A 144,179-nucleotide genomic window follows, 5' to 3' on the forward strand; every position below is an offset into this window, starting at 1 on the left:
GGTGAGTGTCATGAGGATGGAGCCAGGCTCTTCTCGGTGACAGCCAACGATAGGACAAGGGGTAATGGGTACAAACTGGAACACAAGAGGTTCTACTTAAATTTGAGAAGAAACTTCTTCTCAGTGAGGATGACAGAACACTGGAACAGGCTGCCCAGGGGGGTTGTGGAGTCTCCTACTCTGGAGACATTCAAAACCCGCCTGGACACATTGCTGCGTAGCCTCATATGGGTGTTCCTGCTCTGGCAGGGGGACTGGACTGGATGATCTTTTGAGGTCCCTTCCAATCCCTGACATTCTGTGATTAAGTTAACACTGCATAAGCCAGGTCTCTTTGTAAAGAAAGCGCATTGTACACAGTTCTGTAGAGGAAGAAAATATGCAACAAGTTTTATTCAGCGTAAGTCCACCAGCACAAAGGTTACAGGAGATAGAAAGTGCATTAATAAAAGCTAGTCTTTACCAAAAAGAAAATATATTATTGATTCAAAATATCTTACACTTGAATGATGTAATAACTTATTCTGGGCACCTACTGATTAAGAGAAACACCAAGAGAATGGCTGCTTCATAAGGAAATCTAACTTCCCAGTTCAAGTCTGAGAACTTAGTAGAGATCACTGAGTCCAGCAGTCTTCCTTGCTTTCTGCATTAATGCTCTCAGCTGGAACTGCTTGCGAGACAGAAGCCGTACATGCTGCAGAAAGAAAAAATAAGAACAGCTGGCTATTGGGAAAATTTCAATATAACCTGACTATATTGCAATACACATCTTCAAAGCAAGACACAGATCATGATCCAAACAAGATACTAGGTTTTTGGAAACACTAAATGCATTAGTCTACGAAATAACATCTTGGCTTAAAATGACTTGCAGATGGCTACCAAATGTAATCACTCTAATATTTTTTTTTTGTGATTTTAATTATTAACTGCACATACTCTTAACAAAGAGAAACGTAGTAATATGTACTCCAAGATGAAGTCAGACTAATGCAGTTCCCATGGGGCAGAGACAGTTCTTTTAGCAGTAGATAAACAGAACTAGCCAGCTACATAAGAAGGAAATAATATATCTCTACATAGTGCATTGTACGCTGGATGTTAAAAGCAAAGCTTAAGTGGTAATTTGGGGGGAACCTCAACTGTTAGAATAAGGAAGGACTGGTAACTCCTGTTATCCAGTGGCCCAAGTATAGACTATTAACACATCTGCACACTAACCTTTCCAGACTCAATGGCAACAGTACTTACTCTAACATACATATTTTGTGTAGTTTTATTCCATATTTTCAAAATAACAACAGATCTGTTTCTACCTGGTGTGCCATCACCATGCACATAAGGTTATTACATCAGACATTGTGAAAACTTTCAGCATTAAGGACAGCAAAGAAAGGGAACAGATTGTCTAAGGTCTCTGCTAGAGATGCAGAACTAGCTAGTTGGTTTTTTTTCTAGGCATCCACAGACTGCAAATCCAATGGAAAGCTTATGTTGACACTGTTGGACCTGTCTAACAATAAATGACTTCATATCTCTAATGCTAATAAAATTGGTCTTTAATCTTAATTCTGAAATTTGTCTTTTAAAACTTCCAGGATCCTCTCCAGCAAAGAAATCACATTAATAAGCTGAGCAAAAGAGTTTGAAGTCTTTAAACACATTTAAAATGCACTTCTTAAAAACATCCCAAGAAACTTACCTTCAAAAAGACATCTAGATCTATCACTCCACGTCTTAATGCTTCCCCAAGGTAGAAGATGGTGTCTTCAATTGCATTTTCCTCTGCATATAAGTTCAGGATCTGTTTGTAAAGTGGTGCTGTAGGAATAATAACTTCATCTATGTCATTATTTTCTGACTGATTTTCCATCTTCTCTAGGGCAGAACTGAGCTCTTCATCCTTCTTTTTGAGAAGTTCAATGTTCTTGTCAACTTCAGCCTAAAAACAATTAAGATGTTTATTTATTTCTTGGGTCTCAAGAAGCAAATGTCTTCTTCTGATACAACTGTCAAGATGAAAGATCTTTAGACATGCCAGTTGGTCCTTCTCTACTCATCTCTAGTATGATTTTTACAAAGGAAAGAGCTACCAATCTATAGATTTTGGTTTCTTTCATTTTGAAAAAGAAAAGGCTGTTTTAGACAATGTCAATCCATTACCAATTTTAACTGTAGAGAAGGCATGCTAACAGTCTTCAAGTATTTTGAAGGTGTCACACAAGGAAAAATAACCATTTAAACTAGCTAAAGATAATAAAGGCAAAGCTAAAACAATCAGTATCTTTGGAAAATGTGTCTTTTGGAGTAAGTTCCTATACAAGTTCGCTAAGCATGGATCAAACACTTAACTGTATTGCCAGGAAACAAAATACGTTGACTTTACCCATTAATACTATCTATAATTCAGCTGCATCTGTAAGAGAAGTACCTCCTTTTGCTACTTTTGAATTTGTCTCGTGATATTTTTGATGTCCCACAGCTAACACACTGGAAGATACTGCACATCACCATGTTTTTCCTCATATCACTCAAATCCATATAGACCATTATCACATTCTGATGTCCCCACTGTCTTTTTTCCAGACTGAAGTCCTAGCTCACTTCATCGTGTCGTTTATGGAAACGGCCTGATATGCATGATAATCCTTGTTGCCTTTGCATCAAACATCTGCAGTTCTACTAAAGTCCTTGTTTTTCCAAGACAGGAAAGACTAGAATTACATACTACATTTAAAGTGAGCACATCATAGACTTACAGGGTAATATAATGGTATCTTCCCTGCTCTCTAGTCTTTATTAACAATTCCTAATATTTATTTAAAACCATATCTGAGCACTGAGCTCATTTCAGAAACTGCTCATCAATCCCAAAATATTACTCCCAAGCAGTTATGCAAAGAGCAGATGGACTAGGCGAAAGATGCCAGGCCTTAATGGAAAATTGTAGGAATTTCTGAGCATACTGAGTAGGAGAGACTCTTGTCTGGGAAAGAAAAAGTCTGCAGGCTATACAAGGAGACTGTGACTAAAATCAGTGTCCCTGCACTAAGACACTGAAATGTTCTCCAGTGCTGCTGTTACACATGATTAGCCAGAAACTGAGACACAATTATGAAATAATCTCACACCACTGACATCTTTCACAGGGGGGATGAGGAAAAAATAACACTGTTCCTCTACCACTGAATAATGACATTCATAAGATACACACAGGACAGGGCATCTTATGGTCATTGCTATTTCTGACTTGCTTCAGTCTGAACACATGCGCCTCAACTTGGAAAGAGAATATATATTTAAATGTATTATTTAAATAATAATGAATTAACCACATGCTTCGTTCACTGTTACGAATACTCGGATACAGAGCAGTGTTTCATCTCAGCTTACCACTTCTTGATCCAGGCGAGTTACCATCTCTTCCAGTTTCTGGTGTCCCTTCTTCAGGTCCTCCTCTGTCCGTTTCAAGGCGTTGAGTTCAGCTTGTGCACGATCCATTTCTTCCTTCATCCGCCATCTCAGTTTGTCACTGACTGCTGAAATAAGGGAAGCTCGAATGGTATCCTCACTGATAGTTCCATCTCTACTGGGTCCTGCACAAGAAAATTCACAAGCACAGCATTAAGTCTGCTCTGCACTGGCTCCAGGATAAGGCCAGTTTGAAAACAAAGTGGCTAACTTGCTGTGTGTACTTTAGCAATACAAGACAGTAAAATAAACTGTTTTCTATAATGATTTTCAGAAGCAGTGAAGAGACCACAGTGAGATAAACACATTAAGATGTACATAAGTAAACTGGAGTACAAATCCATTAATTCACTTTACTATTCCCTTATCTGCAATCTTCCTTTAATTAAAAAATGGGCTGGCCATTTCCCCTGAAGTCTACAAATCTTGTTTGTCTGAGTCTTTAAAACAAGAATAAATTTCTGGTGAACTCTATAGGAATGAATGGATACACATAGTGAACTGCAGTTAATGAAACAGCTGGCTTGAGACAGTGAATTTGCCTATAGGTACTCTCTATCTTGAGGCGTGCCAACTACTGTTTTATTCTGTTGTTGTGTTGTTTTTTGGTTGGTTTTTTTTTTTGGCGGGGGGCAGTGTTTGTTTTAGATTAATAAAAACAAACACTAAACTAACAAAAATAATTTCAATGAAAAATGGCTTAACTGTTGCCTTTTATATTTACAGAGATCTAAAAGCAGGGTCTGGTTAAGTGACAAATTACTGGAGTGTACCAAGTGATTAAAAAGCTAAAATATGATCTAGACTTTCCAATTGGTTTCACAATGATGATCATTCAGCTATCCTAGGGCAGGTATGGGAGGGCAGTGAAACAATCAACAGTAATACAGAACATTTATATTGAGGTAATCTTACTTTAACAAGGAACATTTATTAAAAGATTATAAGGCAGAGAGAGAAATGCTAATCAATTGTATTAGCATAGAGTTTATAGATATGTACTAGCAGATTAAAATCAGATGGCAGACTTAGGTACATGCTCAGTGTTACACTGGGCCTACCATTTCTTTTTTTAAACTTCTGCGGGATGGTGCTGTAATTGGAGCAGGGTGGGAGGGAGTATGGTTTATAAAATTAGTTAATGGCACCCATGAAGAACCTGTAAAAATTCTCTCTGGATAAAATACTTCTTTAATGTTAGTTGAATAAAGACTATTAGTGAAGCATACGGAGATTCTGTGGATTTACACAATTTGATCCTAAAAAAGCAAACATAGCTATTTTAGGTAAGCATAAAACAAAGATGACAACATACAATTTTACTGCAAGTATACTAATTTGCCGGCTTCACTTGGTCCATCATGCCCACAAACTCAGGGTAGTGATTTAGTAGTTGCGAAGCAAACTGCTAACCAATACTTTTCTAGTATGGTATCACTTGTCTCTATAAATGATTGACATTACAATAAAACAGCAACCGAGGCTGCTATGTAACTGAGTTAAAACAACTGAGGTTACTACCTCTTTTTATTGTTTTGATTGCTAGATACAACTTGTAATTTCAGTTTATTAAATAATATCTTGATGCAGCAATACTAGAAAACACAATAAATTATCTAATATATTTCATTAGTCCCTCTCCCTCTGAAGCACTACAGGTTTTCACATTTAAGCATGAATATTATTATTGCTTTCACAAATCAGCCTTTCAATGAGATCACCTAATTTCAAGAGTCTGTCACTAACAGCTTTTAAATAGAAAGGTAAGCCCTCCATGTCTGTAACAGAAGTGGTGTGTACCTGCAGCCCGGGACACTTGGATTGCTCTGGACAATGTCAGGAGGCCACAGGTTGCAGAATTGTATCTGTATTTATCACAGGCCACTTCAACCATTTTTCTATGAGAAAAACTGGAGTGTCACAATCTCCCTGTGCTTGTGCTCCAGACCTTCTAGATCAAGTGAAATTGCAATTGGATTGTAACAACTACTAATAAAGCAAGAAATCTATCAGGTTTTGTGCCTAAACATCCTAACTACTACGGATGAAAAGCAGAGATTTGAAGTTCTATAAGGGGAAATAAAATTTCCAAAAAGAATTTTTATCATAGACACAATTATCAAAACCCTGAACTAGTTACAACATTACGTACATCAGATTTGCCAGGACCCCAGATCTCAAAAAATTACAAAGTGAAAAAAATATCCATCCAGACTCCTATGAATCTCACAGAGGTAAAGAAAAACCCATTGGCATACTTTTGTTTTTCCTTCCCAAAGGTTCAGAAAAGTGTCTCAAGCCAGCTGAAAGCCAATCAACGTCTTCACCTTCCTTAATAACCACAGGACTCAGAAAAAGTAAACAAGCAACTCAAACCATACATTAATTTTCCCATTTAAACACAGTAGTTCAGAGATTGGTATTTTCAGAGTAAATTACACTAAGACAAACAGTAATAAATGTATTTTTGAATAAGTTATTGATAGTACTCAATAACTAAACTACTATTAGCCAGAAATAAGATGACAATAATTTTACTACAGTTATTCAGAAAAAGGGTGGACTGAAATTTCAGCATTACTGTGTTCTTGGGGTAGACTGGATGTCTTCCTGATAATCAGCAACAATCCATAACACAGTTTAAAAATCTAAACTCTGTCTTTAGAAAAAAAGAAATTTAAAAAAATGAACAATTTTCTATTAGGGTGTCATAATATTTTTTTTCAACAACAACAACAACAACAACATCATCATCTATTTGGAGTGCCTGTTGGTATTGTTACACTAACAAATGCAAACTGTTGGTGACAGGACTGCACACTTCAAAAAAATCCTCTGAATTTTTTAAGGATTCTGACTTTTGCTGCTAACAGAACAAGACTGCATAAACTCATCTGTCTTTTCCTGTCCTATTCCTATCCACAAAACCTACACCAAGCCAGATATCTGGAAAAGTAAAGCTATGCAAATGACATGAGATGAACTAAAGGAAAGTGCACATCATGCTTACTAACCCACCAAATTCTTCTAAAATTAAGAAAACATCAGACTTTGATTATTACTAATGTGAGTACTTTACATACATACAAATTGCACCAGAATGTGAGTAATTTTTAAAAAATAAACCAATTACTATTGGAAAAAAAGATATTCAATTATTACTCAACTGGTGCAAAGAAAATATAAATGTCCCAACACTTGATCTGATTTACAGTTCTGGCTTAAGCAATGCACCCTGTTGCCAGTCAACAAGATAATTTTCAGTATTTGGTTAATTACCTATTAGAATTAGCAACAGAAGATGTCAAATGGCACCATACACACAAACGCAGGAATTAATCCTTGCTGCTGCTTATGAGGAGGAGAAAAGAACAGTACTTTCTACAATGAGAAGTAAAACCTAAACCAAGTCAGTCAAACTGTCTGGGACTGTAAATTGTAAATATACAAGTTGCAAATCAAAACACTCCAATTCCGCTTCAAGAACAGTATTACCATGATTTCAATTACTGTTTACATAATAGATCATTCTCTAGTGCATCAGTTCTATTTTTTTTCTTCCCCTGATATCCCTCACTCTGGAAGATTTTACACAAGGTTCACCGCAACAGTGAAGTAGGATAGAGAAAAACAAAATCACAATACACCTAACACAATGAAAGTTCAAACAGAAGTGCCAACAGATAGGTAAGAGGTCTTTGAACATATAAAAAGATCATTTCAATACAGGTCAATTAGATTTTATGTATCTTCTTAAAGAGCATGAACCCTTAGCATTTTCTGTCACTTCCATAATTAGCCCAGCTTGGGGGAGATTTTACGGCACACAGCCATTAAATCCACAGAGCACTGAAACCCTTAACCTTTAGCAGGCAGAGTCTGGTTTCAGAAGTGACCTTACAGAATCATCAAACTAGTAACTGCATCAGAAAGGTAATTAATGGCAGATGATTGAACAGAAAAAGCCTGAAGGACTATTTGAAAAAACAGCTATTATTAAAAACTTAAGCTACTCTGAATATTTTCATTTGATCTAAACTAAGCTCACTATAGGAAACACCCCACCACCATCCACACAAAACTCTAAATTTGTAGCACCTGATATGCTCCCAAATAAACTATCGCAATAAACCATCGCCAAACAATCTGTACAGGAAATAAATATTTGCAGTTGAAAGAAAGAAACACAATACTATACAAAACCAAACAGTACTGTAAATACAGCGGATGATTAAAGAGATGTGTTTTCACTTCATTTGGCACAAGACAAACCGTGTATAACAGGTGTAAGACTTTTACCTAGCTGCATCAAATGAATCCATCTGATGCTAACTTGTCAGTACAAAATCTGGCATTACAACATGGTATCAGATGATCTAACTCAGGACTTGAAGAGCATTCTATGATATTTGGCAGATATTTCACCTCTGTTCACCTTCACTGGGGATGAAAATCAAGGAAAGAAATTAAATAGGACACATCTGTATTTTAAACTAACTCCTTACTACATAAAAGCAAAATGGACCTGTTTGAGAAAGATGCTGCAGAAAGCCAATTTTCCCCAGAAAGGTTCTTATGGGCTCCCTGCATGAGAGCTGGTGGAGACCATCAGTTCTCAAGGACTCACCTACAGCCCCAACACTGAGCACTGGTGGAGCTACTCAAGCAGGACAGTGGCCTTCTTGCAGTACGTGTGGTAGACATAGACACACGTCACCTCAGAGTGGAGATGACGTGGAGATGACCACCGAAACGGCCAAAAACTTTCACAAAAGACTCTTCTAATTCAAAAGACTTAAAGAATGTGTATGCAAAGGATGGGATCAGGCACAAGGAGAATACAATTTATTGTTGTTTTCGAGTACTGTAACAACAAAAGAACTCTTCAAATATTTTAAGAGTAAAGTAGAAACATCTACCTTCCTCTGCCAAGCTGTAAACTTGCTTTGTCTCCACCTGTGTGAATGAAAATTTCCAAATATGCTCAGCTCTGGACGGAAGAGTATGTATAAATAACTGGGAGACTACACATTAAAAGTGCATTCAGAGGTTTTTCATGTAAAGTATTGTGCAACAGACTACAAATGATTGATACTCTTAATGAGGTCACAAAAGTGTCTACATCCTTATCATCTAACTGCTCCAAAAGCACTATCATCCCATTGGAAAGTTACTGCACCAACTTCCTACAGCACTAGGTTACCTTCATCACTGGTTCCCAACCTGTTACACATACCCTAAAAGGGAGGTGCAGAGCAAAAACCGAGCTCGTGTATTTTGCCAGCACAGGGCCATGGAGCAGCAGACTGTGAAAAATACACATTAATACCCTAGATCTTGCTGCTGAAGGGAAGAAAGAAGTATCAGGTAGGGACCACTAAGAAGCAACAGTGAAGAGGCTGGAGAAGAAACTCAGTAAAAATGAACCTCATTCCAAATGCATTGGAAACCTCTGACTTTTGGAGTAAAGAAAGTATAACTAAAGAGTAAGTAAAGTGAATCCAGTAGATGATTAAATAAGGAGAAAAGCATTTTTATAAACCACAAACAGAGCAATGCAAACAATCAAAAGTCAAATACAGTTAAAGGGTGAGAACAAAAAAACAACTTGAAATAGTTACACACAGTGCTCTTAAAATATTCACCGAGTGCAATAATGCATTGCACAAACACAGGAACTTATCAAGTTCCTGACTAAACAAAATATAAAGTGAAGGACATAAAATGTATTTTATTCTTACTTTTAAAACTGAAGATCAATACTTTGGAAGGCCAAATTAAGAACAATACATTTTTCCTTTTCCAATCTTCTTTCCTCACATATCAGCTATAGAGGGATGGAAGTTTTTCAGAGAAATCCTTTCAAAGCTACTCACCAACAGTAGTAACAGGGGGCTGAGAAGGGTAGAACTGAACACTAGTGGTTGCTGGAAATGGCACACCACCCGGGTAAGGATAGTTTGGGAAGCTGCTTAGACAAAGAAAGGTATACTCATGTTATGTAAATATTAGTAAAATACCATTCATATAGATTATCTTTATGTCACCATGTTAAACATTTCTTTACATAATGAAACGTTTAAATTGCAGGCCAAGTTATACTTTTTCTCTTTTCCTGTTCACATTAACATCTTTCACAATTTGTATTTCTGGTATGATTTAAGAAGATACCATTTTATCTGAAATCCTATCTAGTCATTGCCTGGTCAAGCATTTGGATCATTCCAAATGCTCTTCGATCTCTTCATCTTGCCGTGCAATTTCTAACTTGCCACACAAAAGCACAAAAGTATCCAAAAGAAATTATTCTACCCACAAACACACAAACAACAATTTCAATTTAATAATTTTTAATAAGAATAGTTAACAATATGATGGCTGAACCACTTTATGTAAGCCTAAAAATGTTGTGCAAAATATTGCTGCAAGATGAAACTCCTCCAGAAATTCTCAGCCCTGCTCTGAATAACAAATGAAAGCAAAAGTATTCATTTGCTCACGGAAAAAATGGCAAGATGATATGTAACATGATGGTCTACAATATCTTTCTAAAATACATTTAGCATCAACTAAAACAAGGACTCAAATTAGTCAGTACTAGACTGACAAATACCTGCATATAGTAGAGTATTAACTATGGCTGTAAGTAAACAAAATGGCCCAAGAAAAACATGTAAAATATTAAATAAGCATATTCTATGCCTCTTAGATAATGGCAAATTAATTAATTCTTAAAATCTTTCTGTTCATTCATAAATTATATTATTTTTAAAATAGTTCTTCTATAATTCATTTTTGTACAAACATTAGGAGCATTTTATTTAAACATATTTAGAAGGAAAACACTTGCCATAAGAACTTAAGTGAACAAAAGAACCTAAATCCCCATTTTTCACTTCTTAAAACATAACGCTCCACCTTTCTAATGCTTACAGGGTTTACACTTTTTTCTTTTTAAAAATAAATATGTTACATACTACAGCAAATCCTCACATGCTCCTAAGATGAAATCACAACAAAAGGATTTTAATAATAAATATAATCAATTATGATGTGAAAAAAATGTAGGTACATACTAGGAGGCAGCGATCAGCATCTTACTACTTCCTAAGACAGAACTGCAAGTCTTCTGGAAAAGCTTTATTCCAAGCTATTATATAACACACTTTAAATTCTCTTATGCAATTCTCTGAATCAAATCCACATTTATGTTGGAGTCAAGGTTTGTATTAATCCAGCAATTGTTTTGTTCAATGTTTTGAGTTGCTAACTACCCCAAACAATAGTAACAACACTAACAAAAACCCCAAAGTTGTAGGGTATAATTCTTATAAAAACTAATTTGATACATGAGTGAAGCAAGATAACATCTGTGAGTTAGGTAATAATTTTCAAAATATATCTATCACTCAAGTATGTTGTATTTGAAGCAAGCAACACTAAGAAAGCTAAAGCTTTCTCAAACTTTCTTTTGGCTATTGACAAGCCTTCAGTCCTCACTTAAAAAATGCTAACACGAAAATTATGTAACAAATATACCTTAGGAAAATAAACCTAAGACTAGACATTGTTCAGTGAAACTGTATATTACGTAAACTATGACAGTTTAAATGGGTTCTTACCTTGGGTTAGAGGTGCTGCCTGCTGGGTAGGGAGATATTCCACCTGGAATGCCCGGCACATATGAAGCTAAATAAAATAATGATTTTGTATATTTTTACTTTTCAGAAGTTCAATATATATTAATATCACACTGGTGAGCTGTACTTATGCTGCAGTTAGATGCTTTTCAAAATCTTGTTGAACAACAACAGCAGTGTAACACAATGAAACAATAACACTAAGAGAAGTCATTCTATGGCCAAACCCCTCAACACCGCGCACCCTGCACGCTCCACCACCACCTCTCACAGCACCCCCAGATGTTTCCCAAGCCGCTCCCGTGCAGCTTGGCAAGCGGGACACATGCAGATGTTTGTTGGTAGCAATCTCTGTGCCAACTGAGCGAGGCATCTGCTTCCCCTTCAAACACATGAAGGACTAAACTGCAGCAGACCTTCCCTCCATGCACTGACCAGTTAGAATTGCCTTTCTGTATCCAAACACGTTTTCACAATAACACAGGCAAATTTTGCATTTCTGAAGATGCTACCTCTACCTATCAACTTCAGTTAAAATATTTTCAAGAGTATTCTGTTCGGAGGGAGAATACAAGAACTGTAATTGAAGTCAATTACACACTCCTTAGCACAATGGGACAGAACACCTTTCATTGCATTTTTATTTTTTTCTTAATCATTAAACTGACCGCTGCATGGATAAAAACGGATATAGATTTAAAAATCCACAAGTAGTTGTAGTAAGTAAAATATGAATACATTAAAAAAAAAGTATCTACAGCTAGGGAAATAAAAAAAAAAAAGTAGTGTTATTAAAAATTACACACCTGGAGAGCTGTCTCTGTTTTTATATAATACCTGAAAAAAGAAAATACCCCTTCCAATGAACCCATTGTTCTCTACTCACTAAATAACGAGTGTATAACTTAAGTACCTTCAGAGTAGCCAGATTTCACAACAGTTGATTGGCTGTTTAACAACCCAATCATGTTCTTATCCAGTAATTCCTGCCATTTAGAAGTTATTCTTTGAGAATTTGTACCAGCACATATAAATGCCTAAGGCTTTAACAATCCTAAGAATTTTAAGTTTCTTCTTGGAAATCTCACAATTCTGCTATAAAAATTATGGTTTGGATATATTTATTCCACATTTCTTGTAATTTGAGGAATATTATATCAAATAGCTTTTCTTTTTTTTTAAAGAGAAGAGCTATTTTCATCCCTGAATGCTTTCAAATGATTCAATTTTTTAAAAAGGGCTTAATTTCGTCTTAAACACTGTATCTAGAACTTGAAAAACCCAAACCTAGATGTCTGTAAAATAAGGAAAAGCTGGCTACACTATTAAAACTGAGTAGTTATTAACAATGTGAGAATCCTGAAACGTTTCCACTAAAATTACTTCAGCTATGCTAGCATTGAGTAATCAAGTGCATTTCAATTGATGATCCATTCTTAAAGCAGAATACAGGTCACAGTCTCTACTAAAACTACATTTGTACTGACACCCACTGTTCTTGGCAAATCAGAACAGTAGAATCACCTGGTGCTCTCATAGGTGGGCTGGCACTGGACAAGTCCCAAACACTCACCTTAGCCAACTATCTCTAACGGTCTCATTTATGTTTGCTACCCCTCATCTCACACATTAGGAAGCTTACATTTTCTTAAAAATGGTTTCAGTTGGAAATCATAGGGAATAGTATTTCAGCTTTTCAGATGTAACACTATGTGCATTGCAATAGAAAACAGACACAGCCTTAAAAATTCAGCAAAAATATATAATCCCAAATACACTTACCCTGTCATTAAGTTAACGTAGCACTGTTACAATATCATCAAACAACCTGCAGCTAATATGCTCCCCATCCCCTCCTGCCTCAGTCTTTGCCTTGAGTAGGTCTCCTCTACTGTTTTGTTTTGTTTTTTCCACCCAATGCAGAGCCTCCTTTTGGAAGAATCTCCAGGATTTTCTGTCTCCCACTTCCCCGTTTACCCCCACCCTCCTGTCCCCAGTCTTTAAAATAAGATACCTCCAGAAGTTTAAATAAGACTTCAAAAAGTCTTGAGAATTTTTGCAAGAAAATGAGAACAAATAGTACGTCAGAGTACTAAATCAACAAAGAAGAATGAAAGATCACAAGGCAGGTTTGGTGGGGTTTTTTTAATATTCATCCAGCAATTATTGAAAAATTAAAAACCAAAACAAAACAGGAGTGTAGGCATAGAAAGTACAAGCACTATGCTTTTGCATATGAAACCAATGCTTGTAGGAAACTTAACAGATGGACTTGTAATATCAGAATAAAAAAAAATACAAGATACAAAGACAGTTATCTGAATAATATTTTAAGGCTATCTCTGAATGTTGACAATGGTGATAGGTTACTTGTTGTTTTCAGGGGCTTGGGTGGCATTTTGTTTATTTGTTTTTTGTTGTTGGTGGTTTGGGAGGGGTGGGTTCACCCCCTCCTTTTTTTTTTTTTTTTTTTTTTTTAAATACACACTTGATTTTTCCCTTCCTTCCAAAATTCAAAGAAACACACACATTTCTTCCAACATAGCTCAAAAAGTCAAGTACAGCACAGGTGAATTCATTAGCCAACCATGTAGCAAATCATTCTAGAGTAGAGCACATCATTTGTTCACAAACTATGCAGAGCAACAATATGCTTTGGAATATTACTATGATTATTTATAGACATTAGTAGCCACGACCACTTACTAGTTGGTGGGCCTGTTGCCTGGTATGGTGGGTAACTTGATGAAGCTGTAGGCCGAGAAAAGACTGGAGGTTCCTCACCAAACACAACAATCATGACCTGGATCAGTTCTAGCAAGTCTGACTGGGGCTGTGAGGGAAAGCAAATGGCAAGTTGTTGGTATCATTATCAGACAGTTAACTGACTATAGTAACAAAATGGTACCGATGGTACCATCAGCCTTCAAAAGCCACTCTTTTATCTGTGTTTTTTTAAATATATAAAAATATATTTACATACATATACATATTTTACTCCCTTTATCGATTTCTTTACAGATTCAAAAACCAGTCAGCTGGTATTCAAACTGGTATAGCAAAATACAGCTACAGTAGTGTTTATAACCAGAATAAAACTGGGTAATACATGGTTCCATATCAACTGCATGGCAATAAATGACTGAAGATGACTGTGCAATGATGGATTATAACATTTTTTTAAAAACATAAATCCACTCTCCAACATAAAAGTACAGATCACTAAGTTTTCAGACATTTCAATTTCATACAGCATACAGCTTTTGCTCAGGTTCAGAATGGTTCAAAAGAAAAAATATTCTAACCTGCTAAGGAATGACACAAACCTCCTTCAAGTACAGCTAAACTAGGCTTCTCAGTTTACAACTACATTTAATATAAGCATGATTTCATTTCACCAAAATAAGGACAAGCATCATGAACACAGCACCAGATTAAATATCCCATTTCCAAATTTTCTTAGCTCTATAATCCACTTTATTTTTACCAGCCTCTCAAATGGAATGAATACTCTATCACCTGTATCATAGATGAACCTCTTGCTTGTGGAAAACCTGCATCCTGATCTGGGCACTCATCTTCCACTGTTACCATGCAAGCGCTGAACTACCACCTATACTTAATTAATGTACTCCTGTTAATCACTTTTTACTGAACTATGTATCTTGTACCATTCTTCTGACATTGTCAGCACAGTTTGTCATCTTTACAAGTCCGTGCTTTGGTCAAAACTTCTATGAGGCCTGCACTGCTAAGTGCTTTTATTTATTAGTAAAGCAAATATATTCACTTACTTGAAGCTCCAGTAATGCCTACATAAAGAAGTCAAAGTGCTCATACAAGTCCACTTTAATCACAGAGAATAATTTCAGCCCAGAGGTGTTTAACAAAACTTTTTATTTCCTTTCCATAAATATTCTTGTCTCACAGATCTCCACATCAGTGTCCTGCCAGGGAAGGACGCCTATGCTGCACTGTTTAACCACACAAACTGTACATTAAAGATGCATTTAACCAGGCAACAGAATGCAACATCGTACACTCGAAGACATTACAAATAAGAAGCAGCTGTTTCCATTTAAAAATGGTTTAAGATCTCAAATAAAGAGGATTACGTTTTTTTTTTTAAAAAACGATACAACTTTCTAAAGGAATTCATAACAGAGCAATACTTACGTATTTCCACTCATGCAGATAAGGAAGGTATATCTTTCCGTTTGCATCAACATGCTTCCCAGTTTTTATTGTCATAGAGCTAGTGGGTTTAACAAAACAAATCGGGGGGTTGAAAGGGTAGGTGTCCAGCAACCACAAACAAATTGGGATATTGTATGTGTTACCTGGAAACGATATGTTCAAAGATTTTAAAAGTTACTCCAACTATCTGTCCTCTTGTATCCAGATTTATAAAAAACTCCTAAACCCTGTAAACTCAACTGCAGAGTCAGCAACTGAAATCTACTAAAAACATTCAATGAAGAGCTCACAACATGGCTATGAACTCAACATTTTCCAGAACAATTTAACTGTGACTTACAATTACCATTTACCACTAATACATTATCTCATTTTTTCTACTAGACACTAATCTGAATTATCATTAGCTGCAGCAACAAACAGTTTGCAACCCTCGTTCATTTGAGAAGCTTGAAAAATGTGCAGTACTGAAGGAAAAGAGATGTTACAGAGATGTACAAGACTGAAGAAGCCATATTCAACATTAAAATTTTATTCCACAGCAGAAATATGGAACAATTTCTTTAAAACATTTCACTTTGGACAAGTAAAGGATTTCAAGAAAATAGTGATCATCCAAGTAGTGAAACTGAACTAGGACAAATCCTAATTTTTCATGTAATTTGGGAAAATACTGGTGGTGCTGCTGGTGTGCTGGTGATGATGATGATGATAACAACAACAACAACAACAATAATAATACTAATAAACAACAACGTATACCTCTGTAAGGCACAGGAATGGTTCCACTGAGGCTCATCAACTCCCTAGCTGTGCCATCGTTAAAAACTGAAAGGGAACAAACAGTATTTTTAAAACAAACATATTTGCTACGTTCATCTCTGTTCAGGTTATATCCCATCTATTTATTAGCATAAGTTTTCAGATATTATACATATACAAACTCAGCTTGAAAGGTTCTGCTCTTGCACATTTATGGACTAGCAAATGACTAGAGTCAGGTAACTTCTTATGACTACAATTCGGTAGCTTCTTATGAATAACATATTTTGTCAAACTACCTTCTCTGGAAATAAAACTGTTTCCTCATTCGGAGACCAAGTAAAACATGCTGGAACCAAACAAACTGCAAATCATACAAATTGCTACAAAGATAATCTGAACTCAAATTTAATTAAAAAAACAACTGTTGCTTTAGGATTACAAAGAATACCTTATGCTTTCTCCAAACAAAAAGGTCAGCAAGGAGACTGAAAATCACTGAGCCATTTGTATTTATTACCTAATCAATAAAAGATAATTTAACAAAAAAATAATATACTGAAGAGGAAGAAATGTGTAGCACTTGACTCACTGCCACATCTTAGTTCATAAACTGCACAGGAACCCTGACCTGTATTTACTGGCTTGCTGTATTTAGTTTTCTTAATTTCACCTGAAAGTTTCTGGTCATACTTTAAATGTAGCTTATTGTGTACAATTCTTTTGGGTGTAAATGTTCTGCAAAGGTAAGTAGAACATGTTGGGACTTCAATGGGTGTATATATTTAATTATTGATAAAACCTGAAAATTATCTCAACAGCAATGTAACCATTTTCTTCTTGCTTATTTCACTGTTCCAAATAGTATCAATTATCTGCAAGTGGTTCTGTACTCAGCCTTTACAAGGCAGTAACACAAATAGGCTTCTTGCTACAGCTCAGAGCTATCTGGAATTCTGATCACTATCGTTATGCAAACTTGTCATTCCAACCACAGTCCTTTCACTATTGTTTTTTGTTCTCTAGTTGCTACATGAATATTTATTTCTGTTACAGCTGCTGCCTTGCAGCTATTCAAGCTAAAATTAATTTAGCTTGTACTTGTCTATGTTCCTTCTCAATACTTCTCAGTCCAGATGTAGAATTTGGAAAGTAGAAGACTATAGAGCCTCTGATGATGTATTAGTAATATGAATTAGCTCACAGAGGAATCCCACGGGTGACAGTTAAAGAAAGGTGATCAGAAGGAGGATGACTTCAGCAGCTATGCTGGCTCACTGTGTCTTATGAAGCCATGCCCTCAGCCTCTGGAGCTGACACTCAATAACATCTTCATTTAACGCACTCCACGGCCTTCAAAACAGCTAACAAACAGTGATTGTCATAATTAATTTACATTACAAAACCCCTCATACCAATTTTCTCTACACTTGACTATGTCTTCTTCATACTCTTAAGGACTGTCAAAATTACTTTTAATGAAGTATTTGTTCTTTCTAAATAGAACTCTAAGAATATCTTCATGTGACAGCAAAGCTAAATTTGTAAGATATCAGTAATCTCAGGACACCAACTGATATGACATCACCGAGTGATTAACTAAAAGTTAAGCTGCGAAAAATGCAACACTTCTTGGCAGGTTAGATAGACTCAGTAATATAGAAAGGTTATTTTAGAAAATAACTAACTGTGTTTCTAAGGATGTATTGATGTCAAAGATCAACAAGAGAAACTCGAATTACATTTCCTAGTTTTAGTCTCCTTTTTCCTGACAAAAACTACCAAATATATCAAAACCATCAACAATTCAGTTAAGAAAGAATTTCTGATGCAGAGACTAACCATATGAATCCATGACAGGTTTGAGGTCCTTGTACTGAGTAATAACACTGGTCGTCTCCTGTACAGTTAGGTCTCTATACTTATACTGGAAAACAAAAGAGAAAGAATTATTTTAGAGACTAAATTTTTAGTGTCAGTTAATTTGGTTTTATTTTACCCAATGGACTGTATTTATTAGAGTTTACATTGATATACGGTCATTCTTCTCCACTCTTATTTTGGAATAAGAACTTAGTTCTCCATATTACTTGACTGAATGCTGCCTATACACGTTACCAAATTTTAACAAGGTGTTAAGATGCTTTTAGTCTTAAATAAGGGTCCATACATCAAGTGATTTTAATGTATTTTACCAACTAGAAAGCAGACATTTCAAGGCACGACATTATTAGTAATAAAAGGAAGGGGGTAAAACCAGTATTGTCAGGAGGAGCAGGGAGTAACTTGCAGCACAGATCTGTAAAACACAGATACACTACTATTGAATTGAACAGTCTCAGAACTGTATTCCACAGAAAACAAAGGAGATGATTCCTGGGCAACAGAGAGCCAGCTCACGTGTGGCACATTTCTCTAACCTCACAGCCATTCCTCCTGATAACTACTATTAAAAAGAAAGCTAATAATGTCTCCTGACAATATTTTCATTGTAACAAAATCTAAAAAAAATATTACTCTTCAGATGTCTTAAGTAACATAAAGAGACAGCATCCTTTCATTCAACCATGGTAGGAGGAAAAAAGGCCCAACACAATGAAATAGCTGATACCCAAAGCACACAGATGTTAGAAACATCTGAACAAATTAATTCAGACATTATCTGAGAGCAAAGCATGGTGCCACGGGTAAAGATCACCTTTGCTCCAACCAACACTCATGAGTTGTGGAGCTTAGAAACTAATTTTTCTTCTTACTGTCTACAGAGATTTACAAGGATGCTATTCCTGCACATGATAACTCTTATTTAATGAGTAATGATGAACACACCATGCCATTTCCCATAATGCCACCTTGGTCTACAAAAACCACCTGCACTCTGCGGGATGCTGTGACTTATCTTCCTGAAATGACCAATGGCAAACCAGCCACGCAGTCAGGTGTCAAAACACAGATCTGTGGGAAAGCAAAGCAGCCCCTCCAGTAGGGATGGCTGCTTGTACTGGGAGGCACCAGCAGAGAGGCCCGTCAGCTGGAGGGTCAGGGCAGCCCCTGGACACTGTTTGGATGGGAGGGCTGCAGCAAAGCATCTCGACCTCCTCTGGGAAGTGGGTTCAGGATTTGGAGCACGTAGGAAGGACAGAGAAGAGACAACTTTGCTACCATTTGAGTACATTCCTCCCTCCTTCCCCAACACCTAGCGGAAGTGAGAAACAGGTAACGGGCATTGGTACAACACAGAGATAGAGGTCCATGGAATTTGGGCTAGGTCAGCCAGGAACTGGCATTACATACCCACGTTGCTGAATGTGTTACCACAGCACGAATGACAGCATGTTCCCAGCTACTTTAAAAAGTATGAGGGGGTCTTTTTATAGGAGGCTACCTTATGGTACAGGATATAGACGCAAGAAGAAGGGCATCATCACTAGTAACAAAAATAATTGGCTTCCACTAACAGAAGCTCCTAACAAGCATAAGGATTCAGAGTTGGGATTTAACTTTGCTTTTGGCACAAGAGTCTCAAGTCAGTTTAGTCGAGGAATAGATAAACCAGAGCCCAACTGCTCAGCAGACCTTCTGGGAGTCTGATACGCAGTGGCTGACTGCACTGATAAAACCTAGATCTGGTATCAGTTTATTTTCAGGTCCAACACCTGAAAATTAAAAAAAATACTTTCATGTCTCTTAAAACTAAGAAAAAGAGTATTGCTGCAAATAGTTTTTACACTGATTGATGAATATTTGCTCAGTGGAGGTAAGCTTGTAAGATTCCAACTCCTGCCATAAGCAAAATTAAGTGCTACATCAGCTATTAATTTCAGTACTTAGATCTAGATAGCCACGGAAGACCAAAGTTCTCTATATTAAAATTACATATTAAATTTTTTTCCTTATGAGAATGATGGCTTTTCTAAATTATTTATTATTTAAATCACAAAGTATACTCTTCTATGCTTATTTATCTTTTCCATTCTAAGTCATATTAGAATATTACAAGACAATATTTTCCTGTGTTCACAGAGTAAGTAGTTGAGCATTTCCAAGAAGTGTCAAAACCTTACTTGAAAACATAAGATCCTAGTGGTTTTTACAAAGGTAACTAAAACTTACTAATTTGAATTTTTAATTTCCAAACTTTTTTTTTCCTCCTCCATTGTGAGATGGCAAATGTATCCTCCTCATTTTACATATCAGGAAACAGATCACAAAGAGATCAAGCTTTTCAAGATCAGGTAGCAGGTAAATACTTGAAGTTAAATTAAGTGCTTATGTTCATCCAAACTATGGCTTAAATCTTTTGTCATCTCACACACTGAACTAACCAATATGGGAAATATCACTAAGCTTCCCCCTATAGAACAGAAAGTTTAACTATTTTTGAAAAATAAATATGGAGTCGTGAAACAGCAACTTCACTTTTCATCAGCTATTAAGTACATTCCACTTTGAACTTACCTACAGAAAGTCAGATGGCATTTTGGGTACAAGATAGGCAAGCACAGGGGAAGGAGGACACAGGACTACTGTAAACTGTTTCTTCTCTGGCACGGCAATAATTCATTTAAAGAAAACAGGAGTATACAAATATATATATGATATCATTTGCCAACACAGAGTTAGCATTCAGCCCACATTTTCAAGCTAATAAAAAAATTTGTTAATGATTCCATGCAGGTGAAAGACCCTTTAATAATATTTCTTCAGTTCTGATCAGATCATTGCCTATTTTATTTCATTTTAAAATCACACAAATATGATGATTAAATGTTGTTAAAATAATTAACCCAAACAGAACCATAACTCCGTCAAAGTATTCAGCCCTAGGAGTTTCATTCCAAGCTGCTGGACAAAGCCCAGTTTTCACCTGAAGAGTGGCACAACTACACATGACTCTGGTGATTAATGGTTTACCTTCCAAGAGATTTTCTCATTTCCTTAAACAAGGATGACAAAAGTTCCACCTTTAACCTGGTCAATGAAGTGGAACTTGCCTTTCACCTTCAGTTAACCAGTGACTGCAAAAGACACCGTACAGCCCACCAGCCCACACTGCAGCTCTGATCCACTCCCATGCTCGACAGCCTCAGCCAGGCAACCGGTTTCTATCCAGTTTTTACCAGCAACATCTGAACCCAAACCGAAAGTTTAGCAGGACTATGAATAAGGAAATATTTCAGGTTTGGTGCGCCTTCACAAACTAACTCAATCTACACTGCCTGGGCGCACACAGCCGTTCTGTCAGCTTCGCCCAGCCGCCGACACGACCACCCCGGAGCCCCGCAGGCTACGGCCCGGGACAAAGCCGCGGGCTGGCGGCTGCCCGTGCCCGCCCGTCAGGAGGGAGATGGGAAGGGGGAACCGACCGCTCCCGGAGCAGCGCCCAGGCTGCAGGACACACAGGCCCCGCTCCGCCCCTGGCCCGCCAGGCCGCGGGCAGGACCCCGCTCCCCGCCACCAGCCCCTCGCTGAGGCTGCATCGCCTCGGCCCGGGGCAGGCGGCGGGCAAGGGCGGCCGGCAGGTAGGGGAAGAGGCTTTCGGTGGCCCCGGCCACGCCATTACCTTGGCGAGCATTTTCTTGAGCTGGCTCTCGGTGACCGCCATGGCGGCCCCTCCTCCACCAACTGCCGCTCCAGCTGCCGCCGCGCACCGGCCCGGCCCCCTCCCGCCCCTGGGTAAACACAGGAAGCGGCCCCGCGCGCCCGCTTCCGGCAGCAGCTCCCGCTTCCGCCCGACCATGACGACACTTCCCTCCCGTGGCGCCGGGGCGGGCGCGGCCAGGCGGGCCCAGCGCCGGCTCTGCCGGGAGTCCGGGGCTGAGCCCCGGCCGGGAGCTCCACTGGTAGCATCCCTGCCTCCAGACACCCCGCACAGACACTGTGCCCCAGCAGGACTATATAAAAAACACTGTGTGAAAATGCTTTGTAGTGCAGTTTATTGTTAATACATATTTTTGGGAATTAATTTCCCATGAGAATGTAAAGTGCGATTTCCCACCACACTGATGAAGCTAGTGTCCTTTGGTTATTTTTCAAGGAATACAACGCAAACGGGAGTCATTTTTTCTAAATAGCTGAGTTATTTTAAAACAAGCATCAATCTAAAAGGCATCCCCGGAAGACTTTGCAGCTTTTTAAAGCTATTAATAAAAACCCCTAGATAAACAACACCTAGACTATTCCCATGAGAATACTCAACAGATCAAATACATCATCTTGCAAAAGAACAGAAAACCATTAATTTATGATGTTTTTTTTTTCCAAAGTAAGAAAAAGGCACCCCAAAGTCCAGCCATAGTGTTGGGTGTATTTTTTTAATACAGTAACAAAGTCAGTCACCTGCAGCCATCACTGATTTTGTCCTATCACTGACAACCACAAAGAAGGAAATTTGAGTAGTCCATGAAAAAAACCCAAGGAATTACTAAAGGCTTGTTTTCCTTCTGTTTTTATCTTAATTCTGAGATCAATATAAACTCAGAATTCCTTTTAAGTCTGGCTCTTTGTGACATATAACCAGAAGGCACAAAGGAAGAGATCTTCCACTCTGCCGCATATCCTGATTTCCTCAGAAAGTGTCATCAATATTTAACCAGTCACACCTCAAAATGTAAACGTGGAATGCTGTTCTTACGCTGCACACAGCAGGAGTGGAGCCCATGTCTCCTCCGCCTGCATCGTGATGCTGAGGTATAATTGGGATGAATGGAGTCTTATACCATTGCTGTGCACCAAGAGCCTAGAAGCCCCCAAAACACCTTTGCGTTAAAAACATCTGGGTTTTGATTTATCTAAAAATTCACATCCTGCTTTTTCACCACATCCCTGGCCTCCCCTGAGGAGGGTTGCAGGTTCTGTTGCCTTCCACATAGCTGTGTTCTCCTCAGGCTGATGTAAAGCTTACTGACATCAGCTAGCTTTGCATCAAGGCCTGAACTCACAGGTATTTCTACATTACTTAACTGTCAGATTTTATTATCTATTTGAAGCCCTCCTCGTGCTCCTCCCTTTCAGGAAGGACACCTGTTCTGATGCTGCACAGGGTAAGGAATGTTGCATGTACGTACTGAGAAATGCAGATGCTTCAGCACGCTGTCTTTACAAAATAAGACTGAACAAGTCATGACCAGAAAGTCTCAGACATCAGTCAACATGAAACAGCAATTCATATCCAATACTTCAGGTTTGAAGGATACTGCTAATGTCACACTTTGAGCTTTTGTTTCCCCTTAGTAATAAGCAAGAGTCCATTGACATAAGGGCATCTGTGATAGGTATGAAAGATCAAGCTGCCTCCCTTGGTACCCTGAAGAGCTGGAGCGTGATCGTAGTCTAGACAAGCCCCTGATGCGGCACTTGAAAACTAGGAGTTCTTGTTGGCTCTGCACACTGGAGTTTCCGCAGAGCTCAATAAGCTGGTCTCCTAGACTCTGTCCTAATGAGGTACAAAGTGCTAAGAATAACCCAAGAATCAGGCTATAATTAGCAAACAAAAACCCACAGGCACAAGTCACCTGAATTTAGGTAAAATGTTCTTGCACGTTACCCTCCTCATTCTGGCTATCAAAAGTGCACTTTTCAAATAAGAAATTACTGTGCAGTGCAGTATTAAAGGATGTAAACCAAAACTGAGAAAGCACTTTTTGAGAATAAAGCAAATAAGCTTCTTGTTCTATAGAGAAATCCATATATATCAAGCAACCCTTTCCACCTAGCCGATCTCCGACACTGAGCAGACTGTGGCTTCACTTGTGCTCGCTTACAGTTTCAGTTGCTGCTGAAGGTCATGGATTGATCCCGCACTGCTCTGCAGTTTCTCTCGCACTAGTGGATCTTCTTCTAGTTTGACCATTTCAATCACTCCACTGGTTCCAAGAATACATGGTAGACTTAAGAATACTTCACTGTTTATATTACAACATCCCTGAAACAACACACAAATAACACAGTCACACAGTTACTTATTTCTGCTCTGAAGCATGGAACTATACAAAATAACCTTGTAATTAAGCAAGGATATTCCATTATATGGCATGTTTTGTATAGTTCAAATTTCAGTTATTTTAGATCCTGTGCAAATGGGTTACCATATAGAAACTTTAAAATGTTAAAGATAAAAAAATCTTGAACCATTCCACACTTGGAAGTTTCCCAACATTGATATATCAGAGCTCTGTAATGCAGCCAAAGCTTGTACTACAAAGCCACCATTTAAACAGTTTCTTAGGTAGAACAAGAAAAGACATTTGAGAGCACAGTATCATTAATTCTTTTAGGACTGAACAAAAGAAATTTTAAAATGCAGCCAAAGAGAGCTAGACAGGGAATACTTTTCAAGTATTGATCCCATATTCATCCTGTGAGAGACTTTATTAAACTTATATGCCTATAACTCAGGTTTACACTGTAGATTTTATTTTTAAGATCTGTATGGGAATAATTTCACATTCTGTAGTTACCCTGCAGTTTAAGAGATCTGAATTTAGTTCATAAATTATTTAAAAAAACTTTACTTGAAAACAATGATTAAATTAGGTGTCTGTACTTGATACAATAAGCAGTCTGCTCAGCTTTACTGCACTGGAACATGCAAATCACCCTTCTGAAGCTTGTAAATACAAGTGACCAGTAAATGTTTCTACATATTTGTTTTTTTTTTTTTCCTTATATGAGATGACTTAATGCTTTTATGAAGCCTTTTAGGATAAGCTTTAACTTAAAATTGTAGACTGAACCGTATTTAAATATAGCTTCATAATCTTCTCAATGTAAATTATGAAGCAGTAAAAAAGCAGCTATTTCAAAGCTCCTCAAATAAAATACTGGCAGAACATGTACTTTGTACTTTCGTAAAATATACTGAGCACTTGAAACTGCAATACACACATTCATCTTCATTGGCCAAATCCAGCTATTCCAGGGGAGCTGGTCAGCCACATTCAATGTATTTTCCCTCTGGACTTCTGGGAAAATTATCCACTTTTAATACTGGTTTCAGATTAACACAAGAGTTGATTTTTGCTCATTTTTGGAGTAGAATTGAAAGCTGGTTTTGGAAGAAAGTAACAGAAGTAGCGTTACTTCAGAACAGCTACTTTAAGTGAGATGTCTGTGCCGTTAAAATTAATGGTCATATCCAGTAAAAATAATATCATTACAGTGCCAACCAAAATATATTAGTAACACATTTACCTTTGCTAGAGTGGATACAGAATGAACCTTTCTTTTATCTTTCAGTATACTGTCTGTCAAATCAGCAACTGAGAGCCCAACAGACCAAGATCTCTGACCTTTTCCCTTGAGAACTTCCATAGCTCTGTATAAACCAGGGAGAGAAACATGATTTTTAGATTTTAATTTTTCCTATTTTGGTTTATATGCAAAGCCCAAGAGACAGGTTAAAGGTACTGTATCAGGTGAAGTATACAATAAAAACATGATTCTGTTTTGGAAAACAACAGAAGGAAATTAAGAATTGCTTTAAATAATTTCTTTATGTATATTTTACCCGCACTAGCAACAATTCTCTTTTCTGTCAAGAGGTGTGACTGATAATGTGGCTAATTAAATTAGGTATGTTGATCCAAACATGTACTGTGCTTTGAAGTAAATTGCTTCCACACAAGCTCTGAGAAAAGCCTTCCAGAAGGCTTGTCTACTATTTTTTTAAAACAAACAATTGAACTGGCAGTGCTAATATTCTAGTGTATATACCACAAAGCTTGTATTGCCTGTAGGTCATCGCAGGCAGAACATTATTGAGAATTTCAGAAAAACAGCAGGCATACACCCATATATGAAACTGAATGACACCCAGGCCTACGATTTCCTATAAACTCTATGTATGAAGATTTTAAAGCAAACTTCCTCCTCTTCATACAGAGTTGAAGAAAAAACTCTGCAAACATGAAGTGCCTAAACATGAAGAAAAAAAAAATTTAAGATTATGATTATGTTACCTGTTAGCCACTTTGTCTCTTGAGTTACAAGCAGTCATTGCTTCTGTTTGATTTGCAACTGAATTGCCACTGGTCCATGATGGTACTAAATAGAAACAAGCAACATTTAAATACACGTCTAACCAGTGACTAAAACAGGTACCAGATAAGTTACAACAACTACCCCACAATAACCCAAATGTAGCTGATGAACTAAAGTTCCCTGGACTGCTAACATAAATTCTATAGCAGTACCTGGCCAGAGACGCTTAAGAATGAAGTAATATGTAATAATTCTTACATTAACAGTAACCCACCATATATTATATCACATTTCCTTCATCTTTCTGTACTTATGACCTATATTGTTATATCAGAGAAAAAGCATGTGAGGTTGTAGTTTCTATTTTTTTTTTTTTTTACTGTGACAAATGTCAAATACTTTGCTATGACGTCAGGTCTACAGTCTCAGGCACATACTAAAATTGTATTCTTTAGAACCACTATTATGAAAATCTACCACCCTGCTTATGACTACCTTTATTACTTCTCTCAATTATTCTTTCATTACTCAATTACTTAAGCATTGCCAGGATATTATATACTCATAGTCTTATAATAAAGTATCACTTTACCTTTGTCTTCCCCTTGTTCACCAATAATCCAAGCATCTTTTGCCAGCACCTCTTCTTTCAAAAGGTTTGTCAGTATAAACTGAAATCTCTCAGTATCCAGGTTGGCACCTACTCCAATAACTCTGCTTTTGGGAAATGCGCTCAGCTTCCATGACACATATGTCATTACTTCAACTATATGTGAAAGAAAAATATGCTGACAATGAAGGACCACTCAAAATTCAACACAAGTGCAAACTATGAATCACGATTATGAAAAACTCAGGACAAAATTGTTCACTTTAGAAAAGGCATGTAAGAACACATCAGTAGCTTATTTCAATCTAAAACAGCAAGTCAGGTGAGGAAGAGGTGAAGAAAATTCAAAGCCCAAGTAAAGTTTTAAGAGAAGTCAAGTGAAACTTCAGAATGAGTCACTATGCTTCCTGCTACCAAAACCCTCACATGCTTCTAAATTTAATTCAGCCAGTGTTTAGTTTTTTTTCATTTGGCAAGCACTCTTTTCTCCAACTCCACAGCTCTACATGATACAAAAGCTAAGAAGAACTTCAGTGGTCTGTCTTCAGTGTGCTTACAGGACAGAGAGGTCCACACCTCTTTCTTTCCCTTTTCAGTAGAGTTTTAGCTTTAGCTTAGTTCACAGTATCACTGACCAAACAGATTCAAACTTTCCATGAAAACATAGCTGGAATATTTATTATATTACTATCAACTCTGTATTACATACATTGGTAGTCTGTGAGTCTGAGAGTATGGATCTAACACACACATCTATCCTTACTGCACAGGAGAAACACATCCATAAAACTCACAACTGACAAGACAACAGCCAACGGATGCTAATCTTATAGACACAGTCAGGTCGAAACTACATACAGAAACATACAAGAATACATACCTTTTGTACAAAACAAAGTATACTATTTTCTTTTATCTTGGTAGCAGTAAAGAAAAAAACCCCAAAGACAGCGTCCTGCTCAAAGCTGAAAACAACTTTCAGAGTAGCAAGAATTTTTGACTAAGTGGGTGTATTTGGCAGTAACATTTTTAAAACAGGCTAAAGAGAAAGCCAGTTGAGGAACAGAATATTAGGTGAAGTACCAACACACCTGGATGAGAAGCAACAAGGAGAACAGTGTTTTGACTGTAGTGTGATATTGCTGGGATAACTCCTCTGAACAAGTCCACATTGCTTTGTACAACATCAAGGTAAGTCTGAGCATTACCCAGAGAATTAACTGTAAGTACCACAACTTTTGAATCAGCTGAAGCAGAAAAATCTGAAACATAAAGAAAAGGCATTTTTAAATTTTATATAATTCTATCAAGTTTTGGATGCAAAACAAAGAGCTGTCCTAAAGGCTGAACTGCAGCATTTATTTTAGCTGGGGATTCTTCCCCTCCTGTCTCCCTTCATATCCCCCAGTATGGAATCTGGGGCACTTTCACAGCACCTGTAGAACACAGCTCTCCCACAAAACTACTTTTCCCATTTCACAATTGGCAAACACAGACTGCAATTTGTCTGAGGTTACAGAGCAGAGACCACAAAACATCTAGATGGTGTTGGCAGATAAGCTTTTCCAAGTTTTCTGGGCAACAGAGAAAAAAGAATCCACCCATGAAAAGGCTCCTTCATTTTTATTCTGATTTTTAAAAAATGGGACTTTTTCCCCATTTTCTGAGGCTTCTATAATTTTTGTTCTAATAGCTTAATCAAGGACATGCAGACAACCATGAAAAGTGTCCCAAAAGTCCATTTATTAACTGAAGTAAAAGACAAGTATTTATTAGCCCAAGAAAACACACAACTACATTTGCTGCAGAAATTCCAAAGCCAGAACAGCCTTGAGCAGGTAACTCTGAATATTTGAGTACCGTACCATATCACATCTGTGACCAGCTTGGACACAGAAAGAAGGTAATTTGACTTTCACACCACTTCTGGAACCAGCTGAAGCCAAAGCAGGAGCCTAGTGCACTGGCAAATTAGAAGCATACTAAGGAGGATGCAATCAATATTAGTTTGCCCAAAACTTAGGTATAAACATGCTAAAATAACAGGTGACAGTGTATAAACATTTTGTAATATTGTAACACTACTAATAGCACAGCCAGCAACAACATACAGGCTTTTTGTACCACAGCTAAATGTAAACATGTAATAGGTAACCACAAAGACACCAACAGAGATTTGTGGTACAGTTGCACAACCAGGGATCAGGAAAAAGTGTGCTAGCAGTAAAACCTGCAAGATAAGATCTAAGGATGTAGAGCAGACAATGTCAGGTGCAGAATAAGGAGATAAGATGCCTGATGGAACAAGCCCCTTTCCCCAAAATAAGATAAATTACATCAGAAGCACAAGAAAGCCTCCTATTTTATCTTGCAGAGGGTACAAGGAACAGAAAATCACCACAGACAAGCAAGGAAGAATAGGGAAGCTGCTTAATTCAGTTCCATTTTCCCCTGTGGAGGAGCTTTTAAGCTGTATCACCTCAATCTCTGCAGCTAAGACCAAAGACTGTAGCCATTACCACTACTTCCAGAGACACAGCATCAACTCTGTTGAGTTGTACACTCACAGCTAAGTGAGGACAAGATTGTTAAGAACTAGTTGTTTGGATATGCAGTGACAATGATTAAGAACTTCCACTGAGTAAGTATTCATCACTCAGTGTAAAAACTATTTGCAGCAATACTCTTTTTCTTAGTTTTAAGAGACATGAAAATTTTTTTTTAATTTTCAAATAACCTGATACCAAATTTAGGTTTTATCAGCCCTGTCAGCCACTGTGTATCAGACTCCCAGAAGGTCTGCTGAGCAGTCGGGCTTTGGTTTATCTATTCCTCGACTAAACTGACTTGAGACTCTTGTGCCATGTGCATTTTAATGAACATCAATCTTGGAACGTAGTACTTCAAAACTCACTTTTATTTATCAGCCTTTTTAACACTGCTCTCACAACTATATTTAATTCCCTAACATAAATATATCTTTCTCCCCTTACTTCTCTCCCCCTATGACACTGAAGTACTAGCTTGGCTCCTCTCTATTTCTATGCAAGTCCAATTTCAGCATTAGACTCTTACCCTGGAAGCACAGGCTCACATACCTCTAACTCTATAAACAGAATGAAAAAAGCCTGAAATAAAGGCAACACAAGCTTTGCTGAGCCTTCCTTTCTCAATTTTGCTCTAAGAAAATGAAGAAAAGCAAGAAGCTATGAGAAGATAACATTTTTTAAAAGATGGCCCATATGCCAGAGCCTCTGTACTTCCTCAGCTGTCCTGCTCTCATTAAAACAAGCACAAGCACACACAGCACACTATTCGCTCCTATTCCAGCAACAACATCCAATACCTTTGCTGATCTCCACATTTGGCAGAGTAAAGATCTCCAAGTCCATGGTACCTCCTTTTGCTGCACCTTCAGAAAGATCCAAAAGAACCACCTTGTCTGCAGCACCCTGTATGAGTAAAAAGAATGCAGATCAACGATAAAACAACCCAAAACTTGCTCTTGGGGGGGATGAAGAAAAAAAACCAGTATTCCTCCAGTTCCATTGTTTGTTGTAGTGAGTACAAAACAAACTAAATTACTGATCAAAATTATTACCAAATCACAAGAAAAAGAATTTAGTGAATTTAATTGGAAAATGACTCATTACAAAACAAACAAACTCACAAAATCATCTCTGGGAAGCTATAAATGTTGATGTTACTGTTGTCTCTGAGAATACAGCCGTAATGAAGCACAGACCATCTAGAGACTATCCTCTTCCAGGGGACTAGGGAATCCCAACTGTAAGAAGCAACCGCTCAGGCAAGAATCCTTTAACTAAGGATTTTCAAAATAAGTTTATTCAATATTCAACTCTTTGTATTTAAAAAGCTGACTGAGAAAACAAGGCAGAAACTAACACTTGTGTGTGTCCATAAGTTAACTGAAGGGGCTAATGACATAAGCAGTGACATGGGTATTACAACTGCTCAGTTATTTCTGTGCCAGACACTAAGAACTAGGTTGAAAGTCTCTCTATTAATCAGGTCTGTTGCTGTCTATAATAATTACATACCTTTGCTGCAATTGCTAGTACACATGCAATGCCAAGATCTCCAGCTCCAACAACAGTAATTTTGTTAAAACATCCTTGGTTTTTGTCTCTACCAATTTTACTCTTTGATTTCATGCCAGTCTCTCCTACAATTACAAGCAAATCACAAAATTAAGTGCTGGTCCACACTGTATCAATACTGTATCAAGTATTGTTGCTTCACAAAGGATCACATTTATGTGAGTTAAACCAAATGATATCAGCTTCTTCAAAATAGCTGTCAAGCCTGACCACAGAAAACTCATCACAACTTGCAAGGTGTAGAACACAAATACTCCTCTCTGGACAGAAGTGTTTTTTCACTAGGTAGAAAATATGAGCATAGAATCATGGAATAGTTTGGGTTGGAAGAGACCTTCAAAGCTCATCTAGCCCAACGCCCCTGCAGTGAGCAGGGACATCTCCAACTAGATCAGGTTGCTCTGAGCCCTGTCCAGCCTGGCCTTGAATTTCTCCAGGGATGGGGCATCTAACACCTCTCTGGGCAATCTCTTCCAGTGTCTTACCATCCTAATATAAAAAAAAAATTCTTCCTCACGTCTACCCTAAATACACCCTCATTTAGTTTAAAATCATTACCCCTTGTTCTATCACAACAGGCCATGCTAAAAAGTCTGTCCCACTCTTTCTTATAGGTCCCTTTTAAGTACTGAAAGGCCACAATAAGGTCTCCCTGGAGCCTTCTCCAGGCTGAACAACCCCAACTCTCTCAGCTTGTCCTCATAGTAGAGGCATTCCATCCCTCTGATCATTTTCATGTCCCTCCTCCGGACCCTCTCAAACAGGTCCATGTCTTTCCTGTACTGAGGGCTCCAGAGCTGGACACAGGACTCCAGGTGGGGTCTGACCAGAGCATAGTAGAGGGGCAGAATCACCTCCCTCAACCTGCTGGCCATGCTGCTTTTGATGCAGCCAAAGATACAATTTACGTTCTGGGCATAACAGTATCAAGAAGCTAGACACTAAGACCATACAAACAATACTCCCTTTGCTACTGTTACAGATGTGAATACATAGCATGGTCATAATATTTGTGTTTTGAGAAGATAAGCAAAATGGAATTTGATTAAAATACAATGATGTGAGGTTGTTTAGCCAGTGCTACTGGTAATAAAACAGATCTCATTCTGACTATAATGCAGAGAGAGTCCTAACAGAAACATTAGGATTGATTTACTAGAAATGTGTATTGTGTGCACATACACGTGTGTTCACAAGCATGTATGTGTACACAATTATCAGAAGAAACAGCAGAAAAGGGTTAAAAAGGAAAGGTGTGCACCAGTTGCCACAGATCACGATCTGTGATTTCACTGAAAGAAGTAAGAAGTAAAGACTGATCTGACGAAAATGTGTCAGGATGAAGAACAACAGGACTGAAGCCATGCAATAGCGAGATAAGGAAAACATGAGAACTGTGAAATTTAGGAATTTTGTCCAAAACTTAGAATGGCTGAGATAAAGTAATGAGACTAAAATGCCAAATAGCATCCACTCCTGAAGGGTGTAAAAGACAAGATCAAAATCAGCTTGTCACCACTGAACAAGAAGAACCCAAGAGACACAATACAGGCTCAACAGCCAGTGCTCCTTGTCCTCAGTGTTGCACACGAGAGACTGTGCTCAGACAGGTCTCAGGGATGTGGATGTGAGGGTGTGAGTGAATGAGACCTGATGGAAAAAATGACTGCGACTGAGTAAAATCAACTTGTTTATAATAAAACCACATTTCCTTTCCAAAAGATCTCACATGGAGTTTCGCTGCAGTAATTTCCAGTAAGCGGGTATTACAAAGTCTACAGCATTTTTCAGTAGGCTTAAATGCAAACATCTAAAATGAGCTGTTTATTCAAATGAAGAGAATCTGAGCTCTCAATTCAAAAAGATGCACTTGTGACTACACAGAGTAAATACCAAACACTGTACACATACAAACACAAAAAATTCAGATATTAAAATTCTGTAGGCATCTGTGTGATATCAAGTAATAAAAATAAAGAAGATATTGTGTAGGAACATCACAAACAAATACATGAAAACATCCACACCTTCAGTAATCTTTGCAATGTAGGAGAGAAGTTCTGATTGCCTGGCTGCATCAGAAGATGATAACGAATACAGAGGGAGCTCTTCCTCAAATTTTGCAATCATTTCCTTGATTAATCCAATGACAGTTGATTTAGGCTGAAATATAGCAATACAGAAGACAAAAAGAGTTGAATAGCTATTTCATATAGTGGTATTAGCTGTAAACTGCAGTATTTCATAAAGAACCATAGCTATACAAAATTTAACTGAATTATAAATATTGATACCCTTAACACTTACAGAGACACCTACAGTAAAGAAAAGCCTGGGAATTTCTGTATCAATAATGAAAAACACCTACCACCCGTTTCCAAAAGCTAGCATTCAATAAATCACTTTTACTCACCTGGCAGACATATTTAAGTAAGTTATTTAATACAGTGCAGAAAATCATTTAGCAAAAGCACCGGCTTTTGAATCTCTATGCTACTTTTTCAGAGTTCTGCTGAGATAAACCCAAAAAGTAGGAATTTCCATTAAACTTTCTTAAGGGATACTCAATTGGTCTAGTATTACCATTCATTATTCAGAGCAACAAAGGAAAAGTATCAAAGTGCCCACATAAGGCTTATACTGCTTTATAATGAAGTCAGTCCCTTTTTTTTCCTTCAGCTTAAAATAACTTTCCTTACCATCACTCATAACTTCCTTTACAATTGCTTCAGTCTGAAAGCTGTACTTTCAAGAGACATAACATTCTGCTTCTCTTTACAAAATCATTACATATTTAAGATTAACAAAAAATGCAGATTATAAAAGGCCCCAAACCCTTTCACTCTTATCCAAACATGCTTTCTTTTCAAATATGTTCCTCCCATCAGTCACTCCACCTCTTACATGGCTCCAGTTCTGTAGGTAGGGCAAATAAATCCTGCCATGAGCATCGACATGCTTTCCCACTGAAATGCCCATGTTCGCTGTTGGCTTCAAGAAACAAATGGGCGGAGCAAAGGGATGCGAATCCAGAATCCACAGACGAATAGGTATGTTATAGGAATTACCTGTTCAACACAAAACAGAAGCCATTGCTAACTTCTGCATGGAGAACAGGCACTGAAACCCAGGCATGTGTGCATACGACTCAAGCTTCTTAATAACAAAGAAAAAAAAGCCTGACAGACCACTTTCCAGATTCACACCTGAAAGTAATTATGTTACTTAGGCTTGCTAATAAAAGCAGACTTGCCTGGATCAGCTTGAAATGCTACCCGTTGTGTCTGTCTTAATATAAAGCTTTGTTGCTTTTTTTATTTCCCAGAATATTCTATTAGTCAAAGTGTCCCCTTTTCCAGGCAAAGAATCTCTTACAGCCACACATATAATATGTATTTTAGGACTCAACAACTGATACAAAGAGGCATCTAATAAAAGCTTTATCTCAGACTTCAATGGCTTTAAGTTAAAAATAAAAAATTACCTACTAGTTATATTTAGACATTGCCTATACAAGCATAGACCTTGCAGAGTTCATTCAGACCTCCATTAGAACCAAAGAGTTTGCCTACACAGTCTCAAAGTACACGATTTTTTAAATAGTTAATTGACTTATCTAATATGACTTTATTCCAGTATCCATGAGTGCATGAAGACACTTGTTTATGCAGCAGAAGTACCTTCTACCAATTAACATAAAATCCTTTATAGCCACCTTTAAACAAGCCGCACAGTATATTGTTAAGAGGAAGTACCCAGCATATTTTGCAATTAGATTAATACCTGGTAAGGAAATTATATTTCACTTATCTTACCATATTTCACTGGAACAGTACCACTAAAATTCAGGAGTTCCTTCTGGGATCCATCCTTGAAGGCTGAAATTAAAAACGTTATTTAAAAAAAAAAAAAAATCCTTTCAAAAGCATTAGCCTGAAAATCCCCAGTCCTGGGTCTAATTCTGGTCTTGTAGAAATTTTCAGTCAGGCTGAGGGATCCAGAAGTTACACTTAATATGATAAAGACATCAAAATGTTTTCAATACAGGCATGGGATACAGGAAAAATGCCACTACGTGTCAAGAATTTTAAGGAACATCAATCTTCTATTATTACTGACCAGTTAAAATGAAATGAAATTTAGTGAATGAGTTGCTTAGTTTTTTATACATATGCACTCTTGGAAGAGCTTTCAAAAATTAGTCACATCGCACCAGAAATTTTACCGTAAGTCCAAATAAAGATAGGAACACAGCTGAAAGATACACTATTTAAATTCTACTATACACAGTCTGAATCTATGGCAAGTAAATATCACAATTAGTTCAAAGTAACTGTATCACTTCTTACTGTATGTGTTCATGGAGAATGTGAAGTTTGGGTACGTCTTGTTAACATTCTTCAGTTCTTCTATGGTCAGATCTCTGAACTTATACTGGGAAGGGGAAAGAAAGAGAAAAAAAAAAAAAAAGGAAAATATGTTTCATTTCTAAAGCTCCTTCTTTCATTACCAGAGACAGGGAAAAGGAACCAAGAGAAAGTAGAAACACAAGAAGGGGAAGGTAATAATTACCTGTAGTATCATAAACAGTTTTGGTGTGAAATATATTATCAAAAAAACTGATACCAAAAAAAAGCAAGCTTGAAGGGTATTGCAGGTCTGCTGTTGTTACATTAGAACTCCAATTCTGAGAATCACTTCTTATATACTATTACCTCTTCTTTACAGCTGTGTGAGCAGAGGCTTAATTAAATTTAGTCTCATCTGCACACTATAATTAAAAACAATATAAAAATATAAACCTCTCAGAAATAAGAAGTCATCTTATTACTGACACAGTTTCTACTAAAAAACTCAGACCCACCTGCACACATTTTAGAAGAGTTTCATAAGATGTCAATTTCCACAAACGTATTAAATGTACAAGTAATTAGCCTTTGGGAATTTTTTACATGTTTAAGCTGTCCTTGGGAGCTGAGAAAATTCAAGCAAAATAAGGCATCCCTCTTTCTTGCCTGCAGAAAACTTGCCCACAGATTAACAGAAGTACTGACACTTGAAATGTGATTTGAAAATAAATATCAGCAAGAATGAATCACTGCTACTTCATTTAGACTGTCCCCAGCCAGTCCAATACCTGAACTTCCAAGAGACTTGCATTCTCACACATATTATCACTATGACGAATAGTTTCCATTTCCTAGATTAGAGTATCTGCTGCTTATTTTAGGAAGTCTGGAGTTGTCCTGGAAGCCTCACTTAAGCAAATGCAACTATAGCCTGACAATGGCTTAAAGAGCTGCTCCCTGCCATGAAGTAGTACCTAAAATCTACAATCTCTTCAGTAAGGCACCAACCAGAAACAGCAGCAATACTACAGTTACATGGATGGTATGACTATGTTCCACTTTGCACAAGAAAACACAAAGCTACCAAAAAGAAACACCTTTTAGTCAGCTTCTTCACATGCAATCTTACATGATACTGCAAAGAGAAGCAGTAAGAAAAAAAAAATAATAAAAGGTGCTCAAATTAGGAATGTCAACACAAACTTAACACATTTCAGAAGCACTGATACATCTGGTTGTGGAAGTCAAGGCCATCTTTCCTCGGCTGACCTCCTTCTTATTCATAATACAAAATGAAGCATTCCTATTAAATATTTTGTTATTTTCTAAAGATCAGAAGGCTTATGAGGTGAGTCAGACACATACCTTCTCATTTTGCATCTAAAATTATTTGGCAAGCCCAAAATTTAAATACACACGCCTCAGTTTCTCATATGGACATTAAAATGCCTTCACCTCACTCAGAGGAATGCTATAAAAGTAAATGAGTGTTTCTAAAGCACAGGACTATCACAAAAAAATTCTCAAGGAAACGAGTAACTCTTCAGGCAGGGCAAGGTTTTAATTGCACGCAGTACATCACCCACGTTACTGTGTCCTGGACCACAGGAATAAAATTCTATGTGCTGCAACTCTAAATTCAGCTGCTGCAAGGCAACGTAAACCCTGCGTCCCGAGTGGGACCCGAGTCTGTCACAAGCGATGACCAGGACACTAGAGGCGGCTCCGCGCTGCCTGCGGGCACCGGGAGGGAGGCTGGGCCGCTCGGCCCCTCAGCGCCGCCCTTCCCCATCCCGCACCTTCCCGCCCGCGGGGGCTTCCACCGGCCGGGGACGCCAGACACCGCATCTCCCTCGCCGCACGCCCCGTCCCCACCACCACTCCTAAAAACTCGGCATTTTCCACAACGTTTCTTCTTCTTCTTCCTCCGCTCCGCCAGCCCTCAGCCCCCTCCCCTCCTCCCCTCCCACGCCGGCGGTTGAACGGCCGCGGCCCGCGCGCACCTTGCCCAGCTGTTTCCTGAGCGCCTCCTCCGCGAGCGCCATGGCGGCGGGCGGGGCCGCGCGGCGCCACTTCCCAGCGGCCCCTGCGCGGGGCGTGCCGCCGTCCCTCGGGGGCTTTGTAGATAGAGATATGTCCTTTTAATTTTCTCCTTCTAACGGCGTGAGCAGGAGCTCGAATAAACGTTTCAATACATTACTGTGACAGGTGAATGCGAGGAGCTGCCGGCTGGGTGCTGTTTCCACACATCATGGTGTGCACCATCCTGCCAGCCGGGCCGCAGCCTCTAAAAAAGGCTGAAATCTGTGGAAATAACAAACAAACAAGCAAATAAATCCTCACAGCTACCCGGGAGCTCCTTAGATGTGCTCTTCAAGACGACAGGGAAGGGTATGCCACGCGTGGCACTCGCAGGTGCAGAACAGAGGTGCTGCAGGGGCACCCCCTTGGCAGGCGCACGTCCTGGAGTTTGGCTGCCATGAGCTGCACTGGAAACACGGAATCTGCAGAAAAACATTAGAGCCCATGTGGGAGCTGAACAAATGCTCCTCCAGCACATCACTTCTAAGGCATGGCAGTGCCAGATCTCCTCTGCTGTCCTCCTTTCTATTTTTTCTCTTGCTAAGCTAACATGAATTTTGAATGGAATCTGTGTGCAATAACAGAAGTAATCTCAGATATAAGACCATACATAGGTATTATAAGGATTTGGAGGTTTCTTCCCTCTGCGTTGGCAATATCACAACTGATTTGTAACTTTATGAAGCTAGGAGTATGTAAATAAAAACCTGGAATGAATTTTTCTCCTTACATTTATCTATCTCTTCTTTCTTAAGCCTCCCTACCACACAGTAGAGATATCAGAAAACTGCCTCTTGGAAAGTGGGCTGTGCAAGTCTGAGGGCCAATTTGCTGGAAAACAGAGTGGGTTCAGCTAGGTAAATGGAGACAACTACCAGTGCTATCCTCATAACCCACCAGGAAACTGCCAGATCAGATCAGATCAGAACAGACCAAACATGAAGCAGCACATTTCTACAAGGAGTAAGATCTCCTTTAGAAAGCTTTCTCAATTTTTTTCTTCCCTTGCTGATGTGAGGCCTGAGGCAGACAGTAACCAAGAGCACAAGGTTTTTTTTGGTACAGCCATAGCAAAATATAATTAGGTTTACAACAACCCTCACCAAGTTTTTCCATCATATGTATTGCTTACTGATGCCATTGTGTTTCTATGCTGAAACTGCGATGTAATGAGTGACCTTACAATTTCAGTGCTCAGTTTGGAGAGGACCATAGCCTCAAAGGAAAGCCACAGAACCAAACCACTCAGTATCAGCTCATCAAGAACCGGCACTGCAGATTCCAGCACATGCTACACATCTTCTGCCCAACAAGTACAGCACCTCTTCAGTGATGAATTTCTGCAGAAAATTGTGCAATCATCACTAACTTTTGGATATTGTTTGTTTTGTGGACAATACTGAAGCAGTAGTACTGTGAGGCAAGTTCAAAGTAAATCTGCATCCCTGCAAAGGTATTAGCTGTTTTATGCAAAAGAAGGTCATAATGCCACTAGCAAAACTCCTAAACCAAAACTTTTACATTTTAAGCTGGTTTTTCATGCTCCACTAACAAGGCAGAACCTGAGATAGGAGGCTTTTTTCAAAGCAGCACCACAGGCCCTCTGCCAGAATAAGTTGCTGTGGTTCAGCAGACTTACAATAACTTGCTGTCCTGGTTTTGGCTAAAACAGGACTAGTTATCTTTCAGTAGTTTTTCCTTTCAGTTAAGTTTCTTTCAAGTCACTGCACTCCTCTGAAGTTGGCTGCATGTTTTTCAGACAGTGTCTGCTTCCAGAACTGATAGTGCTCGCTGTTTACAGGTTTGCTGAGCTAGCAGTAGCAATGGTATGCAGAAAAACTCCATGTTTATACTTTCTGTAGCAGCCAAGGTCACTGGCAGATCTGTGATGTTCCACCAGTGAGGGGTGGTAAAAGGGCCTGCAGGGAGGGACAGGCAGAACAGGTGACACAAATAGACCAACGAGTTATTCCATTTCATACACGTGATACACAGTTTAAAACTTGGGGGTCAGAGGGGTTTTGCTCTCTTCCTTCATGGCCGGCATCTGAACAGGACCCAGCCCGTTGTCCTGTCTCTGATCTGCACACTCCTGAATCCAGCTCCCGTCTGCTGTGTGATCCAGTCCAGGACTTGCCGGGCTCTGCCCAGCAGCTCCAATTCCTCATCAGCGGGAGATTCAATATTGGTTTCGTATATTTTGCATTATTTCTCGTGTTATATGTAAAACTGTTTTAATTTTCCAGCTCTGTAAGTCTCCCTCCTTTTTCCGTGTTGTTTTTTGTTGTTTTTTTTGTTGTTGTTTTTTTTCGTGGGGAGGACAGGGTTTAATAGAGAACATCTGCCACGGTTTATTGTTGTCCAGCTCTCAACGATGACAGATTTAGCGGCATCTGATGCGGGTGTGGACAGTGGGTAACAGAGGGTCTCTGAGACATTGTTGGGACAGTGTCCTGTGTGTTGCAACCACGAGACAGCTGGACTCTCGGCAGTAAGGGACTCGAGTTCGAATCCTGTCTCTTGCGGGAGGAGACCCACCACCAAGTTCAGTCGAGAGAATGTTGGACTTTTTCTTTAACAGGCTCTAGAGGCTTGGTAACTAAAACAGACAGCTTTCACCATGCCAATTTTCTTGGTTTTGTGTTCAGTATTATATTATGTCTTTTTAGAGATTTGTTCAGAGCTGAGTGCCTTAATACTCCTGTACCTGCTGCATGTGCTGTTTGCCAGTGTTTGTGTCTGGTTGATGAGCTCTGGGCGCTGGGTGAAAGGCGTGGCTGTGCTGTGGTGTGTGGCGCTGACCCGCGCCGTGGCACAATGGGCCGTTACCGCTCCCGTCCCCGCTTGTCAGGCGGCAGTGGCGGCCGCGGGACGCGAACCCTTGGCTAAGACCCCAGCTGTGAGCCTCGGGCGCCACCTAGCGGACTCTGCTGGTGATTACACCTTTAATTGGGGCAGTAGTCCTCATGCTGACCCGACTGGGCCAGATTTGTGGAATTTCGAATATTCTTTGGCCTATCAAATTATCATGTTTCTATTAGCGGTTTCCCTGATGATTTTTTATGTGTGGTGCGAGATTAAACATTGGCGCAGGTGTCGGGGCTGCGCGGGCAGCACAACTTTCCTAACGTGTACTGATGCGACCCCAGCTCCCGCCACAGCTACTGAAACCCTGACAACAGATGCTGCAGCCACTGTTGTTCTTGCTATGGCCACTGCAGCTACTCCACCAGCAACAATAGACACCATAGCCACTACAACCCAAACAACAGGCACTGTAGCCACTGCTGCTCCTGCTACAGCCACTGCAGCTACTCGATCAGTGAAGATAGACACCGTAGCCACTACAACCCCAACAACAGGCACTACAGCTATGACAACTCTAACAACAGCCACTGTGGCTACTCAGGCCTCTGTGGTATGCACTGTGGGTACTCAGACTCCAGCAATGTCAGTTGCCCTTGAAACCAGAAGGAAGTACAGAAGAAAATCAGTTTGCGTAGTGAAAGAAAGTGATGATGAAGATACACCAGTTCTGACATCAGTAGGTGGGCAGCAAGTGGGGAAAAAAGCTTTCATCTGATCGAGGCCCACCATCGGGGCAGAAGAGTCAGAGTCATCGGTCTGCCCCTTTACCCTGAAGGAGTTGAGAAACTTGAGTAAAGACTTTAGCCATCATTAAAGAGAGCCACTTATCACCTGGTTACTTTGATGCTGGGATGGTGGGGCCAATAGCTTGGACTTAGATGGTAGAGAAGCCAAGCAGTTGGGATCCTTGGCTGGATTAGGTGGCATTGATAAGGCACTTGGGAAAAACAGAGACACTCAAAGCCTCTGGAAGCGAATCTTGTTGGCGATAAAGAGCAGGTATCCCTTTAAGGATTGTATCATCTGCAGCCCAAGAAAATGGACCACCGTGGAAAAGGTATTTTGTACCTGAGAGAATTGGCTGTGCAGGAGGTAATTCACAGTGACCCACAGACAACTGTAGATCCTGATGAAGTGCCATGTACCCGACCTATGCTGCGGAAGTTTGTGTGGAGTGCACCAGCATATGCCAACTCGTTGGAAACATTGGACATGGGAGCAAGTGAAAAGGCACCTACTGTGGGTGAAGTGGCTGATAAAATGCGGCAGTATTAAGACATTCTCTTTCCTCCCTACAGGCCTATGTCTTGGCTGTGGAAAAACTGACTGAGAAATCAGATAGCTTATTTGAAAAACTATTTGACAAATTGTCCAAGGTAAAGCATACATCCTACTCTGCACCTACACAGGCCTGTGTTGCAGCCATTAGAAGACACCCTTCTGCAGGATTGTCTTGGATTGTCTCAAGAGAAATGGTGCACACTATGAGATGAGGTGATCTGTGTTTTTTCCTGTGTGACCGGGGGAATATATGGGAGATGGGACCTTAAAAAATTGGGGTGAACTTTAAGCATAAGCCACCTGGTTAGTTAACACCAGGGGAACCTATTGATTGAGCTAGCCCTACTCAGCCCTTCAACATATGGTTGAAGGGGATAAAATCCCCGTGGTGCTTGACAGGAATATGTTGGAGAAAATTGTTTGAGTTATTCCTGCTTTGGGAAAAGGCAAACTCATTTGTGGAACTGTTTCTGCTCAAGGACCTGGCTGTTCTTGGTAGGTTAAACTGAAGGATGCTGAAACTCAAGAAGATCTAATTCTTGATAACAATACTCTTTTGAACTGTATGGTGTTAATTGCTACACTATGCTAATAGTGTTTGATAAGTGTCTTTCAGGTTAATGCAGTGGTGAACGTGAGCTAGCTTCATCAAGTGGCATCCAGTAATGTACTCAAGATTGATGTCTTTAATCTGCAACCTGTGGGCAGGAACCACACCAAATCTCATACTTTCTCTCCTGCCCAGAGAGACTGCTCTGACAGATGGAGACACGCAGCCATGAACTAAATGAACTCAACTTTTTGTGTATAAAGACGAATAATTAACTAGTGATACATATGGGTATATATATGAAGATGGGAAAAGGCAATAGTGTAAATGGTATGGGAAAATAGGTGGAATATCCTGGTTTTGACTAAAACAGGATCAGTTATCTTTCAATAGTTTTTCCTTTCAGTTAAGTTTCTTCTAAGTCACTGCACTTTTCTCTGAAGTTGGCTGCATGTTTTTCAGACAGCATCTGCTTCCAGAACTGATAGTGCTCGCTGTTTACAGGTTTGCTGAGATAGAAGTAGCGATAGTATGCAGAAAAGCTCCACTTTTATACTTCTTTCTGTAGCAGCCAAGGTTAATGGCAGATCTGTGATGTTCCACCAGTGAGGAGTGGTAAAAGGGTTGTGCCTGCAGGGAGGGGCAGACAGAACAGGTGGCACAAACTGACCAATGAGTTATTCCATTTCATACACATGATACACAGTTTAAAGCTGGGGGGGGGGAACGGGGCGGGGGGGGGTCTCACTTTCTTCCTTCATGGCCGGCATATGAAGAGGACCCAGCCCGTTGTCCTCCTGCCTCTGATCCGATCTGCGCGCTTCTCCAGTTCCTGTCTGCTGTGGGATCCAGTCCAGGACTTGCCCAGCCACTGGCAGGACCCAGCCCCACGGAGCACAATTCCTCATCAGACAGAGATTCAAACATTGCTTTTGTGTATTTTGTATTATTTATCTTACTGTTAGTAAAGCTGTTTTAATTTTCCAACTCGGTAAGTCTTTCTCTTTTCCCAATTTTTTTTGGTGGGGAGGACAGGGGTTAATAGAGAGCATCTGCCACAGTTTATTGTTGTCCTGTCTGTAAATGGTGACACACACTGAGGATCTGCTTTCTGCTTCTTGGAGCTTTTTCAATGAATCAGCATCGGATCTTTTTAAATATTGCTTATTAAGACATGATCTAGTTTCTAGCTGCTGGTATTCAATGCACCTAAGTTTCAGGAAGACGACGTCAACAGACAACTCAGCTTAAAGGGAGACTGACTTTTTCCTGCTGTATGATGCTAGGACCATCACATATTGGTCTTTGTCACACTTGAGAATCCCATCTAGCTGGATTCACAACAGTGTCTTCTATCCAGAGTTGTTAAAGCTCACCCCGAAGCAGAAACCATAGCTTGGCCTTTAGGAGGTCAGTGGTCCATGCCTGCAGAAGCAGTGGGAGGGGTGTTAACAGCCTGAGTGGCACTCAGCCCCTAGCAAGTGACAGCTAGGGCTTCACGAAGCCCAGGGCAAGGGTAAAAGGGTAATGGGACCTCTTGAAGGGGTAAGACCTAGGGTAGGATACCAAACTCACCACAGACTGGCTCCGTCAATAGGAGATGCAGTGAGGACTCCTGGTGGTCTCACTGTGCTTGGTCCTACCCTTCCTTGAGGCCCATATTTATGCAGAAGCTGCTGACGTCCAGGAGCGTGTTTGCAGGGCAGGATGCATGAGACAGCAGCAGCCACCCAGCTCCTCACCTCCAAGCCCCCAGCCCTACTCTGCACTGCACAGGCAAGGCCAGCAGCCTCCCAGGTGCTGTGTCCCTGACCTCACTGGCCCAGAGAAGGCTCTGCCATGAAGAGGGGATGGGGCAAGTTTGTCTTGGAGGCTGTCACCAGTTATAACCTTGCACACTGTGTTCCCTGGGGTGGTGGGTGCTGTGGTAGAGACCTGTAAACAGAGGGAAGTATTCTGGGCAACCTGGGGTTTGTGGGGTTTTTGGTAGGAGGAACAGGAAATTAAAGCTTTACTGGCAGCCCGAAGGCTCTGTTCTGGGACACATACAATGGCATCTGCCTTCACCCCAGGGTACTACAGAGTCTGTGGCTATGTGCTTTTTTGGGGAGTGGAAACATAGAGAGCCCTATGAGAAGCCATTACGGAATGACCATAAGACCACAGAACACCAGGTTGGAAGGCACCTCAAAGAGCATCTGGTCCAAGCCTTCCTGGCAACAGAAGGGTCTAGAGAAGATGGACCAGCATCCTGTTCAGCTAAGTCTTAAAATTGTCCCATGTTGGTGAATCCACTATTTCTCTGATGAGATTATTCCAAGGGCTGATCTCATTGTGAAAAATTTCTCTTGTGTCTAGTCAAAATGTCCCCAGGAGTAACTTGTGCCCATTACCCCTCATCTTTTCCATATGACTCATTTTAAACAGGGAGTCTCTATCATCTTTGTAGCCACCCTTCAGTTACTTTAACATGGTGATGAGATCTCCCCTAAGCCACCTTCTCTCAAGGCTGAACAAGCCCAGGTCTCTCATCCTTTCCTCCTATGGCAGCTTCCCAGTCCTCTGATCACTTTCATGGTCCATCTCTGGACCTCCTCCAGCCCATCTAGTTATTTTTTGTATAGCAGGGACCAAAACTGAACACAGTATTCCAGGTGTGGCCTGACAAGCACTGCAGAGAACATGATGATGACTTTGTTGGCGATGCCCTCGTTGATGCAGCCCAGCATCCTGTTGGTCGTTTTTGCCACAGCAGCACACTCTTCACTCATACTGCACTTCTTGTCCACCAGCACCCCCAGGTCCCTTTCCACAGAGCTGCTCCCCAGACAGATAGATCCCAGCTTGTGCTGCACTTCTGGATTGTTTTCCCAGGTGCAAGACCTTACACTTGTGCTTGTTGAAACTTCATAAGATTCTTCTTAGGCCACTCTTGCAGCCTGTCCAGGTCATCCTACAGGGTGGTTCTCCCTTCCCAAGTGTTCACTTCCCCACTTGGTTTGGTATCAAACTTCCTAAGGGTACACTTGATCCCAGATCACTTATGGAGATATTGAACAGTGCTGGGCCCAATATTGATCCCCTGCATGAACATTTATCTGAATCCTTTAAAGAGACAATTTGAAAATAATTGTTTCACTGAGGTCCTAGCACAGACTCATGTTTGAGAGTACAGCATTCCTTTTAAATTCTTAATGTCAAGCACTTACATCTTTAATTTCTCCCTATTTCACAGTAAAACACGAGGAACATGTGATAGGTATTTATGGTTATTAATAGGTTAAGTGTTTGGAAACACTTAAAAATTTCTATATTCATACATAACCACAATAATCATAGAAACCAGAACAGTAACAACATACCCTGGGTAGTGACCCACCACTACTGTCTCAAGAATAAAAGTGGTAATACTCTCTTGGTACAAGGCTTACAGGTCACCCTTGACTAAGCCAGCACCCAAACTCCAGATCCAAATTTCTTAGTACTCACTGTTCAAACTCCCCTTCAAATTCAGAGCTGTGTCTGTGCCCCCAATCTGCTCTAAATGTCACTTGCAGTGAATAACTCTCTATTAAATTAACAAATCCTAATGTAAACTAATCTGATGGTAATTAAATATCTTACTAGCGGGCTAACATTCTGCCCATGAAGAACACAGCCTTTATACCCCACGTACCACCCTGTACTGGTCCTCTAGTAGTTCCTCTCCTCCCCCTTCACTTGCTCTCTACATTTCCTTACTAATGTTCCCCTCTATATTTCAGTTTCTGAAGCTGGCTCTCAACTTCCCTTGCCCAGCACTTACCAAGCATTAGGCAAGAAGGAGGCCAGCAGTACAATTATTGTTTCTGAAGATATTTTCTGCCAATTATTTACACACCCACTTCAATCAGGCGAAGCAGTATGAGGCAGGCCAGAAGCACTCAGGGTGGAGCCAAAGTTCAACACTGCCAGATGAAGAGATACCAATAGCTCCATGAACAACAGGGTTTCTGTTAAATGCAGTCTTGAAGATAAACACACCTTGCCTTACACCATCTGTGGGTGGCTGCAAGGCAGTAATGAGGTGTCTTTTACTGGACATACTAAATTTTAATCTGCTACAAAAAGGGTTGATCTTTTATTCTATTTGACTGTGTGTTGGCCAGAGTTTTGACTAACATCTCTTTGATTTGGTGTCAATTCTAAATTTACATGATTTCTAGAGGTAAAAATATGTAACTTAGCTTTTCACATCAAGTAATATGTTATAAAACACCATCTCTGCTCTAGAAAATTTTTCAGATTTACATCAGCTTTCAACACAAATAATGCAGTAAAGCCAGTGTGACTGGTAATGCTGTGCTCTTTCAAATGAGGCCATAGCATTTTGCATATATACTTACCAAACAAGCTACAGAAAATTCCCCAAACTGGCGTTTATTGAGCAATACTCTTATTACAACTCCTTGCTCCATAAAACCTCATCCTCTGTATATGGCATTTTGCCAGAAGCACGGGTCCTCTTACTGAGATGTTTTCTTTGAGACTTGGTAGAAAAGTTAAGGTGGTTAATTACATGGAAAATAGGCTGTAGTAGCTCAGGTTTTAAGGGAGAAGGCAAAATAAAAATCACAGCCCTGCAGAACACAGAGCGAGTTCTACAGCCTGTGGCTTTTGAATTTTATTCAGCTTCACATGAGGAAAACAGCATCATTTTTACTGTCTTAAACCTTCATACTCTAAATACTAGTCTCATCCTTCTGCTTACCTGTGGACATCTTGTATCTCTAGGTATGCCAGCTTAGAGCAAAGCCAAGGGAAAAGGCTCTCAATGATGTGAAACTACAATTCAGAAAGCGTTTCAAAGCATTCCCCCCAGTGGAGAAAATCATACAGTGCTATGATTTGTCCACATTAAGACTAATGGAATGGAAGTTACAAGTTGAACTTATAAATATTAAATGTTATGGGCAAAATTTGCACTTCTGAAATATGCTTGAGCTATCATTCCTTATACTGAAGTTTGAGGAATAAATGAAAACCAACTGCAACACAAGAGGCAGGAGTAGATTTCCTCACAAAACCCAAACTAACTTAAGCTCTAGAAATACCACAAGTAAGAGCATTATTTATGTCAGTGTTCACCTTTGTTCTGAAAAACCAGCAAGTCACCTGTGTGTGCATGAACTACACTGTGACTGTTTTATACATCACAACTCTCAGTTTAAAAGCACCATCAAACCAAAACTGGATTAGAGCCAGCAGTTTTGAGGTACATCAGAACTCATTGCCAACTGCATACAGCAGCAAATAGTCTTCCACAAACCAGCTAAATTTTCCTGCAAGTTTCAGCATCTCTCACACTGCCCATAAATAGGGCTCCCCATAGCCCCAGGCCACATCACACCCTGTATGCTGCCATTGCCACATTCCCTCTGTACACGCAGCTGGCAGACAGAAGCCACGGTAATAAAGGGTTTGCTGGCTCACTCATTTTGGCTGGGGGAAGAGGGTTGTTAATGACAGCACATCACTCTGCGTAAACTCTGAAAATTCACCTTATGTGACCGGGCTGCCTGTCTAGACATTTACAGTCACAGCTGACACTGCTGTAGAGGTCTCAAAAACAGACCCTGCACATTCTATAGAAATCAGGAACCAGAAAAAATGGATGGATTCATGTTAGTGTCTCTCTTGTGCAAAAAATAATGATAAGCAGAGCCCTTCATCAGTTGCAGAGCAACAGGTCAATTGACAGGTGTAGCACTCTAACATACACGTCACTTCTTTGTCTAGTTAGATCTCATGACATGCTGTGTCAAGGGACCACAAAGTATCCATGCATCACCAGAACACAAAAAAAAACTGGCAGCGGGGAGAATTATTACAATAGGGAGTTGATGGCAGACTCATAAACATCACAAATCCTTAGTTGTATCATTCGAGGAAGCTAGTTACCTTTCACAAAGTAGTCCACAAAAGAGGTTAAATAACATTGAGAAATACATGTAAAGCACTCAAAACCATCCTTTTACACTCAGTGTGTGCATAAGCACACTCTCATAGTTATCCTGAGTGCACTACAAAACCTGGAACACTACACTCAAAGTGCTTTTCAAGTCAGAATCAAGCCTGTTCCTTTAAAAAGACACCAGAAAACTGAAACATCACAAGCTCTTGATTATCTTTAAATTGTCAGTTGCTAACAGCTTTCACACACAGTGTGACAGGAGATGGCATCAGATACTTGCCTTTCATCAATGGAGGAATGATGAGAAAATGAGCAGAAGTTGCATCCGGCATCCAAAAAAAAATTGCCACTGAAGGGAGAATAGAGGTGAAAACCAAAACTCCCATGAAAAACTGAACAGAGAAAATCCCCAAAGAAAATTAAGCATCAGGTGGTTTTGGAAACACCATCATTCATCAGTTGTGGACAGCAAAGTTAGGACCTGATGACATAATTAATTACTTCAGGAACTTCTTCTGTCTTTAATTTTATCCTATACAGTATGTCAAGCAGGATATGTCAAAGTATTTTTGATCCCAAGGCTCATGGAAAACTACATGTATGTTTCCATATGCATTTCAAGTGGTAAGAAAAGGTTATCTATGGGATGACTAAACTGAAGTTGTGTCTTGTGGAACTGTTACTTTAACTAAATTACAACTAAAACCCACCCTCCAACATGTCTTTTTCCCAAACCTGAGTAATAATCTATTGCTTCCAGAGAAGTACAGCTTTACTGGCTGGATTAAGCTAATATCTCAATGTAGAATCACCCTCCACCTGAACATAATATATTTACTTTGAAATAATGACTGATAGTGACTCACTACAGTTATTAAGATGGATTAAAAATCTCAAGGGAATTCCATAGAAACTAATTCCAAACAAGGTAGCATTTCATGCCTTCAAAACAAAATACTTGTAGGACATTGATTAAATGCTAATTTGCAATATAATTTGCTGCTGTTTCAAAGGAAAGGCAGGTGGGCTCATTTTGATGTATATTCATTTATCCATTTGAAAGCGGGTCACAGCACTAGCTGATCAGAACAGTCACTGGTATTTACCTCCACCTGTCCAAGCAGTAAACTGTTCCATAGGAGACAGCAACTGAGGAGATTCAGATTCTTTACACAGGAATAAGAGAATCTGAGAAAGATACTGCTTATGAAATTGCAGGATGACACCAGTCTCCAAATGGAAGTGATTAAAAGCAATGGCACACTTGTGTATATTATCATTCTAAAACACACATACCTCCAAATACATATTATGCCATAAGCCTAAACTACAGGAGACACCAAAGATTTTCAGATGTCTTTTGAATGCTTAAGTGACTCCATTAATTGGTTCATAATTCTTGCTGGCTGCTTTTCAACAAGAGAACAATTGTTGCAGAACATTCGGCCCAACACTGTTGTGACAGCTCAGAGGAAACCAGCAGAAAAGAGTTCTGAAAAAAAATCTCCCATAAAGTAAACCAATGAGAAATAGCAGTAAAATGTTTAATGCCTGTAATTTATTGTATACATATTCTGCAAAACTTATATGCATTTGGTGTGTGCAAAAGTATACACTCTCTTGACAGCACCAGAAGACAATTAAGCTATGTATGAGTTTTTAACCTGATTTGTCACATTGTGTAAAAAGACACTGTGCACAAATGATATCCCCAAAGAAAAAAAAAATCAGCTAAAACTAGAAGCACTCTTATTTACACACTAAAACTTTAATATTGCATCACACCCACTCACCAAAATAAATAGAAGTACATTCATCACAATTTAAACACCAGGCTCTCCATATATTTATTTTCTTTCGGACATGTTTTGGTCTCCCGAAATATGCTTTATCTAGAAATATGCAGCTACTAGATTATGTTACAAAATGCAAAAAAAATAGAAAATTAGTTTTCCTGGACAATATTTTGGGCTTTACACAAAAATAAATCCAGATTTCCATAGAGATCTCATATACTTCTTGAAAGATTTTTATTTTAAAGCACAGCACAGAGTTGCACACTAAGGCTTCCTGTGATATGCAAAACCCTGGCCTCCAGAAGACATTGCTGTAAAGTGAAATACAGCTCAAGAGTAAATACAAGATGTTTTCAAAAAGTAGTCATCAATAGAAAGTGCCCTTCATCTGATTTAGCATTAGCAGTAAAGAAGTAGCTACTGTAATTGTGCAATCAAAGCCAGACCTGGAAAGGTTTTAGGAAAAGTATGTAATTTCACACTATCAAGTTTAAGGATATAGAATCTGAGATAGCAGAAACCAACCAACCTTTTTATACTTCTACATTCATTATTTTTTGACACAATTTAGTAAAAAAGGCACATTGTCAAACAGTGAATTAAAAATCTAAAAACCAAACCAGAATTTCATTAAATACAGTTAACTCATTAGCTTAACAGCAGGTCCTCATAAACCAATATAAGCATTCTTCCAGTTTTTCTTAACCTCAAATTCAGATGCACTTTGGACAAGTACTGAAATCCTCTCAATTAGATTAATCCTATTCATCTGGCAAGCAGTACACATGTTTTTGGATACAGGGTCAGGAATTTAAAAATCAGTTCCTTCCTAGCTGATTTACAAATACACAGCAAACACATTAAAACCCAAACATTTGTACAAAATTTGAAAGCCATTAGCATCCCATGTCAATTATGAGAAAGTACTTCTTGACTGTAAATTTACAAGTGTGTTCTTGAATAACTTCTCATACGAAAGACAAAATTTAAGTCCTGATCACTGTGTGAAGAAACAGTTCCAGTGTCTTACGGAGGCTAGCAGAGTACATTCCAGTCACCATCTGAAATACAAATGACGATGTGCTTTACAGATTAAGAACTTTAACTGATCTTTCATGGTTAAATAATTAGGTTTTATCTAACCTAGATTTATCTGAAATGCAGATTTAATTAGCAATTGAACCAATTTTGAATGAATGTATTTATCTTGCTTCACAAAAGACATTTTTCACCACCAGGTGGGAAGTTGCTCACAGCTGATATAGCTGTCAGGGCTGACAGACCTAGAGCCTTTTTCCAACTAAAATGAATTCAAAAGTAAAAAGAAAAAAGAAAACTACAACAAAAAAACCCCACCCAAACCAGTAACTTGACCATGGTCCCACTGCTCATTGTCTTGAATAGACAATTCTAGGAACTACAACAGAAATTTGTAGATGGTCCCAATGAGGCAGAGTGAATACAACACATTTCTAGACAAGCAGTGAGGTTACACTATCTTGCACAGTCCCAAGTGCACACACTGAGAAACAGTTTGTTAATATAGAAGGTTAAAAATACAGAGGAGCAACAATGGCATCTTCATCTGGGCTCCCTGTCAGCTAATACTGAATTAGTTTATATCCTGATAGCTTACTCATGTCAGTGTTTTACTGAGGCAGTGAAATGCTACACCATTGACAGAAAACACCCTAAAAAGGCAAATCTGTTTTTTCTTACATTAAGAGTCAGATGCTTAAAGTTGAGCAGCTTCCAAGATTGTTGCTATCTGAATTGCTTTCTAGAAGCAGCACAGTTAAGAATAGCCCCCTGATAGGAAAGGCTCCTTGGTCATTTTTCTGCAAGGTAATTTTTCCTTTTGTCATTTTTCCTTTTTATTCCTTTACATTTTTCCACATCTAAACACCCAAAGCCCTTTTGGTACTTTTCCAAGTACTTGTAGCACTAAAATATAACAGTCTCAGCAGCTGAAGCCACAGGTACTATCAATGGAGTGCTAGAGCTTGAGGCAGAGCTGAGGAGCTGGTGAGCTCTGAAGGGCAACCTGGGGAAATCAAAATAGATGCAACACCAGATTTGAGCTTCAGACTCACTACAACCTCTGTAGACTTACATGAGCCCTGTACTGGTTGTAAACAAATTCAGTTACTAAAAGAAACAGTCTTTAAGTGCATAGTTAGAAATTATGTGCAAATATGGGCATTAAAGTAAGTAACTGAACTAGCTGTCCTGCTATACGTAACATTTGACATTTTTGGTATGATGAAATTAGTCACACGTATTAGCTAGTTAACATGAAGTTAATATTGAAAAGCTGCAAATACATTCAAACAAAACTTAATTCCAATGTGATTTCTAAATAGTAAACCTAATTAGATAAATGACTTCTTCACATTTTAAATCATTTAACCCATCAGATGTTTAATGCAAGAAAAAACATGTGCATCATACACAATTTGTAGAAGCAGCAACAGCTGTTAAACAAATATGAGGATTTACAGGGCAGGAGAATCCCCGAGCATACACTTGAGCCCAAAAGCACAAGTTACACACAAACACTAGAAATTCCTATTTTCAGGGCATGTATTTATCATACTGAATTAGACTGGCATTGGAATTCCAGACACAGCAAAAGCCAAACAATCTTTTGGCCATGCCCATAACTGTACAATTAGCACATGATATGCACCTTTATGTTTAGTAATAAAGAGATTCTAATTATTTTTGTGTCCTCAAATCATAAAATATGCAGCACCATACTGCTTTGAACATCTGTAGCAATGGCTGAATTCATACCCAAGCTGCTTCTGTAGAAAAGATGACATTTCAATACTTTGAGGCTCAACTTGGGAGACAGAATAGGATAAAGTAATTTCTCAGTCTCAAGAAACATCATGGAACAAGAATGCTCTTCCTTTCAAGTGGATGCAAAATTATTTTACTGGTATATGGGCCCACACCACTCCAAGTCAGTGCATAGCTAGTCAATATTTCTGCTGGCATCTTGAACCGGTTCAATCAATGGAAACTTCTATTAATTTTATTCCACTTAATAATATGCATTAGTGCATTAATTTCTTCATAAAAAACCAACCCTGGTGAGTATTAAAAATAAATATCTTATTTAGGTCAAACTAAAGCCTTGCTTTTCAGTACTTTAATCCCTTTAAATATTCTTTCGCCTTCTAACAAGCAAATGGAACTGAAGTAGAATAAGAGATGTATGGAGACAGAAGGTAGCAGAAACATGAATAAAGTCAACACTGTAAGTCAGTTAACGGGTCCTCAGCTTCTTAGACTGTCTCTTGCGTTTTAATTCTTCTTCTTCCCGTCTCATTTCTTCTAAGTCCTCCTGAACACCAAGTCTCAAGCTGTCAAATAAGATGAAATCCTTTAAACACTGCTATTCAAACATGAAATTTTATTTCTAGCCCTCCCCCAAGAAAAGCAATCCTAAAGTTACAGCTGATTTGAGCAAAAACTTTAAAGAAAATTCACAATTGAACTGATTTAATTATAGCAAGAATCCAGCCTTAAGAAAATAAATCAAGTTTTTATCATTCTATTAGAATGAAATGTTTTTAGGTAAAAATAATTAAAAGTTTGGTAAAAAAATATCAAGACTGAGAAAACCCCCAATTTTAATAGGAAGTTCATTTTTTCTGAAAAGCAGCTACCAAAACACATCCATCAGTTCTTGCCAATGTAAATCTTACATACAAATCATAACAGGACTGACTCAACTTCTCTGAGAACCACCCTAAAGCTTTTACAACAGCAATGGAGAGAATGTATGTGTCAAACAGTAGAGAAGTAGAAGATATTATTGCAACTTCCAGGCTTGAGGCACCATTCAGGCAGCTACAAGCACAACACTGCTCCATGCTCAGTCCATCCACCTGCCCTGGCTCTGGTGAACAGGCTCTTGGAAGAGACTCTACTCACACTGCATGTTCCAGCCATGCCCCTGCATGATTTCTGCAGCTTTGTAGAAATCAGGATATTGAAAATTATACTTAAGTCTTGCTGGTTTGATATTAGGAATGGGTGTAGCAAAGTGACCATTTTGTGATCAGCTACTGCCTCATTTGCAGCCCTGCCAAGTGGATTGGTACATCCATGGCTCACACAAGGCAGCGCAGAACACACCTTGATGCAAAAGGTTCAGCCATTTGACAATGAGGATTCAACTGTTCAGGCCAAACTGCTCCAGTACAGGTTCTAAAAATGGACTTTATGCTTAAACAAGCATAGCAAAGTCATCTTGAATGCAGGAAACTGCAGTCATTCAAATTAAGAATAGAAACAAACACATCAAGGATCTATGTGGTAAAACTCTGGCTGGAAGTATAATTTTTCACTTCAACTTAGAACTTAATACTATAATTTTAGTAGACTTGCCTGGTTAGAAAAAGTTCCTCATTTCAAGGGTCACAATGCTTTTAACTGAAAACTCAGTGAAAAGTAGCTGAGCATTGAAAACAGTTAAACTCAGTTTTACTCAAGTTTCTTATTTCCCTTTATGCTAGCACGTATAGTTAAAAGTTAGTCTGGTATCCAACTCTTCAAAACCTCACACTAAGTCTTCAGATAATTCAGTCAATAACAATTTAATTATAAAACTCCAGTAGTTTCTTCTAACTCCATTTAACAGAGTATAGCTTTGCATGAGTTGCAGCTATTCCCCAGGAGAAAGGAAGAATAAGGACACTGACTACAACTTCAAAAAGGTACAAGTTTCCAATGCTCAAGGCACCTTCTGAATAACAACAAAAATTTCAGCAGAACAAAAAATCTGGTAACTCTGTATACTCTAATATTTTCCATAAGCTATAAAAGCATCTTAACTTTCACAAAGCTTGTTCCACCAGCCATTAAAAAACAAGAAAGTCAGTTTGTGAACACCTGGTTTTATAACAGCAGCATAAGAATTGTGCAGGTCTAGAGGTTGAAACCAATGGTCAAACCAACATGAAAATATATTCTTCATATTTGAAATCAATTATAAAAGTTTGTCAGAGTACTTGATATACATACATAGAAATATATACAAACACAGGTATATAGATAAAGAACAATAAAAATCTCCTTCCAGGCCTCTAACTACCAGAATAATGTAATGTTTGTGTCAAATTGAAGTTGGTTCCCCTCACCCCCAGCAAAGTTTGTGATGCACAAGAATGAACATACAAGACTTATTTATGGTACCCATCACTTCTTGGCTTAGTTTCACCGTTACCTAAGCTTTCTTACAAAAAAAAGTAATGCTTATTTACCTCTGCTATAAAAAGCAGCAAATACCCACTCTAACTTAGCCCCATGACTTGGGCAATAACAAACTTCCCACTTTCTGAGTTTCATACCTCCTAGCTTCTTCTTTCTGTTGCTCTCTCCAGCTGCTCTCCATGTAACGTAAGGCATAATCACTTTCATCTTTGTATCTGGAAATGAAATACTATATTTTAGTACACTAAAAAAATTATCATGTACAGTTATGAATTCACATCCCTTCTTAGAAATTATTCCTTGTCATACCCAGATTATAATGTTTTGAAAGAATCTAAGTTACAAGCCATTAAAATGCTTGCTTTCTTATATACAATATTGTCAGAGGGAAGTATTTAAATAAGTACCTTCATTGTCCAGCATTTTCTAGGCATATCAAGTTAGATCCTGTTACAGAACAGCTAACAGTATTGCATTTAGCAGTTCATAATCAGGCAGCTTTGCTTGATAAATTCTGAAATACTGCAGACTGCTATAGAAAGCACTGTAACATCCAATAACATGAAATAGTTGCTGTGAATTATACAAGTGATACATTTAAGAAGCTGTGTTGTTTTCCAGCTGTCCTTTGCATCAAATTTTATAGCTCACCAGAAGAGTACAGCAGGCAGTGTGAAAATTCAAGGTCTCTTCTGCACAGAAGCAGCTCTAATGCCTGTTAAATTTCTGCAATGCAAAACCTTTTTTGGCTGTCAGCACTTCCTCTATTTCTAAACCATTCTTATTTGTTGAACTATAAATTTTGCTGCTTGCTCTGCAATTTTTTTTAAATTGACATTTTTCTTACCTTTTCCGGTCATAGCCAAATATTTCCCGAATGTGTTTTGATATTTCTTCTTGGGATTCCCCTTCATCTTCAATGAAGTCATCCATTTCAGAGTCATATTCATCATCATCATCTTCTATTTGTCTCTTGTAACTAATAGGTGGTCTTCCAAGACCTAAAAGACAGGTGAGTGAAAAAAAAACAAAAACCAACAACTTTAATATAAGACTAATTTAACAGTATTTCTCCTTGCTAAATCTTGGGCACAGCCAGTTTACAGCTCTGGGCTTCAAAGTGGAAAACTTTTGCCTCAAGTTAACTAGCAATTCTCAGAAACTCAGTAAAAGGAAATACATCCTCTAACTTGTGCTTTAGAATATTACACATCATTATCACCAACCACATCTTGAGGAAACTATCAGAGTGAAGTCAATGTTCACTGTTTTCTGGGCACTTATTTGCTGGAGTCCATGCTGTTTGTTTCTGATCAGAAACTGCCTGCTTACGGATAAGGTGAATTTGCCAAAACACTAAAATAGGAGTCACAGATTTGCTGTGTGGTTAATTGTCATATACCACTTTAAGCATCTGTTATTTAAGACACTATGAAACTTTAACGACTAAGCATAATTAAACAATGCAGGAAGTGAATCCTTCAATCACTTTCCTTCTAACAGCATTCATATACCAACATCATCACAGGCTGCTTAGTTTTCTTTTATGTAATACTTCACCCCCCAGGCCTGTATTTCAAGGAATATGAGCATATGAAAACAGAGTTGTAAAGCAGTAAAAAAAAAAAACGCCACACATTCTGCTGTTAAATGTACTCTTTAAAAGGCAATGATGGTATTTTGTTCAAGACTTCCTAATTGCATCTATAATGGTCAAAGACCCTCAGTGACTGCAACTCAGACATACATAAAAATATAAACCAAATAACTAAGTGAAGAAAATACTTTCTCTAGAACTTCATACCTTGTGGATGAAGCACAGGTCTATGCCCTTGAAGAGACCGCATTCCATTTATCTGTCCATTGCTAGGTCTTGTGACTAGGTTTTTAGAAGAAATGGTTTCTGATACAACAGTACACTTGGGTTTTACAGCTATACCCAAGCCACTGCCTGGTCTCCCAGGTCCTGTGCTTGGGCCAACGCCCGGCCTTCCTGGTCCTGTTCCCAAACTGCTGCCTGGTCGTTTGGCTCCTGTGCTTGGACTGAGTCCTGGCCTTCCTGGTCCTGTGCCTAAGCTGCTGCCTGGTCGCCCAGGTCCACTGCTTGGACTGACTCCTGGCCTTCCTGGTCCTGTACCCGTGCTGCTGCCTGGTCGTCCAGGTCCTGTGTTTGTGCTGACGCCTGGCCTTCCTGGTCCTGTGCCCAAGCTGCTGCCTGGTCGCCCAAGTCCCGTGCTTGAACTGCTACCTGGTCGCCCAGGTCCTGTGCTTGAGCCACCAACTGGCCTTCCAGGTCCCATGCCCAGTCGCCCAGGTCGTGGACTTGAGCTGCTGCCTGGTCTTCCAGGCCCTGCAGCTGAACTGCTGCCCAGTCGCTCAGGTCCTGGCCTTAAACTGCTTCCTGGCCTTCCCGGTCCCACTCCAGAATTGCTGCTTGATTGCCCAGGTCCTGCACTTGAACCACCACCTGGATGCCCTGGTCCTCCTTTTCCTAAACTGCTTCCTGATCGTTTTGCATTGGAGCTGACGCCATGCTGAAGGGCTGCAGCATTTCCTGATTTTGTATGGGCAGATTTCTTTAGGCTGGACTCTTTAGCAGATGGCAACCTCTGAGCCCCATTGGCCACTGGTTTTGAGAGTGGCACATGAGAGCTTGAGCCAGACTTTCCAATACCATTGAGAGGCAATTTATTATGACTGCTACCAGTAGAGCTTTTTAAGGAGCTAGTTTTTGATGTTTTTTCCATTTGATCAAATCTGGAGGAAGATAATGACCGTGAGTGTTTTTCAGTCAATGCTGGTTCTTTGGATTTCTTATCAGTACCACTCACGGAAGACAAACTGCCTTTTGGTGTGGAATATTTATCTGCTGAGCTTTTGTTAAGTTTTGCATTTACAGATTCTTTCTGATAATTCACTTTTTTTGAAGAACTGGATATCCCTGTATTCTTAATCTCCTTCTCACTTTTCTTATGCATGTCTCCTCTTCTGTTTTTGCGTACCAAATACTCCCTCTCTCTCAATTCTTCTGCTGTCCTGGGTCTCTCTTCTACCTTTTTCACTACTTTTATTTCCACTGGTTCATACTGTTTTTTTTCAGCAAGCTTTAAGAGTTCTGCAAAGTTCAGAGGTGGTGGTGCACTTCTGGGAGGCGCCTTTGGTTTCACTGCAACTTTGGATGGTTTCTCTTCATATTCTTCTTGCTCATGCTCAGATTCAGTCTGACTGTACTCTAGTTGCTCAGTTTCATCTTCTGTTGCATATTCAGTCTCTGGAGCCTGAGCAACATTCTCACAAGTCCTCCTCTTTTTAGGCTTCTCTTCAACAGGAATGCCATTATAGCCATAAAAATTATCTTTTGTTCGTGAGGCCATAGCTCTTGCCTTTCTGTCATGTTTCAATTCAATACGTTTAGCCAAGAGTTCCTCTTTCTTTCTTCTTTCTTCCAGTGCTGCAAAAGAAAACCAGGAGACAGTTATGCAAAAGCTCTACTTTTTATTTCAGTTTCTTCCAAACTGATAAACCATTTAGGACAGTAGTTTAAGGATCTGTCTAAGAGCTATTCAAATTAGAGCAGCAAGTGATCAGAGATCTGCCAAAAGGGCAAGCTAACCCATCTGAATCAGCTACTCCAACAAAGGCAAACAATTAAGTAAGATGCTGCTATTGCAAAACCCACTAAGGTGACTCAACAAAAGCAGCTGTCCAGAAAGCTAAGCAAACTAAGGAGAATTACTGTGTGAGAAGGTACAGGATTTATGGGATCTATGGGTAAAGAGTTCTGAGACTGAGAAAGAAAATTTTATGACTGTACAGAATTTAGTATCAACTATTCAACAGAAGATGAGAAAAGGGAGGGAATCAAAGAGTATTGCGGGGATAAGAATTGGAAAACAGTCTGAGTGTGTACATAGAGGAGTGTAGGGAAGAGACAGAAGCACCAGCCACAGATAAGCAAGTTGCTGGTCACTACATTAGTCTGGTAGGACCCTGTGCCTTATCTCCACAGTCTGTTCTATATTCTTACTGAACTGGTTTTAGCTGTTTTCTGTATAAGTATACTTTCCATCTTGAGTGTGCGTGTGATCTACTGACAAAGTTCAGGCTGAATGAGCTGGTGAAGTGGATGAGAAGTCTGACTACCAGAAACTGGAGACACCATGGGAGTGGGAGCCAAATATCAGAAAGACTCAGGAAATGCATGAATTCCTAGAAAACAGGTGGGGCTACTTGTGCTGCAGGTGTCTGTAAAGGTACCATCCCCTGCCTGTGTTATTCTATTGTCAAGAGCTGTGACTGTCCAGAGGGTGAGTGCATGCATGCTTATGTGGAATTCATGTTCAGTCTTGCTTCAGGCTGGACCTGGCAGGAAGGATAAAGAACAGGCTCATGACTGGTGCATGAGAAGAGGAATATCCTGGGCCATGCAGTCCGTCAGACTTGTTTATCTTTAACAAAACACTGACATCATAAGCAACACAGTATTAATTTATTCTATAAACCATTTAGAGGAAATATTAATACAGTGGAAAAACTGTGACTCAAACAAAGCCTCTGCCATGAAAATTTAAAATTCAGACTCAATTGATACAATAGATTAAGACACAACAACAGCAATTCTTACAATTATTTCCACACAGACGAAGCTTTTCGAAGTTAAGCTACCAAAAGTCCAGATGTTTTCATGCAATCTCTCTTCATCTTAATTACTTCTAAATCTCCAACAGTAAACACTAGTGTAGCTGATAAATGTTTAACTCCTTGGGAAAGCATGCAAACATCCCTAGTCCTTACTTGGTCCTGGCTTTGCCTCAGCATAAGTTATGTGCAAAAATTCCTGAAACACATGCATATCTGTATTTGCAAGAGCTTTGAATAAGATGACAAAGTCTAAAAGAGTCAATGAAAGCCTCCTCCAGGAAATATTAAGAACTGTTACCTTTTTTTCTTTTTTCTTCCTCTTGCCGTCTGAGAAATGCTTGCACTGCTGCAGACTCTACACCCTTGACTTTTGGAACCTTTTTGGGAGGACCAACAGCCAAACTGTACCTTTTCTGCAAAGAAGAAAAAGTATGTCAGAAAAGTTAAGAAATGAAAAAAATCTATCAGTTCTTGAAACTGAGTTATGTAACAGCTATGTAATTGACTTTAAGCATAGAGACAGTTGAGAATAAACTAAAAATGAACTCCCACTGACACCAAGACTTGTGACAGATACACTTGAGTCCTAGCCATACTTCGGTTCAGCCTGACTAAGAAGCAACAGGCCTCATGCCCTTGCAGTGAACTTGTGAGCTAGAAGGCCCCTGCCTTACATACAAGAGACAAAATGCCTTGAAAGATACTTTGAAAGGTGGGTTTGAAACCCAAAAGTGTAAGATAATCAAAGTACAGAACAAGACACCAGAGCTAAAAGGAAAACATCTATCTTGTCTATACTACTGACTAGCAGCCAACTACTTCACCCTATACATATTACCAACAGGAGGGGCCCAGTTTGAGCTCTCTCCAAATTGCAGCTGGACTGCACACCAGAAGACTCCCTTTGAGCAGGAACACTTCTCAAGGTTAGAGATTCATGACCTGAGACTAAAAGATCCTTCCTTACCCAAGGTAGAGAGACCTCTTACCTGTAACAGATCCTCAGTAAGAGACTGATAGCATGCTGAATTAATATAATGAAAAATTACTAATCCATGTAGCTACTCAATATTATTACATACATCATATGGATAATTCCATTAGGCACAAACCATTGAACAAGTTCAACACTAAGTTTGGATCCAGCCACACCTAGGCTCCAAAAAGAGTTTAGAAAGCAAGGGGGGTCCACTCTGAATCTTGTGACTCAACAGGAGGGTCCTCCTTGCTCTTTGCATCTCTAGCCTCTGTGTGAATCATTCTAGCTCAATGCTAATCCAATTTTCCCTTTTATGTTTCTTCCAAGGGGTAATGGACTTAAACTAAAAAGACAGGAGATTCAGACTAGATATAAAGAAGAAAGGTCTTACAATGAGGGTGGTGAAACACTGGAAGAGGTTGCCCAGAGAGGTGGTAGATATCCCATCCCTGGAGACATTCAAGGCCAGGCTGGACAGGGCTCTGAGCAACCTGATCAGTTGAAGGTGTCTCTGCCCATTGCAGGGCAGTTGGACTAGATGACCTTTGAAGGCCCCTCCCAACTGAAACTATTCTATGATTCTGTCTTGCTCTATGTTGAAGTGAAGCAGCATGTTTTCATATCATATCCTTTTGGTTGGCAGTAGAAATGACAACTAGATCAGTTTACTTCAAATAACATCTTAAAGCTCTATTAGAGAGCTCTAAACATAATGGACCACAATGCCAGAGATCCTCATCACAGGCAGGATTTGCACAGCTCGCATGCATGTCTGTCCAGTGCTGTACAACTTACGGTTCCAGCAGCTGAACAGATATAAGGTTATCTGTGCTATTACCTTTTTTCCTTCACCTGTTATCTTCAATAAATATTATTTTAATCAACATGTTAAGAGTCCACGTGCCTTTCATACTGGGATGTATAACAAACACTTGCACTAGTATGCTATACCTGTTCAGACATAACCTTTCACAGACATACCAATTATCACATTGGGCTTTTGAATGCTAAAACAGAAAGAAACAAAGACTTTTTTGATCTTCCTCACACAAACAGACTAGAGAAGATAAACAAAGCAATGAGAAGGACAGAGACACTTGCAAAGATAAATACAATAGAAGTCAGTTAAACTCAGAAGCAGATGGAAAGGCGAATACATTTAGGAAAAAAACTCAAACAAAATTAAAATAAACACCCAAAAAACCCACAACCAACTCTATTTGAGGTTTGAGTTTTTTATTTTCTTTTGTTTGTTTGTTTTCATTTCAGTAGTAAGCCAAATAGATTATAACCTAAACCAAGATCTTCCACACTGAAAGTTCAAATGAAAGAGCTGTGAAATACAGTTCAACATAAAAACAATATCAATAATTTAAAAAGCCATGCAAGTCAGTACTCCCATAAATATATTCCTATCCTCATATAGCCTTATGAAACTTAACAAAAATCTAGTAGAGATACCTATATCCCAGTGTTTTAGAAGAAATAATCAGGAAAGCTAGTAGCATAACTCCCTATAGATTTCAATATCACCCAATGGAAACCTCTGGTCTAATGTCTAATTCATTGAATCAGCAGCAAATGCATAGACCCTTGTAATACTTAAATTACTAACTTGCAAACCTATAAATTATCTTGTATATACATGCACTAAGAAGCAAAGTTCAGAGACTAATTTCTAAAAGGCAGCCAAAATGGGCTCCAGGAAGGGCAGCTACAAAACCAGCTATTTGTAGTTGCATTTAGTATTTTCTGAAATTACTAAAGCAAAACTATAAAGATGCACCATCCACATACATTGCAGTAGTAAAACCTGACGTTGCCTCATCACATTAAAGACCTACTACAGTCAAGCTCATTTACCAAGATTCACCTCTGTCCAAGAGAGTTCACCACAACCTGAGAACTGATTTTGTAAATCCTTACTAATTAGAGAAGCTCCAACTCTGAATGATTTTTGATAATTACAATGGAAATAATTAGAATCGATCATCATAGATTGGCCTGTTTAAAGGATAAGATGATAGCTAGCACTGGGCCCATCTGTTGTGGAAAGCTGAGTCCTTCCCTCTCCAGCTTTTGTGTTGTTTACACCAAAAGTATTTCTGGAAACCTGAACCATGATGCAGTACTGACTCTCAATTTTTGCTCAAATATAGGCCATGAACTTCAGTGGCCCAAAGTGATCCAGCATGCTCCATAATTAGAACAGATGGAGAAGCAAAGCAATCCACACAGTATCAGTGAAAATACTTTCAGAAAAAGGTTGAAGCACGTTAGTACCTTAGGAACCATTCTCTTACTCCCAAAAAGTTAAATGTGTCATGTTTTGCAAATTGGTAACCTAATTTGGCAAAACCTGGTTTAATTATTCAACTTCTACACAGTTTTTAAAAACAGACAAAACAGAGCATTTTCAAAACAGGATATGGTTGGACTCAACCTTAAGGTCTTTTCCAACCTAAATGGTTCTATGAGTTTTAGGCCTAAGGAGCACCTATCAAAACTGCTAGAGTAGGGACAAATGTAGATTGAGCTATCCTGCTAGGAAGTCTTATAAAGAATTAAAGTGATGGAGAAGCAGTTTTCAGTCTTTGTTTTGCTGTTCTACAACCAACAGTCCTATCAGGCAGCAGGTTTGTAAAGCAGCCTGACAAACATGCCATATTCTCACTGTCAGTAATGTGGCAAATTGTGCAGAATTCAACATGTAAAATTCTTCCTAACAGTAGCATTTCTTGATATTGACTAACAACTGAAAACACAGCTAAGTTATTCATAAATGAACATTTGTTTTCTATACTATAAATCACTTCTATTGTTGATAAAAGTTTTGTTCACCTTCATTTAGAAATAGCGTAAAATAACCAGCTTAAGTTTAGTCTATTTAAAAGCACTGAACCATGCACATGTTCCACAAGCATTGATAAAGTGTTTTACTTACACTGCAAATGAACATGCATCACATTCCAGGTAAACCAGGCAAAAGCTGGGTCATGTCACTACTTAAATCACCCAAGCAGCAGCTGCACTATTCTTTTTTTCTTTTTATAGCTATTGCCAAGTTGGTTAAATCAGAGAAACAGAAACGTTAAGCCTTCAGGAGACAGTAGGTCAAGCTGTTCCCAGAACACAGAGCTACTCAAGTTGTAAACACCATTATATCTCTTTGGTAGAACCTAGCGACAGTTTTAAGTGAATGCTGCTGAGATACTCAGTGGGCACTGCTTCACCCAGAGGAAGAAATAAGAGCTGTGGAAGTACATTGCTTCAACTGTGCACCCTTAAGAAATAACAAGTCTTTTCCTACTGGTGAGTAGTATTTCTCCTGAGGTGTCCTATTTTTTTACCTTCATCTCTGCAAACCTTGTCAATAAGCAGCTCTCCCTGAATCTGAGCAATGGTACCTTAAGAATATGGTAGAAAGTCCACTACAGTGCAAAATCTTACGTTCTCCACTCATTGCCTGAATAAACTGTTTCAGTGGGCTATCTAGCATACAAAGTTACATGACTGACAAAGAAGCAGATTTTTCTCTGAAAAGTATACCTCAATACAAAAAGATGAATTAAAAAAGAATGGTATTAATATGGCTAATAAAAAACCCATCAGGCTGTATACGCCTATATACTCACACACATGCATACCGACATGCAAGATATATATCAGGTATAGTTTATACTTATATAAAGACGACATCCATTCCTTAAATGCAGAGAGCCAGTGGCTAGTAATCAGCTTCGGTCAGCATGCAAGCTCCAGGTCACAAGTTTCAACTGTGTAATCTGCAACTATGGCTTTGCTCTTAAATCATTGACTTTAAAACATGACACATGATCCTGATACAGCTGCAGCTGTCTTGATGTCACCATTTAAGTGCCAAATCTTGGATGTAAACCAGATTTTATAAAGTTGTTGTAAGCTTTGTGGCACCCAAACAAAGCCCCAAAAGGTTTAGACCAAATACTAGACCCAGACACAAGCAACAGAAGTAGTATTGCCTTTAACAATGATCAACATTTACACAGGTAGCAATACAAGATGTGAGTGATCAATTCTGCCAAACCTGATTCTCAAGCAGAGCACCCATGCAATTAATAATTTTTGCCATGGGCTTGCACATGCAGTGTAAAGACAATTCCACTCTACTATTTGGTACAGGCAACTTGCAGGAGTTCTCACGGGTTGAGGGTTTGTTTCCTTGTTTTTCACTAGCAAGTTGTGACCCCTGTATAAGTTACAACACTTTTCCTGTTCTTCTTACCATTCATCAAGACATGTAGCCTTCTCCAGCGAGAAATCCCTCTTTCCCACCAAATATTTTTCAGGGTATAACTTTCTGATACTATCACTAACACTGCATTCACCCAGTCCAGCCACACATACAACCTTGCTTGTGCCACCCCTCTCACAGTACCCTAATACTAGTCTCTCAAAAGGCAGCTTTCTAAATTGTTAAGTGGTCATTTGTGTAAATTGCCCGTGGCCTCTGCTATCATCCCATGTTTGTACTGCAAAGGCCTCTGTTACAGTCCTATCACTGTCCCCTGTGCAGACACCACGCTGGGTTTACCAGCAGCTCACTCTGCAGATAGCATGATGTGCACGTCTTCTAAGAAAGTCTTTCTCAACTGCTGTTATCAATATCAAGTCAGGAGAAGGTAAATGGTAGTTACCAAGCATGCTTAAATTTGATTCTCTTCAGGTTCTAACAACTCCTACCAAGACAAAGGCTCTAGTGATAAGAGCATTTTAACTATCAGCTCATACTGTTCTCATCTCCTCCAACCAATTTAACAGGGTCACACATTTTACTTCTAAAAAATGCAAAAATAATTTTCTTAAGATTTTGCAACTGCTGTCACAACATCCAAGCTGGATAGTTAGCTGGAAAAAATGAAGAAATTTCTTCTGTTAAATGTTGTTTCATACAGTAGAAAAAAAAATAAAATTAAAGCATACTTTGTGCTTTCCTTTATGTAGTGGTATTGTGGTCCCCATTCTCATTTGTTTATGCCAAAAGAGGCCAGGAATAGGAAAAGCTCAAAGTTTTACACATTGTAGTCAGTGTTTGCAAGCATCTGGAACTTAATTAATCAAGTTCAGTCAAGAATACAAGCCCTCCTCACCCCTTGCCAACTTTTTACATCAAGTATCATGCAGTTCTTCCTGGTGTGGACACATAATATAAAGCATTTCTAGGTCCTGTTTTGAGACAAGTTTTAACCTCATAATGCACACTGATCAAGCAGGAGTCCGATTCTTTGCTGGCTATCTGCACTTCACAGCCATTCTCCATGTTTCTCTTGCACAACTTCTCTTGCCTATGGGCAAACATTAAACAGTTTGCAGCCTGCAATTTCATGTCACAAACAGGGTCCTCTGAACAAACTCTGGGATTTTGCTACTGTTTCACTTCTCAATTACTGGTAACTACCTGTACACCTCAGCTTTACCAGCGGCTATTTTGTAATGATTCATACTCCCTATGTATTGGTCTGACTTCGCATGAGACTTCAGCAAGTGCTGACATGGATGACAAGCTGTTTCAGTTTTGGGTCACCTCTTTGTGGTTAAATGCTACTCTGTATCAGACTCTGTGCACTAAAGATTCCTCCTCAGTTAAAAGGAGTAGGAAGCTATATGAGATCATTTCTAATAATTTATGAATGACAACAGAAACAAGGTGAAATAAAATAATTACTTGGTTCCAACTACTTTCAGTGTTTTGTTTGTTTGCTTTGTTTTTTATTGTGGTTTTTTTTTAACTGCAATTCAGTTTTATACTTTTAAGAATATCTTCCATACAAACATCTCAAAGTGTTCCACCACATCCATTATGTCAGATAAAACTTGTGCCATAACAGAGTATACAAGTTTCACCAAAAAGAGAAGAGTGACATAAAAAGTATTTAAATCTTAATGAAAACATTAAATCTCATAACTGGCATCATGTTTAATCAAAGCGAGATCACACTGGAAATCTAATTAACTGTTAACATGAACGCATGTAACAAGATATACACACACAATAGCGAAGCCCCTGTGGAACATTATGTGAGAAAAACGGGCTCTCTTCAGCAAGTGATACAAAGATTATTAGCAACACACCATTAGTAGCTTATACACTAGCTCATATATGTACTGGTTCATTTTGAAACAAAACCTGATGCAACTAATAGGGTACTGAAAGGCTGATTTTTGCAGTGTTTCTTTTGAATCTGGATTTCCATAGAGAGATGAACAAGCATGCCTGTTTTCACAAGGAAATGATGCAATACCCACTTTACACAGGTCCCTCTTTTACAGTACAAGACAATATTATTTCTTAATTAGAGTTTTTCTATAGTTTCTGCTTTTGAGATACATACACTACTGTGCACATTACTTTGTTTTTCATTACAATAGGTGTGGAATACTTAGTTTAGTGTACTGTAAAGCTTATTTTAAACTTCTCAAAGGGAAATTCAGGGGATATGCTGATTAATGCAGGATCTAACTTTTCTGGAACCTTGTTAACTTTACGTATCACTAAAGTTAGTAATTAGTCTGTATGGTATTTTTAATAAAATTGTTTAACTATATTCTTGTATGTGAACACATACTTCATGTATTAGCTTTAATCTAGTGGAGTTCCATTGGTCAGAAAACCCCCACAAGCCATCTTTTGAAGCCTAACAGCTGCAGATAACCTCAAGCAGTACCAAGTGCAGCTCCACTTTTGCTCAGAGACTAAGGCTAACTCTACAGTTAAAAGCTGCATCACTAACATGTTGGAATGGCAGGAAACCAAACTGCTTCAGCTGTGGATTGAATAGTACACCCACTCCCTGAGTTAATCAGGTAAGCAAATCCTAATCCTGCCTTTTCTAAAAAGAGTAACAAAACCCTCATGCACTGCACTAGTCGGATTGCCTCCCTCCACCATCACCCCTGCAACAGAGAACACAGCAGATATTTCATCAATTCATCATGGTTTCTAACTATTTGTGACACAAAATAGTGGTATATAACATTAAAGCTGCACTAGAAAACTAAGAATGTAAAAATAACTACAACAACCAAATGAAAATTTACACGAATTTAAATATCTTAAAGTATTTATATATTTGATATTTTCATATTTCCAAACCATACTTCTCTGTAGAGTCAGAAACAAACTAAATAGGCTACATATTAAAGACTATATTTTATAAGTGGTTTTTTTTTTTTCCCAAACACAATAGAATCTGATGAATTAGACATATCTGCCATATGGTTGGTCCATATTATTATCTGGTCACAAAATCAGTGAGCATTACCAAAGTTTTAATAGTTATATAGAGAGACTGAGATACTCTCAATCCTCAAATGTCTCCATTTTAGCAGTGTCAGAACTAAAGAGTACGCTTTTTGTGTTTTTCCAGTAGTTTATGCTAAAAACAACTACCCCTCTCATTTACACTGTTTTAAGCAAGCTAAACCTAGAACTCTGGCACTCAGTTAAAGAACAGACAAGAACAGTGTTCTCCTAGCTGATGGCTAACAAAAAGAAAATATTTTTAATCCAAATAAGCACTCAGTTTATAATCAGGGTCCTGCCAAAGGAATGAAACACCGTATTGTAACATACTAAAAGGCCACACAGGCCCTTCCCACTGTCAGACTTCATTCAACCAGCTAAGTGGGTTACTTCACACTGAAACAACGTAAAACTGATAACAGCTGGAGTTAAAATACAAACTGCTGAAATACAGACTTCAGAATAATATTCATAATGAACCAAATGTATCTCACCAACGATCTCCATATAGTCAGGTAACACATATATTCCTTAGCAATGGATACAAAGGTTTGGACAACACAGCACATTCATCCAAAACTTGTCATTCTTTGTCTCTGACCCACATTTGAGACGTGGCAGGCTTCTGTTTCCAGAGCAAACAAAAGGGCTTTTCCGACTTTTAACCACAGCCACTGCCTTCTCCTGCACCACCGTCTCGGGATCTCGGCATTTCCAGCGACCCGAAGGCACAAGCCCCGGCCCAGCTCCACGCCGAGACCTGTTGACAGCAGCAGCCCCGCTCGGCCCCCCTGCACACAGACGCCCCTCCGGCCCCCAAACGCGAGCACCTCCAGCCGGCGAGACGACAGGCCCGGCCCCGGTCCGGCCGGTTCCGGCAGTGCCGGCCAGGCCCGCAAACCGGCGCCCCTCAGGCGGGTTCCCGGGTGGGGGCCGAGGCCCAAACAAGACCCTCGATTCCCCACAAGAGGAACGCGGGATCCCCGCACGACCCAGCCCGGCCCCGAGCCGCCAGGAACCGGCCCCCGCGCTTCCCCAGAGTGCGGGCAGGCAGGGGGCGCCACCCCAACGGCTGTAACCGCCACCATGCCAACGGCTGTAACCACCACCGTGCCCCGGCTTCGCGCTCCCCGCACCCGCCCCCAGTCCCAGCCACCCCCAAGCTCACCGGCACGGAGTTCAGCCCCTGCTGCTCCGAGGCCATCATGAGAATATTGCGGAAATCCATGGCCGGCTCGGGGACGGCGGTGAGACAGCCGCCCCGCTCCTCCCCGCGCCCGGCAGAGCCGAACCCGGCCGCCCGTCCCCGCCCGCCCCGCCGCTGGGCTCCGCTCGCTTCCGGCCGCCGCCGCCTACCCTTTATATCACCTCGCCTCGCGCCGGCGTCACACCGCCCGCGCGTCACCTCCGCTGTGACGTGTGCTTCGCCGTAGGAAACGCGTCTGCCGGGGAAGGAGGTGGGGGACGGCCCGGCCGGGGCAGCGGTGCCACTCGGGGCCCCGGGGATACTGGGGCCTGGGACTGCGGCCGGGGCGGCCTCATAAGGGCCTCTGGGGCTGCCCCGCCCCGCCCGCAGCTGGCGCCGCTGCGGGGCTGATGCCTGGTTTGTCCCTCGGGCTCCTCCGGCCGCACCGTTGCGCGCCTTGGTTTGACCCAGCGGAACTCCGTGGCCCCGGCCTCGGCAGGAATGTGTCAATAAATCAACTTGGAGTGCCTTTTTTCTTTTTCTTTTTCTCTTTCTTTTTTCTTTTTTAGATAGTAGCTCTTGCCGTTCGGGGGGCGGTGAGGTGTGTGGGGGTTGGAGGGGATAGGACAGGCTGTTTCGGGGCGGTTGCTCCGGGACGCCCCGTCCCCTGCCCCCGTCCCCCTCCCTCCCGCGGGTCAGCGCCGGCCGCCGGCCAAACGGAAATCATGTATCAGCGGAGGAGCATGGATTCAGTTTTGCAACTGTCTTACCAGGCTTGAAAAATGGTGGTTGGCTTCCAGGGAGTCACAGTTCCAGCAGCAGTGCACCCGTGGCCGCCTGAAACTGCCTGATACACAGGGCTCGCAGGAGCTGTGCTGACCTTCAGAATGGCAGACAAGACGCTCTATGTGTGTGTGTGTGCTCAAATATTTTCCCAACCCGGAACATTGTGCAAGGACATCAGTAGACTGAAAACTCTTCCCCTACATCAGTTGTCAGGTCTTTTCCTGTTACTCTTATCCATCTGACAAAAATTCCTCTGCTCCACACTGTTTCTTGTAGAAACCTGGGCACTGAAAATCAGCTTATTTTCCTTCATTTTATCCTTTAACATGAATTCTTTAATATTGATATCCCTCAAGCACTCTTCACTTTCATTTTCTCCAGGTTCCTTCCTTTTTCAGTCTCCCTTTTCCTCTTCGCTGCACTCACTTTATTTTTTCAGTAGCTGAAATTCCTTTCTGTGTGTATGCCACATTGCAGCCTGTATAAAGATGCCCAGTGTGGCCCTAACTGAGGGTACGAACAGGACAATTTATTGGAGTGAGGCACAGCACCAGTTAACTTGCAGGGCTTTTGTAGTTCTGAGGTTGTCTCTGTAACGCTTGCTCTGGTATCTCTTTGTGGCATCGCTCTGTGCAGAGTAAATGCTTGTCTGGATTTCCCTGCTTTCTCTTGGGCTACAGTCTGATTTAACCACTTGTCCTGCAAGAACTTCATCATTTTCTCTCTTCTTCTTTTAAATCTTATCTCCATAAGACACTGTACCGACTTTTTACTTCTGACTCAGACCTAGATCACCTTTTCTGGTTTCCACCCTCTTTATATTATTAATTTAAATTTTCATTTTAAGTATTTTATTAATTTTAAGACTTTCTAGTCAGTCCCTCATCAAAAGCAGTGAGTGGTTCATGAGTTTTTCTCTCATTTTTGGCGTTTTGTTTCCCCCCTGTGGTATTGTCAAGAAGGATATGATGCCATTTTCTGGTAGTCTTATCTGCCATCCCATCGCCTCTGTGGTGCTCCTTTAATTTCCCTGCTCCGTCTTGAATTTCTTGTATCTCCAGTGTGCTCTTCCTCGAGAGCCCTTTTAGTATGACTCAGAGTCCTGTGTAACAACAACAGTATTGGCAGAGCGATGATTGTTGCTCACTGGCTTTTATGTTTGCTTACTTTGTTCCGTGTTAGAATTGGCAGGAATACTTGTTTAAATGCAGTTGTTGTTCTACTGACTGCACTCCTGAAGATGAATAGAGAAAATCTCTCCCTGCATCTAAAATAGGAGTTTCCACCAGGCTGGCTGGTGGCATTGTAGTTATTTGTCACCTGCCACTTTTTGGAAACCTTTAAACACAGTCATTATCTTTTCCTGTATAGGTGTGATGGTTGCAGCCCCCCCTGGGCAGCCTGGATGCCAGGGTAAGTCAGACAATTTGGGGAGAACAGTTCCCATTGTGCAGGTGCAGTGAACCAAGGTGCTCTCAGAGCTCCTGCCATGTGGGAAAAGACCCTTTTCTGCCTGGGAAAGGGAGCAATGATCAGTCACTCCTGACAGCCTGGCACACCTGGTATCTGGATCATAGCCTGAACATGACAGTATAGAGCTGCACCATATGAAAAGTTCTGGGTGTAGAGACATGGTGGAAAACACCAGAATATTACCTCATCTGAAGTGTGGCCAGATTAGATAAACACTAGCTAAATTAAATGATCTCGCAACACTATAAATAGTGATCCTAAGTGAGGCCTATTGAGCTCTCCTGGATCGCATCGGGCTGTGACCAGCACCTCCCTCTGACAGGGATGCCCAACAGAGCCGATTTTGTGAAGATTCAGTGATTGTCTACTGATGATTTAATGAAGATCCAAAAGCCTAATTTTGCACAGCTTGATGATTGTCCACTGATGGGGCAAACACAGATTTCTCGAGAGTCAATCATCACCTGTTGAGAATGTGGACACACTAAAAGTGAGGAATTCACTAACCTCAAGAGCAGAATTTTAGACATAGGCATATGTCCACATATATTAAAAAATCCACAGATTAGTGCATGCGTGCACACAGATGTGAATTATAAATCTGTATGCATGTGTTTTTGTATATGTGTGGAGGTCTATGTGTATGAGATCTGGTTTATTCCTTTTGGAAGTATAGTCTGATTCCTGCCATTTTAGAATCTGTAATTGAGCTGCTGTTTTAATTATAACAAATCCCATTGAATTGCTTTCAATCACTTTATTAATCAGCTGTCGATTAAGTCCTATGGGAAATCATTAAAAAAAACTTGTGATCTCCCTCAGCAAATATTAAGTTGCTGCGAAATCAAAACCCTGTCAAAAATCCATCCACAACAGTATGACGATGCTGTGATATCGTGTCTTTCAGCAGCGGGGATTTATGTCCATGTTGGGGCCAATGTGAGAACTAACAGCACTGTGTAAATGTCTGCTGCAGATGTTTTATAGGGCAGTAGCAAGCGGCGCTGAGCTGTATCAGGATTCCCAGACTGCACCCATGGCACTTAAACCTAAATCTAGCATATGTTACACATCAGCACCATGTCTTGTTGCAGCCCAGTCTCTTTTTCTGGCAGATGTGCAGCAACAAATTGGAATTCTGTGATGTGTATGCCTACAGCTGTGTCCTCCCTGGATCTTGAATCACTTCCCAAATTGTGTTCACTCTTCATAATCTTTTCATACGTTTACAATGTGCTGAACTGATCCAGACTAGGCTCGCCAGGAATCCCAAGTACAGCTGGTCTGTCAGTAACAAGAGAAGAAAAACGTTGTGTGCTTTTAAACCAAACTGATATTTCTGCTATTTCTTCCTCTTTTTGCAACTCTCTGGTCTGTCTGATTCTGTGCATTTTTAATCTCAAACTTGCTTTGAAAGAATTGTAAAACTCAGTGAATTCAAAGCTACATCTTTCAGAAAACTAGAATAACTCCTCTCAGATCTCCCAAGAACCTGTAATATCTGCCTCTGAAAGAGTTCACATTGATTTATTCTTTTTCTTTTTTTTTTTTTTTTTTTGTACACCTCTTTTAGCAAGATCTTGGTTAAATATCCTCACTTCAGGAAATTACTTGGGACTAGAACTGTTTAGAAAGTACTTAGGAAATATAAGACAATATTCCACCATAAAATGTCTTAATTGCGAGTTTTTAATCAGCTGTGCTCAACAACAGTTTCTCGACCCAGCCATGCACACTTCAGGCATGTGACTAATTCTATTAACTTTTAAGTTGTGTGTTTGAGTGTTTGAAGGATTAGAGTCTTAATTACAGGCCATCTGCAGAGGTCAAATATCAAAAGCTGTTCAGAGCCTGAGTTTTAGCATTTTCTGAATGAGCAATATTTGTGTGAGTTTTCCATTCCCCTTTTCATCCCACATCCCCACTGCAGTAAGTTCAATGGGTGTTCCAATATGGCCTTTATTAAATGAATTGGAGCCTCCCAGTGCCTGACAGGTGTCTAGATCATAAGCTGTTCAGACATTAGCAGGGCTGGCAGCACGTGTTCAAAAGAAGACTAGGACTTGGAAAACACAGGCTTGAACAAATTAAGTTTGCATAGCACGGTGCCAGCCTACTTTATAGCTGCTTCTGAGTTGAATTATTTACCACTAAGATTTTTTTTCCCTAATGATATATTAAACAGAAATTGAAAGGAAGAGTCTTAGGGATGAAAATTAGCTGGTGTTGACAATATGTAATTTAGACATCTAACATAGGTGTCTATGATGTTTGGCTCCAAACAGGAATATCAGAAAAACAAGGATGGGAGTTGTCTCCTTCCTTTCACACAAAAAGCAGGATCAATTATATTTAGATATTTCTCAGAGATACCTGTCCAATCTGTGCCTGAAAACTTAAAACCCAAGGCTGTTGTACCCCATAGCAATCTCTCTTGCTGAATATTTTATCTGCACCGTGAGAAAGCTGTTTCTAACATCTAGCCCAGATCTCTGTTGCCCACTGAGTCGTTTCAGCAGATGTATTGCCCTCGCCTTCAGAAATGCAGTGCACATATTTAGGACCCCTCTACTGGGTCTGTCCTTCCTCTAGGACACGTTCCTTCAAAGGGCCGAACGCAATTTCAGGACTGTATAAATGTGACTACTCCTGAATGTAGTTTTAGGACTGTATAACTGCAGGAGTAGTTACATTTACACAGTCCTGAAATTGCGTTTGGCCCTTTGAAGGCAACCACGAGGCTGATGCGGCCCCCGGTGAAAATGCGTTTGACACCCCTGCCCTAGGACAAACCACTAGAATTCCACCAATGGTTCCGCATAAAACCTCTAATTCTCTGTTCTAGCCAAAGCAGAAAACAATACTCCAGCTGAAGGTTTACTAGCCCCAAGCATGAGAACAGTTTCATTTGCCTGGCAAACAATATTCCTTTTTATATATCCCCTGGTGCTATTTGCCTTTTTTGTAGTGGCATGGCTGACTCTGGTTTGTGACCCACGCTAACCACAGAGTTTGCTTATACAGTGATGCTATCAGACCAGTGATTCCACAACCTGCATTTGTGATGTTGGTAATTCTGCAGAGGGGCATGCCCTTCCAGTCCCTTTCTTTTCCCAAATTGTAATTTGCCAAGTGCATTGAGAGCCTAGCTCTATCCTTCAGTGCTTCTTGTCCCTCCCAGCCAGTGGGTTTGGTAAGAAAGTTTTCTGTTCTGCCATCCAGATTATTTAATAAAAATATCAAACTGATGCTACAGAGATACTTCTGCAGAATTCTTCTTGATACATCCAGCAAAGTTGACAATGTACTTTTGTTAAATATTCTCTGGGTCCAGTTTACACCCAGTTGTGTACTCATCCATTTATGTTTTTCTGTGACTTGCTTGTGAGACAGATGGTTGTGTGAGACAGCATTAGAAATCTTTCTAAAACCAAGATATCTGGCATCTCTGGCTTTTCTGCTATACAGAAGAGCAGTTACCTAATCAGAGCTGGAAATGAGCTTGTTTGGCATGTTTTATTCTAGGCAAAGTAATCTCACTGATACTAATTTCTTTTCTAGGTATTTAAATGTGTCAACAGAGGCAGAGGTTTAACTTAAGCAGCTGATTGTTCAATGGCTCAGCTGGTCATGGAAGAGGTACATTTTCCTAACACATGAATACAAGCTAGACAAATTAAATTCAGAGAATGCGAATTCTTCTCTACCTGATCTAAAATTATGATTTATCTAGAATGCATATATTCCAAAACCAGAGCAACCACAAGATCGTACATTGCTGTACATTTGGGACAGAAACAAACTTAAGATACCAAGGAATAAACTTTCCTACTCTTTAAAAGTGATTTCAAGTAAGTGTGTTGGCCAGTTTTCCACTTGGTGCTTTAAACAAAAGCTATGAAACTTTCTGGTCCAGAGACCAGTGGAAACAAATGGAGCTGTGTCCACCAAGCAGTCAGTGGTGTAGCACTCTGTGACTGCCTCTGAGCATTCAGTGTGCCCTAAAGTCAATGGATGAACCGCATTACAAGGGTGAAGAACTGGACCCTGTGGACCACCTATAAAATCAGGGCAAAATGGCTGACGAAAATACTAACAACTTCATGAAAAAACAACACAACACCATCAAAAAAATAGGTCTACCAGAAAGTTAGGACAACGATACTGAATGGCACCAGCTGGTGGAATAGCTGTGTTTTGAAAGTGTTCCCTTAACCAGAGAAGAAAGAAGATTAAGAAAAAAATAGAATACTTGTATTTAATTAGGCTGTTTAGCTTATTCAATAGTTTAGTTAGCTAAAGTATCTTTAAAGTGCCTGTTGCTTAAACATGTCAGAAATCCAAAAGAGTAAGTATATGGGAAATAGAAAAAACAAAAAAAACCTCTATAATACATGGTATAAGTATATAGATGGTAGGTCAAACTATTTAAGCCAGCAATATATCCATAGGAATTATGAAAATAAGATGTAAATAAAGGATTGTTTTATAAGAATAACCTCCTTTCCAAAGCTGCTAAAAAGAAATCAATTAAAAAATCAGCATCACAGTAAACATGGGAAAAACTGTATTTAAACAGTGAATAGATGTCATAGTGCCCAGATAATGTAGAGTTAACAGGAAATCAAACACCACATGTAAGACAGACTGCAAAGCGATGAGGGCTTTCCTCCATGACGGGATTAGGCTGATTTAGATTGCTGGAAAAACAGGAGCCTCTGGGGAGAGCAGCCCTGATAAGAAAACCTGGCCTGAGACCCCCCAGCTCAGCCACTAGCTTCCGGCAGCCCCACCGCTCGGTGCTGGGAGCTCTGCCCCGACACTGCCCTGCACCAGCCCCGCCTGCGCTTCGGCCCGGCTCCCAACCGGGACACCGAGCGTGTGCACGGAACAGAAGCTGAGAAAACGGTGTTTCAGATGCCTAGAACGCAGCAGTTGGCGCTGCTGGGCAGCTGTGAGCGCACACACGGACTACATACAGCGGCGCACATGGTCATACCTACAGCGGTGCACATGGACACACAGCGGTACGCATGGACACACAGCGGTACACACGGACATACATAGAGCGGTGTACACCGACATACACACAGGGGCACACACGGCCACACAGCGGCACACACGGACACACGGCTGCACACACGGCCACACGGCGGCACACACGGCTGCACACACGGACACACAGCGGCACACACGGACACACGTACAGCAGCACACACGGCGGCACACACGGCTGCACACACGGACACACGTACAGCGGCACACACGGGCACACACCGGCAGTGCCGGCTGGGCCGTTCCTCCCACCCGCCGTCCCTCTCCGGCCGCCCCTCGCCCGGCGGGCGGCAGCCGCAGGAGAGCGTAGCGCCACGTCACCTATGGCCGATGACAGGAGCTTGTTCTTTCTACCTAAGAGTGAGGAAATAAATAAGCTATAAGAACTGAGAGCACCACTCGAAGTGCCGAGTTGAGGGTGATGAACGCGGGCCCTGGCTCGCGGGAGCGGCTGGTGGCCGGGGGGTGAGGGCCCCACGGGAGTCTCACTAGAATGTGGCTCCCCGGCTCAGGCTGGCTTTGCGACAGCAGGTGGCGATCGTGGCTTTAGTACAGCAGCAGCTGGAGCCCAAACTGTGGGGAGATACTGCACAATAGCATGTTCAGACAAGCATCTGTGACCCGCTCCCGGTGCCAGCCGCTGCTGTTCGTGCTGGCTGCTCCCCAGGCACTTCTGAACGCAGCCTTCTGCGCTGAAAGACTCACAGACACACAGCCAACCCCACCCCGAGCCTTCGAGGAGGAGATCTTCACACAGAATGCTGCTGAGAGATAAGTAAACAACAAAAAGAGCATACCAAAGGTTCATCTATTTTACTGAAAGTATTTAAAGCTCTTCGTAATCATATGTGCCTGAGAAAGCTGAGAAATGTGAGTTTGCCACATGCAGTTGCAGATGGTTTTGGCATCTGAAGCAGATCAATGGACTGTACATTTTCCCATATCACTCTGGAGCCAAAGCATCTTCTTTTCAGTCACTTAGAGAAATATTTGAATTAATTTACCAAACAACGAGAGCCTGATTTGAAGATCTACTTAGTTTTTTAGGGCTGTGGCATTTCTGGAAGTCAGGCTTCCAGCTGTTTTTACAGATCTCTACTATACTACACTCTGCTGGAGGCTGTCCTGAGGAGCCCCGTACCCCTGAGGCCTCAGAGGAAGTCAGGACAATGGAGGAGTCTGCCTTAGTGGATGAGGACTGTGTTAGGGAGCAATTAAGCAATCTGGACATCCATAAACCCACGGGTCCTGATGGGATGCACTCGTGGGTGCTGAGGGAGCTGGCTGAGGTCATTGCTGGACCACTCTCCATCATCTTTGCCAAGTCTTGGGAAATGGGAGAGGTGCCTGAGGACTGGAGGAAAGCAAATGTCACTCTGGTCTTCAAAAAGGGCAAGAAGGAGGACCTGGGTAACTATAGACCAGTCAGCCTCACCTCCATCCCTGGGAAAGTGATGGAACAACTTATCCTTGGTGCCATCTCAAGACATATCAAGGATAAGAGGGTCATTAGGGGCAGTTAACCTGGCTTCACCAAGGGGAAGTCATGCTTGACCAACCTCATTGACTTTTATGAGGACATAACGAGGTGGATAGATGATGGCAGAGTGGTGGATGTGGTCTACCTTGACTTCAGTAAAGGATTTGACACAGTCCCCCACAGCATCCTCACAGCTAAACTGAGGGAGTGCGATCTGGACAATCGGGTAGTGAGGTGGACTGCGAACTGGCTGAAGGGAAGAAGCCAGAGAGTCATGGTCAATAGGGTGGAATCCAGTTGGAGGCCTGTATCTAGTGGAGTGCCTCAAGGGTCAGTACTGGGGCCGGTATTATTCAATATATTCATCAATGATTTGGATGAGGGAATAGAGTGCACTGTCAGCAAGTTTGCTGATGACACCAAGCTGGGAGGAGTGGCTGACACGCCAGAAGGCTGTGCTGCCATCCAGCGGGACCTGGACAGGCTGGAGAGTTGGGGAAAACTTAATGAAATATAACAAGGGCAAGTGTAGAGTATTGCATCTGGGTAGGAACAATCCCAAGTTCCAGTATAAGTTGGGGAATGACCTATTAGAGAGCAGTGTAGGGAAAAGGGACCTGGGAGTCCTGGTGGGCAGCAGGATGACCATGAACCAGCACTGTGCCCTTGTGGCCAGGAAGGCCAATGGCATCCTGGGGTGTATTAGAAGGGGGGTGGTTAGTAGGTCAAGAGAGGTTCTCCTTCCCCTCTACTCTGCCCGGGTGAGACCACATCTGGAATATTGTGTCCAGTTCTGGGCCCCTCAGTTCAAGAAGGACAGGGAACTGCTGGAGAGAGTCCAGCACAGGGCCATGAAGATGATGAAGGGAGCGGAGCATCTCTCTTATGAGGAAAGGCTGAGGGAGCTGGGTCTCTTCAGTTTGCAGGAGACTGAGGGGTGACCTCATTAATGTTTCCAAATATATAAAGGGTGAGTGTCACGAGGATGGAGCCACGCTCTTCTTGGTGACAGCCAATGGGTAATGGGTACAAACTGGAACACAAAAGGCTCCACTTAAATTTGAGAAGAAACTTCTTCTCAGTGAGTGTGACAGAACACTGGAACAGGCTGTGCAGGAGGGTTGTGGAGTCTCCTACTCTGGAGACATTCAAAACCCGCCTGGACACATCCTGTGTAACCTCATCTAGGTGCTCCTGCTCCGGCAGGGGGATTGGACTGGATGGTCTTTTGGGGTCCCTTCCAATCCCTGACATTCTGTGATTCTGTGAAAAATAAAAACAATATAACAAGCTGCCAAATGAAAGCAACCTAAAATAAACTATTTCTTGAAACTCCGCTCCTCTTCCTATTGCACCTCTTCATCTCATCCTCTTTTTGTGCTGAAGAAACTTATGCCCAGATTATCAAGTACCCCCACCCTCCAAGATTAAGAAACCCAATCTCTTTTGCATGTTATCAGGAAACAACCTCCAGAATCAAGGACACGAACAAACCTGCACGTCTCTATCAGATCAGATCAGATCAGATCAGACCAGACCAGACCAGACCAGACCAGACCAGACCAGATCAGATCAGAGGTATCTTGAGTGTTTCCTTTGCTTATGTTCAGCTCCAATGCAAAACCACATAGAAAGGGAAGATTATTTTATTTTAAACTGGTTTCATGGATATTTTCCCTCACAGACTATCACTCCTTCTTTCATGTGTATGAGGATGGAGATGTGTGCAGCCATGTAGCCTCAACAGGACTCTCTGTGGTGCAGGGCAGGAGCTGAGAGTGAACCAGCACAGGCAGTGCCTTCACTGGGTGCTGTCCCTAAACACGGCACGCAGACCTGGGTACAGGTAACAGGGTCCATAAACAGTCCCAAACAAGGCAAAGTTAATGAATCATGTCCAGGGGCCATCCGGGAGCAGCAGGAGATGGGACCAGAGACATGGCTTGAAACAAGGCTGCAATATGGGTTCAAAGTCCACCCAGGAGATGAGACTGAAGATGAAGCTACAGCATAGGTCCAAGGTCCACCGAGGAAGCATGGCTGGAGACAAGCTACCTCCAGTACAGATCTGAGGTTCATCTAGGAGTCAGAGCAGGAGAAAAACTGCCTCCAGCAGAAGTCTGAGATCTACCCACGAGGCAGCCCTTGGTTTTCCAGACCTGGGTGCCTTCAGAAGGTGCACATACCATTCCTTTGCCCATTCTTGTTGTTTCTTGGTGATTTCACACTTGCACATTGCCATTTGTACCTTATCCATATCAACCTTAATGTATCTGTGTCAAATCCCCATGGGTGTACTGTCATTTTAAAGGACAAGTCTTTAAATGGTGGCCAGGTTGTAAACAATTCAATGCAAACTAACACTTCAGTCATCATCAGGAGGCTAATCAAAAGCTAGTGCAGACTGAAAGCATCAGCATAAGATGATGTGAAACAGAATTTAGCAAACAGGCTGCTGCCTCCTACATGAGCTCCATCTTCTGAGTGTAGCCCCCATATTGAGCATTTCACAGTAGTGTAGTCTCATACACAATTTTCTCAGCGTGGTTCTCTGCAGAGATAAACTGTATTTACCATGCAGTTAGTACAGTCAAAAATTGAGAGGGCTATATTTAAAACTAATAAAATAATTTCTTGATTATCATCTTCTGGTAAGTCTGGCTTTGTACAGTGTGCTAAGCCTCAGTGCAGGAACTGTGGACTTAGAAGTAAAGAACATAATTTCAATTAAGTGCACATAAGGGTATATTCATTCCAATACACTCTCAGCAAATCATTTATCTTCATATATTTAAGCTTTTATGCAATTGTTTGTTAGCTAAACTTATTTCAACCTCCATCCCTCAGATTTATCTCAGATTTCCTAGGAGGAGGTTGTAATTTGTGGAGCACATTTTGCTAATTTGGTTTAACTTTGAGAAATAAAAGATGTGCAGCACTGTAGTGAATGACATGATCATTTCTGACTTTCCTTTGACAAAACTATCTTATTAACAGTTCTACATTGAAATAGACCACCATTTTATCCCTGACATAAAAATTTAAGGGAAAAGCAATCCATTTTGTCAGAGCATACCTTGGTAAATCTAATTCCATTCCAATAAATGAGCAGTGCAAAGAGGATTGGAGCTTACCGTGAAATACCAAAATAAAGGTCAGATTTGTAGAAGGCATAAATCAACATTCTTGCACGGCTTAAGTGGATTTATGCCCACTTATACTAGTCAAGAATCTGGCTCATTACCACTGGATGAACAACAAATAGAGCATCAAGCAGGAGGTTGAGTTTCAACACTTATTTGCTTGACTTGTTAGCTTAAATCAGATTCTAAATATTTTGAAGACTTTTTTTTTTTTTCACCATAACTGAGAAGGAAGTTGCTCTGGAAGTTGGTTAAACTCCGTTCCTTGAAAATAAATCTTTCAAACAAGGTCTGTGTTATGTTACTAAACAGGTTGAGCAGAATGAATTGTCAGCTTTTCCAGTGTGTACATTCAAGGCTTTGAAATGTAGCCTTTAGAGCAACATAGGTAACACAAAATCAGTTGATTGATTGTCCAAGGTTGGGATGATTTGGTGGTGCTCAGCAGGAGATGATTTGGTCCTATAGACTCATTCCCCTTTGAAGAACTCTCCTCCAGATAGTGCTGTGTGAGCATGTAAAAAGCATGCAGCACACAGAAGTTGAGCAAAGTGCAGCACAGGGAGGAGCAGGATCTGTGCAGATTTGCAGGAGAGTCTGACTAATCATCTCACATGGTTTTACATTTGACAGGTTTGCATCAAGTTTTTCTTGGAACAGGTGTTCCACAAGCATTTGTGGATTGCCTAAGCCAGTGCAGCTGCCAAGAGAACTCTCTGCTCTCCCTGCATCGTTGGCTTTTGCATCGCCCCGTATTTGTGCTGGCATCAGGATTTGTACAATTGCACAATGAAGCTGATGGGGAACCATTCGTCTGGAAGCAAACCTAACAACAACAACAACAAGTTAGTCCCCCTAAGGCCACAGCTTTCAGCAGAGCAGCCAGACTGTTGTTCATTGACCTCTGCTCTCCCAGAGCCTGGAGAAGGAGGTTAAGGTCACTACGCTGCAGAAGGACGGCTACCTGTCATTTTCCCTGTTAAATGGGCTCAAGTGCAGCTGGGACAATGGATTCCAGCCCGAAACACTGACTCCTTGGCCCTCTGCAGGGCTGGAGAGAGGGGGGGGAGGGACACGCAGCAGAGAAACCAGGGCAATGGAGAACGTCCCTGTTGGGCAAAAATGGGGTAGATCTTAGATCAAGCACTTCACCTACAGGATGTCTGCATTGAGACTGGCCAAGCTCTGGCAAAGTCAGATTTGGTTTGTGAAACCCAAAAACCGCTCACAGATTTTTTTTTCCCCTGGGTATCACTTATGAATAACGAATGCATTTATACTGTGCCGTTCTCTCAGTTTCCTTTGCTGTTACTGAAGTTGTCTGACTTAGAGAGGTTTTTTTCCTCTGAGCTTGGTGTCTGTAGCCAGATCCTCTAGCAAAGTCAGACTCCTGGGTATCATTCACTACCACAGAAAGTGAAATATCCCAGCATTTACTGCATATTGCTAAGAAGAGTAAAGAAAATGTCTGAAAAAAATACCATTATTTGAAGAGAAAGGTCCTTTTTAACTAGCAAATGTGTTCAAAAGATTTTTTACTGAAGCATTTGAAAAAAACCCATGCATATTTAGGAGCAGAATAGCTCATTTGCAGAATTGTGCTATTATATCTCAGAAACTTCAAGGCAGGTCTGTGGCTGGAAGAGAAACTGCGGAGAAGCGGCAGACACTGCAAGAAACCTTACTGACAACCAAGCAGGAGCTCCCTCCAGGGGATCTGTTGCCCACCTGATCTATCTTTTAGATGAATCACAAAGCAGAGGCCACTTGCTCTTACAGATGTCAAATATCTCTTTGGATTTCCCACGATCGTAGGAGTTTTAGCCTTCATGTCTGTCTTAGCTAAATGCTGCTCCCTTGTATAAATTCTCTGGCAGTTTTCAGTTCAGTTAGTTAAATAAACCATCATTTCCTGCCTCAAATGTCAACTATTGTGGCCCAGAGTTCCCTCAGGGGCTAGCTGCCTTTAGATCAGCTGCTTCACAATCCGAGCACATTTTCCTCCTTCTTTAAAGTATTTTCTCTGCTTTTTTACATGAGGACTTCCCCTGTACAGGAAATCCAGGCTTTAACAGTAAAGATAATAGGCAAGTTATTTTCTTCAGCATCAGAGGGATTGCAGGAAGCAGTGCAGCTATGGCACTGAATCATAGATTCAGCAAGATTCAGTTCATGTCGCTCAAAGGGGACATGGTTTGGTTGGGGTTTCACATGGTTGAGGGGCATTGCAAAATCATGAGTTGAGAGCTGTACTCTCTTATTAGTAGTCAGAGGCCTCTGCCATGCTACATCTTTTTTGTTCTGTGTTCCCAGGCTGCCTCCCTATGTTGGTTTCTGCACTTTTGCCTTTTGGTAAACAACCCCAAGACCTTCAGAAGGCATCTTTGGACTTTCCTCTACAGGTGAAGAGGTCAGGGCCCCTTTAATCAGGCAAACTGTTGACCCAACAACAAGGTGCAAATAGCTGCAGTTTTTGAGGTTGCACTTACAATTTTAACTCTTTCTCGAGAATTAGGATACTAGAGGTGCACAATCGATATCCACCTTTATGGTAAATAATATCTGAGATAGCAGTCTTGAATACATTGCAAATGCTACTCAGCATTTGCTTAATGAACGCTGCTTGTTCCTGAAGGTGCTGCCATGTTTGAGCAGTGGCACAAAGAATACTGATCCCTGTTGGGTCCAGTGCTAGAGAAATGCAGTGTCTGACATAGACCTTTCACTCTTAGGAAGCTTCCTGATTTACTTGTTCAGTAGAGCATGCTTTAGGTAGTCTGCAGGTCCCCTCCCTCCAGGCAGCCTCTCCATCTCCATTCAAACCCACACAACATTTCTGCTGAGAGCAAAGGCCAGAGATTTGTTTGCACGTTTTGAAATACGATACAAGCACGCAGCAATAGTCAGAACGCTGATGGTGATGCTTACCTAATGCAACAGTAATACTGCACTCAAGAGGCAACAGTATCTCTTAAACAGGGGAACACTTGAACACTTTTCTGAATGTCCAGATAATGAAGAGTCACGGAGGGATCTGCAGAGGCTTAGGGCCCTGGCTGTAAAGCTGGGCAGCTCTCCACCTTTGTGGTAAGGTAAGGAGGTCTCTTGCCCTCTGAGAAATCACCAGTCTTGGATATTACAAAAATGGCCTCTGCCTGCTACTTACCTCCAGTTCCTTTCTGTGTGAGTGGTTTTTGTGATGAGTGCAGTGCAGACAAATAGTGATGGCTTGTTTATACAGTCACACGTTCAAAACTAAAGGTCAAATCCCAAAGTCCCTGGTGAGGCAGAACTCTTAGCCAAGTGTGTGTTTCACAACCTAGGCCACATTGGTTAACCAGTTTGTCAATGGGAGACTTCACTGATTTCTGTAGAATTATCTGAGTAACACCTGGCTTAAATCCTACCATTGTTGAGGCCCCTGTCAGGTGCAAAAAAGATGAGGTTTTCTTTATCTCTCTCTAGTTGTCTTTAATTTTGTGCTGCCTCCTGGCAGTTGTCATATAATACATGACCTGTAGTGATATTAAATGAAACAAAACCCCGTAATGGCAGCATCTTTCTAAGTTTGAGTGTTTACAAAAAGTTTGCTGCCTCTTGAATCTTCCACATCAAAAGCCCCACCAAAACCCACTTAGAAGCCCTATCACTTTTGTGGTGTAGGGGAAAAGATTTGAGGTAAGTGTGTCTATGTAAATGCTTGTATTGCTGTATAAAGGCACATCATTAAATCAAAACTTGGTATCAGTTTTACTGGCATTTCAGTTCAGATAGGTATGGTTTGGTAGCCTCTGCTTGAGAAGTACTTGTAAATACTTAGGGAAAAGATTTATCTTTATTTGGAATAAAAGGAAAAGTTTACAACCTGGCTTTGTGACACAGAAACCTGGTTCTGGAGCTAAAACTGGCGTATGGAATTGTGATTGACATCTCATTCATCTATTTACCTGAAATTTGGGGGAGAAAAATCTCTTGCAACCAAGCTGTGTCACGTTCAAGCCTTTGCTGATAATAACCAGGGCAAATTCACAACTCCGACATTTAATAAGCATAACTGATGGCTCAGAGGTGTTTGACTAGCTGCCAAATTGATATGTCTGTGTATCCCATCAGTGACTGTTATATCTCATTTGGTGTTTTTCTTTCCTGATCTCTGTTAAACAGATTTTTGTCCAGTTTGTTTGCCAATCTTGCTGAAGTACTGCAAAGTGGACATGAGATAGGAACAATGCTAAACAACCAGATATAAAAAGACTGGAGCAATAAGAAAGTCTATTTGTTTTTTGCTGTTTAAACATGTTTTACCAGCTGGGAAACTGTCTTGCAGGTTATATTGCAGTTCCATTAAGATAATCCAGAACACAAACACATCAGACAATGTGGTCTTACAAACACGCCCCATGCAAATACCCCTGCATGCAGGAAGTGATGTGGCAGGAATGGCTTAGGCGACAGTCGCTGCAGACACAGATGGGAACTAAAGGCTGTCAAGGATGAATGGGATATTATGTCAGATATGTCACATCTAGGTAAGGCTACATTTTCCCCATGTGTAAGGGATCTCCATCCACCTGTCAGAAGCTGCTTTGAGATCCTACAGGATCACTGGAGCACTGCAAGAGCCAGGGCTGAAGCCGGGATGAACAGAGAGATGATAAAACTGCCAGGGAAGAGAGGCTGATGAGAGGACTTCACCTGGTCACCTGGAGTATTGCATGAATGCCAAGTTTGTGCCATAAGCACAAAAATAAAGGCCCTAGATACAGAATTAAGACTGTAAATACAGGCAGCTAAAAATTAAAGCCTGGGTATGGCTGATCATGACAGATACTGTATTTCTCACTTCTTGAGTTGCAGAACCTGGCTCTTCTCACAATATTTGTTTTGTTGAGCTGTCAGTCCGTGTCACCCTGTTGGCCTCCCCTCCATCAGCCAAGAACTCTCTGCCTCTCCTCTAGTGTTGAGGAAGATGGGGACTGTTAAAGAGCAAGGAAACACAGGCTACCTTCTGCACTGCTGTTGATTTTTACCAATGAAGTTACTTGGACAAGTAACTTCAGGTAGGCACTACTTGAAAAAACTAAGAGAATACCATTAATGGCAGAGATCTCCACTGCATCCTCACTTTATTGTGTTTCCTTTCCTTGTACAAACCCAAACTATTTATGCTTTTTGTATGAAAGCTTCTCTTTTTCCTGGTCTAAGAAAGAGAACACGCCAAGCAGAATGGTATCAATGGCATCACTGAGTGGGATAATGCCACTCAGACCTTTGCTTGCCAGTCATGAAACTGCTCCTAGCTGCAATATCAGAAAGCATCTTCTGAGGCAGTGGGTCCTGTCAATTGTCCCCACTTTGGCCTCTCCTGTGTCTACTTTGACACATGCAAGATTGAACACCTCCGCTATTCTAGCCCTTCCCTGATTTACTCCAGCATTATTGCCACTTCTTGTAGCTGTCCTGCCCCTCTTGGCCCAACACCCAGGCTCAGTGGCTGCTCTCCTGTTCAGCCAGGACACCTCTTCAGCTCAGTTACCAGCAGGGAGTGGGCAAAACATTGGCTCTGCCCCTGGCAGCTGGGCTGGAAACGTCCCAGGCTGCTTGCTGAGCAGCTCCCAGGGCACTGAGGCACTGCCTTCTGCTCAGGACACCCATTGCAGACCTCGCTGGGAGCTCCCCTTGCCCAGAAAGGTGGACCCAACCCTGTATGACAGAGCCCGGTGTTCAAGATCTTAGGTGAGGTTACTTCCACCATCTTTGAGTCAATAGCTCTTTTTCAGAGCTGGTTTATACCTGATGGTCTGAAAATTTAGAGGATAAAAAAGGCCACTGCCCACTATTGGGAAGGGGCGAATTTTTACTTTGGTTAGTAAAATTTATTTCTAGCCTTGCAGCTTCACAAGAAAAAAATCCGTAAAAATCTCATTGTTCTGATTCCTGTTACACCCTTTTTTCTTTTCTGTCTTGAATTTAGAGACTGCTCTTTTAATAACTGTTTGCAGTTCAAATCAATGCCATTCAACAAGGAAAAGGCTGAAATCCTAGCTTTCCCAAGGGAAAACATTTCCCCACCCATCCCTTTGGGACAGGGCAGCGTTCAGCCATGTGTCTGTTCAGCCGCTCAGGATGCCTCTTGGAAGTGCTGTTTTCATCTTGTCTCCTTCCTTGTGTTACTCTGGGCATGGTAATTCACAACCACAACAGGTTTATGTGCCTCCAAATAGATGAATCTGCCTAAGTACAGGGACTTCAAAGAGCTGAAGTATAGGGAATGCAGTGGTTAAACACTGTTGTATGTATTACGTTATTGAGTTCTATTTTTAGCAGCTGTGGTCACTGTGTATTGCAACCCTAAGTCACCTCTGAACTTATAGTCACAAAAATGAAACTGAAAAACAAATTAATTGGATCTGCAGACTGGCCAAAAAGGAATCCTGTCTCAACATTTATAGAACAGATAAACATAAACAACTGTAAAAATGTTTTTTTGTTCTGTTTGGTTAAACATAGACCTCCTCCACTGCTGATCTTTTGGCTGCACAATAAATTATCCCAGTGTCCATACTGGGAACAATTGTTGCTGGGACTTGGTGGTTTTTTAGGTCAGTGCCACAAAAATGTTACGTCTATTAGGAATTACAAGGGTTGACTGCCAGGCCTTGCACCTATTCTTTTGGGCCTGTACCTTTTTTCACTCAAATCAATTTTACTTCAGTGTACCTGTGCTGAAATGAGTTGTTTGAGCATAGTTGCTCCTGGTATACATCAGCGGAAGTCAGAAGAGCACCAGTCCACTCACACTCTGTTTTCTTGGCCACTGTGAAAGAGAGTCAACCCAAATCTACATATTTCTCTAGTTGGTGAAGCAATGTGGTTTCTCATATTACACAGCTTGCTTTCTTCGCTTTGTTCTCTGCTGTCTGTACATGCAGAGGGACTTTTCCGCATGTCCACTATTTGATTTGATGTTTTCTCATGTTCAGTCTGTCTGACAGCCTCTGCTTTTCAGTTTCTGTTTCTCAAAATTACTCCAACAACCCTTTTTTGCCATCTCAGAGGAAAGGAACAATTGCATTATTGTATTGAGTGAAAGCATTTTCTCATACATGTAGCTGAATGGGAGTTTATTTAAATATTTTGAACACTGTCCTGATTGGAATGACATTCTAGGAATGGGAGTGAGAAGAGAATTTATATTCAGACTCCTGAATTTCAGTGAATGAGTAATCAACACTCCATCACTTCCTACAAGGTTAAACAATTTTTTAAAGCAAACAGTTACTGTAAAAGCTTTGTTTGACTGCATTAAAACAAACAGAAACCCAAGAATGGGTATTTCTGGTGATCTTTAGATCACGTGAAAGCTTTGTGGACCCTTAGCAAAGGAGAAGCTGACTTGAGCTGCTGGTGGCCAGCGGGTCCCTCTGGGCTGCCCCACCAGCCGGTGCCCCATCCCGTCCCAGCCGTTCCGTCTCTCCTCACCTTGTGCTGTACCGGCCCTGCTGTCAACACCAGTGCTCAAAAGCATGTGCTCTGAGCCAGATCGGGGGGGGTGATCTGGGTTAAAAAATAACCCAGGAAAATATGTTTGCTTGTCTCCGTGTGTGCGTGTTTGACAGCGGGTTCAGTTTCCCCGTGTGATTCATGGAAAGGCTGTACCAAGGTCTGTGCTGGCACCAGGGCAGGCAGGAGCCGGGGGGAAACAGAGCAATGCCAGGAGCTGGGAAGGAAAATACAGCTAACTGATACTGCTGCCAAATATTGTATCTTCTGACACCATTGCCTTAGACCAGGGCAGTCAAAACCTGTACCTTAGCAAGGTTGTCCCATCTTTACATCTTTGCTTACAGCCTTATTTGTGTCAACAGATTAGTCATTCTCTTGTTCAGTTTATTGCTATGAAGTCAATTATATGCAGGTATTCAAAAGTTAATGTGTAGTGCTCTAATCTAATGTAGTGTAAGCATTTTTATATACAAAATCATCTCATTTTCCTGTCATCATATTCACCATAATTACATCAACACTCTTGATCATTTAACTAAAAAAGCCTTTAAGTGGTTCTGAGTGATTAAGCTTTGTTGCACTTTTCTCTTTTGCATCATCCAGTCCTATGCTTCTCTTTTTATTGTTTCTTTCCTGCAAATCGTTTCTGTAACTACTTTCGTTGGGCTTGATCTGAAGCCCATGAAGGTGAATACACAGACTTTCATTAATTTGAATAGGCTGCAGATCATATCTCCTGTAAATGCTTTAGTAGGCATGGGTCAAGGACTTGAAATGCTGAACACCTGTTTGACTGTGTGTGTTTCTACTGTTATTTCAGCTAGCTTCATCAAACTAATGATATTGATGCAGAAATGCAAACTCCTGTAGCACAATACCGGAAAGTAAGTCTATACCACATTTATTACAACAGTACTTAGAAATGAGAACCACAGCACAGACTGCACTGTGCCTCACTCATGCACCCAGCAAGAGATGGACAGTGAGAGTTCGTGGCAGAACTGAAACTTAAAGCCACATAACGTAAGTGCAAATTGAGTGTCTGTCCCCCTCGCCACTCCCAGCTACGCTTCTCTTTCTGCGGAGGGGCAACAACACATGTACCTGTACAAATGTAATATTATCCAATTATTTCTTTGTCTGATAATGTTACACAAGGCAGAATATTGATCCAAAAGGAAGGGATGACTCTTAATTGTTTCTATCAAGCTCACTGCTCTTTGCACAGCAGCGGTTACGGACTCTGCCACTGACAGCAATGAATAAGCCTTTCCAGTGTTTCCCTGATTAAGAAGACTCTTTGCAAGACATCATACGTACATGTCTCACAAGGCTCAGAGTTTCCTGATCCTTTTGCCATTCCACTTTTCAGCATTATCAGATGCACTGCAATGTCCAGCCTCGCAGAAGAGGCTTGACCTGAAGGGACTTTTGCTGCCCAGTGTATATGGTCCTGCTACAAAGCAGCCGTTGGTGACTGAGTGTACTAAAAACATAAAAATTCCAGCTCAAGTTGAAGAAAATCCTTGTTGCTATTAATTATCCCAAACAAAACATGAGTGTTAGTGCAGTGTCCCCACTGGAAAGTATACCATGCTCTCACATAACTACAAAGTCAGCCTTAACTGCTGAAAGAGCTGTATTTTTTCACAGCAGCAGCATGAATACACATGAGTTATCGTGAGATGAAAAGCAGGCACTTAGGACTGCACCCTGAAGTCAGCAGTTCCGGACAGACATATGAGCTGATCTCAGCATGTTTACTTCACAGCTAAACCACATTGTAGTCTTCTGGTTGTTTCCACCTCAGGAAAATAAATGAACCTTAGCTATCCAGAAGTTTCAAAAAACAAAAAGCTTTATAATTTTTTAAAACTTATTTTTAGCAATTAAGATCAGTTCAAATATCTTCTTTAAGGTTCTCAAACATTTGCATCTTGATCTAAATCCCAATTCAGTTATTTATGCTGGATTTGTTGTCCATTTCTCTTTGGTCTCTTGCTGACCCTGTCTCGGAGGCTACATGAACTCTGGTGGAAAATAGAGCTTTCTCTGTGCCAAACAGGAAAAATTCAAAACTATTTATCTGATATGACAATACTGATAGTGCAGAGAAGCACTTTGGACTTCTCCTAAAGAATATACTGATCTTCTTTATCTTCTGTTTGCATTTCTTTTTGCCCTATGGACGAAAGATTAGGAGAAAGCCAATTTAGCTCTGTGTTTAGCAGAAATAGAGAAGATGAAAACTGCACAGACACATTATCTATTTGATCAATAAGAGTGACTTTCGGGGGCAGTCTAACATGCTTTCTGAATAAAGCATGTCTTAGGCTTCAGTTCCTAAATGCTGCCTCTCAACTGCCAAAATAGGGATTTTTAAAAGACTTGCCTCCTACAGCTGATTAGTAATAGGGACAGGAATTTGTAGGCAGCATCCAGATCTTCCTCTGTAGAATAACTTCTCTTCTTTAGCTGAAAATCTTCAATAGTCTAAATAAAAATTCTAGTTTAACCATCTCAATCTTGCAGAAGGTGAGGCATGGGACAAGCAAAAGGGCAACTGATGCCCTGGGAGCATGGAGAGGGTTGGGAGGCAGCCTAGCAGCCTCATTGTACCAGCCTGGTGCTACTGCACTGCTGCTTAACTTAAAATCTTCTCTTGCCTTCACTCTCCCCTCTTGGCAGCTGTGGTAAGGCCTTGGTGCACCCAGTGGAAAGGACTGGTACCAGCACCAGCATCTCCACTCCCCATCAGGAGACTCATGTCCTCTGTTTGCAGCAATTGTCCTCCCTGTGCAGATGTGGGAATGACAAATGCTAAAGTGCTTTGAAGCCTAATGGCTTGGTAGCATACTGAATAGTGAAAAAAAAAACATGAAGTGTGGCGGGGGAAAATTATTGTCTTTGAAGCTGCTACCACAGATATTTATGGTAAAGACACACTGGCCCAAGTTCAAGGCTATGCCTTCCAGCTTAGCAATTTAGAACAAGTGAAGTGCAGAGGCAGTGTCAATGAAAAAGGAGCTCCTCTGAGTTTGCGTACTGCAGCACCTAGAACATTCATAGACAAACAAGTGCGATCCCAGGTAAGAGGGCAATGCTAGTAGCTATTCTAAGCTACTCTCCAGTCGCTCCTTTCTTGATATGTCGGCACACTGGTAATTTCTGAGAGAAGCCAGACAAGAAGCCAGCCTCACTTCTCTTTTCTAGACATGCTTTTGATGAGAACAAGCAATGAGTGTCACCACAGATGGCTGTGTGGATGCATTTTCTTGTTGAAAACTGCCACCATGCAGTTCTGGCTGGAGGAGACTGGAGCAACAATGCTGGGAGCAGAAGTTCTCAGACCAGGGCATGGCATGACCAGCAATGTTGAACTGCACTGCTGGCAAAGTGCCTGGGCCTGACAGCATGCCCAGGAAAAGAGAAAACCCTAAGGGAGAGAAAGCAAAACAGACCAAAAATAACTGTAAGCGGAAGGGGCCTGCAGAGGCTCCCTCACACGGGCTGGAGGTTGCTGGCTCATGCCTTTGGTCCAAGGGTATTTGGGGGCACCTTTCCACCACTGACGTTGTCCTTTCCTTTCCAGCAGTCCCTGACCACATCATACAGGTTCCTGCTTGCGCTGGAGATGGTACACTGGCCTTGGACAAGGGGCAGCCTCTGACATTTGGGCTGGGAATAGCCCCTGTGCTCCGGAGCAGGGTCTGCACCATAATTCTGCACACGAGCAGCCGCTCTTTGTTCTCCCTGGGCTTCTTGCAGGCTTTTTTTCAGATCTGTGGGCTCCATGGCAAGATGCTGACATGCCAACTGGGAAGGGAAGGTGAAAAGGCTTGAGACGTCCAAGCAATGCAGCATGGTGACATGATAACAGAGCAGCATTAAATTTGTTTGAAAAAGAAGCGCAGCTGCTTACTTCTCTGGTTTTTACTGCATGAGACTGTAACATTTCTGTTCCTCCATTTCTTTGTCCTAAACAGGAATTTATTGTTTCAGGATCTTACCATGGAGTGGGGTTTGGGTGCTGAATTTTAGAGAGATGGAAACATTGTGACTCTGTCTTCCAAGCTCTTTATTATTCGGCTTTCTGGGTCTTCCTTGGGGCAGTCTTCACCTCCTTCTGCCAAATTTATATGGAAATTAATTACTCTGAATCATGTCCTGGACCCTGGCACCTGCTAATTAGGTGTCTGTAAGGGCTGCAAGTGGGGTATGCCCTACGTAGGGCTTCCTGAACTCATTCCAGAAAGGCAGATAAGTGAGGATTTCTTTGGTGTCAAAGTTCACTCAAAAACCTCCCTCCCTCCTTCCTCCCCCTCAGGCTGCTCAGTGCCCCCCTCCTGGACTTCTCCAGCCCCCAGTTTTTTCTTTGTAATTCAGCACAGTCCCACAGAGTTACATGGGCACAATGATGAAATCAGGAAAGGAGCAGGAATGGTGGGGAGAGAAGTGTCCTGGCTCACTGAGCCTTTGCAAAGAGCTTTTAGGCTCCAGTGATGCCTCCAGGGCTGAAAATACAGGTCGCAAGTGTTTTGTGATTCCCAGGTGACAGCGGTAGTGTCAAGATACAGGTATGATTCTCCAATGCTGGACAGTGATGCATAAATACTATCAAAATTATGGCTGAGCCACCAGGTCGAATATGGGAGCAGCACTCATGTGTAAGTCCTTTGTGTGATTTTTGCCGTGAGAGGCTTAAAATGCCTTTTTTTTTTCTCATGGCTGGCTCACTGAAGTCAAGCATGACATACCCAAAGCATTATAAACACAGCTAAGTTTGAAGTGTAGGCTTCAAGGCAAAGCCATTTTCAATAAGGACCTTTTTATAGCCCACACAAAGAAAGAAAAGCCCTTTTGGTTACGCTCACCTCTGCTGGTTTTGAAGCAGACTGTGAAAGGCCCAGCAGTCAGGGATGCCAAGCACATGCACATGGGTAAGCCCCCAATACTGTTGTCCTTTTCCTTCACTAACCACACGGTAGTGTTTGCTCGCATATCTAAGCTTTGGCGAGACTGTACAGAGCAAAGCAATTTTAAGAAACATCTCCTGAAGTTGTTTAACACTGTCTGAGCTGTACACAATTTTATTGCATATCCCTCTGGCTGTCCCTGACTGCCTACATAATGGCGGGAGGGACAGACCACATTGTGTTACTTTGGCACTGGTTTTGGTTCCTCTGAAGCTATTTTGGGGGTCTTTCCTGCTGACTTAACAGCTCTCGTGGTTTTTGCCCGTATATGTGGAAAAACCAGCTGCTGATGCAGCCGTGGCTCTGTCATGAAGAGGAACCTGATTTTGGGTCTTGAGCAGGCCAGACCTGCCTCCAGGAGCCTTTGCCTGTTCCCTGGGGAACCCCAGAGCCAGGGACTAAGACAAAGCACAAGTTTTGGTTTCAATTCACTTTTTTAAACTAGTGCCTTTTCAAAAACCAGTTTCCATAGCGACAGGGAACTGTGGCAGTATTATGAAGATCCAAAAAGCCTCAGCCAGCTATTAGTCAGAAATTCAGGAGTGTGGCAGCTCCAGAGCAGCCTGCCCCCAGCCCCCCGCTGCGTTCACAGCGCGGTTCTGCTTCAAACACCTTCCCTGTCCACCAGCCACACTTCTAGCTGCCTGTTGGCTGTATTACCCCTGAGCACTACTGCTTCACTTAATCGCAGGTAAAATGATGTATTTCTGAAAAACGTATATGCTCTGGTTGGGTGTAGCTGTATTCAAGCTTACTTTGCTATAAAGGGAAAAGCCAGATTTGAAGACAGCTTTCAACCATTGTTTTCTGATGCAGACTGGTGTGACAAATATGAAATGCGCTCATGGTAATCCATCGATTCAGCAGAGAAACCCGCCTGAAAGCCCAGGTCCCATTTTATTCTTATTTACCAGAACATGCTGCCTCCCTCCTTCCCTCCTGCTATCTGTCATACGTGGCACTTCCAGCCGCGCATATAATCCAGACCTCCCAAAAGAACCTGGGAAATGTCACACAATCATATTGTTCTTCTAGTCCTTGGTATAATACATGAGAAGCATGCCAGAGGGGCTCAGAACATCCACCAGGTTCAACTCAATGCCAGGCACTAGAGGTTTGCAAGTGACGGATGCCTCCGTTTATTCAAAGTGTTTGTTTGCCCTCATCCTTCATCTGCTGTATTATGTTGCAGTCTGTAGTATGCAAAGAAATACAACCAGAACACTTACAGGTCAAGTCTTGGCTAAAATTACAGGTTCGTGTTTATGTGCTTATGTTATTTGTAGCTTTTAGGTAATGTGCATTATGCATACGTAAGAGGTAGAGAAAAGTGTCATCGTGCTTTTTGTACAAATCTCAGGTACTCTCTCAGTAGGTCTGGCACTTATGTCTTTCCTCAGGAAACCTGAGTCCACAGACATCCCTGAGGGTCTCTGTGGCCTGTGGAGCCATTTGGTGTGCACACTTTTTTTCAGCAGACCCAGCCAAACAGATGGGGACAAGGGCACCTGCCCAAGTGGCACAAGGACATAATGGCCCCAACAGGTACCACTGTGCATGCAGCGATTTAAAAGCTGAAAGGAGCCGCAGCATGGCGCCAGCCAAGGCTCTTCTAGTACCAAAGGCAGGGCACCCGCCCGACTCAAGGCATATGCTGGACACCTTCCCAAACAAAGCACTATCTCTTTCAGTTTAATGATAAACTAATATTTTTCTTAAATATTTTACAATCTTTATTCCCTTCCTACTCCTCCTATTTTTGCCCATGTATCTGTGCGAGACTTTCAGAGCTGAGATCATGTGCACGAAAATAGAGTGACATCGGTAACAAACATATTTTTTGCCAGAGAATAATGTTTTGCATGTTTTTTCTTGTTAAACCATCAGAAATTCTATACTCAGGCAAAAATTGTCCTTCTGGTGCAAGATTTAAACTGAAATGAAAAAGATTGTATTCTATAGGAAAGAAAGCAGAAAGAGAGGCATATTTAGACTAATTCTTACATCAGTATTTCTAATATAAGGGTAGATGTACTGCACCAAATTGACAGTTTGTCTATCCTAAGGCTGACAGCAGTTAACTGCTGCAGAGCCCCAGAAGAGGCCAAGAGGCTAGACATATTTGCTTTGTACATTCCCAGCCTCCAGCAACCAGCAGCTCAGGGATTTAATAACACAGAGATGAAACTGTATATATAATGCCAGGACAAGCTGAATAAAATAAGAGCTATGTATGTCTTGAAAATGAATCATTAGGTTTCACCAAAACACGAGAAGTGCACCACTTTGAGTGTCTTACGATTGTGAGTGTAGGCACTGTCTTTGGGAGGTATTTGCTACAACAGACAAAATTTTCCCTTGCTTCCTTGAGACCTTTGAGCGACCCTACTGAATTGTTTAAATTCCATTAGAAAGTGGCTGCTGGGAATATGTGCAATAAATAGCTGCTAAGATCAATGGCAGTCTTGCTGATTTAAAATCAATGTATTGCTTGCTGACGGTGCTGGCAGCGTTTTCATCTGGGAAATGTAGCAGTGATTTGCTTTAAATAAACATAGTGGTAAAAACTTTACCTGAACTCATTAGTGACTCAGACTGATTTTAGGGTAATTCAGAAAATGCCTATTGCCCACAGATAGAACTTTGACGTGATCAGTGACTTTGGATGCTGCAATTTGTGGTTAGCAACTGGAAAATATAGAACAGAGAAGAAAACCGAAAATGCTCCCTGAAAAATAAGTACTTAAGGTACCTAGACCATCCATTGAAAGCCACTGATCACTTTTGAAAACCTGAGACGAACATCATCAGGTTACTATGGCTCTAATGACCACCATGCACCTTTTCCAGGCCAATTCCTTGTTCCTCTCGCAGCTTCTGCCTTGCCCTCATCCCTTGTGCCACCATGCACTCACAATGGGTATAAGCCCATCAAAACCTGAAATGCCACCAAAGGTTGGTCTCATCCACCAGCACTTAGCTTTGGGTTGGGCTGGGGTCCTCCCCCACTTCTTCCTTAAAGCTTGTCCCTCAGCATGAATACAGTTTTTCTGCCAGATGCTCAGCTAAATTACTTTAATGAAAAGAAACATTAGACCATTTGCCCTACCTGTATTCTGTTTCGCAATCTCTCCATTTAATTGCATCATGTTCTTTCCCTACAAATCATCTGATGATGATTCTCAGGACAAGCCTTCACCTTTTTTTGTGCATGTTGTAACACTCCAGCTATTACCACCTCCTGGTTGTAAAGAAGTACATCACTAAATTACTACTGAATTTATCACTAGGTAAATCAGAGCTCTTTCTGGTGTGTTTCTAACTTGGCAAATGGGGCACCTGAGTGAGGAACAGAAATTGTAACTGCATCAGAATTTTATTTGATGTAGACTGTTGTGGGTTTTTTAGTTTATTTAAGAGCTTCTATTGAGTCCTTCTCAATTGCTTTTAACTTGTTCCACATTACATGCAATAGCTTCAAAAGATAGGACAGAGATATAAAACTGTTGGGTAACAAGAGCTGGAAGCCACCATGCAGCTAGAAAACCACAATCTAATCACTGTCACTGCAAGGCGGTAGGACCAATCACACAACTGGAGCTCTGCAGTTGATGGCTATGAACTGTTCAGAATGGATAGGCAAGGATAGAGGGGCAGAGGGGTTGCCCTCCGTGTAAAAAAATGGATTGGCTGCACAGAGCTGTCTTTGAAAAACAGTGATGAACAGGTTGAGAGCTTATGAGTAAAATGTGGGGGCCAAGCCAACAAAGGAAACCTCGTGGCTGGTGTCACCCAAGCAAGAGGAGCCTGTCGACAAAGCATTCTTACTTCGACTACAGGAGCCATTCTTCTCACATGCTTTGATCCTGCTGGGACACTCCAATCACTCTGAGGTCTCCTGGAAAAGTGGCACAGTAAGCTGTAAGCAATCCAGGAGCCTCTTGGAGTGTATTGAGGATAATTTCCTAATCCACGTGATAGACAGCCCAACCAGAGGAGAAGCGTTACTAGATCTGTTGCTAACCAACACAGATAAACTAATTAGAAATTACAAAATTGGTGGCATTATCACGGCCTGGTGGAATTCACAGTCTTGAGGGATATGGCACAAATTAAGAGTAGAGTTGTGACCCTGAACTGCAGGAGAGCAAATTCTCATTTGTTTAAGGAATTAGTGGATGGGACTCCTGGGAAACAGCCCTCGGGGATACAGGAGCTGAACAGAGCTGGATGCTCTTTAAGGACATTTTTCTTAGAGCACAAGAGCTCTCAACTCCCACGTGTAAGAAATCAGGAAAGAAGCATGGCCAAGTAAGGACCTCCTGGTCAAACTAAAGTGTAAGAAAACAATGCATGGGCAGTGGAACCAGGGACATGTATCCTCGGAAGAATACAAGGATGCTGCTTGGCTGCATAGGGATGGAATCAGGGAAGCTAAGGCTCAACTGGAGATGAATTTAGCAAGAGATGCAAAGAATAATAAGAAGGGTTTCTACAGATACATTGTGGGGAAAAGGCAGATTAAAGAAAATGTACCACCGTGATGATAAAAACAACATCAAAGAAAATGTATTACTCCCACCCAGTAAATAAGACAGGAGAAGCAGTGACAAGTGACATGGCTAAGGTACTCAACAATTTTTTGTCCCAGTTTTCAGTGGTGATGTCTCTTCCCACATCTCTCAAGTCCCTGAACCTCGAGGAAGGGGCTGGGGAAATGAAGTCATTCTCATCATAGTGAAGATGAGGTTTGAGACAGCCTGAGAAACCTGACCATACATAAGTCTGTGAGACCCAATGAGATGCATTGTGAAGTTCTGAGGGAACTGGTTGATGTAGTTGCTAAGCCACACTCCATCATATTTGAAAAGTTGTGGCAGTCAGGCAAAGTCTGTTGCAACTGGAAGAAGGGGACTTTTTAGCCATTTTAAGAAGTATAAAAAGGAGGACCCTGGGAACTACAGACCAGTCAGTCTCACCTGTGCCCACGTAAGATCATGTAACAGATCCTCCTGGAAGATATGTCAAAATGGAAGACAGGGAGGTGATTAGAGACAGCAAACATGGTTTCACCAAGGGCAAATTGTGCCTGACCAACCTAGAGGCCTTTTATGTTGGAGTATCTACATCAGTGGACAAAGGAAGAGCTACAGATGTAATCTGTCTGGACTTCTGTAAAGCCTTTGACATGGTCTCCCACAACATCCTTCTCTCTAAATGGAGAGGTATGGATTTGATGAATGGACTATTCGGTGGAGAAGGAACTGGCTGGATGGTCGCATCACAAGAGTAGTGGTCAACGTCTCAGTGTCTGGATGGAGATCACTGATTAGTGGTGTCCCTCAGGGGTCCATATTGGGACCAGTGCTGTTTAATGTCTTCATCAGTGACATAGTGGGATCTAGAGCACCCTCAGCAAGTTTGCAGATGACTCCAAGCTGTGTGGGGTGGTTGACATGCCTGAGGGATGAGATGCCATTCACAGGGACCTGGGACTGGCTTGAGAAGTGGGCCTGTGAACACTGTGAGATTCAACAAGGCCGAGTGCACTGTCCTGCACCTGGGTCAGGGCAACCCCTCGTATCAAGACATGCTGGGAGATGAAGGGACTGAGAAAAGCTGGACATGAGCCAGCAATGTGCACTGACAGCTGAGAAAGCCAACTGTGTGCTGGGCTGCATCAAATGGAGTGTGGCCAGCAGGTTGAGGGAGGCAATTCTGCCTCTCTACTCTGCTCTGGTGAGACCCCACCTGGAGTACTGAACCCAGCTCTGGGTCCCTCTGCATAGGAAAGACACGAACCTGTTGGAGAGGGACCAGAGGAGGGACATGAAAATGATCAGAGGGCTGGAACACCTCTCCTGTGAAGAAAAGCTGCGGTTGTACAGCCTGAAGAAGAGAAGGCTCTGGGGAGACTTTACTGTGGCCCTTTAGTATACAAGAAAGATTGAGGGAGACTTTTTACTGAGGCCTGTAGTGATAGGATAAGAAGCAATGGTTTTATACTGAAAGAGTGTAGATTCACATTGGATGTAAGGAAGAAATATTTTTACGATGAAGGTGGTTACGAACAGGTTGTCCAGAGAAGTTTTGGATGCCCTATGATCAGAAGTGTTCAAGGCTGAGTTGGACAGGGCTTTGAGCAACCTGATTTAGTGGAAGGTTTACCTGCCCATGGCAGGGGGTTTGGACTAGATGATCTTTAAAGGTCCCTCCCAACCCAAATTATTCTATGATTCTACAAACTGTAAACATTTAAGATTTTATTATTTACTTCCATGCTGTAGAATAGAGAATTAAAAAAATAGAATAGTTTTCCTGCTCTATTAACTTCTAAAATAAGAATTTAATGTGCGGCTTTTGATGTCTATTAGGTTATAAACCAATCACAAACAAGCAAATTCCCATAATGGACCTGCACTCTGGGTCCTGCTTAGTTATATACCTACTTGTCTCTAGAAATACTAACTTTCCCATATACATATACATGCATGAAGTGCAAACAGCAAAGTGATTTTATGCCTGGGAAGAAAACTTTCAAATACAAAGCCTATAAATAGATGATGTGTTGTCTTTCTGGCTCAGTAAATTGCCTGAAAAAGCACTCTCAGGAGGCGTGACCCTCTTTTATTTCACTCAGACATTAATTCTGCAGTCTAAATGTAATACTTTGTTTATTATCATTATGGGAATGGACATCATGAGGGAAGCAAAGGCACTTTCTGAATTTCTCTATGCATCAGGAAAGAAATCTGTATAGAAAGGAAACAGCCCAATATGTCCTCATAGGCAGAGGGAAACACCAGGTTACCTGACATGAAAAGCACCAGAATCAGTGCAATGACCTGTATGCAAACCACAAATGGGTCTAGAGTTGGATATGACAAAATAGAAAGCCACATGGGATGCATCTGGCAGCAGATGACATGAACATTGTTGTCCCAGGATCTGGGTGTACTGTGCTCAAAGAAGCCAACAAGCACACAACTCGAGAGCACCTCACACAGATGGGTCTCAGTTAAAACTTTTCCAGAACTTAATAACACACTTGTTTCTGGTTCCTGAGTAGGTTAATTCCCAGGCAATTTGGTATTAACAGTAAATCTGAAAATGCAAAACGAAGCATGTCCCTCCATGGCCCATTGGCAGAGCCTGTTCCAGCGGAGTGACAGGTGAGGGTCCCCTCATTCCAGGGGTACCTGAACCTGCTCTTTCAGCCTTTGCTGCGCTTAGGACAATCTCCCTGAATAACAAACAGCTAGAAAACACAGAGCTTTGTGGTTGTACCAACACTTTCCTAGAAACACCCATACATGCTATTTCATGTATAAGTCCACAGACCCTTGAACTGTGAAGGCAAGCAGAGTTGGAAGAGCGTGCCTTTTTTGGGTGTCCATGAACTGTGTTTAACAACGTGAAGTTCTGAGTCTTCCTGACACTTCAGATAGGAGGGACTAGTGGAGTCCACGGACTTAGATTTCTCCAGCAGGAGAATGAACCAGTGGAAAAAAATCCAGAGGGGAAGAAAAAGGGTCAAGATATTATTGAAATTTACGGCAGTTAATTTTAAAAATAAAAAATAGGCCTGCATAAGCCACGGTGCTACTGCACACACACGGAGTCACAGGGCTATGTGCAGCAGACAGAACAACATGGGATCCTTCAGAAAAAAATTGGCTTGTGTAGCAACTTTGTTGAGGATAAGACTTCTCTAGCTTGCTTTTTTTTTTTCCCCAGCACATTGTCCTGGGTTTGGCTGGGATAATTAATTTTCACATGAAGCTGGTAGGGGTCACAGAAAGGACAGCTGACCCAAAGGGATATTCAATACCATGTAGTGTCATGCTCTGTATATAAACCGGGGGAGCTGGCCAGTGGAGGGAATTGCTACTTGGGAGTCGTCTGGGCATCGGTTTCTGGGTGAGGAATTGCATTGTGTATCCCTCGTATTGTATATTATTGTCATGGTTTGTCTCTATCTCTTCCCTTTGCTGTTGTGTTAAAACTGGTTTTATTCTAACCCATGAGTTTTACTTTTTTTCCCCCTCACTTCCCCATCCTACCGGGCAGGAGAGGAGTGAGTGAGCAACCGTGTGATACTTGCTTGTTGGCTGGGGCTAAACCATGACACACACCACAAACATGGCCTAGTAGAAGCATTCTCAAGCACAAATATGCACAGAAGTACTTAATGCTCTGTTTTGCTATTCCCAACCCCCATAAATTTGTGCTCCTGTAATCACTGCTCTCTCCCTACTGACAGCAAGTTAAAAATACCACACACCCTCCAAATTAGAACTATTTTCTGTTTTTTGTTAAATCCTTGCAGTCGATATAGAACAAAATGTTGTGATGAGCCACATGAGATCTCTCTTGCCTTCACTGGTCAGGACAGGGAACTGCAACACCACCAGCAGAAATAGAAAAAGTAGTGTGGCAGAAACAGACCAAGACAAATCTTATTGCGTTATGAAGCCATCGATCCTGCATTGCCTTTGCTTGCTTCATCTCCTGCTTGAAGTTTCCACAGTGAATGGAGTGGAGTTATGCCAGGACCTGTTCTATCAGAGCTTTCATTTAGATAAAAAGTAAAATATTTCTGCTTTATCCAAATTCCTAATTTATACCCCAAGGTGCCCCTAACTTAGATTAAACATAAAATATATCTGTTATCTAAATAAAATGTAGATAAATTGTAATTTAGATAAAATATAAAATGAAATGTAAAACATTTATTTTCTATCCAAATTCCTAATTTATACACCAAGGTGTCCCTCACTTAAAAGGAATTACTTATTGTTGATGTAGCACTTATTTTGATAGTGGAACAATGGACATAATCACAAAAAAAATTAGTCTAGTATTAAATAAACAAAATCCCAAAATTCACCTTATATTCAGGTTCTAAAATCTTTGTCATAGGAGCCACCTCTTTATTACCTACAAATACCATATTTCTCATTAGGACTTCTGAATCTCTATTTTAAAAGATTTGTGGAAGGAACTGTCTGGAAATCACAAAATGTCCATCCACTCTCAAGCAAAACTGATGAGATTGAGTTTCCCAGTGACTGTTTGAGACACACACACAATTTTCTCTTCACTTCTGATAGGTTTCTTGGAGCTAATAACATAGCACGAAAACCCACCCCCAGGTATTAACATATTTTGAATGGCTGCATCAACGATGTGGAGAAATTCCTCATTTGCGAGATCCAGAGAAGCTTCATTTGGTAACCAGTGAAGACAGATACTGCATTAGAAAAAAAAGAACTAATGCAAAGCCGCATTCATTCTGATACCTCCTCTCACTTCTGAAGCAGCAGAGGCAATACCCAAAAGCAAATATGGCCCTTCCCATTGCACTGCCTGGTTTGTCACTTAAATAAAGGCCAGGATAAGGACATGAAGAGCTTGGCTAATGACCAAGGATATATTTTTTTCTGAGGTATTTAAATGCCACTACATAATCAAGCTCTCAGAAGGATTTTCAAGAGCAATTAGGAACTCAAGTTCTGAGAGTTCATTGGTCCTTCTGAAAATCCTGTATGGTACCAAATTAACGCATCTTTGGACATCTAAATACCTCTGTTTCCTTGTGCTACTTCTGCTAGGGACTGTCCCCCTTGATTTCAGCAGGACAAAGCCCTCATTGTGAAAAGCTGTGAAATTTCTTCCCATTCTCTAGTTCATTTTGCTCCCTGAAAAAAAGGAAAAGCTTATCTTTCTTGCCTAATGAAAATGTTACTCCCCTCATTTTAACTGAAACTGTAAGAACAGCTCTCAATCCCCTGGCTGTATCCACACGGGTCTTTGCCGTACAGAGAACAGTTTACTTGGATCTGATTGAGGTTTATTTGCCACAAATTTCACTGCAATGCTTCTCTGATCTAATAATGCAGATATGCAGTTTCTTTTTTTTTTTTTTTTTTTCAGATAGAAATCCCTCTCACATTGATAAATTAAATAGGCTGCAGCATCCATCCCGGTCCCATCAGGCGGTGATGGGCCAGACACTGCCTTCTGTTTACATGTCTCTCAATACAAATCGCATTGCCTCTGTGGGATCTTGGAACTGCTGTTTGTATACATTTTGTCCTCAGAAACACGATACCAATCTATTGCACAATGACTGCAAAAGAATTGTACAGATTCTTTTACTTTATAGAAGAAAATGTTCCCTTGACGTGATAAATACTGAACATGACTTTAGCTTAGGCTGCAAATAGCAGATTACTTAATAATCTACTATTTACTATTTAATTACCTGTTATGAAGTGAAACTTTTGAGCAAGACCATATCACATGTGAAGTGGCTTCCTTCATCCTGAAATATTAATCCTCAAGTCAAAACAAATTGAAGGTAGTCCCAGACTTTAACAAGCCTGAGCTGCGTGTCCCACTCTCTAGTATCCCACATTACATGTTCCTCGCCCCATCCTTTTGCCAACACTAACATTTTTGCAGCCTCTGGATGACCTTGGCAGGAGGATGGGAATGGGGAGGTGAGCGGGGAGGGACCTGCTCCGGGGTGGGGCACAAGGGCAATCACCAGGCGCTCGGAGCCGGGACAGGGCTGGAAAACACGGCTCAGCCCTTCAGAAAGCACCTGCCGGTCTTAAGATGGAGGCGATGGAAAGTGTTAAGGGGGCAGCTCTGAAACAAGGGAAACCCCTGGAAAGGGAAAAACGGGGAAATGGGGACGGGTGAGGAGTCAAGGGGGAAGCAGAAAGGGTGAAAGACCACAGGGGTCTGTGCAAAAAATCTGGATGCGAAGGGAAAGGGCAGGAGCAGAAAGTGGGGGCACAAGGCGCGGGAAGGCACGGGGAGGGGCCGGGGCTGCGCGGGTCCAGGCAGGAGACCAGGCGTGCCGGAGTTGGAAGCTGAGCCGGGAGGGACCCGAGGCAGAGCAGGATATGTGCTGCCCCTCGCTCCGTGCCTGGCACCGGCGGCACCAGCAGCCACGGGCGGTGCCGGAGCAAAGGCCGGGCGGGCCCTGCCCGGGGTGTCCTCGCACCGCCAAGGTGCGGCGGGACGGGCACCGAGGGGCAGGCGGGCGTCAGACCCGGCCGTTTGCAACCCCGGCAGGCAGGGGAGCCGTTCTGCGCAGCGGGCCGACGCTTCTCTCGGCCGAGAGCGAGCGGCGGGAGAAGCGAGCCCTGGCTAGTGCTGCAGCCGGGAGGACAACGCGCCCCGCTCCGGTGAGGGGCAGCCGGTTCTCGGGAAGAAGCCCCTGCGCCTCCCTCGGCCCAGCAACGGGTAGCGACTGGGACTTGCAACGACCGGCGCAACCCGCCGCCTCCCCCGGGTACCCTGCAGGCCGTGTCCCCGCTGCGGCCGCCCCCGGGGAGGGGACGCGGCGCAGGACCCGGCCGCTGCCGGCTGCCTCGCCGAGAGGGAGACGGCGCCGCTGACACCGCCCCCGGGGGCCGTACAGAACCGCGCTGCGTCCGGCAGCGGACCCGGGGTGCGCCTGCCCGCCCCGGGGCGGGGCCGGGACCGCCCCCCTCCCGCTCCCCGCAGCGCATTCGCCGTGGGGGCCCCCTCTCCGGTGACGTCACTGCTGTCTAAAAACGCGCCCCGGCGGGCGGGCGAGCAGCGGGCAGGGTGGGCAGCAGCGCCAGCAGGACGTGCCCCGCCGCCGACATGGTGTCCCCCGTCACCGTGGTGAGTGCGGGCCCCGCGGCGGGCGGGGAGAGCGGGACCCCCTCCCACGGCCGGCCGGTAGGGCCGCCTCCCCGGGCAGTATCCGCCTCCTCCCCCTCCCCCCTCTCCCCCCTGCCGTGCCCCCTACCCGGTTCCCGGGGCGCTGCCCCCGAGGAGGTGGGTGCTCCGTGCTCCGCTCCCGCCGCTGCTCCCCGTGCGCGCCCGGGGCGCGAGGCAGCGACCGTTACCGCCGAGCGAACGTTGGCGGAGACCCCCCCCGCCGCGTGCCTGATGCTCACCCCGGCCTCGGCGTGCGGCGGTTCCCTCCCCGGCAGCTGTTGCTCCAGCGGTGCTCCCGCTGGCTCCCCTCCTCTTCTTCCTCGTGTCAGTTATGTTTTTAAAAGACTCCATAACGCATCTGTTCCACGCAGAGCTCACCTGCTCCGAGCGGCTCTGCTCCAGCTGCCCTCGGCTTGCACCGTGGCAGCGCCCGGGAGCATCCTCCTGTCCCCGCGGCCTCCCTGCCCTCGCTGGCACCTCCGTGTTACCATCTGGAAATGGCTTTGCTGTCCAGGTGACAGCTTGGGCTAAGGCTTGTGTTGGCCACCGCGTTGGGCAGACCTCTTGTCCTCTGACAAGCCAGTCTGGCACTTCCACGGTCTAACGATGTGAGACGAGGATGGTGTCACCTGCCTGTCTCATGAGGGAGTCATGACTCTTAATTAATGTAACCAGCAATAAAGTAACGACTCGCTGCTGTCCTGTCAATAGGTGATGTGTGTAGCAGCGCAGCTGGATTGATGGAGCAAAGCTGGTAACTGGAGTAGCTGTGGCTCACGCCAGGCTGGACCAGCAATACCAGGTCCTTGCCCTGCATGTGAAGTGGGTTGGTTCAATGTTAGAAGAAGACAAAATGCTTTCAGCCAGAACAGCAGAGAAGCTGTACTGTTCAAAATGCTGCTTTGCATGTTCCTGTTTCTGGAAAGCGAGGGATGTGTCTGGATACACCAGCAGACTGATGCGTGTTGTAAGAATCGCGAACTCTTGGTGGGAAAGTTGCCTGGTGCTTCGCTGAAGCACTGACACCTATTGCAGGTATCCTGGTTCCTTGTGGAGCCATTGTCGTCCTGTTTTGAAATACTGTGGTTAATGGCCAGCCCATTGCGTTCTCTCTCACAGGTAGAAATCCTGTCCCTTTCCCGTTCTTAACTCATAAAGCCAGGGCTCAAAACTTTTAAATTGCTTTGCCAGTTCTGCACAGCAACTTGTATTGTCCGATACTTCAGATGAGTTTTCCCGCAGTTATTAACCGGGTAGGTTCATCAGCAGCCCGGCGGTGACTTATCTGTAGAGACAGAGGGAAGTAGCTTGCAAATTATACCATTGGAGTGCCAAACTTTTTTTTTTTTTTTTATTGTTATGCCTTTAAAAAATTACTGAAGAGATTTGGTATCTTTGTGCTTCTGTGCCGTAAGCTAAATCCATCCTTACGTAATACTTTTGGTTACAGTGAATTGTGTATATGTACCTTGGAAGTAAAATCTTTTGCTGGGACAATACTGGAATGGCTCAAAAATTGGCAGAATTTGATTCATAATCCACAGGAGGCAGTACTTCGTTTTTAAGGCTAGTGAATCAGGGTGGTCTTGCAGAGTGTATTTCAGCTGAGCTTTAAGAGACAGCAAATGACTAAACCATGAGGATGTGTTGGGAAGGGTGTATGTAGTTCAGACTGGTAGGCTTTACCTGCACCAGAAATTATGCGTCAGGGAAGGTAACCTGAGAGGGAAAATTAAAAAAAACAATCTGCTTTTCTCATTTGCCTTTTTGACACGTAGCAAAGCACATTTCTCCTATGGCTTTGTCCCTGATGTGCTGACTGCTTCACCAAAGGCACCTAACGCAGGTGTGAAGCTGCGGAGAGCTGGAGGGACAATGACCCTGGGAACTGTGACCAGAGCTGCAGCAGTTTACCATGGCTGTACAGATGGGAGTGGATGGCGTCTGGTCCTCCGAAGAGCTCATAAAAAAAAAAAGACTACCAGCCTTCAGTCTGTTTAGGAGCAGTCTTCTGCACATCACCTTCAGTGGGTTTTCACATCGCTCTTCATCCGCAGGAGCACGCTGTGCTGTGGTCCACGAAGGGCAGGCTGAAACGGTGTCATGCAGCGGTGTGCACTGCCCAGGACCGCGGTGTGGCCCTTGCACAGCTGCCAGCTGGAGCTGCGCTGGGGCTGAGAAGCAGAGAGGCTGCACAACTGGTGACCTACCTCCTGCAAGTCGCTTGCTGAAGGGAGCAGCAGTGGGCAATTGATCTGGCCACAGCTAGGTACTACTCCTGGGGCCCTGGCCTTATCTCTGTGCTGCACTGCCTTTTGCTTCATAGATAGACCAGGTGTCTGGAGCCAGCATGGCTATTGCTGCTATGATATATGATAAGGATGCTCTCTGTGGGGGCAGCACCTGAGGCATAATCATGTTAGCCAGAGGAATTGATTTGTCTACAGTGTATGTCCTCTCCCAGTACACTGCAGCATCAGCCTCAATGGAGAGGATGTTAGAAGTGCACAGCCAAGAGTGACATGATTTTGCTTACAGTTTTTGAAGCTATGACCTTTGCGCATAAAACGCAGCAGATGGCCCTAACTACTTACACACAAGCCGATCTTCTGCATCTCCCCCTCTTTCCTTCTTTAGGACACTCTTGTAACAAGAGTCAGAAACCCTGAGCTCCAGATCTGCTGTACAACTGATAGCTGGAAGAGAGCAGGCAAGGAGGCATGCGCCATGGAGAGGAAGCTAGGGAGCGATTGTGGCTAGGACCGCTTGTTTACGCTGGCTGTCAGGTGTGCATCATGGCCCAGGGGTTTGGCATGTCCGCGCTATGTGCAAGGAGAGATCACGGTATTGTGCAGAGCTGACCAAGCTGTTGTCTCTGGTGCTGCACAATTCAGATGTGCTGAGGGGGGAGCATGCCCACAGATAAACGAGTCTAGGGCCAAAATGCCTTTTAACGTATTGTGCCAGGTGTTCAGCTGGTATAAAGCTCTGGAATCCTGCTGATGCCAGAGTCTAGACTTGCCTGGCACTGGGCTGTGGCAGAAAAGATGCATTAGTCTGCCAGTCCTGCTCCAGCTGTTGAGCAATGCTCACTCTGCTTGGAAGTCACCTTGGAGGGAAGCTTTTACTGCTTGCTCTGCTAGGCAAGCAGGAGCATCCTGCTTAAAAATTATTATTCTTGATACTGTTCTGATTAAGAGCTGTTTGTTCTGTATAAAGCCATGTGGGCTGGGAGCCTGCATTTGGAGAGCAGTATTAATAAACAGCACATTTGCTTTATGGATATGTGAGGTTTAATTCCCTTGTTCAGTCATCACTGGTCCCATCGTAATAAAAGTCCTTTCTGAGACTGCCTTGTTAGTGATTTTTGTCCTGATTTTTTTTCACTATTGGTTAAGCAGTTTTTAGCATGAGCTTGTGAGAGATAGCCCTTGCCCTAAGGACCTCTCTGCCAGCAGGGGCTACAAGCGTGCAGGAGATGAGCCCGGAGACATACAGTCTTTCTGCCATTTACATCATGCTCCTTGCTCAAAGGAACCTTGTTTTTCCCCTAAAGTTAGGGTTAAACTTAGTATAGGGCTTCACACCACCTTGAGGAAAACAGGGCATGAGAAACATAAAGACATTAATTGGTTAGTATAGGTCTTTTTTTTTGGGGGGGGGGAAGTTAGAAATGATACTGGTGTGTCTTTTTCGGCAAGATGAACTATGGGCTTTCATCCCTACATCCCCTCTGTACCTGACTTTCACTTGGCCTAGTGCAGTCCTATGTGTTTGAGGGAGGTAAAACTCCCTGTTTGGGACAGATTTTTGCCTTGAAGCCATATATTAACAATCACCATCCATTCCCTTTTGCCATGTGATGTATCTGCATCTTTAAACTGAGATAGCTGAGTTGGGCAAGAATATGTTGTTTTGGTTGGATCAAGCAAATCAAGCCCTTGACCCCTTCTCCCCGAGGTGGGAAGCAGCCGGTGACCTTCCTGGGAACAGCCCTTGTCCACCCTCTGGGTAGATGCAGGATGTCACTGTGTATGAAGGTCACTTACAAAAACTGGGCAAAAAACCTGAAAGGTATTATCTGGAAAGATAACAGTAAGTAACAAATATTGAATAGGGCTTGAGAACCGGGTGGATATCATTAGAGTTTCTGAGAGGGGCCAAACCGCACTGACCCAGGTGAATACAGAGACCTGATGTAAATCATGTTGCTTAGAGACTCTGCTATGGGCAGTTGTAGCAGTAGTAGGTCTAAGCATAGTTTTAAAGATTTATTATTAGAGAGCGTGCTCTATAATCCTCAACACATGGAATTATTTCAGCCTTTGCTTCTTAAATAGAGGATGTATTATTTCTGCATTAATGAATAAAATGTTAGCAGCCATCCAAGTCAGAAGTAACTCCTACAGTAGAGAGGTTAATTTTACATGTTCTCTTTGTTTATACCCAGTGTTGTTGCTTTCATTGTAATTTTCTTGATTCCTTAAATACATAATAAATTGAGATTTTTATTACAAAGAAGGCTTGTAAACATGTGCATTTATATACCACAAAGACAATTATGGAAATATGGCACTTGTATAAAAACCAAGCCAACTTAACCGAATTATAAAAAAGATTTCTAAACATCTGAACTCAATGAAGGGATGGAATCAGTACCTTATGGAAGCTTAGCAGGATCTTAGTAACAGTTATGTCAGTCACACCTTTTGGGAGAAGCCTAAAAGCTTTGGTTCTTCTGAGCACAAAGCTGTGCTGATTTATGCCAGCTAGATCCCAGGCATAGCATTACGTGCCATGATTTATTTTTTCAGACTAAACTTGTGCATTCTTCCTATGACATTGACATTCCTTGCAGGAGCTGTTGCTATGAAAGGGTGGGCTTAGATATGGGTAACTGAGATTGGAGGCTACAAAGTGTGGGCTTCTCTCATGCTCTTCCAAGTCCCAATGTGGATGCATTAAGCAGTTAGTGCCGATCACTGCTGCAGGCAGTGCTGTAGGTTAAAGGCTTCATTAACTCAAGTATATCACTCAAATCACACGCGTCTGTTGTTCAAAATGTGCTTTGTGCATTAACGTTATGGGTCCAGTTTAGAAGCCTGTACTTACACATAATTCCTCGGAATGGACAGAGATGCATTTCTTCTGTTCTCTTTTTCTGTCCAAGTATCTATAGCCAAAATACACTGAGTGCGACAGAAGAGCCAAAGTTATCTTTCTCTGTGGGTAACTGCATAATACTGAGGAAATAATAATTCCAGTGAAATTAGACTCTTAGAAAAAGATGGCATCTGGAACCTGTCTTCTGCTGGCATGTGGAAACTCTTGAACAGCAAAAAGATTATTAGTTATATAACTCCCCTCCTGAAGGCCTAAGTGGCTATTATATTAGCATTTAATTTTCCTACTGCCCTTCATGTCACACAGTGCCCAATGGATTTGTAATTAGAGCAGAGATGTAGGCTTTGCTTACTGCAGCATGGCCAAAATGAAGGTGATGGTTATTGCTTCTTGCTTGCTTGTGCCCTTCCTATATTGGTTCCTTATACTGCCTTAGTTTATAGCATTTACGATAATGGCAGGTTTCTGAATGACAAGTGTGTCGGTCTGGAGCATCCCTCTATGTAATGCTGAACATGAACATGTATCCAGGTGACATGGAGCAGAAAACTGTGTCTGGGAGAGAATTACATGCCACCAAAACTGACAGGTGGTAGGTGAGCTGGGCGAGAGTTTTCCTGGAAGACTGCAAGCGTGCTGGGGTGGGGGTTTTGGGTACCTGCAGGGAGCCCGGGGGCTCGCACTGCAGCCTCTGGCCCAGCGTTGCACAGGAAGCAGTTTCTCTTTGGGTAAGCAAAATTTGTGTCTTGCATTGATGTCGCAGGCTGACTCTGGAGTTGTCAATCTGCCTGTTAATGAGGATGGTGGCTGTTTTGATTCATCTTTCTGTAAGCTTATGGAAATGCCTTGTTTCAACCAGCAGACTACACTTTCTTCCAAAAAACAATTCCTATAGGTTACTGCAAAACCACGTACTTTCCAAGACTGAGTGGAGATGAGACAAGCCATGTTACTGAATTGGCCTTGGGACTTTTTTCAAGTTTGAATGGTGAGGTTTCATTTTTTTGCCCCTCACCAGGGACCAGTTTTGGAGACAGATATGGTTGGCATCAGGCATTACATTTCTGATTATCTATCAAAACGAGTGCATTTTTGCTAGTTGCAAGTAGCCCCTGATTGAATTGTTGCTTGAGATTGAGGGGAAGTTTGAGCCAGCTGCACATTTTTCAGCACATACTAGAGACACCAGGCAGATCCTCAGCCTGAAGTGAGTCACTTTGTCTCCCATGGCTTCAGAAGAACTGAGCTTGTGGTGGCTGAGACCATAGTTTGGCTGCCGTATCCCTATTTGTTTGTTTCTTTTCATTTCATTACAGCATAAATTGGAGCCATGCAGGGTGCTTGGACAGCAGTGCTGATTTGTGCTCCATTGCAAAAGAAACTAGGCAAGTTGCGTGGCTTTTCCCCACATCCTGATATAAAAGAATGATGACAAGTTTATCACTTAATTGATGTTTGTCAAGTTTCCACTTGGCTAATGCCCGATGCGTCTGTGGACTTGCACCCTCAATATAAAGGGCATAACACTTGTAAGCAGCTGCATGCTACTTTGTGAGTGTGGTCCTCATTTGTATATGCAGCCCGTTCACAGCCAGGGTTTTCCAAATGAAACCCTTGATATATTAGTGTGAATCCTGGGAGTGTGTGGGTAAGTGTTTGCACAGGTTACTGTTTTCACAGGTAAGTGTTTACACCTGCCCACCCCACATCTCTTGAGATTGGCTGGGAAAGTCCAGTTTATCTTCATGTAATTTGTGTCTGATACTGACTTACCCAGGTCACAACATCTTGGCAGAAGAATCGATATTGGAAATAAAATCTGTGGCTCCACTGTCACTCGTTGACCTTACCTCCTCCTGTCTCTTAAAGCATATTGGTCCCATAATAACATGAGGAGGGCTGCCACTTTTTTATAAGGAACCAGAGTGGCACCTCTCTAAATACACATCTCTTTATTGGGGTACATTGCTATTTTCCCTTCTAATTTTCTTGAACATCAGTGTTTCACAAGCTTTCAGGACATGTTACACAGGTTGAGGATATCATTCAGCTTTCCATTAGGCACAAGACAATCTGAGCTGTCCTTCCTGCGTTTCCCAGCACAGCCCTGCTTGCTTTTGCCAGATTTGCTGATCTTATTGCAGCCCCTTCCTAGGATTCATACAGCAAAAGTCTCTTGGGTAGAGCTGCCAGCTTTCCCAGCCACTGGCAGCCACCTTCCCCTTCTTGCTGAGTTCTGCCTTCCTGTTGCTTTTGCAAAAAACTTCACCTGCCAGCTGTACATGAATCTGGTGTGTGAGCCAGAAAGGTGAGCCACAGAAGTGCCTTTTGGGTGCCAGAGGTGGTTTCACCCTTGGCCTATATTTGGGAATGGCTGGTAGGGCTGGTACAACCTGGCACGTGCCACTTGCCTTCTCTGCTACACTAATGGGTCTTTAGCTATTGCTGTAAGGGGCTGTTACAGTGCCAATGGCTGCAACACTCTTCATTTAGACCTGCATTATGCCCCATAGATCACAGGTAAAATGAGGTCTTCTCTGCTAAAGAAGATGCTTCTGGATGGAAGGGCCTCTCTTCCCTTCCAAATACCAGTCCCTACAGGCAAAGCAGCATGTGGCACGGTACAGCTTTGCCAAGTGCCCATTACCCCTGAGCACCCATTCTTCCTTGCATCCCCCTGCTGCAGCCAAACAATAGGGTGCCTGGGGCCCTCCAACAAGTACATAAATGTTGCAGTGGGTTATGGGGTGCAAATAAGGCTGAAGATGGGAAGGCAAAAGGTGAATTTCAGTCCCAGGGACAAAACACTCTGTGTGCAGACCCCTCACTGATATTACCTAGACGCTCAGCCTGCCCTTGGTGCTGACAAGGAAGGAACTGACAGTTCTCCTTGGGGCATTTTATTTTGGGTCTGCACCCATCTGGAGAGAGGCCCCAGTCTTGCCACACAGCATGGAATAGATGTCAGTGCGTGGCACTTGTCTGTGGCAACGGACCTTGCAAGGGGGTGCTGCTTTCTGCTACAGCCCTGCACCCTGCAGCCAGCACATTTGGCTTACCCAGCCCCTCCAAGGGAGTGCTTAGAGCAACATAAAACCTAACACTGCTTTTTCCTGGGTAACAGAAATCTGCATTCTCTTTCACAGAAGAGTGTGATATAAATAATGACAAGTCTCCAGAGAACGTGTGCTCATAGCCTGGAAACCATCCTCAGGTTGAGTTGCAGAGACTGTTCCATAAGCCGTCAAAATTTTTTTCTGGATTTTAGTTGTGCCCCCCGTTTCCTTCCTGAGAAGATTTGCCTGGGAAAGCCACCAACTGCGCATTTGAGGGTGCTGGCCGTTTGGCTTCTGAAGTTCCCTGTGGCTTCACAGCATCCTCCTGAGCTCCTGGGCAGCTCTGGGGGATGCAGCCCCACAGGACCTTGCTCACTGAAGAAGGGTGCGTGCCCTTGCACTGCAGCTCTGATGAGCAAAATGAAAAGACAGACTCATTGTGGTTCAGGTTTTTAAACATCTGCAAGGGGTTCTTTTGTGAGTGTTACAGTAAAGGAAATGCTTGGAGAGTCTTGCATTCTGGTACACAAAAAGGAAGATCTGGAATCCCAGAAGGGAAAAACAATCTTTGCTCTGTGACAAGATGCTGTCAGGCAAATGCTACTTCTTTGCTTTCATTTGTGAGAGCCAATGGACCACCCTGAAAGCATCAGTCTGTGACAGCTCCTACAGCCCTGCAGAGATGTTTGAATTCTTGACTGGTTCAACACTGCTGGTCATTGGCAATGGTACATTGCTGACTGTACTCAGAGGGCAATCTCCAAAACTGCTGACAGCTATGGGATTGCTATAGATGTGGAGTCAATTACTACCACAGGTTAAAAAAGGTTTCTAAAATAGCCTTGCTTGTGATCTTCTGCCAGTCTATTAGACAAGACAGATGATTGTTGGTAATGGAAAAAAGCAAAACCAAACAAAACAAGCCCTGGCAAAAACACCTACATCCAAGCTGGGTCTTCAGGTGAAATGTGTTTGTCTGTGATCTGATTTTTACGAGTTAACATCTCTTTAAGAAAGGCTTTGCCATAGTGAAGGCTCCCCTGCAGTCCCAGGAAGCCAAGGGCAGATACCCCAGTAGCTCTGTGAGGTATTGGCTGGTGCAGCAGTATCTCACTTTGCCTGGCCTGATGGCAGTAGGTTCTGCATAGTGGAGGAAGGTGCCAGAGACACTGTTGCATAGCTTGTTGACCACAGTTAGCCAAGTTAACAGAATTTCTTCTTCTATTCAGTACAAGAGATACCTTTATGAATGCTGTAACTTCCTTAATTGCTGGAGGGAATACCATGGTCCAGTGTCTCAAGACAGCTTTGGGCAATGTCATAGTTTAAAAGGCAAGAAGCAAGGGTGGGCTGCTGATGCAACACATGGCACAGGCAGTGCCCTGATGTGGTTGGGATTATTTCCTCAGCTCCAGAACCACCCGCCTCAACTGTAGGCTGTTACGGGCCTGTTAGTTCACATTTCTAAAGCCTCCTGCAAGGAGTCTTTTGAAGGTGAGATGCCTGTTTCCTATTTGTGACTTTTTCCTACACTATTTTACATCCCAGGTGTTTGCAGATGCATTTGTTTGTTTGGTTGGTTGGTTGGTTTTTGGTGTAGTTTTTGTTTGTTTGTTTCTTTTGTTTTTTTAATGTGTTGGTATAGCAGCAAAGAGCTGCAAGGTCCAAGAGGTCTCAGGTCATACTGGCTGCTGGGCCAAACTGGCCTCATCAGCAGCCTCTTGAGGACAGTCAGTGTGGCTGCTCAGCACCCAGTGTTTTTTAATTTCTTCATTAAGCACCAGAAGACAGGATGGGACTGCTGTTGTATTTGTATTGCAGCTGTGCTAACATGGCCTTTGCTCTTTCTATGCAGTGGCAGTTTGGCTTCTTCTGCCTTAACTTGGGAAGGGGCAGAAGTGAAGGCTGCCTGCCCCCTTTGCTTGTTACTGCTCATCTCCCTCCCTGACCAATGCACAAGGATTCATGGTTGTAGCTGTTTGTTGTCCTCTGGTGAAGGCCACAAAACTTGCCTAATGCTTCTCTCTCACTTTCCTGAGCCGTTTATTTTAATATCCTTCACACATCATGTGTTCAGTACAGTTTTCTCCTAAAACCTATCCTAGACAATCCCCTTCAGAAATTTACTCACAGACAACAGCTGATGGGGTGTTTGGTGCTAGATCACAGCATGGCTAAGGAAAAGCATTGGGTTGCACAGACTTCTCTTGAGCAGTGTTTACGGCTAGGGACAGACAGCAGTCTGTGGTGCAGAAATCATCCTTGGAGAGGAAATATCAGGAAAGAGATGGTTGCAACAGCCATGTCTGCAATCTCACATCGCTGGCACTTCCACGACGTGACGAGCCTTGCTCATGTGCTCCCCAGCTGGCTCGGTACAAAACGTCCCGTTCTCGACGCTCACCTGCTGCTGCTTGGCCGGGCGGTGGTGCCGTGCCCCGCGGCGCCCAGGCGTGCTGCCACGCTGTGGGGACTTCAGCTGCAGCTTCCCCTGGGGAGGCTGGTGCAGGCAAACCGTGCCCTGCAGACAGGGGAGGAAACTGCCTTCTTTTTGCCTGTGAGGGGAAGATGCTCGTCTGGAAATTCTAACCTCGGTGCTGATAGTTTTTCATCCCCACCATGGTTAATCTGGAGATTAGGCTGAATGTTGATGTGACTGCAAGTCGGGTGGGATTTTGGCTTCGAGATGAAAATTTTTGTTGTGGTTTTCATTTCAGCTGCATGCTGTGTGTGGATCAGCCTGGCCTTGCACAGGGGCCCTTGTTGTGTGTAATTAATCCTCACCCACTGCCAGCTCCCCTGTGCCTCCACCAACAGGCAACTTTTCTGATGCCAGAACTTGTGCAGTGATATAGCTGAGTTCACCACCCAAGAACTGTGAGAGCCCATGCCAAATTTTTAATTGCATTTTTCTGGCAAATAGCCATAACTTGGTCTTAAGAAAAAGAAGTTGAATATTTCTGGTTCTCAACCTTGTGTCAGTCTGTTGTGGAACAAAGCTGGGAAGTGCAGCTGGAGCTTATTTTGCTTGACTGGGGGGAGGAAGAGAGCTGCTGGACTAGAGGTTGGGATGAGAGAAGCCGACAAACCAGCCCTGCTTTGCAGGAGGAGTTGAAGACACCCTGGGGGTGGAAGAGCTGCCGTGGACCACTGCTCCTGCCACAGTTGGCTGACCTGTGAGGATGGTCCTTTGCAGGTGGGAAATGTTCAGGCTGAGCCCTGTTACTTCTGGCTTGTGCTCAACGACAAACCCATGATTTTTTGACCTCTTGCGAACAGGTCTGGCTGGATGGTCGAGCACGAGCTGGCTTTCCCTGCATTACCCTTGTCAGGGAAATGAAAGCCCTGAGTTGTGCTGGGGAGCACCAGTAGCTGCAATAGAGCACCGCAAGGCCTGACAAAACTCATTGTATGGCATGAGGAGACAGAGGATTATTAGCACACACGTTCTCCCAAAGGCAAATCATGTACCATCTTCTGGGTGATTTGTTTGCTATTTTATGAGTCCATTTTAGACGCAGCCTCTATGATCTTGTCTCCACTTGAGAGGAGGAGGGTTTATCTATCACCCTGAATTTCCTTCAGCATGTGGAGCCTGTTCAGGAGCTCTCTGCCTTGGATGCCTGGCCTGTGGCACTTCCAACACAAACGTAAACCCTCTTATTCATTGCACAAATATATTGCACCAACACAGTATTTCTGGCAGGTTGGATGGCTGGTTCAGTAACTCTTCACCACCCTCTGCAAACAAGCACTTTTTCTCAGAATTTTATTGAGGAACATCTTAGGTCATGTACAAGCCAGTGTGTTCCTTGACAAAAGGCACTCAATCGGTTCTGTCCCAGGAGCATGTTTGCTCCTGCAGGAGAGCGGAGTTGGAGGTGAAGCGCTTTGCACTCACCAACACTCACCAGACTGTACCAGTTAGAGCTGTCCCAGCCAGCCCTAGTATTTTAGCAACCCTGTGAAGAGCAGCAGCTGGCTGGTCCCTTTACGTCTCATCCCTCTCTCCTCTCACCACTACAAAACACCTAGGAGGGATGCAGAGCTGAGTGGCCAGAGTGGCCACTGGGACCTTTGCTCTGTGGCCAGGCCAGGGCCCACGCCAGGGCTGGTCCTTGCGACAGTCTCTGCATCCATCCAGAGTAGGGAAGATGTAAATGATGTAAATGGTGAGTCTGGGTACTGAACAGCTGAATCCTCCCTGTTACACACAGATCTGGCACCCCTGTCTAAAATTTCCCAAATTTTTATCAGTTGCAATGTCTACACATTCAGAAGGTCTGATGTTGTACCATATAAGCGAAGGTGGGAACATGCATGCAAGCAGTATGGTGGCTTTGCAGTCAACTCATGCAGGTTTGTGGCCAGGGATTGCCCAGCACTGCTGAGATTCTTCTTCATTCAGCAAAAGCTGATGGGTCACTGAATTTAGGGGAATACTGGCTGCCTCTGGCTAGGATCTGTGCACACATGGGCTTCTCCTTACAGTCTGCTCATTTTGGTTAGGCACAAAGATGGGTTTTCTATAGGCTCAGCCTGATGGGGAATTGTGTTTGTTCCTTGTTGCTCCATAGATGAGAGCCTGTTGCATGTAAATATACTTTGTCCTAACTGTGGTCCATCCGCAGGCTGAAGTAGCTCTCCCTCAGGGACTCAGATTGCATGGAGGATCATCAGTGACTTGTGAAGAGCCTCATATTCTGGGGAATGAGAAACATGAGCCATGGGCTTGCAGTGGCAGTGTAATAAATGGCAACAAAGCCACATAAATATGTATTGGCGCACAACTGGGGGTAAGAGCTGTTGTCACAGTAGGGCAGAACAAAGGCAGGATCCACAATGCAGGATGCTGAAAGCCAGGAGAAGCAGCTGAGCCTTGGATACACAAGATGGTACTTGGCTGGCCAAGGCTGCCGGAAGGGATAGGTGGAGGACAACAGCCCAGCTTTTTTTGGCTACTGCACACAGTCGTGCTCAAGTGTTGGTCAGTGGAATAGTTGGGTTATTATTTTTAAAACACTTATCCTGGAAAGCATTATTTTACAACCCAGTGGGTGTGAGCCATATCCCCACAGCAGGTTGGCACACAGCTGGTGTCTGGAAGAGGCTGTATACTCATTTTCTGTGCAGGCTGATTTAGGGGACTTTGGGAGAGAAGAGCATTCTTTGATGCCCCACATTGTTTCCTGAGACCAGCATGAGGCTTAAGAACAGTGAACTTTGTCCAGCTTCAGGATTTCAGAGCCACAAGCTTCTGATGTTCTTCTGTACCTCAGGAGCATCATGTCTCCCTCCCTGTGGCAGCTGGATTTTCTTCATCCCACTTGTGATGTAGATACAGCCAACTGGCTCCAAAACATTAAAGAAAATTAGGGCACTGTCTTACAAATGTAGCTGTTATCTGTGGTTGTAGCTTATTCTGGAGCAGAGGAGCTAGCTGTAAATTTTTTGGTGTGGTTTTGTGCCTGCAGCAGTCAGAACAGGCTGGCTGTGCTGCAGAAGAGCAGCACAGATGTTCCCTGGATCATTCCCTGTAGTGAATATTGCTTTATACAGACATGAATCATGAGCATCTCCTAGCACTGCATAGCAGGGAGGTGCAAGAAGAGATCATTCAGCGGGGACCCCATGGATCTTGGCGAGTCACCAATAACTAATTAGTGGATATAGCTTAGGAGCTGTTGTATGAAGCTTTTGGTCATCTTTGTGTTCTACATCTTGTATTTTGCACACTGGGAATTTTTTTGTCAGTCTTTATTACTCAAAGTTACTTTTCCAAGTCTGCCACTTCCCCTGTAACTGTGTTTCTTCATTGGTTAGCCTAACTTCTCAAGACATCTTACGTCAATACCAAATCACAGGATGGTGGGAATACTTGTATGATAGTGTCATCTGTCACTGTTGAACAACAGCAAGAAGGAAATGTGTAGTATTTCAAGCTGGGGCAGAATGAGAACAGACAAACCAAGAAGGGATACTATAAACCTATGAAACCCTAGAAGGGAGGTGAATATCCAAGCTCTGAGCCTCCAGAGACCTGCATGTCACAATACCATGTTCTGTTTTGAAGATCACAGAATGACTGAGATTGAAAGAGACTTCTGGAGATCATCTGGTCCAAAATCTCTTGGTGAGAGCCAGGACACAATTTCCTCCTAGTCTGCCTAAGTCTTGGAGGGTTTTATTGGATTTGGTTGCATACAGATAATTGAATAAATGATACTTCCACTGTAATTCCACAAATACAGAGATAGTGGCTTTACAGAAATTTAAACTATTTTTTAAAGACTCTAAGTAACTTAATAGTGATAGTAGTTGAGAAAATGTCCTAAATTATACTCAGTTTAGAAATTCAAAGCTTGGAAATACTGCCTTGTCATTGTATTCAAGATGTTTTCTGTGCTGCATTTTAGCACAGAGTAGATTAGTAGTGGAAGATGGAAAGTAGTGGGAAGAAAAATGCAACAGAACTTGTAAGAAAATGGAAAAACCCAGTTTAAAGCTATGACAATCACATACATTAGCAAAAAGCATCTTGTCACCTGTGTCAGGTGCTTCTTTTTCCAACACCATGGCACAGCCTCATTTCCCATTCCATCTCTGAGACACAGGTGCAAAGGAGATGGGTGGTTTGATGCAATTTATCTATGCAGCCAAGAAATAATGTTGCCTTCCCTGAGATACAGGCAAGTCCAGTCATGGATGATGCGCTTGGCTTTCCTTAAGCCACAGCCTCCACTCGTATTGGTACATGATTTCTCAATTCCAGCTTTGACTTGTTCTCCAGGTGGCAATTTGCCCCATCACCTCTTCCCAAGCCTCAGCCACATGTCCAAACAGAGGGCAATCCCCCAGCTTCACTTTCCTGGGAGACTTCTTCCAAGTATTTCCAGTGCCACACCATCCCAGCAGGATGGGCTGCCCATCCCTCAGCTGCACAGGTGCCTCTGTCTCAGCAAGGGGTGTCCCTCATGGGGTTCCCATTTTGGTCAGAACCATAACAGTGGCTCCACTGAGCTGCAGCACTCAGTAATGGGCAAAGGCATGTTTGAAAATCACTCATTTGAAGTATACTTGTAGAAAAAATGTAAAGGAGTAAAGTATTAATAACGAGAAGCCTGTAGCCCTTCTAGATATACGAAGTTATTCTTATATAAGAACTCCATAACACTGTAAATTCCATGGTTATGGGTGAGTAACTGAGACTGGAATCTGACTCCTTATGCCTGAAAAATTCCTTAATTATTACTAGGATGGAAATAATACAAACTGTTATTTTAAGATAATGCTGGCTGGGCTTGGAAAATTCACATTCAAATAGTAAGAAACGGTTACCAGCAGACATCATCTTTCTGCACAAGTGCGTATCATACTTTCAGTAAAGCAAGGTTCCTGGGGAAAATGACAAGTGTAATTAAAACCTGTCTCATCATGCATGCACACAGGGGAGGGCAAGCTGTGATTGTAATGGTAACTGCTCCTAGCAGGTGTTTTCCTTTTAATATGAGGTATTAAATAAAACTTCCTGTGTTTATTAACCCAAATACTCTCTTGTATGCCTGTAACCGTGCCTTCGTGATGTGTTGCAAACAAGGCTGAACTTGAACTATATCTTTCAGTATAAATGTTTGTCTTCAGAGGTACAAAACTACCTACGTTAGCTGAGACTCTTACAGGGACATGGAACATTGTTGATGTTGAAATTCTTTCACACATCGTAGCTCTGGAGGTTGTTAGTTTTCTGTGCTGAAGATGTCAGGCTCCTTATGGCATGGTGGGGATCCTCCACAACTGGTGGGGGAGAGGAGGAAACCCTGCCAGAAGCGCTGGCAGCAACTGTTGCCTGCAACTGTGAGAGGATGAATGTCATCAACTACATTTTTAATAGAAGAGAGTCAGAAGGGGAGGGGACAGTGCTGGAGCTGGGAATTGGCTTTGAATAGTCTGAGCCTGATGTGTCACTTCAGAAGGGCAAGGTGCTGCGTCTGAAGGAGGGGGAAGCTGGGAAGCTTGGCTCCACTCTTCCCCCTACGACGCTTGATAGTTCCCAGACACCCCCGGTGTTGTGAGACTGTGTGGGCTTTTATGACTTTTATTTCCAGTTCATTTGTTATTTGCTGCCAGAATTCTCCCAAGGAATGTAGACAAGTGGTAAATGGTGATTAATTTAGACAACCAAAGTAGAGGGCTCATGTTGGGCTCCCCATGTAATACAATAAAGTTAACAGCTTGCTGATATCCTTTTGTGAGTGAATTGTGTAGCCTGGTTGTTTAATGGAGTGTTTAAAGATTGTGTTGGCAATAGCCTATGAATAATGTATAGAGGAATAATGAAATACCTTACTGCTAAGAAACTGCTGATATGCTTGCGAAATTTCCATCAGATAAGAGAAAAATTCTGAAAGCACTGTCTTCTTGGGATGCCCTTTATTTATGGTCTTTCTGCTTTAGAGATTGCATTCCCCTTATAGATACTGCATATGAAGATGTCCTCCACTGCCTCTGCCATTGTCTTCCAGCTTCACCTAATTTCCTTTGCTTGTGTCTGTAAAAGCTCCTGAGTTTTGATGAGTTTAAGCTTCATTAACTGAGCACCGTAAGCATGGAGGTATTTGCTGTGTAGTCTTCATCCATTCTAGGTATCTGCACCAATTTGCATTGTGTTAAAGGGAAACAGATGCTGCTTTTGTGTCATGGCAATGTGCCATGATGCAGGAAGCAGAAATACAGCCAAGTGATTTGGAAAGAAAGACCAATGCTTCTGTTAGAGGTTTTTGAAGCATGGGCTCCTGTGTGAGATAACCCCAGAGTGTCACACAAGGAGGTTCAGACTTTGATGGATTTTGCAGTGTGAACCCAGCTCTGGTGCCTCTTAATTTTCTCCCATGTCCTCTTCCCGTGCATAAGGCCTCTGGGTGATTTGGCCATGAGCAGTGGGAAGTCGTTGTGATACTAAGCAACTGAATCTTGCTTGACTAAAGAAATGAGAAGGTTGAGAGTGAACTGCTGCCTGCAGGGGAGCTCTGGAGGTTGCACTGCCTTAGCTGCCGGAGGAAACAGGCCTCCTAAAAGACTGCAGGACAATGCTCAGGCAGGCAACTGAGGCAATCACAGTCTCTTCCTTTGCTCCTTGTTTTGGCCCTCAGCTGCTCTCCTGGAGAAAATGAAAGCATAGCTTTGTTTTCTCCACCTGCACTAAAATGCAGAAGTATCGCAGGAGGACAGGTGAACACAATATGTATCATCACTGTCTGGAGTGGTCTCAGCTAAGAGTACATTAAGACCAGACCCAGCTTATGGAGTTTGTAGCTCTGCACCTGGCCTCTGCTGTAGCTTTGCTATGAGTAACCTAGTGCTTATGCTGCATTTTTGTGTCTGGATTGACACAATAGAGCCGAGTCAAACTGTTTCCTGCAATATGTGCAGTCTATTATTAGTGTAATGCTAGAACAAAGCAACACATGGTTGATATTAGTCAGCTGAGGAAGTGACATCCTCACCTGTGAGGTGGATGTGATGGGTTTTGAAGTCATGTGGTGATGCCAACAGCAAGCTTTAGGTAGGAGGCTATAGAGCAGGAGAAAAAATGTGTTAGAAGACAGGCTGTGTACTCAGGGTGATCTACAACCAGCTAAGCAAGAGGTTTCATCAAAATGGGAGGGAAGATTTGCACTTTTATTGGTTTGTTTGCTGCTGGGATATTCCTGGGGAGTGCAGTACTTTTGCAGCTATAGGAAAGGATATGTAAAAAGGGGTTAGTCTAAACACAAGATAGGTGGCAAGGACCACCAGAGGAGTTTGATAAATGGCCTAAATGTTTTTTGTAGGACAAAGATATTTAAAACTTCCTCCTTCTCCACCATGCAAAAGACATCCTGCCAGCCAAGAAGTGTTTTCAGCAGAGAGGGTCACAAAGGTCTAGGCTGAGGATCATGGTCAAGTTCAACCAGCCTTTCTCAGAGTAGAAATACTGCTAGCTGACAGTATACATGAAAGAGAAGCTTTCAAAAGGAAGGAGACATTTGTGTTATGCAGCTTATTCTACTGCTGCTTCTGATAATCCCACTAATTTATCTTTTTTTAATGTTTGTTCCTTTTAGGTGAAGAGTGAAGGCCCCAAACTGGTGCCCTTCTTTAAAGCCACTTGTGTCTATTTTGTGCTCTGGCTGCCAACTTCCAGCCCCTCCTGGTTCAGTGCCCTCATCAAATGTCTGCCCATCTTCTGCCTGTGGGTTTTCCTTCTGGCTCATGGAATTAACTTCTTAGTGTCACACCGGAGCGCCAGCCGCATCCTAGCGGGACTCATATTTTCGGCAGTGGGAGATGCCTTTCTCATCTGGCAGGAGCAGGGCTACTTCATTCATGGTAAGTGCGGTGTCAGTCCTAAAGGCATGCCACAGTGTCCGGCTGTTACTCTATTTAGTAATGAGTTGCTGGGCCACATGTTTTGTTTATTCATGTACAGCTTAAGCCCCAGGCAGTGGGAAGCACACATCCCTTGACTAAAATCCATCATGGTTAGTGGAGTCACACCGTGGATGAGTCCTTCTCTTGAGCTTTGAGAGGTAATTGGGGCAGGTTTGGTTCCCTGGCACGTGCTCACAGCATCGCAGCTGGCTGAGGCTTGAGAATGTAACATGAGCAGGATCCCTGCGGGAAAAGGTGTGCTCACGGGACTCAGCAGATCCCATGAAGCCACGCGAAGTATCCACCTCCTCACTCTCTGCAGGAAGATCTGTCAGCCCTTTGCCGCAAAGATCAGAAATAGGACACGTGATGCAAAGGTCCTCAGTGTAGAACAACAGGTGGAGAGGATCCTTATGTTTTTATAGACAAGCCCATAGCCTGGGGCAGGTGTTTAAGTGGATGCTAGAAACAAAGCATCAGAAATGTTGTCCTACTTGCAGGTTCATCGGTATGAATCATGTTGTACAAGATGTCTGTTTTGCAAGACATGTAAATGATGGGGAATCAAGGACAAAGCTTACCACAATGGCCTGTCTTCTCTACAGAAAGATCTACATCTCTCAGAGCAAAACAAGCTTGTTTTATTTTGCTAGTTTTCAGAATAGAACATAATGATTTAATCATTTAAAGCTACATTGAGCCTGCCTGCAGCAACACTCTCCCAGGCCTTGGACTGTCACAAGAAATCAGCAGCAGCTGAGTCCTTTACTAAAGTGACTGGTGGGCTTTCTAAAGTTATTTTAACCAGCACAGGAATTTCACATAACACTCACCATTAACTGGCTGCTTTGACTGTCCCACTAGAAAATGTGATGAGGGGACTTTTCTGACTTCTGCTGTTGTCAGCTCTGAAAGTCAAAGGCTTATTTTTTCCCCCTCTCTTGAGGTCAGTATTTAGTTTTATTCTGGGATTCCCACAAGCTCTTTCTTCATGAGAGGGAAGTGTGTGCAATGCCAGATATGAAAGGCCAAATGCTCTGAATGTGGTTTTAATCCTGCTTCCCAAGGGTTTATCCCAGTCTCATTAAAAGTTCATGTAAAAATTTTTCCTGATTTCGGTGGGTTTTAGATTAGGGCCTGACAATTGGATGTATCTGGCTGAATCTTGGGTACACTGTTGAGAAGCTCCTGCCTTCTTTTGGGGTGCCATCCCCTCTGTGCTGAGTGTTGGCATTCCCACCAACAGGCTTGCCCCTAACAGGGGTAGCCACCTCAGCACAGGTCACCTCAGCCCGACTGCTTCTGCTTCTGTTTTGCCTCCTGGAACTGGTCCTTGACCTGAGGCCTCGCAAAGACCCAGTTCTCACCATGACCGTTTTTGTACATTGACCGTTCTGAGCTTCTCTGTTTCCATGTAGCTGGGATATCTCAGAGTTCGCTCTCCAATTTAGTGTTATACGAAGGTCAGCCAGTCACTGCAATTTAGTATCTGGTTAGTGTTTTTTAATGTACAGATAAGTTGGGTTTTCGACCCTAGTCTCACAACTGAGAAGAATTGCTCTGTGGGCTTAGACACATTTTTCTTCTTAAGGAGAAGAAAGGCTCTTTTGAAACATTTTGAAAGCCTCAGCCTTCATGCTGGCTGTCTCATGCCTGCCTCAGTCCATACTAATATGAGTTACCACCTTCAATAGCTGCGTTCCAGCTGTTAGCAGATAAAGCACATCACCCCACTCATCCCTCACCTCTCCTACAAAGCGTATTTTCTCCTATTTAAAACTCAGCAGGCTGCTGCTGTTGACAGCTGGCAATATTCGACCTTTTGACATCATTGTTGGTGGGAATTTGAAATTTCACGAGAATAAGAGGAAATACTAGATAAAAATGCACTCTCAGTTCAATTTCTACAGCTGTCTGGCTGAAAAAAAAAGGGTGGGGAGCTGGGCTGATTTGAAGAGCTTTTGAGACACTGAGTTTATTTTAATACAAGGACATTTGCTCATTTCTTTATAGGGAAGTGAGAGCCTGGGAACCTGCTTCTGGCACACTTGACTTTTTTTCATTTTTGCTGTTTTGGTTCACTGATAACACTCTATTTTCTGACTAGTGTAGAAGATACTTTACAGTGTTAACATCCACCTCCCGTGATAGCAGACACTTAGAAAAAATAATGCATTTGGTGAACAGGACAGAGACTAACAAAAAAGCCTTATTGCCAGCTCGAGAGGAAACTCTGGGGGCAGGGCAGGGGAAGGAAACCCAAGGGAAGGAAGCAGACAGAGAGCAGAAAGGCTCATCTGCCTGATGTGGTTGGGTGGACCAAGTCAAAGGCTAAGAAATGCACTGCCCCTCCCTGTGCAGCAGTCACAGGTTTCCCCAGTTCCTGGCTTGATTTGTGGGTGTTGAATGAGCAAACCTGGGAGCTGACTTGTTTATGACCAGCTTCACCACAAGTCACAGAACTCCTCCTGCCTTTCTGGGTTTGTGCTTCACTGCCACATCCTGTCGTCTCCTCCTCCTCATTTCCAGGTGCCTGCATGAAGGACATGTTCTTCAGTTCCCCATCCTAGAACTCTCCATATAATGCCAGTCCTCACTGCTGGGGCGAAGTAACCTTCTTCTCCTTACCACCCCCAGGGCTCTAACCTTTCCTGTACTGTAACACTACAAACAGCTCTTGTCCTAAACCCCACTTCGGTTTCCTTCAGTGCTGTGCCCATGATGTGTAATAGTTCTGTGAAACATCAGCCTCTTTTTGCCCTCCTTTGCACTTCTTGTCCTTCCCCTTCACACCGTCAATTTTCTCTTGCCTCACCTTGCAGACCAGATCCTTATCAGCCCCCTTCCTCCTGTGGGTTCCCCTCTCACCCCACCATGGCTGAGCTTTCAGTGGATGTCTGATCTGGTCCTCCTCAAAGGCTGGGAGACACTCCCCCTTCTTTAAGCTGCCTCAACACAAGAGTATGAGGATGAAGAAATGTCTGCCAGCAGCAGGTTTTAGTGGCTGCCCTTTACATCACAGCATCATGCCTTAAATGTAAATAAAATGTCCTGCTGGAGGACTCGGCTTCCCAGATCCTTTTCTCCATTTCATGCTTTAGAGCTGCATGAAAACTTCCAGCTACTCTAATTACTCAGCCAGGATAAAGTGGGACAGCCTGTAGCTGCACCATGTGTGGGGCTGGGAAGCAGAGGACCAGAAAAGCCAGACTCAGTTTGGGGCCCATTACCTATGATTGGAATGACAGACAGTAGTCAGCAGTTGTACCAATACATTGCGACATTTTTTGACAAATGGATGAGTGGCAAGTGGATAACATAGGAGCAGTACCTTGCAACACCCACATCTGGCATTTCTTAGGGGTGGTGCATTTCAAAGGGAAGCTGGCATTTTGTTTTCACTGATTGATTCCAGCTGAGCTTCATCTGAATCTTGCAAATAGCCATAAAATTATTGGCAGATCACGCTGGTGCAGTCCCTGAAATATGCCAGCTGCTTCCTTCCAGCTTAGGTTTCTCCTAGCTATGGGCAGAGATGGAGCAGAAGCCAGATTTAGTCCCTGAGTGCCTTTGGGTTTGTGGCTAAATACAGTGAGGCTTTGTGTCTGGGTTTGGAGGGACTGGTATTTTTTATCACGTTTTGTTCCTACACTGCTCTGAGTCCAGCCTTCCTGTTCCACACATGACCTATGAGCAAAACACTCAGGATAGTTAGAGGGGATAATCTTCGGTCTGCCTTGCCGCCACCCTTCTTTCCAAAGCAGAGGAGGAAGAAACACCTGAAAAACAAGCTTTATTCCTTCTGCAGCAGCTTAATTCACCTGGCCTCTCAGCGAACAGGCTTGCATCACAACAGTGCTGTACTTGGCTACAGTAGTAGATACACTGAGGCTTTTTCTTGGGATGGGAGCTTGGTGTTAAGGCTGATCTCCTATGCACAGATTTTTATGTTAAAATGGTTCCAAGTGGTCAGTATGGTTCCCACTGAAAGTGTTAAGGGTTGTAACACTACAAGGACATCTAAGCCTGCGCTTGTTGTATTATATTTAAAACCCAGTATGGCCACATGTTTTCTTCTGCTACCAACTGCCAGTCACTGATGAAAGGTCACACTTGCTATGTCAATGCCTCTTTCCAGGTCTGCTGATGTTTGCCATCACACACATTCTGTACTCTTCAGCCTTCGGTATGAAGCCTTTGGACCTCAAAGCCGGCTTGTTGATGGGCATTGTTTCCAGTTCCTGTTATGCCTTCCTGTATTCCTACCTCTCAGGCCCATTCACCTACTTGGTAGCTGTCTACATCGCCTTGATTGGCTTCATGGGCTGGCGAGCCATCGCGGGCATACAGCTGTGCAACGACCTCTGGACATGGACCAAGCTCTCGGCCTGCATTGGCGCGATGCTGTTCATGGTGTCGGATCTGACCATTGCACTTAACAAGTTCTGCTTTCCTGTGCCCTACTCACGCTTCAAAATCATGGCTACTTACTATGCAGCCCAAATGCTTATTGCACTGTCAGCTGTAGAGACCAGAGATGAAGAGGACTTCAGAAAGAGGAGCTAGGTGGAGCACCAATAGTCTGTGAACACGTGGGTTATATCTCAGGTGCTGTAGCTGCATTCACCCCTGAGAGAGATCTCCATTTCTCTAGGCACATTGGTGGTGTTGATTTTGCTTCTTTGAAGCATTACCTTTGGGGCTTTTTTTTTTTTCCAATGGTTTTCTCAGAATACAGCTTATTTCCGTGTGGAGTCAACATCAGAAAGCTTAGACTGTCCCTGCAGTAGCTACTCATTCAACTTTTTCTCCTTGGAAGTGCTATATTACTGCATTTTACTTGTTAGTCTTGAAACTGATGCTGAATGTCTGGGAAGAGGAGGGCTGATGGTGAGGAGATTTGGCCATGCACTGTGCTAGAACACTTGCTTTCTATAGTAGGCAGACAGGCACAGATCTCTACTAAAGTCATAGGGAAAAATTAATTTAACCAACATTTGTTTCTGTTAGTGCATTACAAACTCAGTAGGCAAACTGGAGCTATTGCCTCTGCTGAAAGGAAGCCTGGAGGTAGAGTAAAAACAGCATATCCAGATGAGGGCTGAGCTTTGGAGTCAACGGCAGCATGTGGGGGAGCCCCCAGCAGAACCAGAATGAAAGCAAAGCACCAAGCAGAGAGCACAAAGCAAGGGGTGCGCTGGCATGCTGTTCTGTGAGCTTTGATCGTGGCTGATTGCTGCTCCAGGGCAGGTCTGTAGGTACAACACCAGGTTGCTCTGTGTGACAGAACTGGGAGATTGGTGGGATTTCAGGGACATCCAGATAGCTAGGCCAGTGTGTTCTTCTCCATGTGGTTATATGGTGTCTGCAGCCACCAGTGATAGCTGACATGTAATGGGCACATGAGGAACTTTGATTTCTACAGCAGGACTTGGAGCATGTGTCTCTTACTAATGTATGCCCTAACTGTCCTTAGTACAGCAAACAGGAATCTAACCTTTATGCCTTTCTTCCCCAGTATCCTAACAGATAATATTCCAGATACTGATAAAGCTTTACAGTACTGCTGCTTGCAGTATCTCTCTTGAATCTTCATGTGAGCATTTCCTGTGGTCAAGGCCCTGATTTGGGATGTAAATTGTTGTTGTGTTTTGCCAGGTGGTGGTAAATGATTGCGCCAGTTGTTTTTGGAAAGCCCCTTTCCAGCAGAGCTTCCTGAAAAGCTCTGTCCTGTGTTCAAAGTGCCTGCTGCTTCCTTCTCGAACCTACATGGATGCAGTGAGAATGTGCCAACAGGGCTGGGAAAGCCTGTTTGATTCTGTTCCAAATTCTTTGGTTAGTTTGTCTGTCCATCTGCTGAAGCAAGATTACTTCTGACTTCAGACTCTCTTAAAGAGATACAGGAAGAGGCTGCCCTGAATTTTTAATCCAAGTTCATTTGTGATCATATGCATCTTTTTCTCTTATTTAGGATATCTACCAGCAACCTCTGTTTCTGTTTGAAACTATTTGAATGTTTTTTTTCCTTCAGTCCCTCCTAGGGCTGCTCCATGGGCTGTGATGCTCCCCAGTGGCTTAAGACATGAATGCACTCAGGTGTGCAAAGAAAGCTTGCTGAGGGTTCCCGCGCATCTTCAAACCTACAGCCAAACAGGGACTGCACAACTCAAATCCATGCATGCCCCAACAACCCCTTGCACACACCCGTGTGAGCAGGGCGAGCAGGAGGGACAGCCCTCCAGACCAGCCTTGTGGGCTGAAAATCACCGCCATCTCCATACCTAGCGTGCTCAGACCATTCCAGGCGAAACTCTGGCACCAAGTCTCTGGCACAGTCAGCAGAGCAGGAATTTCTCTTTCTGAGGAGCACAGCAGGGTCAGGGGGCAGCTGAGGGAACCCTACCAACCCTGTGAGCTTTTCCCTTGGTGTTGAAAGGTGCTAAGTGGGTCTCCTGCTCCTTCCCAGCCTCGCGTCGCGGGACTGGGTAAGGAACAGGCATTGCCTCCCCATGACTTCTGCATTAGTGGAAATGCAGCCAGTATTACAAAAATCTGGGTTAACCACCCTGACCCCATGGAGGCATCTGCTGCTTTTCAGACAGAGATCAGAAAGGTCAGCTGCATTATTGAGAGCGAAAGCATTGTAAATAGCACAGCCCCGTGTAATCTCTTCCCTTTAATGCTGTTGTGTAATATTGTCCGTATTCATTCACTGGCACACCGGGGCCTGTCTGGAGTAAACTGCTAAGGGAATTTAGACCATAAAACATCTTCATTCATCAGCATTGCTTATCTCCTGGCCGCAGCTTGAACCCTACAACGTAGCTCTCTGTGGATGTCACCTGCTGTTATTCAGCTTGACTGTTTGCAAATCTTTTCGGCAACAGACTGACCCAGCTAAGAAGAAATCTAAGCATTTGAGGTGAACCCCACTGTCCTCCCAGCATGTGAGCAAACAGCACATTTCAGTCTGATTTACAACTCCTTGTCGGGGGTCAGTCCAGCACGCTCAGTCCTTAGGTGGCAGTTCTTCAGAGAAGCCCCTGGCACCCTGAGCTTCCCTTTGCTTTGAGGAAAACGCATGTGTGATACCGTAACCTTTATTTAAAAGTTAGAATTTTGACTATCTGTTTCTTCCCCTCTAGAAATGAGTAGTCTTCAATTTCCTGAAGATCGCTGAGTTGCTTTTCTGTGTGCTTTTTCATCATGGCCTGCTTTGTTATCCTACTCCACCATCAGCCACTGGATATTTGCAGAAAATGGTATTTTCAGTTATATTAGGAGGTCTGTCCTCTTCTCTTGACCGGCCATCAGAGGTGCAGTTTCTGGTGGCAGAGGCTCTGGGCGGCTCCAGCTGGGACAGCAGAAACATGTGCAACCAAAGTGGGCTGTTGCTCCTTCGCTGTCCCCTCGCCTGGAGCGGACTGGCTTGGACACATCCTGGCCAGCCACCCTGGCTCCATCCCAGTGCTGCAACAGCTTCAGCCTTCCCAGGAACAGGAGGCACAGCTCTCAGCATACAAAGTCAGGAAGAGTCCTGGCTGGCTTGGAGGCTTGCCAATGAAGGCTCTCAGTCTTCAAAATCCCTCTCCTGCTCTGCATTCTTCCTTTTAATCCCTATTACTTGAATGAGACCATTTTCCTGGAGGCTCTTTCCTGCTGAGAAGAGACCAGCTGCTGCGGACACTGATTTGACATAATTCTGAGCTTTTGTAAACCCTTAAAAACAATAAGTACTTACTGACAGGCTGTTAAATACCTTTTTTGGGGGTTAAAACCGTTCCCTCAACCCCAGTGAGGGCAATCTTCACTTTGAAAGAGAGCAAACAAGAAGTGGGAATGACATGACTGTGGCACTGCCCTTGGGGACTTTCCTGTTGCCTCTTTGCACTGTTAAACTGTGAGGTTTGATCCATTCTTCTCCTTTTCAGGGGTACAGTCTTTGAGAAACACCCAGTCGTTGGCCCAGGGATGTTACAGAGGGAATGAAGCACTCCAGCAGTGCAGCCTGCCTGGCCCCAGCAATATCAGCTCTTTTCCTGGCTAGGTGCAGAGGCTTTTCTTTCACACTGCTGTATTCAGGCACTCTCTGCAATTCCCATCTATGCTTGCTTGACGGTATACACGTGGTCTGATTACTTTTGCTCTCTTTCCTTTGTGTAGATATCACCCTCTTGGAGATCCATTGGCTCCTTATTTGGACATATAAAAGATGTAGCACAGTTATTTAAGCCTTGTATCTCTTTCTGTAGATAAAACCATCTTACACAGAATTCCCAATGAAGTCAAATCAATGCTAATTGCAACTGGTTTTTAACTGCTAGTAATGCTGCTGGGCTGTGCCAGCCACACTGATGTCAGCAGGGTGAAGCTGGTGTAAAAGCAGCAGGCTGAGAAGAACAAAGCCAGAGGATTTTAACAGCTTTACTCCTACTCTACCAAGAAAACTGTATTTGTGCTTAATACCTGGGGTCTTACATCTCCATGCTGAGGCAGCCGTAAGACTGACTGGTGTAAGAATTACTCTAACATGGCTTTTAAGGAGATTGCTGAAGGTTTCGTGCTGTAATCCGTGGAGGTAACTGATACATTTTTACACAATTATATAAAATTCCCAGGACAAACTTTGCAGAATTTTGTAGTAGCTCTTCAAAGTTCTCTGGTCCCTTAGTTTTACACTAATACCTGTATGTTTTCCGCTTGCTATTATGGTAATTTTGGGAGCTGTTCTGGAGGAAGCAGATCAAAGCAAACAGGAACTGTAAAGCTCAGTGGCAGGTGCCCTTTTCTCTTTGCTTGGTTTCTGGATACAGAGATGGGCTCTTTTAAGCAGAGGTAGCCTAACTGTGTTCTTGGAAGAGGATGGGAAGTTGCTGACTTCTCCTGACAGAAGTCCTCCTGGGTACTTCTGCCTATTATCCATGCTTGCTCCTTTTGTGGCCTTGGGTAAGTCACTTAAATTCTCTGGGATCAGGTCCTCATCTGGTGTAAATAGGCACAAGTGTTTAAGAGCCAGTGCTATGCCAAGTTACAACAGCGGGGGACCAGGCCCTCATCCCATTTCTAAAATAGGGAAATTAGCACTTACCTACCTGTGAGGACTAATGCTCATAAAGAACTTTGAAGATGTAAAGTGCTGTATAAGTCCCAAGTATTTATCTGACTTTAGTGTTAAAAATACTTTTAGGGATCTGCGGGACTGCTCTTAAAGCATGGAATCTGTGACTGCCTTTTCAGTTTGCATCAGATGGAAAGCAAATGCAAAATATTTATTCACACTAACAGGATGAGCTCAGCTGCACTTGAACTTAAAAGTCTAAACTCTAATTTCAGTTTTGCAAATAGTTTTTAGAACTAAAAAGCCTCAACCAAATCCTTAGACCTGAACCTTGCATCCAGATTTTTCAGTCTGGTCTCATCCCTGACTGTTAGCAAGGATAAATCTAATTGAGCCAAAACACAGTACCCTCACAGTCTGCTATGGCTGTTGAAAAGACTGGAACAGAAAGTGAAGTTATTCTGTTCAACCTTCATCCTGCAGAAGGTCAGCTTGGTTTCATGGGACAGCTTACAAAGGGGTGCTTAATTTCTGTGATTGTAAGTTTTACCGGCTTTAAAATTAGCAGAGAGGGAAGGCCATAAAGGAATCAATAAGGTCAGTGCATCCTTCTTGAATTACTCCCTTTTCACCTGAATCAAAGAAATAGCAGGGTCTGTAGTAAAGAAAGTGCTTGTACCATCAGTCCTAGAGCCCAGAACAAAAGTTGATCTAGAAATACAGCTCTAAACCATCACCATGTTCTCAAGTAAAAATGCCACTGTTCACTGATTTCAAATCTGGACCACAGCTAGAAAGTACTTAGTTCTGGTAGAACTAGCTGCTGTGCAAACATAAGTGAATGTGAGAAATTACACACCAAGGAACGTGAGCTGTGTACATATGAAATGGACCATAACATTGAAGCAGCTGCAGTAAAATCTTATCTTGATATGAACTCAGAAGCAAACACAATGCAAATTTTTATGGTTTCTTTAAAATGTTTGATGGGTTTTAGTTTTCTTAGTTTGGACGAAATTTTCTTAATGTTATTTTATTTTTGCTCTTATTGTAAAGAATAGAACTATATAACTCTAGATAGACTACAAATGAAAAAAGGTGGCCAGTTGGCAGGAATGCCAAAACTTCTGTGGCTTGTATTGTTTCTGTGGTGACACTGTGCTGCTGTAGGATGAGCTACTGGAGTGGTGTGATGGCTCAACAGCGAGGCTGAAGCAAAAGGCCAGTGTCATGTAAGAGGGATGCAGGGGCTGAACCACCGAGACTGCACAGGGAGCACGACCGGGCCAATTCAGATCAGTCAAAAGACAGAGAACACCAGGAAATAAAATAAACCTTTTCCTGACAGCTAAAAAGCAAGAAACCAAAGCCAGCCCATTGGGCGATGGTGCTGAATCAGTACAAACACATGTATCTAGTCCTTGCTTGTGCAGGCTCCTGCTGGGCCAGGCCTTGCTCCTAATTCACCTGGGGAGGTTTGCTCCAAGACTACGGTGCTGGCAGGGTCAGGCCAGCAGAACCTGATGCTTTGTTAAATAAAACTGCAAAAACTAGAGAACAACAACAAAAACAAACAAGAAAGAAAAAACCAAATGCTATTGGACAAGCAGTAGTTCTGCCTAGCTGAGATGGCAGACTGGCTGATCTGTCCTGAACACTAATCTCCATGTCGTGTACCTATGCGAGCCTCTTGCTCCAGCCCCTCTCCCATGCATTCCGGGCAGAGTGCACTGAAAGAGGGGACTGAAGCAGCTGCTCTCCCCTGGGAGTCAAACATTTTGCCATGTCTGAAAGTCTCTAGCACTTACTTCCTTGACTGTGATTGTAAAGGTCACCACATGCAATACGGCCACTTGATCTGGGATCTTTTCTTAACACATTTTTATGCTGATTTTACTATTTTAATTCTTTCTTCGGAATGTATTTTTTTTTCTCATTTCTTCTGTGTGTAACAGCAATTAAAATATTAATTTACTGGGTATTTTTACTGTGTAGATATGTCTCCTTGCTCATTTTCTGTTTCTGTGACAGTTTCAGCATGGAGTAGTCAACTGAACCTCTGTGGTGGGCAGTTTTGTTTCCGCTGTTATGCCCATCAGTCATGTGGCTCTGCCCTGGAGCCACCCAGTGCCCCACGGAAGCTGACTGACACTGTCACAGCTGGCTACAGTATTCCCATCTGGGGAACCCCAAAACACAGCCACATGCACCCCACAGGGCACACATCCAACACAAACTGACCAGGCACCACCACGACAAAGGCAGCCGGCTCGTGTTCCAACACGTTCTGGGTGCCCTGGGGCGCAGAGCCCTGAAACACACTCACTGCTACAGCCAGTCCCACATACAATGGCCGTTTGTCCACACTTCCAAGGAGAAGGCAGCTTGCTGCAAATGATTGCTCTGGGAAAGCAGCTCGCTGCCTGGAAATCCCGGACAAATGGCCAAGTGTTTCCTCCCCCAATGCCCCAGCAATATTTCCAGGTGGAAAAAGTAGGGTACTGTGGACATTCTTCTCAGTTTGGAGATCTGATGCCAGTTTCTTCAGCTGCTTGATGCAGCGGCACAGATATTTAGTTTCATTAATCCTGAACCAGGCCATCTGTCACCAGTGGAACAGGTTTTAAGGATTTATAGCATAGAAACACAGTGTGTAACTACTCCCAGTCCATTAAATGGATCTGCTCGCAGGCTTCCCTTCTGAAATGGAGTGGTGAGAATGAATCAGTACCAGGCAAAAATACTACCAAATTCTTTCCAAAGCAGCCTAAAGGGGTAAACGGCAGGGAAAAGTGGGTGCTGCTCTCCTCTCCCCCCCCCAGTTATTTTCAAAAACTTAAGAGGCCTGCTTGAAGCAGCATCCTGTTTCCTCACACCTCCTTCCTAGTTCCAGATGGAATAAAGACGGCAGAATATTCTCAGGCTGAATGTGTGTCTGTGTCTGCTTTTACTCCACAGCTAGTTCCTGGAAGAATTTGCTCTAAATTAGAAGAACCAGCACCATGTATAAATGCATATTCATCTATCTGTCGATATGTTGATCCATCAATGGTTCAGATATTCTGTAATTCCTTATGTAGTCTTGGCCACCAGCACTGAAGTTCATGGACCCTTCTCGATCTCAAATTTTACCTTCTATGGCCAGCACTTTCACAAAGTGACTCTCATTTGCAAACTGCAGATTGTATTTACTCGGTATTACAAAGATTTAAGTACTTCAGATTTATGCCTTACTCTATGTTTATATACAATTTGACATAATGAAGCCTAGATCGTCATGGAGGTCCTGCTGGGCTATCTGGGGACACGGAGACAGAACCCAAGTATCTTCCTGAACTCAAAAGCAGGATTCTCATTGACCAGTGCAGAAGCAGACTGATGTATAGAAGAGAAAACTGCATTTTTGTCTCCTTTTCATTAAGATACATTAGCAGATGGTATTAGAAACATCACCTTTAACGTGCACCCTGCTGTCCAAAACCACTTAGAGGGAAGGAAGATGGAAACATCAGAAGTGTTCCTACTGAGCAGGGGCCCCACTCTACCACCTGAGTTAACCGACCATTACAGAAGCCAAGGGCAGTTGCATTTTGAGCCACACAAACACAGACAAACTACACAGCCGCAGCAATGCTGTTCTGCACACTGGACCAGGCAGAGCTAGTTCTACTAATTACATCTTGTGTTTTGACTTCTGCAGACTTTCTGTCACTGTGTCCAGGAAGCTATTATCATGTTTTTCTTAAGAAAAACAAATAAAGGATGAGTGCCATAAGTACTGCAACCAACCCTGTGTTTTGAGCGCAAGTCTCACAAAGTTATGGCTAAAAAGCTGTATAAAGCTTTCCATTGTATAAAGGAAAAAGTCTGGTCACAGTTTTCATAGGAAGTGAACAGTTCAGATTTAGGGAGCTCTCATTTTCATTCTCATTTCCACTTGTTCAGTTCATCACTGTTCTGAATAATTCACTTTGGGTCTAACAGGCTTTGTGTTCTCTGCAGCCTGCCACCTCCCACCCTAAGGAAAATGATATTGCCCCTTCTGAGCTACAAGAGCAGGAAAGATGCTGCTGTGTGTCACAGAGGTGGAGCAATGCCCTATTTGTTTTTTCAAATATTAAGAAAAAGGCCAAATCTGAAAACGTAGCTAAGCAGAAGAATACAAGTGTCCTTCCTTAAAAAAAAAAGAGAAACAGAGGAGCATACACATATGCGGTTTGTATGGCAAAGTTTGGGTGGTGGCAGGGCAACAAGGGTGGCTTCTGTGAGAAGCTGCTAGAAGCTTTCTCCATGTCTGATAGAGCCAATGCCAGATGGACCCACTGCTGGCCAAGGCTGAGCCCATCAGTGCTGGTGGTCATGCTTCTGAGACGACATATTTAAGAATGAGAGAGAGTTGCTGCACAAATGGGCAACTGCAGCCAGAGAGAGGAGTGAGAACATGTGAGTTCTCTCTGCAGACACTGAGGTCAGTGAAGAAGGAGGGGCAAGAGGCGCTCCAGGTGCTGGAGCAGAGATTCCCCTGCAGCCTGTGCTGAAGGCCATGGTGAGGCTGGCTGTCCCCTGCAGCCCATGGAGGCCCATGGTGGAGCAGAGATCCACCTACAACCCAGGGAGGACTTCATGCCGGAGCAGGTGGATGCCTGAAGGAGGCTGTAAACCCATGCAGAGCCTGCACTGGAACAGGGTCCTGGCAGGACCTGTGGCCCCATGGAGAGAGAGGAGCCCACACTGCAGCACGTTTGCTGTCAGGACTTGTGACCCCATGGAGGACCTGCACTAGAGCAGTCTGTTCCTGAAGGATGCACCCCTTAGAAAAAACTCACATTGGAGAAGCTCATGAAGAACTGCAGCCCATGGGAAGGACTCATGTTGGAGAAGTTTGTGAAGAACTGGACCCCACGCTGGAGTAGGGGAAGAAGGTGAGGAATCCTGCCCCTGAGGAGTAAGGAACAGCAGAGACAATGTGTGATGACATGACCAAAATCCATATTCCCTGTCTCACTGCACTGCTGAGGGGGAGGAGGTAGAGAAAATCAGGAGTGAAGCTGAGCCCTGAAAGAAGGGAGAGATGAGGGAAGGTGTTTAGTTTCTATTACCCTGCTCTGATTTGATTGGTAATAAATTAAACTAATTTCTCCAAGTTGAATTTCTTTTGCCCATGACAATGATTGCTGAGTGATCTCTCCCTGTCCTTATCTCAACCCACGAGGCTTTCATTATATTTTCTCTACCCTGTCCAGCTGAGGAAAAAGAGTGATAGAATGGCTTTGGTGGACACTGGGTGTCCAGCCAGGGTCAACCCACCACAATACATTAAGAAAAGTGGAGACAGATATTTGAGAAATAGTTTAGCTCCTACGGTGTCAGCAACTGAGACTCCTGCACAGCTGCTCAAATGAGATTTGCTGATCTCTTAGAACACTCGTTATTCCTTCCTCTTAGGACAGCCTGTCACCAGGTAAAAACCATTAAAAGTCTCTAAAAATAGTCTCTAAAGAAAGTCTTCCCAATCCTGGTCTGAAGGCACTCCAGGCCTAATGAAAAGTGCTTTCACGCAAGGTAAAATGTCCTCCAGCCTACCACACCTGACTCCAGGCAGTTACTACCCCTCTTCCAGAACTACAATCTGCAAGAATATAGTTTCTGAAATCTAAAATAAATCTGCAGTTAAATTCAAATTGAAGTTAATTCCTTATCTCCTGAAGTCAGTTTTACAGTCTCTTATTCTGACTCCTAGCTTTTCCACCTTACTCAGCTGCAAACAGGCCAGGCAGCAGAGAGACCCTTCCAAGAGCCTGTTTAGATCAAGGTAAGGAGGAGCCTCAGGACACCTCAGAAATAGGCTCCCATTAAGGAATCTGAATATAAATTAGCACCTCACCCACACAGTGCTTTCACAAGCCTTGCTCCTTAGCAGGCTCTGCTTACAAACAGGCTGCTTAGAATAACTTTGAAGAGGTATGTTCCTATTGTAAAAGTCCCCACCTCAAGAAGTTCTGTGTGGGAAGGCAGAAGGATAAGTCCTATGCAGCAATCAGATCTCTGGGGAGATAGAAAGCTGCTCTCATGCATCTCAGGCCTGCCTGCCCTCCCTGAACCCAGGTGAGCAGAGCTGCCAGGGTTCCTCTTGCATCAGCCTGGCTGGAAGCAATGCCAGGCTAAGGGAAAGCTCACATTGATTCTAGGGACCAGGAAACCGTCCTCCAGCTGTGGAGGAAACTGTGGCTTCAGGGAGGAGAGCATCAGGGAGCATGGGAAGTGGGAGACCCAATAACACCAGGAATTCTTAAAAAATGGTAAAGAATTACTTTCAGTCTTTTAGGTGGGCAGTGGCTGGCTTCAGTGAAAGAAGTGTTGCATGTATCCTGCACAATAAGTTTGCTTGAAAATCAGAGCAGGAAACCCAGTGTGCACATCCTTTCCCTCCACTGACCCACAGGGAGCTACTTCTGTATTAGCAAAGAGAACCAAACCTCAGGGGCTGGGAAATCAGCAGTTGTCAGCAGGCTGTCCAGAAGCAGTGATCACAGACAAAAATAACCTTAGAAGATCTTTCCAAATATAGTCCCTCATTATTGGTGCTGTATCAGTTTCATTTCAAGCTGTGCCTTGCAGTCTCTCCGTCTCTCTCATTCCCTTTAAGAGAACACCAACAGATCCTGAGGCCCCAAGGCCTTTCTCTAGAAAGGGGGACTGGAGAAAACATACTCCAGTGGCATGACCAACAAAAGGATGGATAATTCTTGCTCTCAAATGTTTAACCTTGAAGGTTCCCTAGTTAATGAATCATGAGCAGGGTGAGCCTACCATGGCCTGATGAAACTCAAAGGACACCGCTGTTTCAAGGCACTGCCGTACATACTGTAAGACCACTCTACAAGCTCCAAGTTTGGCCATGGTGACATGGGGAAACTACGTGTGGTTTGTGGGTTACTGTTGGTAAAACCTCACCCCATGCACCTGGAATTGTTCAGTCTCACAGAACCAATTTGAGCCAGGCAGAACCAAGCTGTGTCTTACAACCTGATTTAAAGCTTCACTGGGTAGGAGCTTCTGGCATGGAAAAAAACCCCAAACAAACAGGGAAAGGGGAGAGGAATAAGAAGTTAAAGTTTTTATGGCTTTCATACAGTGTTGGCAAAATCCTGCCATTTCACAAAGGAAGAGAAGAGATTTACCCAGTGCAGTGTCTGTGGTACTGCAAAAAAAAGCAGAAGCCATTGTCAGAACTCATCAGTTGACTGCTTGCAGGTGCTAAGTATGTCATAGGTGCAGGGCAAGCCTGGCTAGGGACTGAGAAATGGCCATATTTGCTTTTGAGCCACCAAGCTCATGAGACCTGCTAGCCAAAAGATGCTAGGGGCCCAAAAAGATTAAGGGGCCCAATATTGCCTTCAAGCAGCTGAAGAAAAATCTCAGTGACTTCAGAGGAAGACAAAGTCGTAGTGAGGCTGTTTTTTGGATATGAAGGTAAGTTCTTACAATGTGACCCTTGCAGCTCCAGCTGCAGTACCTAGAGACTTGCGTGATCTCCTCCTCTGTGGACAAGGATGAGGGCCTGACTGGCCCAGGGAAGTGTGATCCACAGCACCAGATCCAGTAAGTGCACTTGCCCTGGAAAATAGCAGGGTGTAAACTATATGGAGAGACATGAAATGTACGGTTACTCAACCTGGAGGGAATCACCCTCAACAAATCACAGTGGCTGCAAGTCTGACTTACCACAGATGATCAGCTTGCAGCTGCAAGTTGTAGGGATCACAAAGCAGACAGATACTACTTGTTGAGGTGAACCATGACTTGGATGTGATGCTAATATTGCCCTTGTATGGGTCACTGTTGGGTGGGGGTTGCTGATGAAGGCACAGTTCATGGCAGAATTGGTTGCCTTGACTCATACCGTGGTTTGTCATTGGGGCAATGAATAGGAAGCACAGTCCTTCCTGGGATCCTCCATCTCAAAGTCAAAACACGTCACTGAGGACAGAGTAACTACAGGTTGCATTGTGCTGCACTGTCTTTTGAACATGCAAACGTGCAAACACAGAGCCAGCACCATCAAGACAGAGACTCTTCTGATTGAGTACAAATCCAAAGAGCCTGGGTATGGCATTTTATGACCTGGGTGTTCTTTCCCAACAGGGAAAACTCAGGGAAGAGGAAGAATGAGCAATATACCACATTACTCTCAGCATCTGACCAGCATACCTATCTCAACATGTAAACAAATACAGACTGAAAAGCAAGAGAGGAAGGAATCGGAAATCTCATTCTCCCATTAATCTGCTATGCAACTGTAAGAAAGCAATTAATTTTCTTTGTTTCTTGGTCAGTAAATAAGGTGTCAGGCTTTTGGTCCATAGGGATATATCAATGCCTTCTCTCACTAATGTCATTGAATTGTAAACTGGTTTTGGATATTTGGCTCCCAAGGCACTTTAGAAATGCATTATTAAATTACACCCAATTATAAACCAAAGCAGGTGATTTTGTAAGGGAAGGGATATTGCTCTGCTGGTATTGCTCTGAGGCATTAATAGTCTACAGAATGCTCTGGGGGAATCAAGGGGAACAGCATGTGCAATTTTATTTCCAGTGTCCGCTGAAAATCCTTCATTCTTAGCCTGTATTTAAAGACATTTCTTGAAGTCTTCATTATCTCCTCTTGCATTGGCATGGGGTCCCATTAGGTAAATCTCCTGGAGAATCTCCTAAATGTAGCACTGTATGGCAAAATTCTCTTATGAGACCTCATCCTCAGGAAACAGCTTATCTCCTCCTTACCCTTCAGTTTTTCTACCATCTCAGGTTTGTGCAAAAAAACCTTGTAACTTGCCATTTATAATGAAGAATAGGAAATCAGTTGACATCTGCTTGTGTCCTGCTGGAAGACATGTAGGATGTTACCAAAGGAATGTTCAAGGGAATGCACTGCAAGGTACAACCAACTTAGCTTTCCTCCATTTACTACTCTTCTATACTCAGCTACATACACAGAAGTTACTGAAGTTATTTCAGACTCTAAAATCCAGGCCTAGAGAGGACTTCCGTACAAAAACACAACTACAGCCACATAACTGGAACTGCGCTTTCTCAACTGCATGTGTAGCTGGAGTAACATACCTATGGTCTAATTACATTGATCAAGGAAGGCTGATTGTTAAATACAAATACACAATTTAACACCTGATTACTCATTTTAGTGTACTACTTATTCTGTTATTTCAGAGTATTGCCCATTACTCTTAATGGGATTAGAAGACTTGTAGCAGCATGTGGATATGCTTCTGAAGAAATATATGCATAGTCTGGTAATATATATTTATATATAATTTGTTTTGTATTACTGTATTGTTTATTACCACAGGCAAGCAAAAAAATCTGGCTTGCATCTCACTGTTCAGAGCAACTGCACTCTGCTTTTCCCCAGACTGGGCAGAAGGATCACTTACCAGGTTGATTTGATGAGCTGGGGCATGTTCAGATTTGTCTGGGAGTATTGCTAATGAGACATCCTTATTACTGATCAGGGCTGAGCAGGGAGCGACTGAACAAAGGAGTAGGTGTTTACCTGACGGGGTGATCACTGAGTGTTTCATTTAATGTCCTTTTAGGGACTTCTTATAGCTCGTGCCACAGAAAGACTGTCACACAGTCTCCTACATGTGATAGATTTGTTTGTTTTTCATTTATGAAATAAATCCCAGTCAGACTGGAAATACACAACAAGATAAATGACTTGTAATGCCAATCTTCTGTTATGTCAAGACATGAGAATATCACCCTCCCTGCACACGGATGGCCCCTACTGTCTTGAATTTTAATTCAAACAGCATCTGTATGAACTACTGTGCAATGTGCTACGCATACACATAGTAAAAGGAAGCCTGGTCCTGAAGAGATTGCCAACAAATGGATAGGACAAGAGGTATTCTTGTGTCTGTTCCCCAGCTGGGGACCTGAGGTGCAGAATAGGTTACTGAACTACCCAAGACCACAAAGGGAGCCTGAGCTTAGTCCACAGGCTTGTGTACAAGAGCACTCATCTTCCTCCAGTGCTGTCATGAAGTTTTATACCCACCTCTGTCTTTGGAGATGTACCACTGCTCCTGTGAATCCGGATGGTCGGCGTCCCTAGTGTCATTGCAGACAATGACTCAGAAGTATTTCCTCCCTGGGAGCAGGCCTGTGACAGTGTACTTATTGCTGTGGACCTTCTCTGCGGCTGTGAACCACGTGGCAGTACTGACAAAACGTTTCAGGACACCGTAATCAGTCATCTTCTACACCTGAGCTATGAACGAGCTGCAGATTAGTGCATGGTCAGGGGAAATATAAGAATTAATGAGCACATTTAAGTATTGGCTTCTTCTGTTCGGGACCCTCCCTCTGTCCTTTTTTGGGGCAAAAATTTTTCCGTTTATGTCCTGTATTCCAAAGTCCCTGTGTGTCAAGGAAAGTACTTCTTTCCTTGATTTCTTCTACCCTGAACAACCTGTGTGTGTAATTCCCTTCTGATGAATAAATAAGGCTGTTTAATTTTAAAAAGCACTCTTGGAAGAGATGACAAGTACAAAATATGCTGCAAAGGTCCCTAACTCCCCCAGAAGATCATCTTAATAATAGGAGTCTCTCTAAGGAGCAAGTCAGTCTGCCTTCACTGTCATAGACACAGATAAAGTGGAAATGGTGTCACCAGACTGCTGAGGGGACAGACACCGTTGTGTTAGTGCTGTTATAGGGATTTGCCCGATCAAATAATGGCATGAAAAACAAGGCAGCATTTGGGGATGTCTGGAGCAATAACTGAGCACCCTAACCCTCCACACTGGGCAGAGTGAGCAAAGCCCCAGCAGTACCTTCCTCATCCCTCATCTCTTAACTGTGCTGCTCCCCTTGGCTCTGAGCTAGCATGAAGGTGGGACTTCGGAAACGCAGTGATGAAAGGTAGGAAACTCCTTTCTGATTAGGGAGTCTTCCTCCCCTTGAGTGGAAACAACATTTTTGATTGCTTCTGTGGCATTTTTTGGATAGGGGGTGTGTATGATTTAGATCTTTTCCCTCTCTTCTTTCCCCTGCTGCCCCTCCTGCCCCCACCAAGAAAAAAAAACAACCTTGGCAACTCCAGTATTAATGCAGAAATTGTGTGAAATTTCTGTCAGCAGAGGAATACCTCTTGTCAATACTAAGAGGTGACTGAGATGCTCAAGTTTACTCTATACTGTACCTGCAACTTGCATTTGAATGTTGTAAAGGGCTTCTCCAGAACTATTCTTGAGGATAATCTGGTACAGGTCAGAAATAAATGGCTTGATACTGTTGATAAGGACTGGGAATGGTTCTTGTCCTCCTCCTCTTCCCACATCACTGGTGGCGGTGGGGATCCCTGGCCAAGACAAACGTGTATTTATAAGGTTCTGCTTCC

At 42.5% G+C, this 144,179-nt stretch overlaps 5 protein-coding genes and 1 long non-coding RNA gene across 9 annotated transcripts in view; 2 read left to right on the top strand and 4 right to left on the bottom strand.

The window, feature by feature from the left end:
- Positions 1–360: 360 nt before the first annotated feature.
- On the bottom strand, positions 361–21,779 carry TSG101 (tumor susceptibility 101). The gene is made up of 10 exons (XM_065838614.2): positions 21,637–21,779; positions 17,916–18,000; positions 16,074–16,139; positions 15,291–15,454; positions 13,821–13,947; positions 11,097–11,163; positions 9,351–9,442; positions 3,397–3,599; positions 1,706–1,945; positions 361–697 (listed from the first exon to the last, which is right to left on the bottom strand). Exons 1-10 carry the CDS (start codon positions 21,676–21,678, stop codon positions 608–610), a joined length of 1,176 nt encoding a protein of 391 aa, XP_065694686.1. The 5' UTR covers positions 21,679–21,779; the 3' UTR covers positions 361–607.
- On the bottom strand, positions 17,918–37,232 carry UEVLD (UEV and lactate/malate dehyrogenase domains). 4 transcript variants are annotated; one of them, XM_065838610.2, is made up of 13 exons: positions 37,138–37,232; positions 35,135–35,219; positions 34,601–34,663; positions 33,690–33,853; positions 32,813–32,948; positions 30,726–30,850; positions 30,011–30,116; positions 27,756–27,926; positions 26,647–26,820; positions 26,033–26,117; positions 25,266–25,389; positions 23,837–23,997; positions 17,918–18,000 (listed from the first exon to the last, which is right to left on the bottom strand). In XM_065838610.2, exons 1-13 carry the CDS (start codon positions 37,177–37,179, stop codon positions 17,982–17,984), a joined length of 1,455 nt encoding a protein of 484 aa, XP_065694682.2. In that variant the 5' UTR covers positions 37,180–37,232; the 3' UTR covers positions 17,918–17,981. The 4 variants fall into 4 exon arrangements, with proteins under 4 accessions (XP_065694682.2, XP_065694684.2, XP_071665059.1 ...); XM_065838612.2 differs by lacking the exon at positions 37,138–37,232 and adding an exon at positions 35,650–36,432; XM_071808958.1 differs by lacking the exon at positions 34,601–34,663.
- Positions 37,233–49,404: 12,172 nt separating this feature from the next.
- Positions 49,405–69,115, bottom strand: SPTY2D1 (SPT2 chromatin protein domain containing 1). Its single transcript, XM_065838066.2, has 6 exons — positions 68,961–69,115; positions 59,830–59,944; positions 56,695–58,341; positions 55,738–55,891; positions 55,028–55,105; positions 49,405–53,035 (listed from the first exon to the last, which is right to left on the bottom strand). Exons 1-6 carry the CDS (start codon positions 69,018–69,020, stop codon positions 52,939–52,941), a joined length of 2,151 nt encoding a protein of 716 aa, XP_065694138.1. The 5' UTR covers positions 69,021–69,115; the 3' UTR covers positions 49,405–52,938.
- A 35,817-nt stretch (positions 69,116–104,932) lies between these two features.
- On the top strand, positions 104,933–134,743 carry TMEM86A (transmembrane protein 86A). Its single transcript, XM_065838067.2, has 3 exons — positions 104,933–105,064; positions 123,387–123,651; positions 127,832–134,743. Exons 1-3 carry the CDS (start codon positions 105,044–105,046, stop codon positions 128,257–128,259), a joined length of 714 nt encoding a protein of 237 aa, XP_065694139.1. The 5' UTR covers positions 104,933–105,043; the 3' UTR covers positions 128,260–134,743.
- LOC139828087 (uncharacterized) lies at positions 105,071–108,452 on the top strand. Its single transcript, XR_011739296.1, has 2 exons — positions 105,071–106,138; positions 106,882–108,452. It is a non-coding gene; the product is annotated as an uncharacterized lncRNA (long non-coding RNA).
- Positions 134,744–134,780: 37 nt separating the features above from the next.
- Positions 134,781–144,179, bottom strand: part of IGSF22 (immunoglobulin superfamily member 22) — a 26,946-nt gene continuing 17,547 nt past the window's right edge. The window contains 7 exon segments of the mRNA XM_071808607.1: positions 134,781–140,585; positions 140,588–140,642; positions 142,207–142,301; positions 142,836–143,029; positions 143,031–143,088; positions 143,982–144,083; positions 144,086–144,140. Coding sequence (XP_071664708.1) covers positions 140,473–140,585; positions 140,588–140,642; positions 142,207–142,301; positions 142,836–143,029; positions 143,031–143,088; positions 143,982–144,083; positions 144,086–144,140 — 672 coding nt within the window. The 3' untranslated portion in view covers positions 134,781–140,472.

The sequence above is a fragment of the Patagioenas fasciata genome, chromosome 5 (genome assembly GCF_037038585.1).
Source record: "Patagioenas fasciata isolate bPatFas1 chromosome 5, bPatFas1.hap1, whole genome shotgun sequence".
In the NCBI taxonomy this organism is placed as follows: Eukaryota; Metazoa; Chordata; class Aves; order Columbiformes; family Columbidae; genus Patagioenas; species Patagioenas fasciata.

Excerpts from the sequence above, each read along its gene's own strand:
- TMEM86A (XM_065838067.2), top strand. The coding sequence starts at position 105,044 with ATGGTGTCCCCCGTCACCGTG. Across the intron at positions 105,065-123,386 it reads TGGTGTCCCCCGTCACCGTG|GTGAAGAGTGAAGGCCCCAA; the intron begins GTGAGTGCGGGC and ends TGTTCCTTTTAG. Across the intron at positions 123,652-127,831 it reads GCAGGGCTACTTCATTCATG|GTCTGCTGATGTTTGCCATC; the intron begins GTAAGTGCGGTG and ends GCCTCTTTCCAG.
- SPTY2D1 (XM_065838066.2), bottom strand. The coding sequence starts at position 69,020 with ATGGATTTCCGCAATATTCTCATGATGGCCTCGGAGCAGCAGGGGCTG. Across the intron at positions 55,892-56,694 it reads ACCTGTGCTTCATCCACAAG|GTCTTGGAAGACCACCTATT; the intron begins GTATGAAGTTCT and ends CCTGTCTTTTAG. Across the intron at positions 53,036-55,027 it reads CAGAAAGAAGAAGCTAGGAG|CTTGAGACTTGGTGTTCAGG; the intron begins GTATGAAACTCA and ends CTTATTTGACAG.
- TSG101 (XM_065838614.2), bottom strand. The coding sequence starts at position 21,678 with ATGGCGGTCACCGAGAGCCAGCTCAAGAAAATGCTCGCCAAG. Across the intron at positions 9,443-11,096 it reads GGCAGCACCTCTAACCCAAG|CTTCCCAAACTATCCTTACC; the intron begins GTAAGAACCCAT and ends TTGTCTAAGCAG. Across the intron at positions 698-1,705 it reads ATCTAGATGTCTTTTTGAAG|CATGTACGGCTTCTGTCTCG; the intron begins GTAAGTTTCTTG and ends TTCTTTCTGCAG.
- UEVLD (XM_065838610.2), bottom strand. The coding sequence starts at position 37,179 with ATGGCGCTCGCGGAGGAGGCGCTCAGGAAACAGCTGGGCAAG. Across the intron at positions 27,927-30,010 it reads AAATGTGGAGATCAGCAAAG|ATTTTTCTGCTTCAGCTGAT; the intron begins GTATTGGATGTT and ends TTTATGTTTCAG. Across the intron at positions 23,998-25,265 it reads CTGTATCCACTCTAGCAAAG|GGATGTTGTAATATAAACAG; the intron begins GTAAATGTGTTA and ends GTGTTGTTTCAG.